This window comes from Nannobrachium achirus (genome assembly GCF_963921795.1).
Source record: "Nannobrachium achirus genome assembly, chromosome: 3".
Taxonomy (NCBI): domain Eukaryota; kingdom Metazoa; phylum Chordata; class Actinopteri; order Myctophiformes; family Myctophidae; genus Nannobrachium; species Nannobrachium achirus.
In genome coordinates, this window is record NC_137812.1 from 61,227,584 (window position 1) to 61,350,802 (window position 123,219).

The window sequence follows — 123,219 nt, forward strand, 5'->3', positions numbered from 1 at the left end:
CGAAAGTGCAAACTTTGAACTGGTGTAGCTCATGCCCTGTTTCAGGTACAGCAATGAAACCTGTATACACTTATGCGTCTCCTCATGCCGAACAACTTTTACGCTCTGACTTTTGACCTCTGACCTTTACCTCTCCCACAATTTTGAATTATATGAAAAACAGTCAAAATCTATCTCCTCCTGGGATTTTCGCGTAACGTGCGCGAAACTTTTTTTACATGAACTTTGGACCAACACGGTCATCGCACAGCGGCCGGATTTTCTTTAAAGCGAAACATTATTTTTTAATAATTCACTGTATAATGCAGTTTCATGCAAATTATTCTTCTGCCTCTAAATCATACATGCAAAGTGACACGTTCATGGCAGTATGGCAGAGGACTATGCCAAACGGCTAAAACGCGAAGCTCGCAACAATCGGCCAAAGGGTGGCGCTGTAGGAAGCCTTCGAAAGTGCAAACTTTGAACTGGTGTAGCTCATGCCCTGTTTCAGGTACAGCAATGAAACCTGTATACACGTATGCGTCTCCTCATGCCGAACAACTTTTACGCTCTGACTTTTGACCTCTGACCTTTACCTCTCCCACAATTTTGAATTATATGAAAAACAGTCAAAATCTATCTCCTCCTGGGATTTTCGCGTAACGTGCGCGAAACTTTTTTTACATGAACTTTGGACCAACACGGTCATCGCACAGCGGCCGGATTTTCTTTAAAGCGAAACATTATTTTTTAATAATTCACTCAATGTTGCAGTTTTATGCAAATTATTCTTCTGCCTCTAAATCATACATGCAAAGTGACACGTTCATAGCATTTGGCAAATATGTAGAGGGTTAGTCCAAATATCACTGAAAGCAATCTTACTCCAATTGGCCAAAGGGGGGCGCTATACGAAGCGTTTGAAAACTCAAACTTTAAAGGGGCATAAGTCATGCCTCGTTTTGTTTGAAGACATGCAACTTGCTTACACGCGTGCCTTGACTCAAGCGGAAGACATCTGTGTCTTTGTTAAGTAAGCTCCGCCCTTAGATTTTCCGCAATTTTGAGCAGTTTGTAAAACACTTAAACCCGCTTTTATTCCGTAACTTTCGCGTCACGTGCACGGAACTGTTTTTACATGAACTTTGGACCAATATCTAAAGATCTGTCAGATCGTTTTTTTTTATTGAAACGTGCTTTTTTAATAATTCAATCAACATTGCAAGTCTTATGCAAATTATTCTTCTGCCTCTAAAACATACATGCAAAGTAAAATTTCATGATGAACTACTATAGAGGGTTAGTCCAAATATCACTGAAACCAATCTTACCCCAATTGGCCAAAGGGGGGCGCTATATCATTTTGAAAGAAGGCATCAAGTACATTACATGAAACTTTTTTTTTTCTTTTCTTTTTTTTTAAAATGACAGGTCCATTATGTGTGACTGCCGTAGTGTAGTGGTCAGTGCCTGTGCCTGATATTCGGATGGTTGTGAGTTTGAACCTCACGTTGGGTAGAGTTGATGTTAACATCCTGGATGCCCATGGCATGTGCGTATGTCAAACTCTTTAATGTTGACACGTCTGATCTAACTCCAGATCACGTTCATGTTTAAAATGAGCCCTTCTCTACCGGCCGTTTTGAGTAAAAGAAAATATGATCACTCGAAAATGTCAGAAATACTCAGATTACATTTACTCAGATTGATTTCACCCCAAGCCTCCAAAATATAAAAAAGAAATCAATAAAATCAAGGCACTCAGCCTACATAGAACTTTTTTTTTAAACAAACATGGTTAACAGATCCTGTGGCTGCCTAGTGTAGTGGTCAGGGCACATGCCTTACATGCAGAAGCTCGTTGGATCGAATCCCACCTGGGGCTCGTATAAGCATAAAACCATGACATAAATCCTGAAACCTGAAACAAGCATTATAATACAAACTGTCATGTCTACACCTATGTTGTGATTTTCAAGGATTGCAATGATACCATGTACCAGCTCAGTGGTCTAGTGGTTTGAGTGTCTGCCCTGAGACTGGGAGATCTGGGTTCAAACCCGGGTCGCGTCATACCAAAGATTCTAAAAAATGGGACCCAGTTCCTCCCTGCTTGAAACTCAACATCTAGGGTTGGATTGGGGGTAACTCCCTGCGACATACTAGTGTCATGACCAGGGGGTGTACTTGTACAACAAGTTACCTTGCGCTACAGAAACAGGAGATAGGCTCCTGCCCTATGAGATTCATAGCCTGGCCGATTCATATGGTCTTCATAGCTCAGCCAGGCTTACTATGTACATCATCAAAGTACATCATCAAACTGTCCAGGTGCATAGTATCACAGTTTTTTTTTTATGTCTGTTGCATATAGGCCTACAGTCTTTTGCATACATGTTGTGTAGAGGCCAATTTGTGCTTTTACCTATAACCACCGATTAGTGTAAAACTTTGTATGCATGAAACTTTTTCTTTTTTTTCTTTTTTTTTTAAATGACAGGTCCTTTATGCGTGACTACCGTAGTGTAGTGGTCAGTGCCTGTGCCTGATATACGGATGGTTGTGAGCTCAAACCCCACGTCGGGTTGAGTTGATGTTAACATCCTGGATGCCCATGGCATGTGCGTATGTCAAACTCTTTAATGTTGACACGTCTGATCTAACTCCAATTCCCGTTCATGTTTAAAATGAGCCCTTCTCTAACAGCCGTTTTTTTTTCTGTTCTGAGTAAAAGAAAATATGATCACTCGAAAATGTCAGAAATACATACAATAGATTACATTTACTCAGATTGATTTCACCCCAAGCCTCCAAAATATAAAAAAGAAATCAATAAAATCAAGGCACTCAGCCTACATAGAACTTTTTTTTTAAACAAACATGGCTAAAAGATTCTGTGGCTGCCTAGTGTAGTGGTCAGGGCATATGACTTTCATGCAGAAGGTCGTTGGATCGAATCCCGCCTGGGGTTTATATAAGCGTAAAACCATGATATTTGGTACACTTCACAGTTTGGTTCCTTGAACAATGTCTGATATGGATCCTTCCTAAAAATGTCCCCCAACCCCCCTTGATGCGTATTTTAATATCCGCCATTACTAAATAATGTATTTTGCATCATAAATCCTGAAACAAGCATTATAATACAAACTGTCATGTCTACACCTATGTTGTGATTTCCAAGGATTGCAACGATATCATGTACCAGCTCAGTGGCCTAGTGGTTTGAGTGTCTACCCTGAGACTGGGAGATCCAGGTTCAAACCCCGGTCGCGTCATACCAAAGATTCTAAAAAATGTTACCCAGTGCCTCCCTGCTTGAAACTCAGAATCAGGGTTGGAATGGGGGAAACTACCTGTGACATGCTAGCGTCATGTCCAGGGGGTGTACTTGTACATCAAGTTGCCTTACGCTACAGAAACAGGAGATAGGCTCCTGCCCTATGAGATTCATAGCCATGCCGATTCATATGATCTTCATAGCTCAGCAAGGCTTACTATGTACAGTACATAATCAAACTGTCCAGGTGTAACAGTTTTTTATGTCTGTTGCATATAGGCCTACAGTCTTTTGCATACATGTTGTGTAGAGGCCAATTTGTGCTTTTACCTATAACCACCGATTAGTTTAAAACTTTGTATGCACACTTCCCAGAGGCCAAGGAAAAACCTGTGCCCTGCATATTTCACATCTGCCATTTATAGCGCCACCAGAAGGCCGACTTACAGTATGTAAAACACATTCTTCGATATTACTCCTTCAGATTTTATCCGAAAATCACACAAATCAGTACACAGTATCTCTACAGTGATGTAATCATGACGGATTTGTCAGATATCATATTCTATCTAATTGGCTAACATTGAATTCCAAGGTTTGCAGGATTGCTCCTTTTTGAACAAAATGTCTCAAACGCAGCCTGCTATGTGTGTGAGATTTTGCACACACATTCCCACTAGGCCAAGGAACAGATGCCACCCTTCTCACATTGGCCTGTTATAGCGCCACCAGCGGGTCAATTTTTGCAAAACACATTTTTGGAACAAAATGCTTCAAATCCCGCATGCAGCGTCCGATTGCCGTGAAAGGCCCAAGAACACGTGGCACCCTTTTCACTTTGGCCTATTATAGAGTCACCGCTAGGCCAAAAAAAACCTACCTGACCTGCCGGAGTCCTGTTCGGAAGAACACTGCTTCCAGTTTTTCTTTGATTTGTTCTTTGCTTTCCCTTGATGCTTTTTTGCTTTCCTGCTTTTTCTGCCTTGGCCACTTTATCGCTGCTTGCAGCTATATTTTTAGATTAAGTTGCTTTATTGTGTTTGTATGCTTTATTATGTTTCTGAAATGTTTTCTTGATTTGTCAAATTCATTGACCGGTGAATTTAGGTAGTGTTTCTTGATCAGGGATGATTGCTTTGGACCAATTAGGGCAAGGCCCACACTACTTAAAGTGTTAGTTCAGCTATGTTTGACATAAAGCTGTGTGAAATACTTGCCATTAAAATAGTGGTTACAAAAGTATTAATTCATTACCAGAGTCCCGTGGTCAGAGTTCTGGTCAGTTTTAGATGAATATAAAGTAGTTCCAGTAATTTGGTAGGGGCTCATGGCCCAATCATTAAAAATAGATGAATCCACAAAACAGAAAAACACTGGGTTAAAAACAACCCAATTTGGGTTGTTTCCCAACCCAACACTGGTTAAATATTGGACCGACCCATCGCTGGGTTAATTTAACCTAACATGTTGGGTTATTCATATAACCCAATGTGTTGGGTTATTTAAAATGTATTATATTTCCTCATTATTATATATTACTATTATGTTGGTGGTTCCTTTTATAAATTGAAATTTCATCGGTACAACTGATAGTTGTCAATTTAATTAAATAATCACATTATCACAAAGCATGGGCGAAGCGATTCAGCCTATGCTAATCTTCCCTGTTAAGTTACAATATCAACTAATTTATTGCCATTACCAAAATGAGACAATACATGGAAAAATAGCATGGTCTCAAAGGCTAAACCTTCAAGAGTCCTCAAAGGTTCTGCATCTAATTTCACCTCCAGGGGGAGGGAGCTCAACCCTAACCTAGCACCCTAGCACTTAAGCTTATGGTTGAAGCTCAAATACTGACAAATCAAATTCTGACAATGTCAGTCAGCTTGCCTTGGCAGACACTTGGATATGACACTGTGTCATATCCACACAGTGTCATTGACACATTTAGCATTTTTTGCTCCTAAAAGCTTAAAATGCCACTGGAAATGCTTTACCCAGCATGCTTTGCATTGTTATGCAAAGCAATGGTGACCAACGTATTTACCCAACGTGTTGGGTAGTCCAAAATAACTCAACAAATTCTATGGAAATTACAACCCAACAGCTAATAACACCATACCCAACAGAAATAACTCAGCGAATTGGGTTATCAGAATACCCATTTGCATGAAAACAACCCAATTAAATAACCCAATAGGCTTAACCCAGCCAAAACAACCCATCATTTTTTAGCGTCATTTGTATTGTTGACCTATTTCTACCAAATAGACCAACTTTCGTTCAACTTTGACCCCTCTGTCACATGGTACTATTTTTTGTGTCCAGTATCACTACGCCGCTGCAACGTATTTCCCCAAAACAAGGTGCTTTGCAGTCAGCTGATCAGAACGAAACCTCGCTCTAAATGGTAAAAATAGGCCAACAATACAAATGACACTAGTTTTGTGGATTAATCTATTTTCAATGATTGGGCCACGCCAAATGGCACCCACCCCTTTGGAACTACTTAATCATCTAAAACTGACGAGAACTCTGACCACGGGACTCTAGTAATCAATTAATACATTTTTAACCACTATTTTAATGGCAAGTATTTCACACAGCTTTATGTCAAAAATAGCTGAACTAACACTAACACAGAAATGGCCCCAGAAAACGCCCACAAAACTGTGAAAAGTGATGACTCATCACTTTTCATCACTAAACCATCGTTTTCTGGGGCCATTTTTAGCCCAAGGAATGTTTTTTTGTGCAAAACAAATGCTTGCAATGGATTCAGCATCATGACAAACCCCTAGTTAGTCCCCTCACATCCTATTTAAATACCCAGAAAAAAGTGTTTTTCTGGGTATTTTCCTATATAGAAAGTCGATGGGAGTCCAACTTCATTTGGCAGCTGTGGCGACCCCGAAGGTGGCCGTCTCGGGCACCCTAGCTAAATCATTAGAGCATGCCCTGGGCTACATCTGTGCAAAATTTGGCGCTTTTAGACTGATTAGCGCGAAATTACCATTCTATCTCCCTAAGGCCCCCGACTATTTACAGTTATGTTTGCTGACTGGAAAACGAAACTAGTGTTTAGTTTGCAGTTTCTCATTATTGCTTACTCATTTAAGACCCTTGAACATACCGTTTTATTTACATGAGGCCCATTGCAAGATGCTGTACTGTCAGCTACCATTAGCCACCCCACAATTAAAAAGTGAAGGTTAAGCAGGACCCTATTCCCTAGTCCCTCCATGCAAACAGTGTCCTTATATGAACACAAGAATAAACAAGCCATGGACTTCGATGTCCTAGGAAGGTAAATATTAAACAAATCAATAAAGAAGAAAGTGCAATGTTGTGTGTGTGTGTGTGTGTGTGTGTGTGTGTGTGTGTGTGTGTGTGTGTGTGTGTGTGTGTGTGTGTGTGTGTGCGCGTGTGCGTGTGCGTGTGCGTGTGTGTGTGTGTGTGTGTGTGTTTGGGGTGGGGAGTGACGGGAAACCCTGCAGAATGGAGTGGGTGCAGAGGATAAGAGGCAGGTATCGGTGGGGTTTCAGACACATTGACAGCAGACCCGGCAGCAAGCAGGATGCGGGAGACCTTACTCTGGCTGTGTGTGGCCTCTCTGGCCCTCTCCTCCCTTACTTCTCTGGCTGATGCATCTCCGTTGTAAGTAGAACCCCCCCCCCCCCCCCATGCGCACGCACACACACACACACACACACACACACACACACACACACACACACACACACACACACACACACACACACACCTCACCTACCAGTCACTGACCCATTTTTGGGGGTCTTGTGTAAATATCTCCTTTTTACTTCCTTTTTTACATTTTCTTCTGTAATATAGATCCTACCTGTAATTCAAAATTTTAAACTTTCATAATATTCTAGATACATTACCAAATGCAGTGAAATATTCCAAACCCTTCTGTTTACATTTTTATGGCCATATATCAAAATATTACAATATTACACAAGACCACTCAAAACAAAGATTTAAAATACAGAAATGTCAACCTTCTCAAGTCAGAGTTGCTTGAAGTCCAGTGGGAAGTTATGATTTGGGGTGTTATGGTATCTGTATGCTTTTTTACACAATATGGGCTATGTGTGTATATTAAGGGTGCAACGGTTTACAAAGAAATCACGGTTCGGTTTGATATTTTGGTGTCACGGTTCGATACTTTTTCGATACAAAAAATAAACAGAAATGTCCTTGATTTATGAATGTATAACTACGTATTTTTAGCTGTTGAGCGAAGCTGACAGCTCAAACATCGCTTCCAAAATCAGTCCTCTGGCTGGCGGAGCTAGGCTCACATCATGTTCGTTTGCACTCGCCGGGCAATTCAAGTGCTCTTGTTGATATGGGCTTCTCTAGTTGCTCTGTGTGCCCCATCTTCTCACATTCTGTTTCGAACGACCATTATTTCGACCATGGAGCGTCGGGACTCGGGAGGGTTAGCGACACACCCCACGGAGGTTAGGGTTATAGGGGGTAAGGGTTAGGTTTGGGTGTCGAAAAGATGACACATAGAAACAGCGAAACGCTCCCGTCTATTCCTCACTGCCTGCATGTGTTTTGCCCCAATCTTTTTACAACACCGGCGCAACAGCCGTCCAACGGCGCAACAGCCGTGGATGCTGCGAGATGGAAAAAGTAGGCTACTCAAATGTTTTTACCTAAGTAAAAGTAGACTACTCTGTTACAAGTAAAACAAGGCCTGTGTTTGCATGTGTTACTTTTTACCTAAGTAAAACTACTCTGTTAAGTAGGATAAAACAAGGTCTGTGTTCGAATGTGTTAACCTAATGTGTTACTGTAAAAGTACCAAGTATTGCCATCTAAGTATACTTACAGTACCAAAAGTAAAAATACCCAAATGGTGGAAAATTACATCACAATCATTGTAGTCGTGTAAAAGTACAATATTTGCATTTTGAGTATTTACAGTTTACAGTTTAGGCATTTAGCAGACGCTTTTAATCCAAAGCGACTTACAATAAGCAGATACAAAACATCACAAGATAATATGTCCGTACATCAACAGCAATATAACAAGTGCAAATGGATATCTATCTAGAAATAAACACAATATAATCAAAGTTCTAAAAAACCTAAAAACAAATGCTAACTATCTTCATGTATGGTCATTGATTTTCTGTAGTGCTAAGGGTTTAGGTGGAGTCTGAAGAGGTGAGTCTTCAGTCCACGGCGAAAGCTAGCGAGTGAGTCCGTTGTTCTAAGTGCGACAGGGAGTTTATTCCACAACTTGGGGGCCAGGAGGGCAAACTGTCTCGGACGAGTGGATTTTTGCCCTGGAGTTTTTAGCGAGGGTTCTGTCAGCATCCCTGTGTTGGCTGATCTAAGTGAACGGGTGGGGGTGTAGGCGTTGATCAGGTCTTGGAGGTATGGAGGAGCCATACCTTTGGCTGCTTTGAAGGTCATCATATTTACAAGCAGTTATTGTTGGCGGGATATGGCCAGTCATCAGTGGTGTAAAGTAACTAAGTAGCCTACATTTAAAAGTAGCCTACTAAGTACTTGCATTCCTGGTACTTTATAAACAATAGATGTGTTGTCCTTATATAAAATTAAGGGTATCATATATAGCCTGCTACTAATGATCGCCATTGATATTTTTGATAGCAATAATAGGCTACTTGACCAAACTATCAACGCTGCAATATAGAAATATATAGAAAACAAGTGAAAGTCCAGAATTCAAAATGTATATGAGTCAAAGTACAAAAGTGTTGGCATCAACATTTAATTACAAGTAAAGTTTGAGCCACGGGTAGATCGTGATTATATCATAGTAAATTGACTGATTGAATAATTTATTAGACATAAATGCAAAACAGTCAAGTACATTGGTGTAGCCGAATTTAATATTCTTTGTTATGCTAAAGAAAACGACAAGCGAAACAGCTTAATTTGAAATATTTCAATTCTATTTTTGTTTTTGAACAATATGGTACCCAACCTCTAGGGTAGTGGTTCTCAAAGTGGGCTCTCATTTCTAAACTTTCTTTTAGTAAAAACAAAATTCAAACATTTTTCAAAAGAATTTCAGAAAAGAAAAACTTATGGAATATTGAGAATAGAAGATCTACAAGCTCACTATTATTAAATAGAGCTTAAGTGGTTAATTGGGGGTTAATTCATTTTTTTTATTTGTTTATTTTAGAGGCAAAGATATGAATGAACAGGGCATTCAATCAATTCCAATGACAGTTATTGTACAGTACAGTTAAAGGGATATAACACTTTCAAAACTTTTTTTTCGTCTAATCAGGCTTGTATGAACACCCTGAACAGTTTTTAATTTGCTTCATTCAGTATTTAGATATTTGATGTAAATGTTACCACCTCCAACACGCCCAGGCCCTCTCCACATACACACCCATTGTAACTTCAAACTCCATTTTAACCATGATAGATTCACACCCATTATTTTTTCTGGTGACTCATAATACCCTCCTAATACGTGAGCAGACCGTGTTTTTTCAATAACTTTTTTCATTTATTTTCAATAAAATATTATTGTATTTAATGTTTTCCATTTTCCCAAAGAATTATTAAAAACTAGACCAGGTCAACCTGGTTGTGCCAGACCCCCTGTCTGTCATCATCATTTATGACATCATGCCTTTTGTAGGCATGTCATCATCATGTCATCATCATATATACCCTTTATATAGAAAAGGGACAGACCGACATTTGCTTATGTAGGTCTACCCATTTCATGGGTCTGGCAATAAAAGAAAAAGGTTATTGAAAAACTAGACCAGGTCAACCTGGTTGTGCCAGACCCCCTGTCTGTCATCATCATTTATGACATCATGCCTTTTGTAGGCATGTCATCATCATGTCATCATCATATATACCCTTTATATAGAAAACCAGGACAGACAGACAGACCGACATTTGCTTATGTAGGCCTACCCATTTCATGGGTCTGGCAAACACGGTCTGCTCACGTATTAGGAGGGTATTATGAGTCACCAGAAAAAATAATGTGTGTTTTTAATTAATCTATCATGGTTAAAATGGAGTTTGAAGTTACAATGGGTGTGTATGTGGAGAGGGCCTGGGCGTGTTGGAGGTGGTAACATTTACATCAAATATCTAAATACTGAATGAAGCAAATTAAAAACTGTTCAGGGTGTTCATACAAGCCTGATTAGACGAAAAAAAAGTTTTGAAAGTGTTATATCCCTTTAAGCTATGCTCTAGAATATAATGTTTTAGTTCATAACAAGTTCATTGTGCATCATATCCCTCTTCAGGGACAATGTTTTTTAACCTGACGGTCATTGGTCAAAATAGCGCCGCTCACTCTGAGGATTATGAAAGTCAGACTCTTTCCGACTACATGGTTAGGGTTAAAGATAAAGTAATGGAGAGAGTCGGACAATCGCAACGTTGGAGTAATGAGACGTCGGAACAATGCTAGTACGCAGCCCCGCTCACTTCACACTGGGTGTGATTTTCTTTTTGTTTAGCCGAGTACAGATACTGCAGGCATTCTGTCAGAAGCAATGCAAAAACAAGACTGTTAGTGATGAAATGTAGTATTAATCCTGTCCAGAATGATCAGTGGATTAGTCTTTATGGTCAATGTTCATATGCAGGACCTGATGAGTTTACCTTTATACCAGCAATTCTTAACCTGTGGGCTGGGGCCCACTTGTGGGCAGTGGGGATTTTGCAAGTGGGCCCCCAAATAATTAGTAAACACCAGAGGTTATTTCAGGGTCTTTGGCATGGAAACGTCTAGGAATCTCTGTCCTGATCATAGATCTATAGAACTAATGCGACCTTTCTCGCACGCATGCACACACACTTCTCTATTAGACCTACTTTACTGTATCTGTTTCTTCATGATCCATCCATCCCTCTCTCTCTCCCTCCCTCCCTCTCTCTCTCCCTCCATCTCTCTCTCTCTCTCTCTCTCTCTCTCTCTCTCTCTCTCTCTCTCTCTCTCCTTCCTGTCTGCAGGCAGGTGTTGTCTGCTCCTAACGTGTTGCGTGTAGGATCTCCAGAAAACATCTTTGTGGAGTGTCAAGATTGTACAGGTGGAGAACAGAACGTCGAGATTAGCGTGATGAACTATCCGGAAAAATTAAGGCGGTTGACATTCACAACTGTGACCATTAACAGTGCCAACAACTTCCAAGCAATCGGACAAATTACGGTACTGCAAAATGTTGTCAGTGTATTTTGAAGTCTCACCTGAACTTTAAGGCCCCTATTTTCGTCCATACCGTACCCCCTAAAAAAATATTTTTTTACTATTTAGGATTTTTTTTATATAGTTCAAATAGCTGATCTACAAGCACACAACGTGTCGATGTAGATTGGGTATTTGAAGTATTTTTTATTTATTTTTAATTAGAAAAATAGTAAATAAAGGGTGATTTTAGGAGTGCGTGAATAAAAAAATCAACCTCATGTTATGTCAATCACGTTTGCACACCGCCGCCGGTTTCGTATTTATTTTCAGACCAGGGTTGATTTTATCCGATTTTCGCAGTGTCGCCACGGAGTGCCTTGCTCTCTCTCTCTTTCCCCTCTTTCTCCCTGGCCTCTGGATTTCGGATTTCCAAAATGCAACGAAAACACGCAGTGCAGTGTGCAACCACCTTAAGGCGTGGACGAAAATATAGCTCAAAATTGTAATTGTGGTTTGATTATTTTAATTTCCAATCAGAAATAGCAGAATAGGAACTGATTAATTTATCTGTAACTCAGAAGCAAATTATTACAACTACAATAATTTGAAAATGCTAGTTACAAGTTTATTTTTTAGATGTAGATTAATATTGCAAAACATAGTAGCCCTATATACTTTGTTTATTCTAACATAGCCGATCTAAAAGCTCACAACGCATTGACTCAACCCAATTTAAACGCATGGTTTTTGCTTAGCCGGAATTTCAACAGGCTAGATTACGTCTTTATATAGACCGATTCTAGCCGAGTGCATTTAATCCATTATTCCATACTTGTTGATTAAAAAACAGCTTTAATTTGCACACCTGATTTTCAAATATTGGACAAAAGTATTTTTAAGAGCTAATGATCACTATATACTATAGTTTAGTTTTAGCCATCATTTGACGTTTCCAGTTGAACGATATATCAACGTTTGGATGAAAACGATTTTTAGACCATAACATATTTTTTCATTTTCATCATGTTGTTCATTATCGGATGCTAACAGTATAGGTTGAAATGATTAGATCTCCCGGTTATACCATAATACTGGCAGTTTGCATCCACTGAGCAGTTTTCTAGCTTAGACGTCTAGAAGCCGTTTAGTAAATCCTTTGAAAAATTCTAAAAGTGCATAATAAATAAAGGCAATACATTTTGAGGTTTTCAGGTACATTTTTGAACACAGGGCTTTTACTTCTAACAGACTAATTCCTACATTCAACTAAAAGAAAAAAAGAAGAAGAAAATCGGAATACTGCAATTAGCCAGTAGCTATGCCCCTCCCATAAAAGCTTTTGTCCAATGCTAGCTTAGCAACCGGCAGCTTGCCAAGGCTGTTGCCAAGGCAAACCTTGGCAAGCAGGAAGTTATTCTAAGCTAGCATTGGACAAAAGCTTTTTGGGAGGGGCATAGCTACTGGCTAATTCAATGTCACTTTTAAAAGCAAAGCTCCCTGTACTGGTTTTAGATCCCATCTGCAGATTTTAAGAAGGATCCCAACTTGAAGCAGTATGTGTACCTCCAAGCTCAGTTCCCAGGCCGACTGCTGGAGAAAGTGGTCATGGTCTCCTTCCAGTCTGGTTACATCTTCATCCAAACAGATAAGACCATCTACACACCCAATACTAAAGGTGAGTCCACTAGCTGAACACAGTACTGTAAGCATGGCAGGAATTGGTTTTCCCTGATCAATGATGGTTAAACATTACATTTTAGCCATAAATGCAGAAGAATGTGGGAAAATATTGTTATTGTTTTATATAAATACAGTATATTTTCACTGTTATGCAGAAACCTTGTATTTCCAAGTTTCAAATTTGTATGTTTTTTCGTAAATAAAGCCCTACTTCATCATACAAATGTGTCACACAAAAGTAGTGAAAAAAGCAAGTCCACACAGATCTACATACTGTAGATCTGCTTTTTTCACTACTTTAAATAAAACTCTGCTCTAAACTCTAAGGCCGGCTACACACAGTTGCGACAGCTATCGTGTCCGTGTAGTCTGAGATTGAGGGGGGAGGTGAAGATCCAATGCATTGTCAATGGAAGGTTGTTTGGTTTTTGTAGTTGCCGTGTCTCTTGGCCAAAAGACAGCCTGTGGTTGAGCTAGAGACACGGCAACGACAAAAAACCAAACAACCTTCCATTGACAATGCATTGGACCTCCCCCATCCCCCCTCATTCTCAGACGATACGGAGAAGATGTTTCACGCATAGGCCTATGTGTGAGTCCGGCCTAAAACCCTGCACAAGCACTCCTTGAGGACAAAGCAGAACCTCTTCCCCCAATGTTCCCCCAAGGAGGCAGATATATTTTTTATATTACAGTTACAGATGTTGTCCAAACACCACGCCAATCAGTAGGCTTACATATTATTACCTCTCTATAATCATGTTAGTGATCAAGACGGATCTGTCACATTTTTCATATTCCATCATAATTGGCTAAGATTGTCTTCCAAAGTTTGCAGGAGTGGCCTCTTCTGAACAAAATGCCTACACTCATGTGATTGCTGTGAAAGTTTGCATGCACATTAGGCCAAAGGTCTAAAAAAGATGCCTACAGTCATGTGATTGCTGTGAAAGTTTGCATGCACATTAGGCCAAAGGTCTAAAAAAGTCTGTCTGTCTGTCTGTCTGTCTGTCTGTCTGTCTGTCTGTCTGTCTGTCTGTCTGTCTGTCTGTCTGTCTGTCTCTGTCTCTCTCTCTCTCTCTCTCTCTCACACACACACACACACACACACACACACACACACACACACACACACACACACACACACACACACACACACGCTAACCTCGACAAACTCAGTCAATTTCAGGATGTTTGCTGTGAACCCTGGCATGGTGCCCATCGAGAAGGATGTTGCTAATGCTAACCAAACTATTTACATTCAGATTGTGGTACAGTATTTTCATAAACACATTTAAAGATATAAGCTGCACATAGACTGGTTTCTTGTTTACAAACATTGAGACTAAATGCACAGCTGAATGTATCATGTAATCAATTCCCACCAATCCCCAAACCTGTTGTTTTGGGGAGCGCTGCATGGTTTCTATTTATTGGCTAATTTTGGTACCGACCCATCAATGTGACGTGGACCAGAAACCCGTCTATATACCGGAAGCTGTAGCTTGCTGCTTGTGTCATAATCTGTCAGGACCAATGCATGGGAAATGCATCTATAGTCAACTCTACAGCAGTGGTTTTCAACATATTTCATATCAAGGACCATTATTTATTCAGTATTTGGGCCACAGAGCAACCATTTGATGAGATTTAGCCTCTCAGACCCAAACCGAAGAATATTATGTTATCGTTGGATAAGATTTTGCCCACAGTTCTATTGATTGTTGATGTATACCATAGGAGAGATGAAAGAGGCAAACAATCAAAAATAATGATTCTTCTACATTGTAATTTAAGTAATGCAGATGTTTAACAACTAGAAAAGCAGTTCCTGCAGAAACTTTGTGGGCTCGCTCAAAGCCCCTCACATTTTATAATGTGTGTGTGTGTGTGTGTGTGTGTGTGTGTGTGTGTGTGTGTGTGTGTGTGTGTGTGTGTGTGTGTGTGTGTGTGTGTGTGTGTGTGTGTGTGTGTGTGTGTGTGTGTGTGTGTGCGCACATGCGCGCGTTGTGCCCCCAAAAAGTCATTTTGGGGGTGAACTACTCCTTTAATATTGATGATCGGGACAGGGATCTCCATATATGGGCATATAAAAGGGACAAGGACGGAATTAATTTGCAAGTGTGACTTATTGTGTCACGGCAACCACACTGATTAGACTGACACAACATGTCCATATATGGGCATTCCCAGATATGGGCTTAATGTTGATGGTCATAAAAGGGATTATATTAGTGTGGTTCATCATCAGGGAATCAGATGTAGAGGTCAGCTCCATATATGGAGATCTAGTTGATGATCCAGATCGTCACCATGTATGGATAGCCAGCAGGGTTTGATGAGGTCAGTGTCGTGATCTTCATATGGATATCCAGGTGATGAGAGTCAGCAGTCTTGATTTGCAAATTCATTCTGTCTTGGCCATATACTGTATGGGCATTGCCAAATATGGGCTTAATGTTGATGACATCGGGGATATCCATATATGATTGCCAAAACAGGCTGTCTTGGTCATTGAGTCAATAATGTGATGTCATAACAGGTCAGCCATAGACACTGAGGCCTAACGGACTGACTGACAGGATCTGCCGGGTTTCATAGTAAACTGCGACCTACAGTCGTAAAAGACAAATGGTTTTGGACATACACCCGACAACGATATAGACCTATAGATTTGCAAAGGGTCCACTTTGCAACTTTGCCCAGTTATCAACATGCTTGTCACAAGTGAATTAATAATTATAATGGTTAATGGTTGTTTTCATTCACCAGACTCCTGATGACATCGTTTTGCCAGTGGGTCAGCCAGTCCCTTTGAAGTCTGGGATCCACTCTGGAAACTACCTCCTCCCAGAAATTGTCAGGTGTTTTATCTCTTCTTACCTTCTGTTCGATCAAGCCATCCTGTTGTAGGACAGTGGTTCTCAACCGAGTGGGTCGGGATGACAGTGAAGTGAATTTTTTTTTAAACTTTTGTAAAACCCGAAAGAAAAAGACCATCCATCCATCCTTCCATCTTCAACCGCGTATCCGGAATCGGGTCGCGGGGGTAATAGTTCCAACTGAGACCTCCAGATTTCCTTATCCTGAGCAACTTTCTCAACTCCCTCAGGGAGTATACCGAGGCGTTCCCAAGCCAGTTTGGAGATATAATCCCTCCATCTGGTCTTTGATCTGCCACGGGGTCTCCTCCCATCAAGCTTCTCACCCTATCTCTAAGGGAGATACCGACCACCCGTCTGAGGAAACCCATTTCGGCCGCTTGCACCCGTGACCTTATACTTTCGGTCATGACCCAATAATATTAGCAAAATATTTGAAAATAGATAAATACACGTAGATGATCGACGCCTCACGTTGCAAGTCTTTGTGAGCTTGTAGATCTGCTATTTTCACAATATTCACTTTGGAATCGAGTCAAACTAAATGTGAAGGCACTTCCACACCAATTGGCCTGATGTGTGTGTCAACGCACGGTCGCACGCATTCATTTCCAATGGAGGCTTGCGTGAAAGTCCGTCTAGTGCGATACGGCAAAGTTCACGCTGATGTCTCGTATCAGACGGACTGACAAGGACAGATCTAATTTGAATAAAGTCCATCTCAACCGACTTAATTCAAATCTTATCCGTGCGTGATGTCCATGGAACCAATGAAAGCAGCGCTGCTCTGCGTATAGGTGTGGCTGTGGGAAATGACAGGGAAGAGTTCAAACAGAGTGACAACAGCCGTGGAGGCAGACAGAATTGCGTTCTATGCGCTTAGACTGTGTGTCCAGAGATTTGGTCTGAAAGCAGAATAAAGGGCCATACACACCAATCGCATGATGCGTGTGTGAATGCACGCATCCCATTCATTTCCAAAGGAGGCTTGTGAGACCGTCTAGTGCAATATGGAAAATTTTACGCTGATCGCACGCATCAGACGGACTGACTAATGACTAATGACTGACTAAGGACAGATCTAATTTGGATGAAGTTCATATCAACCAACTTTATTCAAATCAAATCCTGTCCGTGGCGTGCGTGAGCTCCTGAAGCCAATGAAAACAGCACTGCTCTGGTGTAGGTGTGGGAAATGACAGGGAAGAGTGACTGTCAATCAACAACAGCCGTTGCAGACAGGAGGCGCACAGAATTGCTTCTTTGCGCTTAGACGGAATTGGTGTGAACAGTGCATCATGCCTCAACTCCTACAATACTCTGACTTGGTGCTATCTTTTGTTGCAACATCCTTTGGTTAACAGAGTTTAATGTTTTTGGTGTTCACGTGTGTGTGTGCGCGTGTGTGTTGCAGTGTTGGAGTGTGGAAGGTGGTGGCTCGGTTCCAGAACAACCCTCAGGAAAGCTACTCTGTTGACTTTGAGGTCAAGGAATACGGTAAGAGTTTTTATGCTGTGATGGAAAAAGTAACTCAAGTTCTTTCTTATGTTTGTATAGGCTACAGCAAACATGAAATATGAATGAACAGACGAGTGAATTTCACATCCCTGTCTCTACTAGTGCTTCCTAGTTTCGAAGTGAAACTGATCCCTGGCAGCTCCTTCTTTTACGTGGACAGCGACCAACTACAAATCGACATCAGAGCTACGTAAGTGATTGTTATTGTCTTTATATTATTATATACCTTTATTGAAAGGATGACCCCTTGAGATGTATCATCTTGTTTTTGGGAGGTTCCTTATCACAGAAATACAGAGAATACAATAGACGAAACAATACAACAAATACATCCATGCATAAAAACAAAAGCTCTCATGAAACTGGCTGCTCCCACCCCACCTGTTCTCCCACAGAATAACAGACATCATGCATTAAAGATGCAGTGTCATGATGGGTTTGCATTAAAGGGTGGGGCATTCATTCCCTATTTACATCGTTCCCAAGTCGGCCGGTCCTCGACTAGATGCTCGGCCGCCCGCCAGGCAAATACGGGGATCTCCATTTATGAGCATAAAATGGACGCAGACAGACAGATATCTCCATATATGGGCATTAATGTACACAAGCAAACAGATGGTCAAAACGTGTCCTATGACAACAGGTATAATAGGGTTTGCATTGAAGGACGTGGCATTCATTCCCTATACATCGTTCCCGAGTTGGCCAGGTTGCCGACTAGACGCTCGGGCGGCCGAGCTTCTAGTAAGTGTTAATTCATAACGTTTCCCCTTCTAGAAAAAGAGTCAAAAATACAATATTTGTATTTGAAATGTCATGGAGGGAAAATCCTATCATTTTTTTGAAGAAGAAGAAGAAGAAGAATATACTAAAAGGATTACTTCACCCATTTCATATAAAGTAATTGGCTCACTAATGCTCATTATAAGATTGATTGATTGATTGATTGATTGATTGATTGATTGAGGTATTTATTAGAAGTTTGTATAGGAAAAGGTACAGTTTCATGACAGTACAGTTCACTGGCACAAGGTCAACTAAAAGGAAACTCTGGTAAGTCGTCATCACTTATTTCCATTGAGATCCTTCTTTTTAACTCATAATATCTGAATGACAGACAGATAGAACACAGTATGCGGTAGTCTAGATATCATCAGAAAATATTTTTTTTTAAAACAAAGCAAAATAAACAGTAGCCTATTTACAATAGAAGGGTCAGGGGGAGGGTAAGGTTAGGCTAGGTTTATTGTTACCAGCTCCAAGTGGCAGCCGCCTATTGGTGGTTTTTCAGAGCGGTTTTAAAGGAAGTTAGGGATTTACACTCTTTTAAGGCCTTTGTATGTTCCACATTTTTGTGGTATAGCAATACAGTACTATTTTCTTCAATTCGGTCTTCTGTATCCCAGAGGAGAGCTATTGACAGTTCAGTAACTGCCTACCAGTGAAATCACCATTGGGGAATAGAAGTTAAAGTTTTCCATTTGTTCTTCCCAGTGTCTCTCCCCCCTTCTGAGTGGGTGTGTCAGAACGGTTCTCTCCTGAAAAGCTCCCCTGGATGACGTCATCCAGGGGAGCTTGCTGTTTACTAGTTCAGAGCCTGCGTTAGTTGCTTCTGCTTCCTCAAAGGGACGAGATGTGGGGTAAAGTGGTGAGGAGGGAGGTGATGATTGACAGACAAACTCCATTATTGTGACCAAATTGTTTTCTTTACCCGTGCTTTCAGGTATCTGTTTGGTAAAGAGGTGGACGGGACTGCCTACGTGGTGTTTGGAGTAGTTCACCAGGATGAAAAGAAGAGTTTTCCCCCATCTCTGCAGAGAGTGCCGGTTAGCATAATATTGTCAAATGCTGTCTGTCTGTTAGCATATTGTAGAAATCCTCTAGTCTAGACAAAACAATACAATAAATACATCCATAAGACGAAAACAAATGTTCTGACGAAACTGGCCGCTCCCACCCTACCGATCACCCACAGAATAACAGAAATCATGCAGCATTCATGTATTCATGAAAGCGAAATGAACAAAAGCAAAAACAACAAACCATGACATACTGTACATGCATTTTAGTTCTTTATTATTAGTGGCCAAGGCCACGAAGTGGCAAAAGGCCACTCATTGTTATTGGACTTCAGCACTATTATTATTATTATTATTCTTCCGCCACTTTTGCTCTAGCGGCTAGACCGTGCAGTCGCTTTTTACGAAACTCGGCAGTATGGCAGAGGACTATGCCAAACGGCTAAAACGCGAAGCTCGCAACAATCGGCCAAAGGGTGGCGCTGTAGGAAGCCTTCGAAAGTGCAAACTTTGAACTGGTGTAGCTCATGCCCTGTTTCAGGTACAGCAATGAAACCTGTATACACTTATGCGTCTCCTCATGCCGAACAACTTTTACGCTCTGACTTTTGACCTCTGACCTTTACCTCTCCCACAATTTTGAATTATATGAAAAACAGTCAAAATCTATCTCCTCCTGGGATTTTCGCGTAACGTGCGCGAAACTTTTTTTACATGAACTTTGGACCAACACGGTCATCGCACAGCGGCCGGATTTTCTTTAAAGCGAAACATTATTTTTTAATAATTAACCGTATAATGCAGTTTCATGCAAATTATTCTTCTGCCTCTAAATCATACATGTAAAGTGACACATTCATGGCAGTATGGCAGAGGACTATGCCAAACGGCTAAAACGCGAAGCTCGCAACAATCGGCCAAAGGGTGGCGCTGTAGGAAGCCTTCGAAAGTGCAAACTTTGAACTGGTGTAGCTCATGCCCTGTTTCAGGTACAGCAATGAGACCTGTATACACGTATGCGTCTCCTCATGCCGAACAACTTTTACGCTCTGACTTTTGACCTCTGACCTTTACCTCTCCCACAATTTTGAATTATATGAAAAACAGTCAAAATCTACCTCCTCCTGGGATTTTCGCGTAACGTGCGCGAAACTTTTTTTACATGAACTTTGGACCAACACGGTCATCGCACAGTGGCCGGATTTTCTTTAAAGCGAAACATTATTTTGTAATAATTCACTCAATGTTGCAGTTTTATGCAAATTATTCTTCTGCCTCTAAATCATACATGCAAAGTGACACGTTCATATCATTTGGCAAATATGTAGAGGGTTAGTCCAAATATCACTGAAAGCAATCTTACTCCAAAGGGGGGCGCTATACGAAGCGTTTGAAAACTCAAACTTTAAAGGGGCATAAGTCATGCCTCGTTTCGTTTGAAGACATGCAACTTGCTTACACGCGTGCCTTGACTCAAGCGGAAGACATCTGTGTCTTTGTTAAGTAAGCTCCGCCCTTAGATTTTCCGCAATTTTGAGCAGTTTGTAAAACACTTAAACCCGCTTTTATTCCGGAACTTTCGCGTCACATGCACAGAACTTTTTTTACATGAACTTTGGACTAATATCTAAAGATCTGTCAGATCGTTTTTTTTTTTTATTGAAACATGCTTTTTTAATAATTCAATCAACATTGCAAGTCTTATGCAAATTATTCTTCTGCCTCTAAAACATACATGCAAAGTAAAATTTCATGATGAACTACTATAGAGGGTTAGTCCAAATATCACTGAAACCAATCTTACCCCAATTGGCCAAAGGGGGGCGCTATATCATTTTGAAAGAAGGCGTCAAGTACATTACATGAAACTTTTTTTTTTCTTATCTTTTTTTTTTAAATGACAGGTCCATTATGTGTGACTGCCGTAGTGTAGTGGTCAGTGCCTGTGCCTGATATTTGGATGGTTGTGAGTTCGAACCCCACGTTGGGTAGAGTTGATGTTAACATCCTGGATGCCCATGGCATGTGCGTATGTCAAACTCTTTAATGTTGACACGTCTGATTTAACTCCAGATCACGTTCATGTTTAAAATGAGCTCTTCTCTACCGGCCGTTTTGAGTAAAAGAAAATATGATCACTCGAAAATGTCAGAAATACTCAGATTACATTTACTCAGATTGATTTCACCCCAAGCCTCCAAAATATAAAAAAGAAATCAATAAAATCAAGGCACTCAGCCTAGATAGAACTTTTTTTTTAAACAAACATGGCTAACAGATTCTGTGGCTGCCTAGTGTAGTGGTCAGGGCATATGCCTTTCATGCAGAAGGTTGTTGGATCAAATCCCGCCTGGGGTTTATATAAGCGTAAAACCATGATATTTGGTACACTTCACAGTTTGGTTCCTTGAACAATGTCTGATATGGAGCCTTCCTAAAAATGTCCCCCAACCCCCCTTGATGCGTATTTTAATATCCGCCATTACTAAATAATGTATTTTGCATCATAAATCCTGAAACAAGCATTATAATACAAACTGTCATGTCTACACCTATGTTGTGATTTCCAAGGATTGCAACAAGATCATGTACCAGCTCAGTGGCCTAGTGGTTTGAGTGTCTGCCCTGAGACTGGGAGATCCAGGTTCAAACCCCGGACGTGTCATACCAAAGATTCTATATAGGCATACAGTCTTTTGCATACATGTTGTGTAGAGGCCAATTTGTGCTTTTACCTATAACCACCGATTAGTTTAAAACTTTGTATGCACACTTCCCAGAGGCCAAGGAAAAACCTGTGCCCTGCATTTTTCACATCTGCCATTTATAGCGCCACCAGAAGGCCAACTTACAGTATGTAAAACACATTCTTCGATATTACTCCTTCAGATTTTATCCGAAAATCACACAAATCAGTACACAGTATCTCTACAGTGATGTAATCATGACGAATTTGTCAGATATCATATTCTATCTAATTGGCTAACATTGAATTCCAAGGTTTGCAGGATTGCTCCTTTTTGAACAAAATGTCTCAAACGCAGCCTGCTATGTGTGTGAGATTTTGCACACACATTCCCACTAGGCCAAGGAACAGATGCCACCCTTCTCACATTGGCCTGTTATAGCGCCACCAGCGGGTCAATTTTTGCCAAACACATTTTTGGAACAAAATGCTTCAAATCCCGCATGCAGCGTCCGATTGCCGTGAAAGGCCCAAGAACACGTGGCACCCTTTTCACTTTGGCCTATTATAGAGTCACCGCTAGGCCAAAAAAAACCTACCTGACCTGCCAGAGTCCTGTTCGGAAGAACACTGCTTCCAGTTTTTCTTTGATTTGTTCTTTGCTTTCCCTTGATGCTTTTTTGCTTTCCTGCTTTTTCTGCCTTGGCCACTTTATCGCTGCTTGCAGCTATATTTATTATTATTATTATTACTATTATTTGTTTATTTTAAATATTAGTTTTATTGAGCACATTATAATTGACAATACAGTGTATCACAATATTTCATTTGCCCATATTTTTTGTTTTTAGTTTTCCTTCCTTTTTTCCCCATTCCCCCCATTGTTCCATGCTGGACTATGTAAAAGTCCATATGTGGTTATCTCTTTTATGCCCATATATGAAGGTCATTGATATATATCACTGGCCAGATGGCAAAGGCATGGCCCTTATCTGCGTGGCTGGTTCAGATAGGGATCTCCATGTATGGGCATAAAATAATATAATGTATGTATATGGATACATATTAGTATTAACTAGAAATACTGTTCCTTCGAAACAGTGTGGGCTCGCTTCCAACCCAACAAATAGGATACTTTAAGGTACTGTAAGGTACAGTACCTTACAGTATTGTACTGTACCTTACTATACTGTACTGCACCTTACTGTACTGTACTGTACTGTACTGTACTGTAACTTACTGTACTTTACTGTACTCTACTGTACCTCACTGTAAATTACTGTACTCTACTGTAACTTACTGTACTTTACTGTACTCTACTGTACTGTACCTTACTGTACTTTACTGTACCTTACTGTACTGTACTTTACTGTACCTTACTGTACTGTACCTTACTGTACTATACTATACTGTACTCTACTGTACCGTACTGTACCTTACTGTACTGTACTCTACTGTACCTTACTATACTGTACTTTACTGTACTCTACTGTACTTTACTGTACTCTACTGTACCTTACTGTACTTTATTGTACTTTACTGTACTCTACTGTACTTTACTGTACTCTACTGTACCTTACTGTATTGTTTTGTACTTTACTGTACCTTACTGTACTGTACTCTACTATACCTTACTGTACTGTACCTTTCTGTACTTTACTGTACTCTACTGAACCTTACTGTACTTTTACTGTACTGTACTGAACCTTACTGTACATATTCTATGTGTTCTAGAGGTGTATATTGAGTGCATATACTGTAGGTTAACAATCCCAGATCACATCTGTCCTCCACTATGTCTATAACCAAGGCGTTCTTCTATGTGGCCACTCCAGACTGAGGAGTGGAGCATGACTTTTATTGTGTTTGTGGATCTGATTTGAAAATGCATTGGTTGTGATATCTCCCTGACAACCAACAACAACCACTAATACGGCTGAGTGTCCCTGCGGGTTCTAGGATATATACTGTAAATCCCATTGCCCGGGATCCTAAAACCTTATTCTTTTTAAGTAAAATTTCTAAAACACTACAAAACATGTCTCAAAGACAAATACAAGCAAACGTCTCCAAGGTAACACAGTAACAGTTGTTTGTGTGTGTGTGTGTGTGTGTGTGTGTGTGTGTGTGTGTGTGTGTGTGTGTGTGTGTGTGTGTGTGTGTGTGTGTGTGTGTGTGCGTGCGTGCGTGCGTGCGTGCGTGCGTGCGTGCGTGCGTGCGTGCGTGCGTGCGTGCGTGCGTGCGTGCGTGCGTGCGTGCGTGCGTGCGTGCGTGCGTGCGTGCGTGCGTGCGTGCGTGTGCGTGCACATTGTAGATCAACTTCATAGCAGTATTAAGTGGTCCATCTATGTTTTTTTATTAATAATAAAATCTGCAAAGTAACAAGTAACTGAAGCTGTCAAATGCTGTATTTATAGTAGAGTATATGTAACAAAAATGGAAAGTAGAGTAAAAGTACCTCAAAAATGTACTGTAGGTACAAGTACTTGTATATACTTGAGTAAATGTACTTGGTTACTTTGCAGCACCACCGAACAGCCAATGACAGACAGGCCTTTAATCACAGCTGTCTCAATCAGTAGAGTGGAGAGGGACATTTATAGATATTTGTAGTTTTAACTCAGAATATATACATCACACAGCTTAGATATTTGGATCAAATCAGAGAGCAGACCTGTGTGAACGCATTGATATAAATAGCATATCTGAAGTGTGAATATTACAGCCACAGCGCCTTAACATAAACATGGGTCCCTTTCCTCCTTCTACACTCTCTCCCCACTCACTAAACCCATTGGAAATGCATTGGGTGCTTAAAGTTAAACATTTTAATTTTTTTATATTTATACTACAAAACATTTCAAAACCAAAAATACAAGCACACGTGTCCTCAGTAAGCTGAACACATAAAAATTTGAATGGTGTTGAAAGGTGTAAGCGTTTAAGAGATGAATCGCGCCAAAGTTTTGAGGATACTGACTAGTATAGAAACAAATAAATAAAGAAATAATGAAGATAACATACGTGTGCTCGCCTTCCAGGCGAGCCCACAATAAAGGATAAAATAGAGCCTGCTTTACTCTGATTTACACCCTACCTTTCCTGAAAACGTCGACCTCGAGGTCGCATGTCACCCTGAGGTGTCTTACTAGTTGCCACCGTCTGTCTGTCACGACACGTCTGTTACATGTCACACTTTTGCCCTACTCATATCTCTGCCACCATTGCCCCGATCCATGCCAGAATGCACACACACACTCAATGCCTGCCAAACCACTACCTCCAGGGACACCCGGAGCTCCAGGAACCCCCTGGGACCCCCTGGCGCCGCCGCCAAAAAGTGCAAAAATTACCTCCCCAACGGGGCTGCTCACCGTTGGGTTGAGCAGCCCCCCGGATGCAAAAGTTATCCCGCCCCCTAGTGGAGGACCCCCGCCACTCGGGGGTAACTCGGGCTAGGAGCGACCGGGAGAGCCGGGCCCGGTACCCACGTGTCCGCCTTGGCGCGTGGGTACACTGCAGCCCGCTAAAAAGGCCGTAACATGTGACCTGACGGTCTCTTATCTCCCGATTAGGGAGTCTTACTGGTATGGTTATTTCCGGTGTGGGTCGTGAAACCTGGGCAGTATATTGGTATAAAAGACACACAATAGAGAAGATACCTCTTTCCAAACCTTGTCAATGTATAATGTATGTATGTGTATACATATATGTGTGTGTGTGTGTGTGTGTGTGTGTGTGTGTGTGTGTGTGTGTGTGTAATGTGTATATGTAAATACAATGTATTTTTACCAAATACATAACATAACTAGAAGCAGTGCTCTTCCGAGCACAGGTCTCCACCAGGCCACACAAATCGGCCTGTTATAGCGCCACCATGAGGCTGATTTGAAAAATGTGGGGCAGAGGTTCTAGATTGGCATCCAGGGAGTGTGTGTGCTCAGTTTGGCAGCGATCGGGCCAACGGTGACTGAGATTAGCTGCTCACAAACTGCGAGGACGCACGGACGCACGCACGGACGGACGGACGGAGGGGAAAACATACTCTCCCTCAGCCTTCGGCTGGTGGAGACAAATATATAACATGGATAAGTAATTTCTTTATGCATGTTTTTAGGTGGTAAGAGGTGAAGGAAAGGCCATCTTGCTGAGGAAGCACATCACAGATGTTTTCAACATTGCTGATCTGGTGAAGAGCCACATATTTGTGTCCGTCAGTGTGCTGACAGAGAGTGGTAAGGAGAGAGAGAGAGAGAGAGAGAGAGAGAGAGAGAGAGAGAGAGCGCACGCATGCGTTTAGGTCGCCTGGCTGTAACTGTGTGAAACTTGAAGACTGAATAGCATTTCCCTGCTCTTTCAGGCAGTGAAATGGTGGAGGCTCAGCTGAAAGGCATCCAGATAGTCACATCTCCTTACACCATCCACTTCAAGAAGACACCAAAGTACTTCAAGCCAGGGATGTCCTTTGATGTTTCGGTAATAATAATAGCTCTGATTTATAGCATCCAAAGTACCCAAAGTCACTTTACATATATAGAAAAAGAAAAAAGGAACCAACTTTATTTAGAAAAACTAAATTCTCCAATATAAATATGCCCTCAGACACAATGACATTCAGACACACACTGTCTTCCTTTGTACTTTGTAGTTTGGGACATCATCTGCCAGAACCTTAAAACATGTATGTGCTTTGCTGGAATTGATGCAAAGGAAATGGCCTTAAATCAGTGATCTTCAAACCTTGTCACTTGTCAGGGACATTTCATATGACATTTTTAAATTAATTGTTAGTTGTAAAATTGTGATGCTATATTAACACATGTGGACCCATGTGTGGGTCGCAGACAAATCTTTTGTGGGTCCCTTAGTTTTTTGTATATTTTTTAAATTATTATCAAAAAAAAGAAAAATCCCAAAAAAGCTATTTTTAGTTAAAAACTAAATTCAATGATTTTTCCAGTAATCTTATTTTTTCTCCCAGTAATCCAGAAATCAAAGAATTCCCATATGTAATCCCAATCTACAAGCTCATTGTAGATCATCGAAGATCTGCTGTTTTCACTAGTTTGGGTCCTGGGCAAACATCTAATTTCTCTTTTGGGTCTTGAGCTAAAACGTTTGGGAACCACTGATTTGAATGGTCAGTTCAGCTGTTTTTCATGTGCTGTACATTTAGGTTGTGGTCCTGAACCCTGACAACTCTCCGGCTGTGGGCGTGCCTGTGCTGGTGCTGGTGGGTCCTGGGTACCCACCAGCAAATGGGGTAACGGCAGGCAATGGCATGGCCAAGGTCACCGTCAACACAGTAGCAGAGGCCCCACACCTGGACATCACCGTAAGTCTCTCAAATTGGGCATGTATTTTTTTTTTCTTCTTTTTTAGTATGATACCATAATGTATTCTCTGATTCTTGTGATTGTGATGTGACAATGAACGTGTTGAGGTTGAAGTGATGTGCACCTGTGTATGTGATTCCAGGCAAAGACCGCTGATACAGCCATTCAGAGAGATGACAGGCAGGCATCAGCTGTATACAGAGCACTCCCGTATACTTCCACAAGCAACAACTACCTCCACATAGGTAAAAAAAAAAAAAAAAAGAAAGAGGAAAAAAGAAAGGATTTAAGCCAAGGAAATAAATCATAACAATGTTACTCCATGTGATTGTGGTGGTGGGACCTAAATCCTGACAATGTACGGGTAACTTGCATGCATGCATTTAAACAATTTGTTTAAGCAGTAAACCTAGCAGTAATTGTTGTACATTCTTGTGATTGTTTCAAATATTTCAGGTGTGCACTCATCTGAACTGAAATTAGGAGACAACCTGAGATTCTTCCTGCACCTTCCCAGGCATGCAGAGCCAAACCAAGACATCACATACCTAGTGAGTTCAGCTGTGTTTGAGACCCATGCGTCTGTATGCACTTACTTGTTTACTGTATCTGCTATGCGTCTGTATGCACTTACTTGTTTACTGTATCTGCTATGCGTCTGTATGCATTTACTTGTTTACTGTATCTGCTACGTCCACTGGCTCTCAACTTTCTGGTTCAAGGTCCACAAGAAATCTTGAAGTATGTTCGCGTTTCATGTTTATTCCAATGATCAATCAATCGATTGTATTCCTGCTTGGATCAATGGCAGTTCCTACCTTTCGTTATAACAATGAAAACTAATTTTTCAGGGTTAAAAAAAAAACACGATATATTTTTTTTAAATATTATGTCATCATTAAAATTGTATTCTCATTCATGACTGCAGATCCTGAGCAGAGGCCAGTTAATCAAGAATGACCGTTTCCAGAGACGAGGCCAGTCCTTGGTGACTCTGTCGTTTGTCATTACCAAGGACATGCTACCCTCATTCCGCATCATAGCCTATTACCACATTGGAACTAATGAAGTGGTGTCAGACTCCATTTGGGTGGATGTAAAGGATACCTGCATGGGTTCGGTGAGAGACACACACGCATGCACGCATATTGCTTTCAAGTGTCACTGATGATAGCAGTGACCCATTTCAACCCTTTATAGGAAAATTCACAAATTGTTGCTGTTTTTGTATAAACGTATTCCAATAGGCTATAATTCATTCCTGTCCTTCCCCTTTCATCACAGTTGAAGATAGAATCAGACAGAAATATGCCATCGTTCGAGCCTCGTAAGTTGTTTGTTCTGAAAGTGACAGGAGACCCACAGGCCACGGTGGGACTGGTAGCTGTGGACAAGGGCATCTACGTCCTCAACAACAAAACTCGTCTCACCCAGAAAAAGGTATTTTGTGTGTTAACTTGTGGGCACTGGAGGGGGCTTCTTAATTTATGAAGGTGGTGCTTCCCAAAATTACTATTTTGGATCAAACATTGTTCATCTCATGTTCACTGTGCATTTTTTAGAAACCAGTCTGTTTTTAGACTGATGACTATAGTGCGTCCACAGGCTTCCATTGACTCCAATGCATTCCACCGAACTTCCGGTTGTAATTTGGCACCCATTCTGCGTCCAGAGCATTATACACAAACACGCGTCACACAGCGGCAATGCAGAACGGAGAACGCACGCAGCATGGACCAACAGGCATGCTAGCTCTTGTCACTATCGGTCTCACGTCTCTCTGTGCTGGGCTCTGCCGATATATTATATAACTCTATGCTCTACTCTGGCTTCTGCTGAGGACGGTGCTAATGCTACTAGTAACGTTCACTTTGGAAATTGCAGATGGATCTACAAGCTCGCAATGCAGCCAACACACACACACACACACACACACACACACACACACACACACACACACACACACACACACACACACACACACACACACACACACACACACACACACACACACACACTCCACTTTGCATTATTGTGAATGAAAGAATGAGGACTTTGTCCCTCTGCATAACTCCGCCCCCAGTAGCAAAAGAGAAGGATTTTTCTGGTTGGCCTGTAAGGGACCAATCAGAAGGTTGACAAATCATGTTCTATCAATATTTGTATTGTGTTATACTGTACATAGGTAGAGGCCTCGTATAAGCCCTTCGGGCTTCTTGCCTCCTCCTGGCACTTTCCTTTTTATATTCTGTGTAGCCTACTGTTTTTTGTATTGTTTTTATATTATGCTAAATAAATCTAATCAAATCTGCTTCCTCCAACGTGGGTTCACAGCACTAAATTTTTTTTTTTTTTTATATATATATTTTTATTGTTTTTTTTTTGTATACATATAACACACAAAGACATGAAGACATGCACATTCACACACATACCACCTGCACATGCCTATTTTCTTTCTTTTTTTCTCTTCTTTTTCTTATGCATCATACAAATAAAAAAGAAAATAATAATAATAATAAAATCAAATAGCATTGTTTACATAATATTCTTTCCCATTTGTTTTTTCTTCTTTTTTTCCCTTTTCTCTTCAATGACATATTGATATTGTGAATATGAGCATCATCCCCAAGTGTTTGTTTCCGTAGCATTCATATATAATTCCCAAAGCTTGTAAAAACTTGTTCTGTCTGCCCCTAAGTTAGTCTCTAACACTGGTCTCTAAGCACTAAATTGTTACTTCTAATTTAGTTCAAATGTATTTTATTCAAAGTTTATTTCATGCTGTTAAATCCCTTTTGTTTTGTACAGTTAATAAAGCAAGCGTTAAATATAATGTATTGTGCTAAATTGCTGTTTTGTGTTTGTGTGTGCATCAGGTGTGGGACCTGGTGGAGAAGTATGATACTGGCTGTACAGCAGGCGGGGGGAAGGACAGTATGGGTGTGTTCTCTGATGCTGGGCTCTTGTTTGTGACCAGCGCTGAGGACGGGACTCCATACAGGAATGGTAAGGACACTTATCCTCTTTCCCCCCTGGAATTCTGTTCCTCTACTTATGTTTTAGTTGTATCTTAATTTAGACAGACATTTGGAAAGCTTGGATAGAAACTGTGGGAAGGGGAAGAGGAAGTTATGATAATGCAGTTGAATATGCAGATTGATTTGAGATGTACCGTATGCCGGTACGGTTCATTCATGCGCTGTTGTTCAGGCCAGGCCAGGCCAGGCCAGGCCAGGCCAGACACACACACACACACACACACACACACACACACACACACACACACACACACACACACACACACACACACACACACACACACACACACACACACACACACACACACACACACACACACACACACACACACACACACACACACACACCCCCCCCCCCCCCACGACCACCGCTCAGTTCACACGGGTGTGATTTTTTGTTTATTGTTTGTCTTCTATTTAATCTTCAGACAACTTCAGTTTAAAACAAACAAAAAACATGCAACCCTCTCCCTGTTACTAATATACTCCCCAACTGCTTTAAAAAAAAAAATTCAGGGTCTTCATACAAGCCTGATTAGATGATAAAATGACTAAGAGCTTCTAAATAGGGCTCTAAGTGTCCCTGAGCAAGACTCTTAAACCCTAACTGCTCTTCAGGTAATGGCAGCGCAGCCATAGTTAGAACTAGAAATACTGTTCCTACGAAACAGTGTGACTGTCCACTGTCCACCACTCCCAGATTTTCCACACCTCAATTGCACCTCATTGGCTAAGGGCCCTGCCTTTGTACTGTCTGCGACAGAACTCACTATATAAATGCTGCCTTTGTACTGTCTGCGACGGAACTCACTATATAAATAATGAAGATAACATAGTGTTCTCGCCTTTCAGGCGAGCCCACAATGAGTATAATCATAAATACATTTCAGGTATACACAAATATACTTCACAAATACCTCAACCACACCTACAGGGGATACTTTTCTTTGTTGTTGTCCTGGGTGTTTTCATTTGTATATTGACATACTGTATAGGGCTACTGCTCCCAGACACAAAACAAAAGATTTATTAGTGAGTTGAGCATGCATGCCCTTTGTGGGGTTATGGTTAGTGTGATCAGTTAGACTACCTGGTGGTACCTAAAGAATAACCAACAAAAAAGAGATGAAAATCACATTATTCATTTGAGGTTGATATATATATATTGTCATCTTTATTATTATTATTTTTTTTTTTTTGCATTTCCAGAATTAAAGTGTCCAGGCAGTGTCAGCACAAGGAGGAAACGGGCCACAACCATAACGGATCTTAGGAGAACCCTGGGTAATTATTAACCGCTAGTTGACCAGAGTCCCCCAGGACTCTAAGGGCCCTATTTTAATGGCATTACATATGCCAGTTCTTAAGGAGATTCTGCCTTGATTTTGTGTACGTTTTGGGTGAGAAAGTACGTACTTGAGAAGTGTACAGTGTACAGTACATTCTTGTTCTGTACCAGCCGTGGCTGGATTGTCTCCCTATCAAACGAGACCAATATTAATATATAACAAATAGAATATCTAAAGCCTATTTTGACATAGGCCTATGTAAGATTTAACTCATTGAGTGCCAATCCCGAACTAGTTCAGCTTTATTACCGTATCGCAGAGTGCCGATCCCGAACTAGTTCGGCTTTAAAAAAAAAAAAAAAAAAAAAAAAAAATGTTTTTTTTTTTTTTTTTTTTTAACATTTTTTTTTGGACCCCATCAAATCTGGTGAACATGATTTCAATCGCGATTTTGCATGTTCCACCCCCATACAACCCCATCTAACATACAGGGCAGCCATTTTTGTTTAAATAACATGTAAAACATAATGGCTATTATCTCAAGAATGTCTGAACGGATTTCCAATCGGATTTTTTTGTTTGAAAGCTGTGAACAAACTGCACAAATCCACTCCATTTTTTAGAGCTCATTCTTCTCTGTTTTTTTCCCATGCATGAGGTGTGCAAGGTTTAATCGTGGCTAAATTGCAGAAAATAGATCTTCTAAAATGCTTGGTAGCCAATAGCTAACTTCAAGCTAACTTCATCCTCTTCCTGTACATGCACAAAGGAAAGTGTTCAGGCATGTCATGGCTGCAGGGCTTGTGCATATACCAGCACTGTCTAAGTAGAATTCTCTGGTCATTGGGGCCCTCTAGTGGTGAAAAAGGGGGCACTCAAAGAGTTAAAATGCATCGATGGTCATAATGTTTTTTTTATATATATCTCCCTCCCAGCGGGCCGGTACAGAGATGGTAGTGATACCGGTAAACAGCTGTATAAGTGTTGTGTGGATGGAATGAAAGACACCCTGCTGTCATATGACTGCCAGCGTCGCAGCGAGTACATCAGTTATGGCACGGCCTGTGCTGAAGCCTTCCTGCACTGCTGCACAGAGCTGGCCAGCCAGAGAGCCGACAGTAAAGCAGAACAACTCCACCTGGCTCGCAGTAAGAGATGTTGGTTTCTTCTCTGGGACCCAAATTTACCAAAATACTCTATGAAGTAACCACTTAAAGGACCTACACCATGAATTTTCACTTTTTCTATTTTAAAACCTTTTTTTGGGGTCCCACTGGCACCTTCTATCCTCACAAAGTCCTATTTCTGACCGTTGTGTCTTTCTCTGGTTTTGGGCAGACAGAGATGAAAAGCTTTCCACGGGTTCTCAGAACAGTGCTGTTCTGAGAGTTGAACGAGAGTGACGTCACTCTCGTCCCCCCCCCCCCCCCGTCCTTCAGGTAAAAACCAGAGCTACTCTTCTAAACCCAGCCCCTCATTTGTTTCTAATTTGCTTAGCCTCCACTTCCATCTGCAGCTGGCTTACTGTTCTGGGGCTGCTCACTCAGTGCTCTCACTCACTTTTATTCTATGAACATTTTTGCTATCAACATGTCCAAGGAGAAGTCTTAACGTTCCTGGATTGCACTATAAATGTGACATTATAGACTGCGAGGACCCAAGCTTCGTCCCTTCTAACAAGGAAACAAAATACCTATTTTTAATGATCCGAGGCCTTCTGAAGCCTGGGCCTAAATTTTCCGCGGTGGCCGGGTGGGAGCTCGCGTTGGCCGGGTGGGAGCGAGCCGCGGTGGCCGAATCCACCGCGATTTCTTAACCAAGTATCTTACCAAGAAAAAGATAGATGATAGTGTTGAGCCGATCGAGCGGTCGCGACAAGCAGCTCCGACCCGGTAGACAGAGCGGCGGTCCTGGCCGCGAGAAGCAGCTCAAGCAGACAAGCATCCTCCTCCTCCGTGTCCGTGATAGACCGCCTCTCCTATCGCTGTCCAACCCCCGGTTTTCCACTCCCTGTCCCCGGCTTGAGAGAGCTTCACAGCCCGCCTCTCCTGTCACTGTCCGCGGCTAGAGTGAGCTAAAACACCCCGGTCCTCCCTTCACTCTCCCCGGCTATAGAGCAACACGCCGCCTCTTCTATCACTGTCCCCGGCTAGAAAGAGCCCCACACCCCGGTCCCCGCCTCTCCTCTCACTAGTATCCACGATTCCACGGCTACACGCCGCATCTTCTATCGCTGTCCCCGGCTATAGAGAGCTGGCCACCACGCCTCTCCCTTCACGATCTCCGGCTAGAAAGAGCTCCACACCCTGCCTCTCCTCTCACTCACGGCTCTCCTCTCACGCTGCTGCCCGCTGCGCTGCACATGAAAACACTCCAACCAGGAGGAAGAGGAGCGGGTCGAGCGACCAGACCGAGCGTAGGTGCCCGACGTATGTGTACCGTCTCGGGCTGCGAGCGGCCCGCTCGCGGGGCGCCCCGCGATCCCCGGAGCTCGCGTGGCGAACGAGCCGTGGATAGTGAGAGGAGAGCCCGCGAGCCGTCAAAAAGTTTGCGAACCACTGTTCTATACTAGGCTATGATGTCATTATCAGTGTTGCCGTGGTCTTGGGTCGCGCGCCCCCGGCGACCCATATCTTTTTTCAGCCGGGGTCTCGCACCCCCCAAGATCACACTTCGACAACGGTTTTAACAAAGAAACGAGCCTATATGCATATCAATAGACCTGTATAGTAGGTGTTGAGCGACTTCGCGACCCCCCAAACATTGAATCACCACTGCACCACTGGTCATTATCGCCAAAATAAACATGGTTTTACCGTGATTGATACGTAGTATGCAGTGAAGAAAAGAATATAGCCTGGTTAGGCTGTTATATTTCATACATTTTTATACATTATACATAAATAATAAATGTCTGGTCTAGCAACGGTCGCCCTGTGTCATTTGACAGTAGGCTTATATCATACAACATAGGCCTACAGTAGGCTATAATCAGAGCTGCAAGATTATCCTATTTTTGTATTGGCCCAATATTACATTATTTGTTGTCGACAACGTTGGAGGGGGGAGGGGGAGGGTGGAAAAACGAAACTCCACTAGATGCGCCACTGAGCAAACAAAGGCCGTTTTGGTATTGCAGCTTCAGAGCCTAAAAATAGCACAGCTATAAGAAACAAGAGGAATGGTCAGGGTGTGTGTTGGGGGTTAAGACCTGTCTAAGACTCAATTTTGAGCATATATTTATACAAAAAATATAGTTTTAAAAGCATGGTGTAGGCCCTTTAAGCCTTATTTCAATGATAGAGAAAATATGTATTCTTACTATACAGTTTTGCGGTTAATCTGCTTTTTTCTAAAAAAAAAAAAAAACAATAACCTTTTTAATTGATCAACCTACAAGAGCAACGTTAGTTATTGGTGAGGAAAGAGAGATCAGGATACTGAAATATTCTTTCCTTACAACTTAGGTGAGGAAGAAGATCAATATGAGGACAGCAATGACATTACTACCCGTACTCAATTCCCTGAGATGTGGCTATGGACAGATGTCCTACTTGAATGTGACAGAAACAGTCCTAACTGGTGAGGCAAACTAAAACCTAAACACATGCACGCACGCACCACCTTGGTAGTAGCATTCTCTGGCCCCACCCCCAATCCCGCCTTTGTCTGTGCATATACCTTTTGATGCAGATGTATTGTATTGTATCATATGTATTACTGATGATTGTATCACCTGTACTGTTAACTTGTTAATAAAGTATTCAATTAATCAAACACACACACACACACACACACACACACACACACACACACACACACACACACACACACACACACACACACACACACACACACACACACACACACACACACACACACACACACACACACACTCAGAGACTCTCCTCTCTTCTGTTTCAGTGTAACCACATCTAAGAAAATCAGTCTACCACTACCAGATTCCATCACTACCTGGATAGTCACTGGCATCAGCCTGTCCAAGACACATGGTGAGAACTGCCTCCTCTTGCCTAGATAAAATGTAATACAGTATGTAATAATAATAATAAATATAGCTGCAAGCAGCGATAAAGTGGCCAAGGCAAAAAAAAGCAGGAAGCAAAAAAGCAGCAAGGGAAAACAAGGGAAAAGAAATCACAGAAAAACTAGCAGTGCTCTTCCGAGCACTATAATATGCAATTTAAATAGTCTGCATGAGGTGAGACTTGAATCGGTGACCATCGGCGTTGAAGACGCACAAAACACTGACTGGAACCTGTAAAATAACCTCTAAAATATCTTGCACACATTACGTTTACAGGAGGAAAAATACCATGGTGAGAGTACCACCTTTTATATGTAAACCTGACAGTGCTTAGCAAGTATGACCAATTTGTTCTATTGTTATTGCTTTGATAATACAATAAACGTAGGTAGATCAAGCTACGGGGGAATGCGTGTGTGTGTGTATAAAGTGCCAATTTTAGGGGTGCCGGAGAAATATTCAGCGGTGGTCACACCGTCTCTTTAGCGTAACCATGTGTGTAGCTATGCGTGTCTGTAGCCTGGCCTGCAATACTGCTGGGTAACTGTTGAGCAGCCTTGAAATGTACAGTAAATGTACGCATAGACACAACCTTGAAATGCATGGACACCACCGCTCCGTTCACACTGGTGTTGAAATCCATTTTTAGATATTTACGAAATGGAAACACAAAAGTCAAGTCAAATCAAAGTACCCAAGTTATGTTTGTAATCAATAAGTTTCAATGCAACCACAAACAAGTCAATTGATTTCAACCCACAACAGTTCAATGAATGAACACCAAATAAAGACATTTATTTATTTGGTGTTCATTCATTGCCACATGCATGTCAATTTCCCACAGATTTTTGTTCCAAAGAACTCCAAGGTTTAACTCTCAATATCTTTATTTTCCAACTTGTTCATTTATAGTCTTTATTGAAGAGTTGGTCATCAGGTTGTAAACCTTCAAAAAAGGTTAACAACCTTGCCATTCTCAACAACGTAAGCGTGTCTTTAAATCACTCAAGTCTTCAAAACAAGGTTTTCAAATAATTCAAGTAGTACATGTCTTTAAATAAAGTTTTTAAACTAAGTATTGTGAAGTCTGAACCCAAACCAGCACACGGAAACAGTTCTCAAGGTGAAAACGCAATTAGCATTGTTTTATTCAAGGGGGTGTTCCCCTAAAACATGAAATAGTTATTCCCGAAACCGGGGCTTTTAACTCAAAATATGCTTCTTTCCAGAACTTAACAAACAGGTGTTACGTTCGAAACACATGTTTCACAGTATGCCGTTGCTTCCATAAACACAAGCCATTTCTCTTCCAAGATTCAGATGCGGCTCCTAATTTGCCTACAATGGAAACAGATAGAACCACCATTAGCAATGTGGCAAAATACAGAGCAAATGTGCGACAGAGGAGAACAGTGAAGTTTTGCTTACTGCCCGATGGAAGAGTCCCTTCGAGAGCCAGCTACAAAGCAGAGCTCAGTGCTTAAGAGCCAAACATTTGGATTACCAGACTCGGAGAAGCTGTGTTGCGGCCAGGTGCTGACATATCAACACAAAAATGAGTTTTGCAAAAATCGGTCTTATGGTGGCGCTAGAAGAGGGGCATGTGAGAAATCAGGGACAGAGGTTGTGATTTGCCATCCAATTTGCGTGATTTTAGGCCAACATCTGTAGAAGCAGTGTTGAAAAATTTGTTTTGCAAAAATCTGTCTGATGGTGGCGCTAGAAGAGGGGCATGTGAGAAATCAGGGATGGAGGTTGTGATTTGACAATCAATTTGCATGATTTTAGGCCAAAATATGTAGGAGCAGTGTTCAAAAATATGTTTTTACAAGAATCGGCCTCATGGTGACGCTGGAGGGCCATGTAAGAAATCAGGCAGCCGAGGAGTGTGTGCAAAGTTTGGCATGGATAGGGGCAATGGTAGCGGAGATATGAGTAGGGCAATAGTATGATGTCACACGGACAAAGTGACAGCCGGTGGAGGTTTCGATAGTAACTGTGACCCAACAGTCGCAATAATATTCACATCTCTTTAATTAAATGCTTACATTAAAGAAAGAGATGAGGCCACACCCAAAACAATAGTGGACACAGGCAATCATCCACAACTGCACACTCCTGACAATATAAAACACATTCTCACTGTAAACCATAGAACCAAAATAAAGAGACCATACAAAACACAAGCAAACAGTCTTACCGGTTAACAGAGCAGCATACACATCCACCTCTCTACATCATGCAACCAGCAGTGTTTTGCTTCAACTGTTCTTCAGGTGGATTCAATCAGCCGACGCCTAACAAGCAACCATCTTAGCTGCTGCACTAGGAAATAAAAACAACCAAAGCCATCATTTAGTTTCAGTTCACAGCCAAAAAACCTGACCTGGATAAAAAAAATCAACTAATCAGCCGATCTACAAGGTTAAAACAAAATAAAGTCGACAAATCTGCTGATCTACAAGCTTGCCATTGAACTCAAAATACATCAATAATCAACTTTAGCAGCTTATCTACAAGCAATAATTACATTCCCGAAATGAATCTTTTTACATTCCAATCCCAAAACCAGAAACAAACATTTCTGAGCCACATGTTCACTTACCAATTATCTTAGTCACACAGCCTCATTGTCAATATCAGAGTTGGTCAGGTGGATCTAAAAGCCAAATATAGTGTGGGTTGAGTATAAATGAAGTAATGCTGTTAGAAATTGGAATAGCATTGAAATGAAATGTGTACAAACCTGCAGCTGCTCCAATGAGGTTACTGAACAAGCTGAAGACAGAATGGCTTTATACAGGGTGTGGTGATTACCAATGCTCAGCAGCTGTGGCTGATTGTGACTTAGGGACCGTGGTCAAAATATTGCATGTGAAAAATAAGAATATGTTCCATTTGAAAAATAAAATAAAATTACTGTAATTCCAGCTGAACCCTGGGTTACAGTGCACAAGTGCACAGTGCACTAACCTACATTATTGCAAAATGTGGTGAAAATGTGACTTTGCATGTATGTTTTAGAGCAGGGATGTCAAACATACGGTGATTCAATCCGGCCCCATGCTTGTAGAGCATACATTTCTGAGCATTTAGGAAAAAAAAGTAAGTCTCTAGCCCATTCCTGTCAAGAGTTATGATTGTTTTAAGAACTGCAGGCTAGGTTTCTCCCACCAGCTGGCCGTGATTGAGTTGATTGATTGGAATGTTAAGTGACCAGCTCTCTCTCTCTCTCTGAAGATGACAGCATTGCTAGGAATGGGGTGGGGGATCTGGCTATGAATAATACCTGAACATACCTACAATATTCGAACTGTACTCAAAGATTACACATATTAGACATGGAAATTAATGTTGTTAAGAAAGTAACTTATTTAAAAAATATAATAATAATAAAATGTAAAAGTTTTATTATTCAGATATTTTCTGAATATGCCATTATTGTTCATTACTTTTTTCTTTGTATTATAATATACAATAAAAATAATTATTGTCCTGCATCAATAATATTTTTTTAGCCATTTACAAATGATAGCAGAGACTATCAGGAATTGAATTATTCTATTATCAAATGGTTTATTCTTATTGGCACTTCTTAAAGGAGTAGTTCACCCCCAAAATGCCATGGAGCCAATGTAGACTCATTCCTAAAACAGAAATTTGATTACAATAAATGCATGCCTATTGATTCCGGATGGGGATCTAAATGCCATCCGGAATCAATGGGGGGGAAGTGTACTATTATCACATTTTTGTCTTAGTAATGGGACAAATAAAATAAAAATATATTATTGAACTCAAGTCTCCATGGCGTGAGTAATCAAAGAAAAAAAAAGTCATTTTGGGGATGAACTACTCCTTTAAACAAATAGCATCTCTCGTACCTAACTGCAACTGTAATACCAATAATGAAAGTAGCTATTTTACTTAATAATGAACACAATTTGTAAAACGATATACTGCTATCCTGCTAGCTATTAGAGATGCAATTTATGGCTCTTTGAAGTGAGCCAGAGCCATGGCTCTGGCTCACTTAAAAGAGCCGTTCAAAAGACTGGCTCATTTGGCTCTTTTGGCTCAATGCATATTTAACATATTTTCGTTGAAACATGAATCCACAAGGTGGCACGGTCTGGCACCACATTCCTCTGCTGACAGTTGAGATCAAAATTTTGTATTTACCCTTTTTATAAAACATGTGTGTGTAAATTATGCTACCTTGACTAATGTTATTCATGCAACACCTTAAAAAAACCAAGCAGGCAACAATGAACTCGCTCCTCCCTAGCGGTGTATAGCCAGGATTTACCAACTGGCTAGGCCTGGCACAATGTGAGCTTGTACATCGGCTATTTTAAAATAGCAAACATTTAAATATTTACAGGGACATAATACAGTCATTTGTCATGGAAGTGGATTGATTGAAGACTTTATTAGAAGTTTGCATAGGAAAAGGTACAGTTTCATGACGGTACAGTTCACTGGTACAAGGTCTACTAAAAGGAGATCCATGAAAAGACTAAGCTTATTTCTTCCCAAGCAATATGGAGATTTCTTCCCAAGCAATATGGAGACGTTTTAATTATAGAAATCGCTTAATAATTGTCTAAGCCATGATCAAATCAAACTGTAGTGTCTTAATTTGCTTCCTAGATAGCTGCACATTGCCGCACCGCACCGCGCAACGCGGCGCCGGCGTCGCCGCACCGCGTCGCGAGCCAATTCAGCCAAATGAACGGCTCCCTACTCCGCGAACCGGATCCCATCGTTCACTTCAAAGAGCCGTTTAAAAGATTCGATTCGTTCGCGAACGTTGCATCTCTACTAGCTATAGCAGTGGCTGAGACGATAGGAAGAAAAACAGAGCCAACATGTGCGCGAGTGTGCATGCCATCCGATCCGCGACTGGTTGCGGCCCTCATCAAGTCGCCTTTCATCCAATCCGGCCCTCACCCCAAAACGAGTTTGACACCCCTGTTTTAGAGGCAGAAGAAAAATTTGCATAAAACTGCAATATTCATTGAATTATTAAAAAAGCATGTTTCAATTAAAAAAAATCAGATCTGACAGATCTTTAGATATTAGTCCAAAGTTAATGTAAAAAAAGTTCTGTGCACGTGACGCGAATATTCTGTAATAAAATCGGGTTTAAGCGTTTTACAAACTGCTCAAAATGGCGGAAAATCGAAGGGCGGAGATTACTTAACAAAGACACAGATGTCTTCTGCTTGAGTCAAGGCACGCGTGTAAGCAAGTTGCTTGTCTTCAAACAAAACGAGGCATGACTTATGCCCGTTTAAAGTTTGAGTTTTCAAACACTTCGTATAGCGTATATGCATAAATAAAATGCATAGACAAATTAAGAAATGTTAAAAAACAAGTAAACATGAAAAGACAAATGTCTTTGTCATAGGCAGATGCTGACCAACCTAATGGCCATAATAATGTAGTACATTGCCATGATCGCTGAGGACATTCAGGTTATTCTTTGGCCAATTGGAGTAAGATTGCTTTCTGTGATATTTGGACTAACCCTCTACATATTTGCCAAATGCCATGAACGTGTCACTTTGCATATGATTTAGAGGCAGAAGAATAATTTGCATAAAACTGCAATATTGAGTGAATTATTACAAAATAATGTTTCGCTTTAAAAGAAATCCGCCGAGACAGATCTGACCGTATTGGTCCAAAGTTCATGTAAAAAAGGTTTCGCGCACGAAAATCCCAGGAGGAGATAGATTTTTACTGTTTTTCATATAATTCAAAATGGTGGGAGAAGTAAAGGTCAGAGGTCAAAAGTCAGAGTGTAAAAGTTGTTCGGCATGAGGAGACGCATAAGGGTATACAGGTTTCTTGGCTGGACCTGAAACAGAGCATGAGCTATACCTGTTCAAAGTTGGCATTTTTCAAAGGCTTCCTACAGCGCCACCCTTTGGCCGATTGTTGCGAGCTTCGTGTTTTAGCCGTTTGGCATAGTCCTCTGCCATACTGCCGAGTTTTGTAAAAAGCGACTGCACGGTCTAGCCACAAGTGAAAAAGTGGCGGAAGAAGAAGAAGTCCAATATCAATGAGTGGCCTTTGCCACTTCGTGGCCTTGGCCACTAATAAGAAGAAGAAGAAGAAGAAGAAGATGTTACAAAGTGCCTTTCCAAAAATAAATAAATGATCAAATCAAATCCAACTACAGCTCTGCAATTTTGAGTCTATGAAGTGTTCTTTTTCCCCCCTTTTTTACGGCAAGGCTTCTAGTCTTATCCCATCCTTTCTTCCAAATGTTTCCTCCCTCCTAAAGGCATCTGTGTGGCTGATTCATTGGCTATAGTCATTCAGAAGCCATTCTTCATCGATCTCAGGCTGCCCTACTCAGCTGTCCGTGGAGAGCAGCTGGAAATCAAGGCCATCCTGCACAACAATAGTCCTGATATATTGGAAAAAGTAAGTTATGTTCCTTTTGGTTGTTCTTTGTTTAGGATACAGTATCGTCTGTCAGGACACCATTTTTAAATGCTCTTTTCTTCAAAATAGGTAATTTGTTGAGGAAAAGGTTGTGTGAGAAAGTATAGACTAGTCTAGTTGGAAGCACAATTTGTCTCTTTAGACCTTAGCAGAGTATATTGTACAATATTGTCTAACCACAAACTGAACAGAAAACAACACGAAATACAAAACCCTGTTTAACATTGTTATTATTAATGTATCTGTTAAATTGACATACCCCATATAAGGTCACACAGGGGGATATGCCACGAATATTTTAGGTTTCCATTTTGGGAGAATAAAGCGATGAACTTGAATCTCTTAGGTGCGTGTGGACCTCATTGACTCCTCGGAGCACTTGTGCAGTTCGGCCTCTAAACGTGGGAAGTATCGGCATGAAGTGGGCCCTATTGGGCCCCACACCACACGGTCAGTGCCCTTTATCATTATCCCCGTGAAGGATGGCCATTACCCTATTGAGGTCAAAGCCCAGGTTAGAAACTCGCATCTCAACGATGGAATCAAGAAGTTACTGCGAGTTGTGGTAAGCAAGACCGACTGCTTTGTGCATTGGCATCCATTAAAAAACATAACTCCTTCCCACTGCAATGCTCTCACTGCAGGGGTCATACCCACCCCCCAATGTTGGTAATATGAGGTTTGGATGTGCCTTCTGCCACTTCTCAACCAGTCACAAGCAATTCATCTCTGCTCATTTTAACCAGTCAGAAGCGATTCAAAGTGTGGCATCTGTTGCATGTTATGTACCATACTATGCTATTTACTGTTTGCATGTCCACAAATGTAGAGAGCATGTTGTTTAAACAAACACTACAGCAGGTGTGATATTTACCTAGCCTCGCGTACAGACTATAAGGGCAAAAGATCTTTCCAGCGCCGGATTCGTCCGATTTGTTGCACCTAAAGAGGTGGTCCATAGTTTTGCATTTTTTCTATATTGTATGTGTCCATGAAGTTAACCTTACTCTAATAGACGGCCGGGTGGGGTTATAATGTGCAAATTTGCCATATGTTTGGTTTCTTCCTGAAAGCTGAAAGCCACTGAGTCCGATCGAAAAACACAGATTCGATCTTCCGAGCCACTGTCAACCTGCTGGTGACGCTATAAATAACAGGCCAATATGAAAAGGCTAGCATTGCTCCATGACCTATTGGGAATGTGAGTGCAAAGTTTCGCGGAAAGTGCAAGCTGCGTTCATGATTTGAGGCATTTTGTTCAAAACTGAGCAATCCTGCCAACTTTGAAAGCCAATGTTAGCCAATCAGGATGGAATATGAAATATCAGACAGATCTGTCTTGATCACATGACTAAAACACTGATTTGTGTGATTTTTTGATAAAATCTGAAGGAGTAATATCCAAAATAATGTTTTACATAAGTCAGCCTCCTGGTGGCGCTATAAAAGGCAGATGTACATAATATATAGGGCAAAGGTGAGGGGGGAATCATGGCACCCCACCTTTAATTTATTTATTTACAATCTATTTAGTTGATCATCTACCCTGTCATTTGTTGACTGGGGTTCGTGCCATTTGCTCTGATCTTGCACGTCCCCCTGGATAAGAGTGTCAGCTAAATGTAAAAATTGTAGCCTATTTGTAGTTGGAAAAGGCATGCCTTTAATTAAGCGTTTACTTATTTATGTGTGCCAGCCTGAAGGAGAATTGATAAGTGAAGCAAAGCATGTAACCCTGGACCCTACTAAACACAGTGAGTTAAATAGTTGGAATAAACTTTACATAAATATAAAATATTATGTATTTCATTAGAAGGCAACATGAACACTTTCCCTAATGTATGTCATTCATTCAGATGGTAAACAGCAACTAGTTATCAACAGTGGAATTCTTAGGTCCGATGTAGTCCTAAACGCACCTTCCAGCACCCTGGTCTCAATAACAGGTGAGAGATCTGTCTTTCTGTCTGTCTATTCTATCTTGTCTGCCTGCCTGCCTGCCTGCCTGCCTGTCTGCCTGCCTGCCTGCATGCCCGCTTGCCTGCCAGCGGTCTTAGCCACAGGTGGGCCTGACTAGGCCTAGGCCCACCCATTTTGTTTTTGTGCCCAACCAAAAATAAACATTTGCGGAGCCGTGCGGCGCAGCGATGCGTGGCGCAGCGATGCGTGGCTATCTAGGAAGCAAAGAAAGACACCACAGCAGGGGTGTTTTTATGGGTGGGCCCAGTTGGTAAATCCTGGCTACATTGCCTACCTGCCTGCCTGCTTGCCTGTCTGTCTGCCTGCTTGCCTACCTGCCTGCCTGCCTGCCTGCCTGCCTGTCTGTCTGTCTGTCTGCCTGCCTGCCTGCCTGCCTGCCTGCGGGTCGCGAGTAAATATCCAAAAAAGAAAACAATTAGAAAACAAACGTTTTAAGAGTAGTGAAAATAGCCTATCTACAACAATCTGATTTTTTCGCTAGTTTAGGTCTAATATATACTATATATAATCTGTGTGTACACTTTATGTGTGTGTGATTGTGTGTAGGTGGACAGCAGATGGGTGTGTTTGTAGAGGAGGCCATCAGTGGGAACTCTATGGCCAGTCTCATCGTACAGCCCAGAGGCTGTGGAGAGCAGAACATGATTGGTATGACTCTGCCCGTCATCGCCACCACATACCTGGACAAAACCAACAAGTGGGAAGATGTGGGTATTGACAAACGCAATGAAGCCCTTCAACACATCAGAACAGGTAGGAATTAATGCAACTGACTGTACGTATATTCTGTATTCATAGCCGTATTTTAAAAAAATCCACACGCTCCTGTGGATTTCTACTTTCCTTTCTGACACCAGCCGTGGTTCTATTGTGTACAAAATGTGTACACAATACAATACATATTTAATGATTGTAAGCGAAAACATCTGCTGATGGCCACCAGCATGATAATAAATCCCTGAAGTCGCGAATTAGCTTGATTTTGTTTGATAGGGAGACAATACAGCCATGCCTGATACAGAACAAAAATGTACACGTCCCGAGGACGTGTGGAAGGATGGATTCATATTGTTTTAATCGGACCAGAACTGCCCGAGATGTGGCCGAATCAATCTGCTGTTTCTTTATACAGTGAGGAATGAGGCGGCGCACCCTGTCATGTGGCACAAAAAAAAAAGAAAAAATATATATATTTTTGAACATAAATCAGGTCCGACCTCATCGACTCATTATTTGCGAGTCGACGTGTCGTGGCCAATAATCAATGTGTTTTTTGTGTTTCGGAGTTGAGATGAGGGCAAAATGCAAAAACTGCTCATCACAAAACAAGGCTCACGGAAGCCTTTCCCATTGACAACACTATAGAATCAAGTCATAATATCTTTGGCTGTCATCTTGGATGTCAAATCAGTGATCATTTCTGCAGTGTATCATAGCTTATCACTAGGTTGGGTGCCAGCCTGCTCGCTATAGCTACATTCCGTGGATTGGTTTTGTCCCTATTAAGTCAAGGCTCAAAATAGCATGTCACTGCATTGTGCCCCTTAATTTACATATGATCACTCCCCCATACGTTAAATATGCGAGCAATGCTAAAACTATAACTGATTGCATTCAGCATGCCTTTCATAATACCAATTATGAATATGATGGTGAGTGACGTTATGATCTTATTGACGTTTAAGAACTTGTTCTAAATAGGGCTCTATGTGATTATTAACCCCAGCTTCTTTATGTCTGTAACTAACTTCATCTCACTGGGCTATATTTGTGTTTTAGGCTATGAAAACCAGCTTTCCTACCGTCAAAAAGATTGTTTTGCTGTGTTTAATAATCATAAGTGCAGCACTTGGTGAGCCCCGTCATACACACATTTTGAATCAAAGATAGATGCAAAGACATGTTGAACAGTAATGATAAACTTGTGTTCCCCTATTCTATCTTTTCATTCCAATCCCTCCTTCCTTCACTTCACTTCAAATCCTCCTCCTACAGGCTGACAGCCTATGTAGTCAAGGTGTTTGCCATGAGCAATAAGCTGTCGGTGGTTGTGCAAGACAATGTGATTTGTGACGCCGTCAAGTGGCTCATTCTCAATGCACAACAGCCTGATGGTGTTTTCCTTGAAATCGGATATGTGATCCACTGGGAAATGCGGGTATGTGCACTGAGTTAACAATTACAATTTAGGCATTTAGCTTCATAGACAGTTTTAGGTGTACCGGTACATACTCCGAATGTACATGTCTCTGCAAATTTAGGGGGATGTCCATGGAACAGACAGTGATGCCTCTATGACTGCCTTCGTACTCATCGCCATGCAGGAGGCGCGCGGTGTGTGTCATGGCAAGGTTAATGTAAGGAACTCTCACACATCACACATGCACTCACGCAAATGACTTGAAAACCTGTTCTTTTTGACGAAATCATGGTCTTACAAAGAGATAATGTAACATTAGCCTTGGCAATAAGATACTAATGTTGAATGAATCTCTTTGTGGTTGCCTATGCATTTGAGATGACTCTTTCATCCTCAACAGTTTTATCTTCCTTTTATTACCTTACAAAATACACACCTTGTATTCGACTTCATAGTCTGTTCCTTCTACTATGTGTCCAGAGTATGGCAGGCAGCATAGACAAAGCAGTGGCGTACCTGGAGAAAAGAATGCCCAGCCTCACCAACCCATATGCTGTTGCCATGACATCGTTCGCCCTCGCCAACGAAGACAAATTCTCAGAAGAAAGAAAACAGTTTCTCTACACATTTGTATCAGGTGACTTACCATGTGTGTGTGTCTGTGTGCGTGCGTGCGTGCGTGCGTGCGTGTGTGTGTGTGTGTGTGTGTGTGTGTGCATTAAATAGTTGTTTGTCCACCTCTATAGACAAATTACTATTTTTAGATACTGTACCCCATCTGTGTGTGTGTGTGTGTGTGTGTGTGTGTGTGTGTGTGTGTGTGTGTGTGTGTGTGTGTGTGTGTGTGTGTGTGTGTGTGTGTGTGTGTGTGTGTGTGTGTGTGTGCGCTCCTCAGACCTCAATCACTGGACTGTGCCCAGGGGTAATATCTACACTCTGGAGGCCACAGCCTATGCCCTTCTGGCTCTTGTCAAGGCCCAGGTGAGCATATACCGGTATCACTAACTCATACATCAATCGTGTTGCGGCTTCGATCCCTATCAATATCACAATGAAAAAAAAATGAATTTAAAACTAATAATAATATATACCTATTTCGTCCTAGCCTGATTTCAAGACTCTACGCTGCAGCTTAAGAGTCTGAGCCTGTCTGCATACTATTTGATTGAAAAGGGGAGGGGATTTCAAATTTGAAATTCCCAATCACAAGCGATCTGGTGGGAGGGGTTGTGTTTGACTTTTGCACACAAAACAATCCCTCCTCCCCCTCCCCTCAATGACATGCACCCAACAGGTCACTGTCTTTGATGTTTCACTGATTAGAGAGAATCACTAACGAGCTATTCGACACTTGTATGGCTCAATCAATGACTGCCCTTTTGAAGTTCAAAGGGAGCAATTAAGAACTCTGGTGAGCCACGCAGCCACCCCTCCCTCCACTGTTTCTGTTGATTTTCACCCCACCCCCCCTCTCTCTTGCTTTGAATTCATTGGTCGGTTTCGCTCGGTTTGAGAGGTTTTCGTTAGCAAGAGCCACGTCATATGACACATCCAGACCAAGAGATGCAGTTCACTCAGAGAGTGGGCGGGTCTATTGGCTGGAGCCAGGCTAATTTCGTCCCGCAAGGGAAATGAAGCTTTTTCAGCCCAACCCAGCTGATTCACTGCCCACAAGGAGCACGTGAGCAATAGACCGTTTGTCAGCCTTCTGATTGGTCCCTGAGACTCCCTGACTGGCCAACCAGAAAAAAACATTGACTTTTTGCTATCGGGGGTGGAGTTTGTGCAGTGGAGAATATTGAATGTGGCTTTCAACAACTGTCCGCAGTGCGCGACACGGAGATCGGCCGGTACGGTGATAGCGACGGCAAGCGTCAAGCGATCTCGCTCAACATAACGAATAAGCTTCAACAAACTAGTTCACATGGACCTTATCAATGGTCTAAGAGTCACGATTGGGTACATATAATTTAAATGGGCAGAATTACGAAAAGCCAGCCTATTATGTGAGGAGAAACATTCTCTCTGTCCTCTTCCTAGTACCCAAGATGCAATGCGCTTCTCTTTCTATCTCTGATCCAGAGGATTAAACTAATTAAAACATTTATTTTTCGGGGGGGAAACTACTGTTTTGCTATGTAATTACTGTACCTTTTTCTTCCCTTTTTATTAATATCACGTAGATGTGTTTTTTTTGGTACTTTATATAGCTGTAATGAGGCTATGAAGAAAAAAAAATCCCATCCACTACCACTATAAAAGAATCTGCAAAGAGGATTCTGTCCCACTGGGATTAAACTAATTAAAACATTTATTTTCGGGTAAACCCCCTGTTTTGCAATGTAACTACTGTACCTTTGTCTTCCCTTTTTATTAATATCACCTAGATGTTTTTCCTTTGGTACTTTATATAGCTGTAATGAGGCTATGAAGGGAAAAAAAATCCCATTCACTGCCACTATAAAAACAATCTGCCCAGGGTTAATGTCCCATCATAGTAACAGGGCAGAATGGGGCGGGATTTGCAAAGGGGCTTATTGGGGGTTAAGAGTCTTGCTCAGGGACACACATCCACATTGCTACCCTGGCCCAAAATCGAAACAGTGAGAACCAGGGGCTCTGATTCCCCAGGCGGGCTCCCTAACCATTCAGCTATGCTATGCTCTAGAAAATGCTCTAGAAAAACAATAACATGGGTAGACCACGCACCTAATCAGTACAAAATGTTTAAAAACCTAAAAATGCTACCGTATCTAGCTTCATATATGGTCATTGAGGGAAGAGGAGTGTTACAGTAGTGCTAAGGGTTTAGGTGGAGTCTGAAGAGGTCTTCAGTCCACGGCGGAAGCTAGGGAGTGAGTCTGTAGTTCTAAGTGCAACAGGGAGTTTATTCCACAGTTTGGGGGCCAGGAGGGCAAACTGTCTAGGACGTGCCGATTTTTGTCCTGTTTTTAGAGAGGGTTCTGTCAGTATCCCTGTGTTGGCTGATCTGAGTGAATGGGTGGGGTTGTAGGGGTTGATCAGGTTTTGGAGGTATGGAGGAGCCGTACCTTTGGCTGCTTTGAAGTTCAGCATCAGTGTTTTGTATTCAGTGCGGGCCGCAACTGAGAGCCAGTGGAGGGAGCGGAGAAGGGGGGAGACGTGAGAATTTTGGCTGGTTGAAGACCAGTCGTGCCGTGGCATTTTGGATCAGTTGGAGAGGCTTACCGTAAGTGCACATGCCAGGAGGCCATTGAGGAGAGAGATACAATAGTCAAGTTTTGATATGACAGATGTCTGGACGAGGAGCTGGGCTGACTCCTGGGTGAGGAAGGGTCTGATTCTACAGATATTTAGAGTGTGAACCTACAGGACCGGGTGACTGATGCAATGTGTGCCTTGAATGATAGCTGGCTGTCCAGGACTACACCAAGGTTTCTAGCAGTTGGAACCGAAGTCACCAATGCATTATCTATGGATATCTTGCATGGGGCAAGACTTACGGTAGCTTGGAAGAAGAGAAGCTCTGTCTTGTCCGGGTTCAGCTTGAGGTGGTGGGCTGACATCCACTGTGAGATGTTGACCAGACATGGATGAATAAAGTTGAATCCTCATATTATGTAATTCAAACCAAATGAATTCATTTTATTGTATTTCGTTTCTTTATAAGTGAAAATATAAAGTGGTGAGGTGTAAAGAGGTTGGTGTCACTACAGTAGCAGATCCATTATGTGCTACCACCACTGTCTTATACCTTACAACAATATTATGAGTTTACATTTCAACGATTCATCACTCAGCTCCTTTCTCTTTGTGTTCATTTTTATGAATGAAGGCCTTTGAGGACGCAAACCCTGTGGTCAAATGGTTCAGCAAACAACAGAAGGTTGGCGGAGGTTACGGCTCCACTCAGGTACTGTAACACACAGGCAGCATGTTGTATGTGCACATTACAAACGTTCTCTCTGTTTTTCAGTCTGTCCTAGAACATAATCCTATTTTCCTTTATTTACTGATAATTACTTTGAGCTAGTACAAACGTAAGAGCCTGTGCAAACAAGAGTTTCACTTCACTGTTACCTATAATTGTGTTGTGACAATAAAGTTGATTGATCACGGTCTCTGGATCTCCCCTCTCCTTCCAGGCGACCATGATAGTATACCAGTCAGTGTCTGAGTACTGGGCCAATGCAAATGAAATAGTCTATGACCTGGATGTGGACATCTTGGTGCCTGGAAGAGCAAAGCCTGTCCCTTTAAACATCAACAGTGGCAACTCATATACAACTAGAACATCTAAGGTCAGACACAGACACACACTCACTCACGCACGCACGCACGCACGCACGCGCGCGCGCGCGCGCGCACACACACACACACACACACACACACACACACACACACACACACACACACACACACACACACACACACACACACACGTTAAGATTTCTCATTAATTGTGTGTGTGTGTGTGTGTGTGTGTGTGTGTGTGTGTGTGTGTGTGTGTGTGTGTGTGTGTGTGTGTGTGTGTGTGTGTGTGTGTGTGTGTTTGATCTTGGACAGATCAAAGATGTAAATCATGACCTGCAAGTGACAGCCACAGGAAGAGGAGAAGCAACTCTCACAGTGAGCATCACTCTCGAGCCGCACCTGCACTTCTGTTTTGTTTGTTTTTGAGCGGTGGTGACACTTTCTCCTATAGATAGCTTTATCCGTGTGTTACTATCCATGTTACTTTGTAGCCTGAACTGCAATACCGCTGGTGACCAAGTGGCGCTGTTGAGTCACACACACACACACACAAACGCGCACGCACGCATGCACGCACGCACGCACGCACGCACACACACACACACACACGCACCACCATGTTTATGTATATATACTTATATATTATTCGCCCCCTCTATTGATGCACCTTCTCTTTATTGGTACTGTACTGCTCTTGTTTTTTAGTTTTTTTTCCTCTTATCTATCTTTTTTCTTACTTCTTTGTAACTTTGTAAATAACTGTATACTGCTGTGCTACAACTGGACAACTGAATTTCCCCCTTGGGATAATAAAGGTATCTATCTATCTATCTATCTATCTATCTATCTATCTATCTATCTATCTATCTACCTACCTACCTACCTACCTATACCTACCTACCTACCTACCTACCTACCTACCTACCTACCTACCTACCTATCTATCTATCTATCTATCTATCTATCTATCTATCTATCACCACTCACTTCAAACTTGGCAAAAAAATGTAACACAATAAAACATTAAAAACACAAGAATCTCCCTCGCCTACCCTGATCATTAAGAGAAAACATCTGCGCCCTTCATCAGCCACCCACCCACCATTTTTCCCCACCCACCTATCCATTCGTCAGGGTGGAAACCTCAAAACCATTTCTTTGGAAATATGAGCTACAAAATCGTGGTATAAAAAAATTAGATAAAAAAGAAAAGAAAAGATGGTTAGGGAGGGAGCGATTAAAAGAGGCATTCTATGTTACACATTATCCTATAACATTTTGTTGATCATTATAACGTTAACTCTATTCATCTGCTCACAGGTGGTCTCACTCTATTATGCTTTACCAAAAGAAAAGAAGAGTGACTGTCAGAAGTTTAACCTCACTGTGGAACTCATCCCAGGTGAATTGGATGCTGTATGCCTGTGTGCAGTCTGTCTGTCATGTGTTGATCCATTATATCTGTCAGTTAATGGCAATGGCAGTGGTACTCAATGTGCGGTCCTGGGGATCCCCAGTGGTCCTTGAGGGAGTTCCAGGGGGTCCCCAGCTAAATTAGTTTATATACAGTAGCATCAGAATAAGTTTGACAACTTTATCCCTGTTTCATACTTCAGCGTATCTACAAGCTGTAGACTTAATTAAAAATGTGGGCTAATTTCTTATCACAAAGGAGTCATAAAAGGAGTCATAAAATCCATTCAGATGGTGGTATGCAGACATATCAATTTGGGGGTCTTTGAAGGTTTATTGTGGCTGTTGTTTGTTTCTGGCTGCGTATCCCTTCATTTGCTTGCTGTATGTTTGACTGCGTCCCTTTGTTTGAGCCTGTCCATTTGCCTGTTTGTTGTTCTTTGACACTGAAATGTATCGTCTTTTATTAAATCTGGTAACAGATTTCTTTCTTTCCTGTGTGTGAGTGCGCTACCTTTACACGACCTATTGCCCATAGGCTGTCTTGGTGTCACATGGTTGCTGCTTCTTCTTTTCTTTGGGGTTTATTGGTGGTTGGTGTAACCTTAAAGGTGCATTACAGCCACCAACTGGACTGTAGTGTAGGTAGATCAGGTGTCAAAGTAGTTAAATATGAGAAACTGCATGTAACTAGTGCGTCGCTCTTATGTGATAACAAAATGATATAGGCCTACGTTGCCTTTTCCTAAGATACCTGACATTGTGAAGTCATGATGTTATGTGGTAAAAAAAACATCATCATTTGGACATATAGCCTACAGTAAGTTAGAATATTATGAAATATACATGAGAAAGAACACCAACACTAACTTCAACACACCAATCCACCAGATTTTATATTGACTGTGTGTCAATTCTTGTTTTCATCTCCACCAGATAAAACCGTGGGAGAGCAGAAGACGTACAAGCTGAAAATATTGGTTTTGTAAGTAAAGTTAAAGCTTTGTACAAAGCTGTATTGTAGACTGTTATTATCTGGCCAGCAACAGTTTACTTCATCCCTTGCTCCCTTTTCATCTTCTCCCCGTCTCCTTCCTGTTCCTTCTTCTCCTTTGCCTTTACAATTTTTTTCTTTTCTTATCTTTAACACCCTCAGTGAACACAAACATCTTCAATGTTTTGGTGTGTCTCTTTGACATGTTGGGGTTAAATTCTTTATTATTATTATAATTACTAGAAGCTCGGCCGCCCGAGCGTCTAGTCGGCAGCCTGGCCAGCTCGGGAACGAATAGGGAATGAATGCCCCGCCCTTTAATGCAAACCCCATTATACCTGTTGTCATAGGATCCGTTTTGACCATCTGTTTGCGTGTGTCCATTTATGCCCATATATGGAGATATCTGTAGGACCCGGTTTGACCATCTGTTTGCCTGTGTCCATTTCTGCCCATATATATGGAGATATCTGTCATTCTGCGTCCATTTTATGCCCATATATGCATGGAGATCTCTGTATCTGTCTCCGTATATGGGTACCAGGGGTCTCCATATATGGGTAACTGGTCCGATACATCACTGGCCAGATGGCCAAGAATTATGTCGCCCTGAGGCGTCTTAATAGTATAGTCTACTGGGTTACACTCTATTCTTGACATCAAAGCTTCCTCACATGGTTATAAAAGCTAACACAACTCATTGTAGCACCATCTGTTATTGACAGCAAACTCACCTGCCTTATGGTGGTACTTTTTATATCAGCATTAAAACTGGAGCTTTTAATCATATTTGAAAGCATCAGAAACTACAGTTTCTATTCTTATTTCCATTTTAGTTCTGTACTAGCTTTCTATTTCACATTTTAACACCCACATCTTAACATTAGCCACTTCCCAATTCAGAGTGTACGCCCTTCGTAGCGTAGCCCTAGCTAGGGTAGTGCTAGTGTAGTGTACTAGGGCTTGTCCTGTTAAGTGCACTTCATTATATCTAGAACAATCGGTGGTAGGCAACAAGTCCAATTTTGTATTGTATTTTATATTGTATATATATATATATGAGTAAGTCACTGTTTTACCGACTTAGAATCGTGCACATTCACCCGACCCAACCCGAAAAAGGTAAAAATTTACGCAGCCCACATTTTAACCCCAGAAAATGTTCTTTTTCACCTTGGGGCTGTTTGCATGTCTGCTTGTGGGTGGTGTCATTTGACTTGTTTCAAAGTCCTTGTTATTAATTGGTTTCACCTAGCCCCACCCCCTCTTCTGATTGGTCGAAACTTGATTGTTCCTCTATTTGGCTATAACTCATCAACCGTTTGTCGTACAAACTTGTGGTTGGTGTCATTTAACTTGTGTCAGAGTTATCACCTTAAATGGTTTAACTTAGCCCCGCCCCCTCTTCTGATTGGTCGATATTCAATAGTTCCTTTGACTTTTCAACGGTTTGTCACTCAGACTTGTGGGAGGGTGTCAAAGGACTTGTTTCAGTCCTTGTCCTTCATTGGTGTAAGCCCCCTCTTCTGATTGGGTGCTGCCCATTGTGACGTGGGTAGAGCTGCGAGGGCCCGGTCATCGCTGCTTGCAGCTTTAATTATTATTATTATTATTATTATCCTTTCAACCTGTGTGGGCTCTATTTTCCTACTGCCATTGGTTTGGTGACTCTAATGCAGAGTCTCCTACCTGTCATCAAATTATTGACTTAGGAATGTGCCAAAAACTAAATAAATCTCCATGACTTTTTGGGTCTAATTGTAGCCTAATGAATGACATACTGGGGGTCCTTGAAATGAAAATGGTTGAGAATCCTGCTAGAGAGTAAAAAATCCTCTCTTATGTGGGTCCCTGGCATATCTTCTCAAATGCGGGAGAGAGAGGTGTGCAGGCTAATAAGTGTCAATTTGGGGGTCCTTCACATGAAAAACAGACCAGGAGAATAGTCACGCTCTGCTCATCTTTTCTTTTAACTAATCCATCCGTTGTCTGTCTTCTCAGGTTTAAGGACAAGCAGTCAGATTCAGGAATGGCAATTTTGGATATTGGCTTGCTCACTGGATTTACTGTGGACATAAAGGATCTGGACTTGGTGAGGGTCTAACCACAACACACACACACACACACACACACACACACACACACACACACACACACACACACACACACACACACCCTAACCCTAACTCTAACCCATTTATATACATATTTTGTGTGTGTGTGTGTGTGTGTGTGTGTGTGTGTGTGTGTGTGTGTGCGTGTGTGCGTGTGTGCGTGCGTGCGTGCGTGCGTGCGTGCGTGCGTGCGTGCGTACATGTGTACATGTGTGTCTGTGTGTGTGTGTAGTTAAGCGACGGAGTCGACCGAGTCATTTCAAAATATGAGATGAACACAGTTTTGTCGGAAAGAGGTTCCCTCATAATCTACCTGAACAAAGTAAGTCCAGCTCTCTGTATATATATAGTGGAGGCTCTAAGCCCGAAAAATAAGCTGTTAAAGCCATACTGTGTAAGTTGCCCAACTAGTGGTCATTAGCCCTATAGCAAACCGCGGTCGCGTCCGCGTCTTTCGTCCGTTTTTCGTACCTTCAGACCCCCGCGTCTGCCTCCACCTCGCTGAGATCTATCTTTTAAGGGGTCCCTTGTTCCTGTGCGTTCAGTAATTCCAGAGATACGGACTCCTTCACCCTGCCTGGTAGGCGAAATTACCTAGAGAAGGGATGGTACAAACGGGCGACAACAAATATGGCTGCCATAGCGACCCCACTTCAAGATGCGCTGTGATTGGCCGGCAGTTGTATAACCCTCGCTGTGATTGGCCGGTAGTGTGATGACGCAATTTTGGCGCGAGATCCGGTCCACGGCAAGGATCTCAGTTTACATATAGAGAAGGCTTTACAGGCTGAAATTCACGGCGCGGATCTTCTAAAACTTTTGTGATTTAATAGTTAGGAGAATTTTAAGATTTGTTTTATAAAAAAAGTTACATAGTACAACTTTAACTTCAAGTCATGATGCAAAGGTCCCCTTTGGTATGGAAGTACCTTAGGGCCATAGGAAAGAATTTATCCAAAGAGACAAGTTAGATCACCCTTCATTTTCTATTTATAGCCATTTTAAAAATGGCCGCCGACAATAATCCCCTATACACCAGACCCCATATCTTTGCTTCTGTTAGAGCTATAATAATAATATTGGTGTCAAAGTGTACATTTTTGGGGTCTAGGAACTCAACTAAACATGTGTCAATGCAAAAAAAACAATACTTCACTTATTAACATGACAGCGGGGGGTAAAATATGCAAATTTCATGAAAAATAACACGTTTTAACAGGGTAACTTACCCCCCACCCCTCCCCCTAAACTTTGATTCACTTTTCCTTTGGTATGGAAGTACCTTAGGGCCATAGGAAACAATTTATCCAAAGAGACAATTTAGATCACTCTTCATTTTCTATCTATAGCCATTTTAAAAATGGCCGCCGACAATAAACCACTATTACACCAGACCCCAACTTTGCTTCTGTTAGAGCTATAATAATAATATTGGTGTCAAAGTGTACATTTTTGGGGTCTAGGAATTCAACTAAACAGGTTTCAATGCAAAAAACCCAATACTTCACTAATTAACATACAGCGGGGGGTAAAATATGCAAATTTCATGAAAAATAATACGTTTTAACAGGGTAACTTACCCCCCACCCCTCCCCTTAAACTTTGATTCAATTTTCCTTTGGTATGGAAGTACCTTGTGGCCATAGGAAACAATTTATCCAAAGAGACAATTTAGATCACCCTTCATTTTCTATCTATAGCCATTTTAAAAATGGCCGCCAACAATAAACCACTATTATACCAGACCCCAACTTTGCTTCTGTTAGAGCTATAATAATAATATTGGTGTCAAAGTGTAAATTTTTGGGGTCTAGGAATTCAACTAAACAGGTTTCAATGCAAAAAACCCAATACTTCACTAATTAACATGACAGCGGGGGGTAAAATATGCAAATTTCATGAAAAAATAATACGTTTTAACAGGGTAACTTACCCCCCACCCCTCCCCCTAAACTTTGATTCAATTTTCCTTTGGTATGGAAGTACCTTGTGGCCATAGGAAACAATTTATCCAAAGAGACAATTTAGATCACCCTTCATTTTCTATCTATAGCCATTTTAAAAATGGCCGCCAACAATAAACCACTATTATACCAGACCCCAACTTTGCTTCTGTTAGAGCTATAATAATAATATTGGTGTCAAAGTGTACATTTTTGGGGTCTAGGAATTCAACTAAACAGGTTTCAATGCAAAAAACCCAATACTTCACTAATTAACATGACAGCGGGGGGTAAAATATGCAAATTTCATGAAAAAATAATACGTTTTAACAGGGTAACTTACCCCCCACCCCTCCCCCTAAACTTTGATTCAATTTTCCTTTGGTATGGAAGTACCTTGTGGCCATAGGAAACACTTTATCCAAAGAGACAATTTAGATCACCCTTCATTTTCTATCTACTAGACCTTACCCGTTCGAAGATATGTGCTCCAAAATATGTCAAACGCACCCGGTGAAAGTGTGTGAGAGAGAGAGAGAGAGAGAAACATTCCTAACTGTGAGAGAAAGGGGTGTGTGTGTGTGGGGCTACAGATCCCATGGCCTGTAGGAACGGACCGTAACCCTGGCAACAGACAGCAGAGTTCAACAGAAGTGGTTAAGAAAACGCTAAAAAACTGCTTTAATTTGGGAGAAATGAAATTCGGGCTCCGTCAGTGTTGGTATAATGCTAATGGCCAATACCATGTGAACTTTGGGATCAGTTGCTGAAGCGAGTGAATAGATAAACGTAGATAAGCGTGAGCGTTAGAGCGTTAGAGCGTGAGCGTTAGAGCGTTAGAGCGTGAGTTTGCTCCTTTATTAGTAGGATAGCCATTTTAAAAATGGCCGCCAACAATTAACCACCATTACACCAGACCCCAACTTTGCTTCTGTTAGAGCTATAATAATAATATTGGTGTCAAAGTGTACACCAATATCTAGGAATATCTAGCAATATCTAGGAATTGTCTAGGAATTCAACTAAACAGGTTTCAATGAAAAAAAAACAATGTTTCAACAGGAGTAAAATTTGCAAAGAAAAATGAGTTTTAACAGGGTAATGTTCCTTTTTCTCCCCCTTTGGCAATGAAGTAGGCTACCTTAGGGTAATAGGAAAGAAATTATCCAAAGAGATTAGATCACCCTTCATTTCTGAAATATACACGTTTTTTAAAAATGGCAGCCATCATTTACACTTACAGCAATACAACACAGCCTATATCTTTGCTTCTGATAGAGATATCATTTCTGGGGTAAAATAATCAGATTAAATTGGTTTCAAGACAACAAAAAAACAATAGTTTTCTCATTACCTTCAAAATGGAGGTGAAATAATTAATCACATTTCATTAATAGTTAACAAATCATTTACTGATGCAAACTTGGACACATCATCAGTAGCCTGATTTCAGACTCTGCGCTGGAGCTTAAGAGTCTGAGCCTGAGCCATTGTGTTGAGATTTCAAAGGGGAGGGGATTTAAAATTTGAAATTCCCAATCACAAGCGATCTGGTGGGAGGGTTGTGTTTGACTTTTGCACACAAAACAATCCCTCCTCCCCCTCCCCTCAATGACATGCACCCAACAGGTCAGTGTCTTTGATGTTTCACTGATTAGAGAGAATCACTAACGAGCTACTCGACACTTGCAGTTCGGAGTCCTTTTGAAGTTCAAAGGGAGCAATTAAGAACTCTGGTGAGCCACGCAGCCACCCCTCCCTCCACTGTTTCTGTAGATTTTTTTCCGTCTTGCTTTGAATTCATTGGTCGGTTCGCCAAGATACGGCTTTGAACCGAATCAAGAGACTCGTCATATGACATATCCAGACCAAGAGATGCAGTTCACTCAGAGAGTGGGCGGGTCTATTGGCTGGAGCCAGGCTACATCATCAGTGTTGTTTCCTGGAGTCACTGGGTGTTTTGGGTCCTGCAAGAGTCAGCCTCCTCAGGCGACCCGACTGAAGCTGATCAGACCTCGTTATGTATCCAAGTGGCATGCTTCTGTCCCCACTGCTCTCCCCTCTTAATCTGGAGGCTTTTTCTGCTGCATCCCCAATGTTGCCTATGGCTCTTCTTTGTTGGCAACTGTTATGCACAGTGGCGTAGCTGTGCGTAGGGAGTGACTGGCAAATTCCAGACTGTCAGGTCTCAATCTGGACAGGGAGATGTGTGGTGGAATTTTCAGCTGCCTCTCCAGGTCAACTGTCATCACTCAGTCTCGGGCTGTGGAGAGCAAACCTGTGCCCGTGCCACAAACTCCTCCCTGACTGAGCTGAAACAGAGCCTGAGTTTATTGGTCTTCCTGTACAGCCTGATTTTGGCTGCGGCCACAGCCATCTTCATTCAGCCATCATAGATGAGTAGAGGCCAGAGGATTTTTGGGTGCATTTCATGCTGGTAAACACAGGCCTTGAATCTTCCAGGGAGCCCCCTCCAGGTCAGCACTGGTTGCCTTGATGGAATCTCTGTCATTCAGAGTGCGGTTGAAGACATTTCCAAGGCTCATCACCGGCTTCTCAATGACTGATGGGATCTGGTGTTCTCCCAGACTGAAGCGAATTTGTCTATGATATTCCCCTTCTTTTGGATAATTTTTCCCTTACCAGGTATATTCCAGCACATGCCATTGCTCACAGTCTTGGACCATCCAAGGCAATGGCACTGCCAGCATTCCATGCTTTAATGGGGAGCAACACAGCCTTTGGCAAGGGCAAGAAGACAGTCCGTGCGGCAGTCCTTGCCTGAACTCACCTTACCTCTTCAGCTGCTCTCTGGCCCTAGCCCCACAACTGAGATGATCTCCACCCACACACCCATTCTCCAGAAATCTCTCCAGAAGCTGTATGGTGTTTCAGTCCGAGCGTATCAAAGGGTGCGTTCGGAAATGCGCACCGGGTGTGTGCTCAGTGTAGTAAGTGCCTAAACCCAACCCTAATCCTAACCTCAGTAAAACTATGCCTAAACCCAACCCTAACCATAACCCTAACCTCAGTAAAACTAACCCTAACCCTAACCCTAACCAGACCCAGTGCACATTTCTGAACGCACCCTTTGATACACTTGGACTGAAACACCAGCAGAAAACACTCTCCCGTTTCCGGGGGTGACATTAGGACTGTGTCCTAATGCTCGACTCTCCCTCTTCCTTCACAAAGGAAGCTACTTTGATCACATGCCACCAAGCAGTGATGCGCTCCATTGGAAGTGCAAGACAGACTGTATTATTGTAGCTATGGGTTCTGGTGTAATAGTGGTTTATTGTCGTTGGCCATTTTTAAAATGGCTATAAATAGAAAATGAAGGGTGATCTAACTTGTCTCTTTGGATTTGTTTTTTTCCTATGGCCCTAAGGTACTTCCACACCAAAGGAAAAGTAAATCAAAGTTTAGGGGGAGGGGTGGGGGGGTAAGTTACCCTGTTAAAACATATTATATTTTCATGAAATTTGCATATGTTACCCTCCGCTGTCCTGTTAATTAATGAAGTATTGGGTTTTTTGCATTGAAACCTGTTTAGTTGAATTCCTAGACCCCATAAATGTACACTTTGACACCAATAATATTATTATAGCTCTAACAGAAGCAAAGTTGGGGTCTGGTGTAATAGTGGTTTATTGTTGGCGGCCACTTTTAAAATGGCTATAGATAGAAAATGAAGGGTGATCTAAATTGTCTCTTTGGATGAATTGTTTCCTATGGCCACAAGGTACTTCCATACCAAAGGAAAGGTGAATCAAAGTTTAGGGGGAGGGGTGGGGGTGTAAGTTACCCTGTTAAAACGTATTATTTTTCATGAAATTTGCATATTTTACCCCCCGCTGTCATGTTAATTAGTGAAGTATTGGGTTTTTTGCATTGAAACCTGTTTAGTTGAATTCCTAGACCCCAAAAATGTACACTTTGACACCAATATTATTATTTTAGCTCTAACAGAAGCAAAGTTGGGGTCTGGTGTAATAGTGGTTTATTGTTGGCGGCCATTTTTAAAATGGCTATAGATAGAAAATGAAGGGTGATCTAAATTGTCTCTTTGGATACATTGTTTCCTATGGCCCTAAGGTACTTCCATACCAAAGGAAAAGTAAATCAAAGTTTAGGGGGAGGGGTGGGGGGGTAGGTTACCCTGTTAAAACGTCTTATTTTTCATGAAATTTGCATATTTTACCCCCCCGCTGTCATGTTAATTAGTGAAGTATTGAGTTTTTTGCTTTGAAACCTATTTAATTGAATTCCTAGACCCCAAAAATGTACACTTTGACACCAATATTATTATTATAGCTCTAACAGGAGCAAAGATATGGGGTCTGGTGTAATAGTGGTTTATTGTTGGCGGCCATTTTTTAAATGGCTATAAAAAGAAAATGAAGGTCGATCTAACTTGTCTCTTTGGATAAATTCTTTCCTATGGCCCTAAGGTACTTCCATACCAAAGGAAAAGTAAATCAAAGTTTAGGGGGAGGGGTGGGGGGGTAGGTTACCCTGTTAAAACGTCTTATTTTTCATGAAATTTGCATATTTTACCCCCCCGCTGTCATGTTAATCAGTGAAGTATTGGTTTTTTTGCTTTGAAACCTATTTAATTGAATTCCTAGACCCCAAAAATGTTCACTTTGACACCAATATTATTATTATAGCTCTAACAGAAGCAAAGATATGGTGTCTGGTGTAATAGTGGTTTATTGTTGGCGGCCATTTTTAAAATGGCTATAAAAAGAAAATGAAGGGTGATCTAACTTGTCTCTTTGGATAAATTCTTTCCAATGGCCCTAAGGTACTTCCATACCAAAGGGGACCTTTGCATCATGACTTGAAGTAAAATGTGTCTTAGAGCCTCCACTAATACTGTAAATACTGATTATCACAATCCTCTCTCTCTCTCTCTCTCTCTCTCTCTCTCTCTCTCTCTCTCTCTCTCACTCACATTCACACACACACTATATCAATCTTCCTCTGTCTCTTAACTTGGTGTTTGCCTTTCTCTAGGTGTCTCACACAAAACCAGATGAGATTGTGTTTAGAGTCACCGGGACAATGAAAGTGGGCATCATGCAACCTGCAGCAGTGTCCGTCTATGAGTACTACGATCGTGAGTTGACAGGAGCTCTCCCTCTGCCACTTGCTCTGTTGGGTTACTCACACACACATACACACAATCATACACAAACACATATAGTAGCCTACATCATGCAATAATACATACATAACATCATACAAAAAAGATATGCTTCATTTAAAATAAATACATCATACAACAATAAATCATACAAAGATATGCATACATCATACATAGATAGGCTATAATAGATATACCGTTGGTGCATGTTGAGATTGGCACATTTTCTGGGGCAACCTGCCAAGATCACACATGTCACACGTGTCTTCTTTTTCTTTTTCTTTTTTTTACTTAAAAAAATCGCCTACAATGAAGTGCATTTGAAACTACATCGCAATGCACATCATGGGGTGATCACTGCTTGCCTCCTGTGAATTGTTTTGTTTTTGTTTATTTTATTTTGTTGCTGAGTGAGATCAGCAGACAACGTGACGTGAGTGAGATTAAAAAAGAAAACCTGGGTGAAATCTGCCAATCTCAATGGGCAGTTAGGCACTAATGGTACTATAAGTCACTCCTGCAATATAGAACGTGCAGACCAGTGGAGTGCTCCAGTATTCTTTATTGGGTAGTCTCCTGAAGTGCCCAGATGTTGTTCTGTCTGTGTATTATTTGTAATTTATGCTATATGAGCCATTAACGTTTTCATTCTTATATTTGTTCGTTCTATCTCTGTCTGTCTGCAAAAATCACAGGCATCTCTCTCTCTTTTTGTTCTCCTCGTAGAGAAGAAATGTGTGAAATTCTACCATGCAGTGAGGCAAGAGGGAGAGCTGTTAACGCTCTGTGGAAAGAACGACCGTGAATGTACATGTGCTGAAGGTCAGAACAATAACGCCTCATTTCCTGTGGTGTAAAAAGTACTTAAATCCTTTACTTAAATCGAATGAAAGTTTCAATACCGCAATGTAGGAACACTCCGATACAAGCCAAAGTCCAGAATTCAAACTTTACTTAAGTAAAAGTACGAATGTTTTGGCATCAAAATGTACTTAAAAGTAAAAGTACTCATTATGCAGAATGTCCCGTTTCAAGTTTTCAAATAAAGACATCTTTTGAAAATAACAGATCTACAAAATCACAATGCATCGCTCTGCAACGCATTGTGAGCTTGTAGATTGCCTATTTTCAAATGTTCGAAATGTATACCGAGCTGAAGTGGTTAATGTATGTTTTGTAATAACTACACACTAAAAACTGCTGGGTAGATTCATCTACCCAAAATCTGAGTAAAAAATGGTTTACCCATTATGGGTTATTATAATGGTGTTTGTATGTATAATGGGTTGTTTTGTACAGCTCATACATTACCCAGCTGCTGAGTAAAATTGTTTTACTCAGTATGGGTAGTTTTAAACTTAAGCTGGTCACCTGGTATGCAAAGCATGCTGGGAAAAGCATTTCTCTAGGTTTTCATGGATATTTTCTAAGCTTTTGGTAGCTAAAAATGCTAAATGTATCATATCCATGTGTCTGCCTTGGCAAGCTGACTGTCATATGCCAAAACCCTAACCGTAACTGCTAGGCTGCTAGCTTATGCTTGAGCTCCCTCCCCCTGCTGTTCTGAAAGAACTCATGATAAATTTGAGGTTAGTATGTTGATCTCTCTGATTATAGCGTTTCAACATTGTTGCATAATTTACAATTATGTACCTTTATGTTGATATTGCTATATTTGGAACAAATTATCTGAGAAAAAAACCCTAAAACAAATCTTATCTTATGTTAATGTTAAATAAAGTTAGCATGGTCATTTACGATGAGTAAAATATACTTCCCACATGTGGATAAAATATATACTAAATAATAGTGGTTGACCCAGAGTGAGTAAAAAATTCTACCCAGATGTGGTAGAATATCTTACTACGGTGCTGGGTAGAAAGGACCTACCCATTTTGCTGTGTAAGATTTACTACTGTTGGGTAGGTCCAATAGTTACCCAGGGGTGGGTTATAATACAACCCAGATCGGGTTATTTTCAACCCAGCCGTTTTTAGTGTGTAGTAAGACACCTCAGGTTGTGCCATGTCTTGGCCGTTGTCCAGTGATGTATATCGGACAAGTTATCCATAATCTCCATATATGGGCATAAAAGGGATTCTGAGTGGTTCCCATGACATCACAACATACAATCCATTTTATGCCCATACATGGAGACCCCTGTCTGAACCAGCCACATCACTGTGATGTCACCTGTTTATGCCCATATATGGAGATCCCTAATCTGAGTATCTGACATCATTGTGATGTCACACTGATGTGTCAGGGGAACAACAGTCTCAGGCGTGACAGAGATACGGACAAGATGTGCCGTTTTCATGGTTAACTGCGACCTATGGTCGCAATAATCAAAATCTACAAAGTAACTAAAGTTGTCAAATAAATGTAGTGAGTGAAAGTACAATATTTGCCTCTGAGATGTAGTGGAGTAGAAGTAAAAGTACTGAAAATTTAAAATATTCAAGTAAGTTACAAAAGATATATACTTAGTTACTTTAGTTAATTTCCATACAATGCTATGCACCTGTGATGTCCGAATTGTGACACAGCTGTCACAACTGGTCTACTACAGCTTTTCCTTTGCTTTTCTCTGTAATATCATATATGATATTGATGTTGCTATTGCTGCTATTGTATATACAATATATACAAAGTATCTGTAAACATGATTTGCTAATTTTTACACTAAAACATTATAATACTGTACATAGCTGAGATAGAATACGTAACTTTAATCCTTGGTAGGCTACCCTAAAATAAACTCCAAATTACATAAATTCTGTATATTTTTACTGATACTACATATTGTAATTAATAATACATTTTCTTCTCATTGATACATAATCTCAAGAAGCTCATTCACCCATCACTCACATACTGTATTTAATTTGTGAACAAATGCATTTCTAGAGAGCTGCAGTATGCAGAAGAAGGGCAACATTAACAATGATGAGCGTACTGCAAAGGCCTGTGAGACTGCAGTGGGCAGAAGCATAGATTTTGGTAAGTGTCCCTGTTAGCGTGTGTGTGTGTGTGTGTGTGTGTGTGTGTGTGTGTGTGTGTGTGTGTGTGTGTGTGTGTGTGTGTGTGTGTGTGTGTGTGTGTGTGTGTGTGTGTGTGTGTGTGTGTGTGTGTGTGTGTGTGTGTGTGCGCGCGCGCGCGCGTTTTTCTGTGAGTCTGAGAGAGTCCTTGTACAGTAAACTGCTCTAACAGTGTGCAACCTACCTGTCTGCCCTCAGTGTACAAAGCGAGACTGGAACGATTTGAAGATGCTAAATCCACGGACATTTACCACATGAGCATAGAAAACGTCTACAAGCCAGGTAGATATGCCTCTCTCTCTCTTATAGGTTGATCTATTTTAATTGACTCATTGTAACATTCGCCTTCATTTCTTCCCCCTCACATATCTTGGTCTGAAGCACTGTAAATAGTGGTTCTTTATGTGGGGTTCGGGGACAAAATCAGTTTAACCACTTTAAACTTATATATCAGCTTTTGAAAATAGCCAATCTACAAGCTCACAGCGTGTCATGAATCATGATGCCACGTGATGTGAATCTGAGGGTGGAAATTAATGTGGAAAATATTCACACACAAATAATTTGAACAAAATGATTAATAATTAATATGAGAAATAATTTGACCAAAATAATTGATATGAGAAATAGTCAGGAATGTAGTGGCAGTGTGCACAAGAAATGTGTAGGCTGATCAGTCCAGTGGTTTGCGGACACACAGACAAACAGACAAGGTGCCAGACCGTCTGACATAGTGTGTCAAAGACATTCTGTATTTGGGCACTCAGAAATCATAAGCACACAATAAGACAAAGACAACAATTCAGATTTCAAAGGATGAGAGATTTTGGTACTCGAGTAGGAGTAGGTACATCCTCCTGTCTGACCCAAAGTGTGTCCGGTCTGATTACAGCTTATTGCGACCATACTGTAGATAGCAGTTACAGCAACTATGAACAACCGGCACATCTTGTGTGTGTATCTCTATCAGTCACGCCTGACACTGTGGTTCCCCTCGTTCTGGCTTCACTGTGATGTCACACTAACAGAATCCCTTTTATGCCCATACCTATGGAGTTCCCCGATGTCATCAATATTACACCATATCTATTAAACAGGACTTCATATGGGAATGCCCATATATGGAGGAGGCCACATCGGCCACATACCACACTAGCAGAATCCATAATATGGCCAAGACAGATGGCCAAGACAACCCATATCTGTGTGGCTGGTTCTACAGACAGGGATCTCCATGTATGGGCATAAAAGGGTATGATGTCAGATGTCATAGATATCATAGGACTTTCACATAACAAATAAATGAGTAAGCATGTTTGGGCTCTCACAGCATATCTCCTTATACAGTTAATGGATCTCCATATATGGGTACCAGGGGTCTCCATATATGGGTAACTGGTCCAATATACATCACTGGCCAGATGGCCAAGAATTATGTCGCCCTGAGGCGTCTTACTAGTATAGTCTACTGGGTTACACTCTTCTTCTTTACATCAAAGCTTCCTCACATGGTTATAAAAGCTAACACAACTCATTGTAGCACCATCTGTTATTGACAGCAAACTCGCCTGCCTTATGGTGGTGCTTTTTTATATCAGCATTCAAACTGGAGCTTTTAATCATATTTGAAAGCATCCGAAACTAAAGTTTCTATTCTTATTTCTATTTTAGTTCAATACTAGCCTTTCTATTTCACATTTTAACACCCACATCTTAACATTGTGTATACAGTTGATCAATCCATTGGTAAAGAGTTAAATTAACACTGAGGAATGTACTGTGTAAATGGAAGGGTTTTATTCTACGCTCCATAGAATTCTTGTATATTCATGCATGCATTTCATTCACTCTTTACGTTATATTCATGTTACAGGAACTGATATGAATGCAGAGGGGAAGCTCCGTGCATTTCTAAGTTTCCAACACTGCAGAGAGTCTTTGGGATTGACAAAAGATAAGACCTATTTGGTCATGGGCACATCAAACGATATGTACAGAATTGAAAATGGAAACAGAAACGACACAGGGTGAGTTCGCTTTATGTTGCAGCTGTTTTTGAAATAGTTTTCATTTAAAAAAAAAAAACTTTTATACTACCGTATATACTGTATAATATTTTACTTTTTACTTTTCGTTCTGTTCAACATTTGTTTGGTTGTTGTTATCTGTTAATGTCACAATATTGAAAAATAAATTGTATGTGAATGTCCACTGTAGAATTATGTTTATCAGTACTACAACGAGAGGCGATCACAAAATGTATGTTCCTCTCTTTTGTCCGTAGGTACCAGTATCTGCTGGGTGAGAGGACATGGATAGAGCATTGGCCCTCTCAAACAGAATGTCAGGGTGGTGAAGCCAGACCTGTCTGTTTGGGCTTGCAGAAACTGGTGAACTACTTATCATACATTGGATGTCCAGATTAGTTCAAAGCAATATGTTTTCCTTTCCTGACTGGCACATTTTCACTGTTATAAGGGAAGTTACATGTAAGCTGCTCATTTTGTGTTGTGTGCAAAAACATGTCCCGATGTTTCATTCATACCGGTATCTTCATTAAACTGTGTTGGCCCCTCATCACATGGTCTGTCTCATACTGTATCTCCTCATCACATGGTCTGTATCATACTGTACCGGATATCTCGTGCTAATCAGTCTAAAAGCGCGAAATTTTGCACAGATGTAGCTCAGGGTATGCTCTAATGATTTGATCGGCGACCTTCGGGGTCGCCACAGCGGCCAAATCAAGTTGTGCTCCCATTGACTTTCTATACAGGAGGAAAATACCCAGAAACATTTTTTTTTCTGGGTATTTAAGTAGGATCTGAGGGGTCTAACTAGGGGTTTGTCATCATGCTGAATCCATTGCAAGCATTTGTTTTGCACAAAAACATTCCTTGGGCTAGAAATGGCATCAGAAAACGATGCATGTATGGGTGAGCATTCATGTTAGTCGGAGGCCTTAGGGTTTTTTTTCTCGTGCTAATCAGTCTAAAAGCGCCAAATTGTGCACAGATGTAGCCCAAGGCATGCTCTAATGATTTAGCTCGGGCGCCCGAGTCGGCGACTTTCGGGGTCGCCACAGCTCCAGAAAACACCCAAAAAACTCTGAAAAGTGATGACTCATCACTTTTCATCACTAAACCATCGTTTTCTTGGGCCATTTGTAGCCCAAGGAATGTTTTTTGGGCAAAACAAATGCTTTCAATGGATTCAGCATCATTACAAACCCCTAGTTAGACCCCTCAAATCCAACTTAAATACCCAGAAAAAAAAGTGTTTTTCTGGGTATTTTCATCCTGTATTGAAAGTCGATGGGAGCCCAACTTGATTTGGCCGCTGTGGCGACCCCGAAGGTCGCCGACTCGGGCGCCCTAGCTAAATCATTAGAGCATACCCTGGGCTACATCTGTGCAAAATTTCGCATCCACCCTCATCCTCCCCTGTTGGTCTGAGCTCTGAATCTGTCACTCTCCATGGTGCTGAAGCTCTGCAGCTATGTGTCATTCCAAGTCAAGTCAAGAATCAAGTCAAACCTGGTGGATGCTTGCTAATGTTTTGAGTTTGATTCCTTAGTTCCTTAGCCTTCTCACTGCCTAGTCAAAATGTTCATGTCTCTTTACCGTTTTCTCTGTGCATTTGTGCAAAGTCTTATAAAAGCCAGATCTGCTCTCATCCTTTCTATTCTGATCTTGGGTGCACAACTCCGTTCTTACAATAGTAAAGACAGAAGAGAAAATCAAACCTCGGTTCGAAGTGGAGTGGTGAATCTGAGCAGCGTGCGTGCGTACGTGCGTGCGTGCGTGCGTGCGTGTATGTGTGTGTGTGTGTTGAGTGTGCCTGGCCTGCACAAAACAGCGCCCCTCCTTTAACTAGTGTGTTGTGTGTGGCCACTCAAGGTATTGCCAGGCTACGGACACGGCCAGCCAGCCACCCACCCACCCAGCCACCCACGGACATACCCACGGACATACCTGTCTATTGGGAGTGCTTTCACCACTCCAAAAACACACAAAGCAAAGCAGAGGCCAGAGTAGAATGAAATGGCTTTATAAGCCAAATGTCAACATATGAGAGGACAATCAAAACAGGGTAGGCAAATGTCATGTGTCACTCATTCATACAGGTACAAGACAATGTTGGCTGGATGTTTCGCAAGACTACTAAAAACAATGCAACATCAAGATAATAATAAACCTGGAAGTAAAACATAAATAAAAGAAGAATAAAGGTAAAGTTGGTAAAAAAACACAGAAAACACTTCATCAGAGATAAATAAAGTTCACAGAACATTCACAGGCCAGGTGGATAGGCTGAGGAGAAGGTGAAGTGGAGCAAACAGCGAAACTGTGATTTGGGATTAGAGCGGAATACACAGAGAACATGTTAAAACACAAGCATAGCAAGCGAGTGAAAAGCAAAACAAAAATAATAATGAAAACTAATTCTGCTGAGAGGCAGGAGTAGGCGGGGTTGATCTCTAGCCTGATTGAATGTATTGAAGTTTGTTGATAACAATTCTATGATTCAATATTATTACTCATTTAAATCTGCCTATCTAGCAATGATGCATATAAATAAACATGTGCATAAGCTTCATCACCCAATCCAATTCCATTTAATCTTTTGGAATGCTATTTATGAGATTGTGTTGAGTTTTACAGATTGTAGACAAGGCTCTGCTATTTCACTTTAACCATCTGTGAGGTAATAAACACAACCCCTGTGTATTACATCATTTGTGAACGAGCTGGCACTAATGAGTTTATATTTGTGCCACACTTTCATAATGCAATATATTTAATAATCTTTTAGAACTGAAAGGAAATATTTGAAGTCACTCTGGGGAATTGCATGATAAATGTCATAGCTGAATGTAAACTAAAAGAAGGCACATAATCGGAAGATATATCTCCTGAAGGAACATACTGCTGAGGTAAGATAGAACCCATTATTTTCCATGAGGTAACAAAGAGGTAGTCAATATTGTATAGCTACTTCTGAATAATTATTTTACAAAATAAGAAGAAGATTGTAGTTGATACTTTACAAGGTCACTGTTCAAATACAAGCACAAATGTATGAGCTACAGACACTACCTTTTGCTAAAGGTTATGTTTGCTGACTGGAAAACGAAACTAAAGTTTAGTTTGCAGTTTCTCAATTGTTTACTCATTTAAGCCCCTTGCACTCAAGTCTCCATGACCTCTTATACACTAACTCTACAATTGCAAAGTGACTGCATGGTGCTTCATTTCTGCAATTGAACACAGTTCAATTCCTGCGTTTGTTATGTAGAACACAAACAGGTTGAAGAATAAAACATTGCATCGAGTGGCCATCCGAGTGAGCTTGGTGTGAGATATATATATATATATATATATATATATATATATATATATATATATATATATATATATATATATATATATATACATACATACATACATACATAGATATCTTATTTTTCTTTCAGCTAAATCCCATCAGGGTCGCCATAGCGGATCTGACCAAGTTTGGATGTGTGAACTGCAGCTTTAAAAAAGTAAACAGTGCTAACATACAGTACATGCACTGCAGCCATACCAATTTCTGCAGGAAAAGTTTAAACCAGGTGGCATATATATGAGAAGAAAATCATTATTGATATTGACACAAATTACCTATGTCAACACAAACCTAAAAAGCCAACAGGGTTGGGTTTAATGATTAGACAAATTCAGTGTTAAAGGCTATGTTTGCTGACTGGAATCAACATGTTTTATCTTTGAACTGCTGATGTGTTGTACATTCAGGATTGTGAAGTAGGCTAAACAAACAGTTCCAAATAGCTCCAGTCAGTTCATAACAAGCAAATAAACATGTCTGGTGTAACAAGTGTATAATTACTGTGTGATGCATTCAGGATTTAGGAGCAGGATCAAGCATAAACATTAATCATGAACTTTGTACTTCATGTTTTCAGTTTTATGTAATGCTGAAAATGTGGCAAAACTTGATTAGAGGTTCTACAGTATGACATGGGTGAGGTTGCTTGCTGTTAACCAAGTCATCCTTCTCTCAAGCTGACACCTTAAGCACAAAAAGTATAGAATTGACTATTGTTTTTGCCTGCCACAGTGAAGGATACAGCAGAGTTGATTATGGTATGTGTGCCTGCATCAGCAGATTTCTCTGAGTGCATACATGCACGTGTGAGTAGCCTATTTTTTGTGTTTATGAGTCTATTTTCAAAATGCAACAGTGTACAACAGGCTTAGTCCTCCTTGATCTTGAAAAAAATGCTTTGTCTCTTCTATTTGAATTGCATTCAGTGATAGTATTATTGACAAAACTAAGGACCAAGGCCAGTCATGTTGACTCTTAAAAATGATGTAATAGCTTTGAGGGAAAAAGATCCTATTTGATAGGACCCTGACTTTTCCTACATGTGTATGTATTTTATTCTAATATTTTATTTGATTAAAAATGACTATTTCTATGCCTTTAATGGACATGGTCATAATGACCATGTTTTTTTTGTTTGTTTGTTTTTAGACACTCCAGCATGCAAAGGTTTTATGTTGCAATCAGCTGAAGTATTTCAGTCAGTTTAATGGCACCTGTCTTTTTCAACATCTGTGATCACACTGAAAGCTGAATTAAAAAAACAACATGCATTGAATCTTGACCATCAGGTCATATTTCCTGTCAGATATGCATATGCCCTAGGAATCCTTTTGAACGGGGCATCATATCTGGATTTTATACTCTCCTGGTGGACTTCTCGCCCGAAACATCTGAATCTAGATTTAATGCCTGGAACTCTGATTTACAAGGGGAACTAACAATGGATGAGTTTAACACAGCCTGTGAGGAGGCTCAGGCACAGACTAGTAATACTCGTTTAAAATTGCTGCAATATAATTGGCTGATGAGGGTGTATATCACGCCAGAAAAAATAAACAAATTTAATTATAATATCCCAGACACTTGTATCAGATGTATCGATGATAAAGGCACTCTGTTCCATTGTTTGTGGGCATGTCCAAGAATAAAGGAGTTTTGGGAGGAGGTTAGAAAGGAGTTACAACGGATAGTCTACTACTTATTAACATCGAGCTAGATCCAAAACTTTTCTTATTAGGCCTTTACCCGATCGGCCATAAGATAAAAAACTGTGAGATAAAAGTTCTGGACCTTGGGTTCCTACAAGCCGGGTTATCGCCCTTTCATGGAAAAAGACAGGGAAACCTAGCATTGCTCAATGGTTTAAGGAACTATCTTTATGCCTTCCTTTAGAAAGAATCACATACACTCTCAAAAACAAACAAGAGCTATTTGAGAAAATATGGGGGAATTTTATTCAGTATGTCAAGGGCAACGATCTTTCTTATTTGATGGAGGAAACGGGAGTAGGGTAGCTGCTTTCTCTCTACAGTCACGTGTATGGCCTTGTGGCATAGGACTATGGATGTTAATGGTATATGTGCTCTTTGTTTCATAATTATTTAATATTCTTATTTGTCGTGTTAGTGTCAGGTATTTTGTTTTTAGTTTTTTTTGTATGTTGTATTCTTTTTTTTTTTTTGTCTGAATGTAGCTTTTTATTGTATTGTATTTGTTGTCTTGTATGTCTAAAAAAAGAATGGAAAAAAACACAAAATAAACATAATGTTTAAAAAAAAAAAGATATGCATATGCCAAGGTGAGACATGACCTTGGCTTTGACATGATCTAAATGTCTCAATAGAAGAGCAGGCCAGGCTTTCAAGAAATACATCAGGGTCATTTACTGGGTATGTTTATATGGGTAAAATGTTTGCTCTCTAGTCCCTAGACTAATTTTATTTTACCAAATGCATCTGATGATCTATGCCTGCTGTTATGCCACTTGCTAAGTATGAATCCAACACACACACTTGTGCTCCCTCAAGTGGCTTTTTAATGTAAGTGCATACAGCTGGAAAATAAATCTGCTTCTGATGAGCCTCTATGGTGGCTTTTCTTTAACAAAAACGTGTACTATTTGCTTTGGTGCATGCTCTTTAACAAAGATTATTCCTATTTCTTTTTCTACCATTTTCTTGTATAGGCTACCAGTGGACAGTGGTGGTGGTTCTCAAACTTTTTCATGTCAAGGACCCCCAAATTGACACTTATTACCCCGCGGACCCCCCATTAGAAAAGATATGCCAGGGACCCCCATAAGAGAAGATCTTTTACGTCTCTAGCAATGATTCCTAACCATTTTAATTTCAAGGACCCCCATTTTGACATGCATTAGGCTAGTACGGACCCCCATTTAATGTAATTTCTGAGTCTGCAGATTGTAAAATCAATGTTCATTTGGTTCCATTTGTACACTCTCTGAGTTACAAATACCCATTTGGTTCCTGGCTATCATTTAGCTGGGGACCCCCAGAGTGCCCCAGGGGTCCTTGGGGAGTTCCATGCTTCCAGGGGGACTTTGAGAACCAATGCGACATCTTTCGCTAGATGGCGACAGCGCTCAACACACGTGTGTGAAATAAAAGCTGAAAAAGAGTCGTTGATTCGATGCTGACGTAATTCCGGTTTCCGTCGCGCCGGCGGCATATTGTTAGCGCTAGTTAGTCAGTGTAATTTGTTTTCCTAGATATTGTGTGACTTTTTGGTAATTACGACGACATTCCAATACCCGTGTCAAGCGGTTAACGAAGTGTGTTTATTCAGGCAACACGGTCTCTCTCGCTTTGAGCTCAATACAAGAACATAAGTTAGGAAATGGCTAAGGTGCAAGTGTTGAATGTGGCTGTGCTGGACAATCCAACCCTCTTTGGAAACCCTTTTCAGTTTGAAATGACGTTTGAATGCATGGAGGATTTGCCAGAAGGTGGGTGTTGGTCTATGCTATGCTCTGTGTGTGGCGCAAAGATGTGGAGTAGTATTAGTCATTATATATTTGCTAATTATTTAGCCTATTTCACGTAGCTAGCTCTGGTCAGCCTGCGAGCTTTTGCTACTGGCGAGAGAGAACTCGCTGTGGCACATGCCCACAGCTGTAGCTAGTATACATTGATGGTCGGGGATCATAATAAGTTATGTGTTTGTTATGATGTAGCTCAGCTGTTTCGCGGACAAATGATATTGCAATTTGTTGAAATTTGGCGCTGGCGCGTTTTCTTGCACACGGCGCCACGCCCTCTTCCAGGGATTGGTTCGTTCACGACTTTGCAAGGAGCTCATTGGTGTATCCCGCGTTGCTGTAGTAACAGGAAAAGTCAGCACCATAATAGTCCATATGGTGTCTATAATCTTGAAATGTTGTGACTAGTGACTACTGAAAACTAAAATAAAAAGTGGTCTTAAGTAGGCCTAGTATAGGCCATGGCTACTTTACATTACTTCCATGTCTATTAGTATATACATGATTTGAACATGCACAGTACATCATTGTCAGACATACATTTACCCTCCCCCAACTTATTGTTTATGCCCATAATGACTGTCTAGTGACAGGTTTTGTTCCAAATATAGAAATATTAGGCCTTAATTGCCAAATGATCAGATCATCAAGACCAGTGTTAAATTTTGTTGACTTGACTGTCAGAAAATGTTTGTCGACTACCCTTTGTCACTGACAAACTAAATAAAATCAACCTATGAAGAATAAAACTATGTCAATCATGCATGTAATTGTATCCAACCATTTTCCAAAGCATTATTCTTTATTTTCTTACATTTTGGACTGGACCTGCCTGTTATCCATCGATCTCATTAATGTTTTGCCTTTTGTACTGCTAGATCTAGAGTGGAAGATCATCTACGTGGGTTCGGCTGAGAGTGAGGAATGTGACCAGACTTTGGACTCTGTTCTAGTTGGCCCGGTACCGGCGGGTAGACACATGTTTGTATTCCAGGTGAGATCACTTTGTCTTGATCAGCATCCAGTTATGAAATGTTGAGATCCTTGTAATAAACAGTCAGAGGAATAAACAACAGACTTACTTTATCTCCAGTGTTTGTCCTGCACCTGATTACTAGAGTGGATCTACATGCTCTGTTTTTAAATAATAAATCAAATCTTTGATTGATTCTTTAATAAAAAATCCTTATTTGGTCATGTCATTGTAAAAAGTTTGAAAAAAGAAAAAATAGACAATCTGCAAGCTCACAGCATATTTTAATTTGACACGTGAGCTTGTAGATATGCTATTTTCACTAATTGTCAATATCAACTTTAAAGCATGCTTCTCGATGAATCAAAACCATAATCGATAGAATAATCGCTATTATTGTCAATAAAATAATTGATTGTTGCAGCCCTAATTGGATTACTACCGTATGTGTCGGTCTTATTTCTCCCATCAGGCAGATGCTCCTAACACGGGGCTGATTCCAGAGAGTGATGCTGTAGGCGTTACCGTGGTTCTCATAACCTGCACCTACCTTGGGCAGGAATTCATTCGCATTGGTTATTATGTGAACAATGAATACACAGACCCTGAACTGAGAGAGAATCCACCTCTCAAACCAAACTACACCCAGGTAACAGTTTGCCTATGCCTCACATACAGTAGAGTTCATGTAACTGTTTAGTTTAGTCACAGTGTCACCGTAGTCTGCAGGTTTTTGTTTAGTTTTTATTGTAATGCTTGTGCATAACTTAGCTACATTATCACTTGCCTGAAATAAAGTATTTCACCCTATAGTAATTAAAGAGCTATAGTACTATGTACTGTAGGTGACATTAGATAGGCTTTATGCCATGCTGTTTCTCCATCGTTACCAGTTCATTAACGTATACTTACTTATACGTGGTTAAGGTCTTTACCATAGACTGTAAAAAAAAATATGGACGAAGCGAAGCCATTGGTTTCTATGCTGTGAAAATGACGTTTTTTTTGTCCCTTGTATGGGAGTCGCCATCATTGTTTGAATGGTACCCCAGGAATCATAAGAAATGCTATTGGTTGCCAACGGTCACGTGGAACCGCAGGGATACATGGGAGAATGTGGTGTTGAGCCTCCCGAAATAAAGCACACGAAGGAGAACACAGCAGGCTAGTATCAGTTTAGTTGGCCAATCCCCCCCCCCCCCCCCCTAAAATCTATCATCAAGTTTAACATAAATGGGACCATATTTGCACAAAACGCATATCATGGTGATTGAAAGGGAGTTTTTCACTAGCGACAGCCAGGAACCATAAAGTATTTATGACAACGTTTATTAAGGTTAGAAAATCAAACGGGAAAACGAATGGGGTCCAATGTAGACAAATTCTTTTTGGTATCTCGCGGGGGGAAAACAGCGCAACTAGCGGCCAAACATTTGTTTTAAATCGGCGGAACTATGCCCCTGGTCTTATGCACTGGGGGTGTTTTTTGTGTGTAACCTGGTCGTGTCAGAATGCATTCACATAGAACACAAATATTTTGTGACGAAAAGACGACACAATCTTTATTTGGAATAAGCAAATAAAACCTGTATCACATGTATGAATGTGATTATATGCTCCTGTATTGTTTGTTCGGCATGCCCCCAGTGTGTAAAAGGGCCGTTTTGGAGCCTCACCCCAGATGTAGCCTACAGTAGGCTGCATACTAAAGCTGATGATGCTGGTTAATATCACAGGATATTGGGCAGTGTGGTGGGTTTTATGGACCCAAAGCACCTTGCAGAGCAGAGCCTGACCCACTGAGAAATGTTCCATTGCAGCTCGGGCATCGTGCCGGCATCAGACGGCGTCCAAAAAATTAACGGGCGAATTTTGAGGTTGGACACGTCACCGAATGCAGCGCATTGATTAAAAAGGGAACATTCCCTGCGTCGATGCCGGCATGGCGCGCGATGGCTGCAGTGGAGCCCTGGCGTTGGTGATAAGCACCGGTCCTTGCCAAGCAGGTCACAGTGCTTGTTGTCTGTTTATATGTAATGTAGCCCTCCTCCTTCAACCCCATATTACCCATGTAAAGGCTACAAAAATACTTGGAAGAGTGATTGAATGTGACTCTACTCTTGCCCCTTTTCTCTCCTTTCTCTCAGCTGCAGAGGAATATCTTGGCCTCCAACCCCCGTGTCACACGCTTCCATATCAACTGGGAGGGCACCGCAGATAAAATGGAGGACAGTGAGAACGTTGACCCCACCCCTAACACCAGCAACAGCATGCTTCCTCCGTCCTGTTTACCTGGCAAGGCTCCGCCCCTTGGAATGATGCTTGACAACTCAATGGACTGCATGTAGGAGCCACGTTTATACACATCATGGACAAGACCCACTGTAACGTAAACACTCACGCAGACGTGGACACGCAAACATATTATGTCTCATAGATGTGTATATATGTGGTAATGAGGAAAAGATGATAAATTACACGGATGGGACAACTCTTTCTGCACAAATGGGACTTCACTCACTCATCTCCAGCACTGCCTTAAATCTCTTGTTCTGTTTATAAGCTCAGCCTGAAAAAAGGCCCCTGACATGATGACCTTTATCTCTGGGCTGACGCATACAGATCCAAGTTATGTTGCCGTTCTTGGTGCCTGTATTGTGTTGCCTGGAAGAAAACTACTACCATACTCAACAGTACACGTCAAAGCCACGGATGTATTAAGCAACCGTCTGGCACATGACATCTTGACAGAATTGGTTTTGGCTGCCAAAGGGCACTTGTTCTGTGCCGTCTCATCACACCTGTTGGTCAGCTCTGAAGGAGAGCGCGCTAAACTGTGCAAATGACTCATTGATCAACTAAAATAGAATGTGGTACATTTATATCACACATTACCTTATGTTCATATGGTTGAATTATCAATGTGTTCTGATAATGGTTGCTTGGGTTATTTTCTTGCATACATTAGTTTAAACATTTTCTTTCAGTTTTATCAGACCCAGTCTAATGCTGCTTTCCCACTAATGGCGACAAAAGCTACACAAAATCTAAGCATGGTCTGCCACACTGATCATCTAAATGTTGCTTTACATGCTTGCAACAAGCGAGAAAACTATGAAGGAAGGACAATATAAAGGCGTGGCTTAAACACCTCTCCCATTACAAGCAGGAATTGTGTGGAGAGACACGTCACTGCGTCACAAGTTGAAGCCAAGCTTCATCTTTTTTTTCTTCGCTTTTGTAACTCATTGTGCAGTGACAAGTATCGAGTGACAAGTTTATCTTTATGTTGGCTTCCATGGAAAATGGCTTGTAGCCTGACCTTTTTGTTGTTGCTAGTGTGAGTGCAGCATCTCAAAACAAATCTTCAGTATTGCTCCTGGACTACATACAGTTGGGTAGTGTAATCTGAATCCTAAATAATCTTGGTATGATCAAATGGTGTCTGTCTGCACTGACAGGAACTCAACATGGCAAAGCAATACAAAAATGTTTGTCCTATTGCAGGTCTGAATTTTGTTATTTTGTACTAAATGTATTGTCTCAAAGTACTTGTAATATTGTTAGATGGTAATAAAAGTTTGTGTTCTTTTTGGTAATCCTCATGTTGAAACTCTTGTAATTACGTTTTACCTTGCCTTCCACAATTACACAGGTGTTCTGGGTACGGGCTGATTCTTTCCCCACACTCCCTCTTGTTGTTTTCTAATTTCATTCATAAAATTCAGCATCCATCACATCACTCCACCATTTTCACTGTGGCCTCACGTTGCTAGGCAACTGGTCAGAAAGAGGAAGGGGTGATGTCTGCGCCGTTGTTTTGATCCCCCTCTGCCAGGGAAGAAACTGCTCCTCATCCGTCTATCTGCCTGCTTGTTCCCTCTATTCCAGGGGTCTTCAACGTTTTCAGGCCAAGGACCCCTTAGTTGAGAGAGAGAGAGGGGTGAATCGGGGACCCCCACAACCTGTTCATAGATTCCATATAGTTTCATCATTTGACAGCACAATCATCAGTGTATTTTGGATTCTTGTCAGTTTGTATTTTCAGTTATTTAACCACTTGAACCATCAATACTTGATTGACATTGACAATTGACATTTCACTCTGTACTTAGTCTGCTATCTTCCCCCTCTACATCAAACCTCTTGCCGAAAATAGCCGATCTACAAGCTTTGTGAGCTTGTAGATCGGCTATTTTTGGCTAATGTTCTTAGAATATGGATGCTGAGGTTCATGTGGTCAATATAAAAAAGGTGAAAAAAAGTTTGTATCACACAAAGATTTGGAGGACCCCCTGTTGTAACTCTGAGGACCCCCTGTTGAAGACCCCTGCTCTATTCATATGAACTGTCTCAGTGTCGCCTTCCTCTAATATGATTCTGCGTACAAGGCTGAGTATAGTGGGGTCCAGACCTGCTGGTATCTGTATGGCATGTACTTCAAATATTGTGCAAAAGAAACATGCTATGTATAAGTAGATGGGGCTGTTATTATTTCATATCTGCACAACACCAGTCTTTGGACATATCTATCAGAATCGTCCAATTGAGGTTTGTTTTATTACATTTATTTTATTTTTGCTCTATTGCTGCACCAGACAAACTATTCCCGGCGTTCTCGTTATGTTTGGAAGTCATGTCGTATCGCCCCTCCTGCGTGCATTAAATTCTGACCAACATTGCTAAAAATAGTTCACGGTTGACGTCACTCGTCCAAACGTGTATCTCTCTCTCAGGAAGGGGGGGGGGGGGGGGTACGCGAGGCCTTTTGATCAACTGCTGTACTGACCAATGCTGCTAGCCAATAGACATCGTAGACTCAAGATGCCATAGTCTGGAGGGATGATGAGCAGTGGTGGAAAGTAGCCTAACCAAACTACATTTACTTGAGTAGTCTACTATATTTGAGTACAATTTTGAAGTAATTGTGCTTGAGTATTTCCAATACTTTTACTCCACTAGCCTACATCTCAGAGGCAAGTAGGCCTATTGTATTTTTACTACACATTTATTTGAAAACTTTGGTTTATACTTTATTTACTAGTTAACTTTGTAGATTGATTATTACTAAACACTATACATTTCGGCCATTTGAAGACATCCGATACAAGCATAGGATACAAGCTGTGAGCTTGTAGATCTGCTATTTTCAAAATATGTTTTATTTTTATACATTTGAAAACATGAAATGGGACATTCTGTATAATGAGTTTTGGTACTTAAGTACATTTTGATGTCAATACGTTTGTTGTACTCAATGCATTTAAATTCCAGACTTTTCCTTTCTACATTTCTAATTTCTACATTTCAGTAGGCCTATTGATACTTCTCCTGAAGTAAAACATTTGAGTACTTTTCCTCCACTGATGATGATGATCACGCTGTGAAGTGATTGGCTAATTGGTTGTAAAGTAACAGGGAGACAACTGCCCAAAGAAAGAAACTCATTAAATTATTTCGTTTTGGAATTAACACACACAGCTGGTCAGTATTTATGGCTTCAGACTATGACCCAGACCCAGAGATAAGCCTGTTGTTAAAACACCAGTTAATATTACCCAATTAACATTTACATTTCACCGTTCTCCGGGCTATTGCCTATGATCGAGACGAGACATTTTCACTTCCAGCTAGTGGTTCCCAAACTTTTTAGCCCATGACTCCGTGAGTAGGCTAGTAGCTACCCAAAGAGAAATTAAACATCCGGATTAGCCTATATTTTATTTAAGGAATTTCTTAGATCATCTAAGAAAATCTAAGTTAGATGTGTTTGATGGAAATGTATAAAATAAAAATGTAGGAAAATACATTTGGAATTTTACTCTATGTTCGTGGCCCATAACAATTGGTCCGTGATCCACAAACGGGTCCCTACCCACTGTTTGGGAAACAGTGAGCTAGAAAGCCTAGATTCCCACGATTTTGTCTCGCCGAACCATTGGAGGAGAGAAACGGAGGTATCCATGGAAACAGTTGGAGGAGAGCGAGGACCGAGGGAAGAGGGGAAAGTAGCCTACCGTACGATTGTACGAAGCTAATGTGACATCCCAGTCCCAGCCTCCAGGGTTCTTATCGCTTTGCCTTTTTTTTTGTCAGGACGGGATAGTTTGTTCACAGCGGAATTCCCGTACCAACCATGTGTAGACGGACGGGCTAAACGGATAGTTTTGCTCCAGCTGTCAGCGCTAAATTTCGGTGGTGGATAGGCTACTAGGATAGGCGGGACGTTCGCTCCCCTGGAGTTCCGTCAGGTCGCTCGGCTCCTCTCTCCCAAACATCGAAAGGCTGTGCTGTGTTCATTTTATTCAGCTGTGTTCGTGGACGTTAACTGGACCACTGTCTGTCTGTCAACGCGGTCTCCCTCAGCCACTGCGATCGGCGCGTTTCGGGCTGTGGAGAGGGAGGGAGCCGGGTGGGTGGGGGGCTCGGCGGGGGATGCAACGAGGACTAGTGTGCGAGACACTACCAGATATACTCTTTAGTTTCCAATAGCTCCTCCATTATAACTTGAATAGTTGAATCCTTCTGATTTCTATGAAACACAAGTTGTTGCTTTACCGTGGAGTGAGTGAGAAAGGCTTTTCAATCGACACTGCAACAACAGCTGCACGGCAAGCTGTTGAAACCACCAAGACCGCTTGGCTGTAGTTATTTCATTGTAGAAAAATAGCGTCAGACCTGATCCTGTTTGGTTGGAGTTGTGGAGGCGGCTGGCGTGCAGAGAGCCACGAACCGCCTGTCACAAGTTGCCACCATGGGCAACGCGCCCACGGCTAGAAAGGGCAACGAGATGGAAAGCGGTGGGTATCTGGGTTTTTGGTCATTATTTATCATTGATCACCATCATTCATAGTCTCAGGAATGTCAGGGATAATGTGCTAATGAATCATGCATTAGTAGTGTGGGGTTTGTTTGTCGCTTATTGATTCCTTGAAATCCACCCTTTTCTCATTTTTACAGCAACTTGGCTTATTGTTCAATGCTGGGAGCTAAATCCCATCTTGCTGGTTTCTGTCTAAAACAGGCTTAGGCTATATAAAATCAAACTCATACTGTGTATTGTGTACTAATAGCATTATTGACTGGAGCTCTGTGGAGTTGGGATGGCATAAAAGCAGCTGCTCTTAATGAAAATAGACTTTAGGTTTAAATACCAGGTTTATGATAATAATAGGCCTATAACCTGTTCCTCCAATCCTAGTTTTGAAGGATGCTGGGAGTTGATGTGTGGTAGTATAGATAGGCCTACACTACAAACATGTACGCTACTGTATTACTGCTGAACTGGTCTGTTCATGACAGTCAGTTTGCAATGAATGAGAACGGTACTTCCATTGTGGTGTCTTTGACAAGTGAATTCTTCTAGAAGGCACTGATGGTGCATGATCTTTTTTTCAGATGTCAGTAGGCCTATGGCAGATCACACACACCTCACTTTTGTAGGAGAGATGGAATTTAAAATTCTGAAAATTAAACATTATTTCAGAGTTAAAGGGATAGTTCACCCCCCCCCCCCCCCCCTACTTGAATTCATTAATTTAATTGACAAGAGCGCTGACACTGTATGCACACAAAGTTTTCAAGTAAAGGCATGGGTTGTGTTGTATTGTCCAACTCAAGCTGCACATACACTGTAGATTTGGTTTATATTGGTCTACACTTCCAACATATTTCACATACACCACCCCTTGTCTTATGTCATTGCGCACCTTTAAAGTTTAGGGGTAACACCACAAACAGTACTGACACAAAAATGGGTTCTACAGCTCCAGGGAATGCTGGCATTTTTCTTTCCTCAATATACTGCACCTCCTTTGACTCAAAGGCATGACAGATGTTTGTTAGAGAATCCTGCCCTTCTTTTTCTGAAGCTTCACCTGATATGGAATCACTGGGTTTCAGCAGGGTGGGAATTTGTAGCAGTGCTTCATCTGGTCAGGATATAGTAGCCAACATGTTAGCTGAGCATGAACTCAACTTGACCTGAATACAGCTTCACCTAAGGCAGGGGCCTTCAACGTTTTCAGGCCTAGCTGAGAGAGACATGAAGCAGAGACCCCCTCTACATATTGTATAAATGTGTGATACAGATTTGTATTACTGTCATCAGTCGGTTAGATTCATGTTAATGTGTTTTTTCAGACTTTTGACCACTTAAATCAACGTTACTTACTAAACTTGACCTTTCACCTTGTACTTTTTTACCTCTAAACCGAACCTATTTGCCGAAAATAGCCGATCTACAAGCTCTCAATGCCTTGCAACGCTTGTAGATCTGCTATTTTTGGCTAAAGTTCTCCTCAGAATTGGGATTCGAGGGTTCAAGTTTTAAAATATTATACTATCACACAAAGATTTGGCGGCCCCCTTGTAGTAAATCTGAGGACCCCCTATGGGTCCCGGATCCCCTGTTGAAGACCCCTGACCTAAGGTCAAAACAGCCTCTAGTATTTCTCCATGATGAGAACCCTCTCTCCCTTCTCTTTCCCTCTCCCTGTCTTGCTCAACATCTCTGTCTCTCTTGGTCTTCCTACACATGCAATTGTGTTAATTAAATAGTGTGATGGTTCTTTTACTTTTCACAGTCAAGGAGTTTCTGGCTAAAGCTAAAGAGGACTTTCTCAAAAAGTGGGAAAACCCAGCACAGGTGAGTGTGCAATGGACGTGTATATACCCAATGTGAATAAACACTTAATATGTGTGTACAGTTAAGCCATTCATTTTAGCCAAATCATTTTCTGCCAAAGAGGCACATCTTCTCATTGAATAGGCAAGAAACTTCGGAACGGATTCAGGTTAACACCTTGCAACGTTTCTCATTTTGATCATATCGAATGACACTTTTGCTTAAGCATGAATTTGGCATTTTTGATAGATGTGTATCTCAAAGTAGAAATGTTATTCTTCTATGGCTCCCTTGACCGGGCAAGGACAGAGAAGGTGAGAGACAAGTCTCCAGCTGGAATCAAACTGGGGATGTTGTGATTGTGTGGTTGATGCACTCTCCGGGCAGCAACTGTTGTGCCATCTTTGAAGACTTTATACTATTCTTATTCTTTTCCCTCGTGATCCTAATGTGATCTGTATGTGATTTACTCCAATGTTCAGCTAGGAACAGCATTAGAGAACATTGTTCAAGACACTTTGAGAAACACCTAAGCACTATTAGGAAAAGATATTGCTGCCTTCTTTAGAAACTATAACATTGTTATTGATAATGAGTCATATCAACTTTAGAATGAGATTAACCATCATTTTGGGGATATGTGTAGGTGCATGAAATAGTGAATGTAGTTAATGATTATCCAATCCATTGTGGACACAGAGATCAGCATCCTGCCTAGAAAAAGCATAAAGCATTTAATTTAGCTTTTCAGCCATGCATTTCTATGGCAGTGGTTCTCAGCATGTGGGTCGGGGTCCTCACATAAGCGTGGCCTACATCTGGCCTACATCCTGGCACAAAGCACTCAAAGTTTGTTGTATGCCCCAAAAGAATCTCCAGGCTCTGAAGCGTGGCCTATATCTGGCCTACATTTTGGCACAAAGGGCTCAAAGTTTGTTGTACGCCCAGTGTCACATTGGCCAAGCTTCGCGGGACGCTTAATTAAATGAACTCATAAATAGCACCGCTCACTTCACACTAGGTGTGATTGGGGGGGGAGCTCTGAAGCGCTCCTCTTAACGCCAAGTATCATAGGCTTCTCTCTCTTTGGAGAGAGACACGTCAGTAATCTGAACATGATATCCAAGTCTCTTCTGTCCTTCTATCTGGCTTCTGTGGACACGGCCCATTACATTGCATTGCATTTCTCATCCTAGTGCAGGGGTCTTCAACGTTTTCAGGCCAAGGACCCCTTAGTTGAGAGAGAGATGAAGCAGGGACCCCCACAACCTTGTCATAGATTCCATATAGTTTCATTGTTTGACAGCACGATCTTCAGTGTATTTTGGATTCATGTCAATTTGTGTTTTCAGATATTTAACCACTTGAACCGTCAATACTTAATAAACTTTACCTTTCACTCTGTACTTAGTCTGCTCTGTTCCCGTCTACACCAAAGCTCTTTGCCAAAAATAGCCGATCTACAAGCTCATAACGCCTCGCAGCGCTGTAGATCGGCTATTTTTGGCTAAAGTTCTCAGAATATGGACACAAGGGTTCAAGTGGTTAATATAAAAAAGAAGAAAAATAAGTTTCTATCACTCAAAGATTTGGAGGACACCCTGTAGTAACCCCCTGTTGAAGACCCCTGTCCTAGTGCATCCTGTGATGAGTGTTGATATGCAAGACCACTTAACCCACCTTGTCTTTACTTCCTTCAGAACACCGCTTGCCTGGAGCAGTTTGAGAGGTTGAAAACGCTGGGCACAGGCTCGTTTGGACGTGTAATGCTGGTGAAGCACAGAGAGACGGATCAGCATTATGCCATGAAGATCCTCAATAAACAAAAGGTCAGCTCACATTAGGGTAAAGATGTTTTTGTCTAAATGCTCGAATGTTTTGGGTAAAGCTCTTTGAATTGCCTTGTTTGCACATCTCCTCGTAGGTAGTGAAGCTCAAGCAGATAGAACACACGCTGAATGAGAAGAGGATCCTACAGGCTGTCTGCTTCCCGTTTCTGGTGCGAGTAGAGTACTCCTTCAAGGTACGGAGGAACTAGCTCTGTTTGTGAGTGTGTGTGTGCGAGTCAGAGATATTTGACACATTTATGTCAGTAATATATCTTCTGTGTTCCCCAGGACAACAGTAACCTGTACATGGTCATGGAGTATGTACCAGGAGGAGAGATGTTCTCCCATCTACGGAAAATTGGCAGGTTTAGGTTGGGACTTTTTCTAGATATTGTACACTCTTGCATACCTAAAAGAGAATAGATCATTTCACACACCTATACATACTAACATATCGTCGTTGTCGGGTGGAAACCTTGTATGTACAAAACTGTCTGTTTTGTATTTATTATTTTAAAAGTGATTGAAAGTAGTGAAAATAGCCGATCTACAAGCACACAATGCCTCGCATCGCTGCTTGTAGATCAGCTATTTTCACTAGTTTTGTGCGACAGTCTTGTGTGATGAGGCAGGGCTTTACTTTACGAAAAAACATACAAATTTGAAACTTGGAGATACAAGGTTTCTGCCGGACAGTGACGATATACATGCTATACTGTACATGCTATAGTCAAGTTAAATTTTCAATGTATTCCTACTCTTCATTGTTCTTCTTGCCCTCGTGTGTGTGTGTGTGTGTGTGTGTGTGTGTGTGTGTGTGTGTGTGTGTGTGTGTGTGTGTGTGTGTGTGTGTGTGTGTGTGTGCACGCATGGGATTATGCGCAGTGAGCCTCATGCCCGGTTCTACGCCTCTCAAATAGTTCTGACCTTTGAGTACCTGCATGCCTTGGACTTGATCTACAGAGACCTTAAACCTGAAAACCTGCTGATAGACCAACTGGGCTACATACAGGTACATCCATCCAGCTATTGTAATTAACGGCTTGAAGGACCATGTTTAGCCCATTGATTAAACTCACAGCGCTAAATGCAACTCAATTATAATTGCTATTTTCCAAATGATACAGTTGTCGTTTTTACACCCAGCAACCACATTATCTTCTTCGCCAATGGGCGAGTTGGTTTTAAAACGAGGTGTCGTCTGATGCTTTGCTTTTGCTTTAGACCAGCTTAAAGTTAGTCGGAACCGCTGGCGTCATGATGTTACAGATATTTAGACAGATCAACCATCAGGTCACCATCAAATTCAGGGCTTCCGAGAGACCCATAGAACTCACAGCCGTCCATCATGCTTTGATACGTTTAATTTAAATACAACCCAACTGAGAGTATATGATTATTAAATTGATGCCAAGATATCACAGATGTCTCTTGGACATGAGGAGATATTCGGCTACAGGAGGAATTTTGACCAGCAGCATGGCCACCTGTTCCAGCCATTTGAATCAAAATATGTCAAAATTCAACACAGTAACACGCATGTTCAACATGGTATATGACACTTCTGAGGGACTCAAATGATTAATTATCTGGGCCAGATTATCAATATATTGCATTAGTTAGGACTGGCACCCGTTCTTTTTATTGCAAATAAGCAGCAAGGGGAGAGGGAGGGAGAGAGAAGGGGAGAGATGCATATTTGAACACTAATATGTCTTACTCTTTATATAGGCTAAAAGTAGGGATGGTCCGATCAGGTTTTTTGGAACCGATCACAGAGCACCGATCACAAAAGTTTGATCACCCGATCCCGATCAATCACCGATCCGATCAAGTTATTATTTATATTTTCTAAATGTTAATGTAATAACTTTAATTCATTCATTCACTCACTCATGAATTCATTTATATATTTGCCTTATAGTTATTTACCAGCATTACTATGTATGTATTATCATAGCAGTAACTAATTATTCCTTCAGCACTGTGGAAATCAATACCCCAAAATGGCCTCAAGTGGGCATACTGAACGGCCGGATGCACCGATCGGATCGGATCGGTGAATTTACCTTTTGATCTAAACCACCGATTATCGCCGATCACGCTTTGATCGGCCCGATCCGATCCATTACCGATTGATCGGTAACATCTCTAGCTAAAAGTGATAATCCTTACTATGGCTATACCCTGACTGAACCCTGACTGATTTATATCCAAATTCTCGCTGAGATTTCTTCTTGTGAATGAAATTCTACAGAAGAATGCTGTATCTGTCACCCCACCTGCAACTTAACTTAAACACAAATCATTTTTAAAGACAACAAACAAGTTTGGTCTTAACAGCATCTACATAATGTTGATTGGACCCTGGAATTAGGTGTAGCTACACACGCTTTTAGCATATATGTGCATATAATTTTCCTCTTTAGTGCCTTACAGGTTTTTGAAGGTTTAAGGATATTTCACTTTCAAAAACATTTGCAAGAGAGACAAAATAAGTTAAGCTAAGACTTCTGTGCTGTAACAAAATAGATAACTTTCATACAAGCACCAAAGGGGCATGCTGCCAAGTGCTCCTGCCTGCTCCCTGATACTTAGCACAGGCTCTGCTGGTCTCTAGTGGTGAAAAGTGGGAATAACATTTGCTGAAAGGCCTTTCTTTCTCTTCTCTCTCTTGCTTGGACGTTGTCTCCCTCTCCCGTTATCTCTCTCTTTCTCATGTCATCTTTCTACCTTTCTGTCTTTTACTGTCTCTTTCTCCCTGTCTATATGTATCTATGTATGTATGTCTCCACATCCCTGTCTCTATTAGGTGACAGATTTTGGCTTTGCTAAGCGTGTAAAAGGTCGGACCTGGACACTGTGTGGTACCCCAGAATATCTGGCCCCAGAGATTATTCTCAGCAAGGTGAGCCAGCATCGAGAGGCATCTCTGGCCCCCTGGCTGGTGAATTTCCACAGAGGGTGACACTGGCCTTGCAGATCTCGACTGTCACCCATCAGAAGTGATAAGAATATTACGTTTCAAAACCAGGAGTGTCATGGCCTCATGAAGTGTCCTTCCTGTCTATTCTGTTTATCTCAGACCCCTAGAAAGAGAGAGTTATGACACTTACGTCGACTCCCATTGGAAGCGTGGAAAGCTATGGAAGTAGCTAGCTTAGCCTAGCTTACTGGAGCCTGTTCTCATTCTTAGCGAGCCTTTGCTGCTCTTCAGCCCTGTCCGCCCCCATTATAAACGAGGCAAGTAGACTAAATCACGTCTTTTTCCCCCTTTTAATAATGTTGTCTACCTTGGAGAGGGCTGTGAATGAGTTCAAAGCGGGGAAAAGGACGTGATTTAGTCTACTTACCAGCGAATGAAAATGCCTCGGTTATAATGGGGACGGACAGGGCTGAAGAGCAGCAGAGGCTCGCTAAGAATGAGAACAGGCTCCATGCGCCGCCACTTCCGGTCTGCGGCGAGATCAAAGCGTGATGCCACTCTCTTCTAAACCACACTGGTTTATCTCACATATCTCTCTCATACACCTGCTCTCTCTTTGTATTTATCCAGCTCTTTTTCACCCTCTCTCTTTCCTCCTCTTCTGGCCTTCTGCCTGTCCAACCCTTCCTTTTACTCAACTCTACCTAACTCTCCCAGGGATACAACAAAGCAGTAGACTGGTGGGCGTTAGGTGTGCTGATCTATGAGATGGTTGCAGGGTATCCGCCATTCTTTGCTGACCAGCCCATCCAGATATATGAGAAGATTGTATCAGGGAAGGTGAGCTGCCTCACACCTTCTTATTCCTTCTGCTAGCCTTATTTCTGTATATGGAGACATGCTGCGAGAGCCCAAACATGCTTACTCAGTTATTCGCTATGTGAAAGTAGAGTTCTCAACGGGCCTGGAAATTAAGGCCCGGACCTAACTGGGCCCTAACTGGGCAGGCCCGAGGCCCCTACTAGTTATCATACATTTTAGGCCCTACCCGGCCCGAAAACGTCTGGTCGGGTCGGGTATGGTCGCGTCTATCACAGAGTAATAGTAATAAAATAATTAAAAAAAAACAATTTTCTTTTTTCATTGAGCCCTAGGCCCTACCCGGCCCTACTAATTAGCATACATTTTAGGCCCTACCTTACCCTAAATGTCGGTCGGGTTCGGGTATGGTCGGGTTCGGGCAGAATTTGAGAACTCTATGTGAAAGTCCTATGACGTCTATGACATCTGACATCATCCATACAATCCCCTTTATGCCCATACATGGAGATCCCTATGTATAGGCATCATTGTAGATTACAGGTCATATAGATGACATGTCAGCGTTCAACACCATAGTCCCCTCCAGAATTTACAAGCACAGAAATCTAGGACTCAACCCCAGCCTGTGCAGCTGGGTCCTGGACGATGCCAGGTGGTGAGGATGGGTTCCAACACCTCTGACACTCCCTGCAGGACCCTCAACACAGGAATGCAGACCCACAGTCTGCATTCGGAGTCCCCTCTGCTGCAGTGTTTCTCAACCTTTTTTCTGTATGGGCACACCTTTCATGTCCCAAGAATCCATGGACACACCAACATAATACGGGGATGTAAATATCGTCACTGTCGGGAAGAAACTTTGTATCTCCAAGTTTCAAATTTGTACGTTTCTTCGCAAAGTAAAGCCCTGCTTCATCATACAAGGCCGTCGAGGCGTTGTGTGCTTGTAGATCGGCTGTTTTCACTAGTTTAAATCATTTTTAAAATGATAAATACAATACTGGCTTTCAAGCAGTTTCAAGGGGCACACTTGACCCGTCTCAGGGGCACACCAAAGGTCCCCAGGCACAGTGGTTGAGAAAGACTGCTCTACTGTATGGTGGGCGAGGTGTGGGTCTATTGTACACCCACAACTGCGAGGCCATACACAGCTCCAACCTACTGGTCATGTTTGCTGATGACAACACTGGTAGATCACTGATGATGATAAGAGAGGCTCAGGGATGCGACCTGACAAAATGGTGAACAACCTGGATCTCAATGTCAACAAGCCCCATAGGCTGATTGTGGACTACAAGCCGGACAGAGCACGCTCCATTTACATCGACAGCATCTGGCTACTGACAGATAGCCAGACCCATCGGATTAACCATCAATGATTCATGCGTGCGTGTGTTTGTGTGTGTTTAATGCCACTCAAGTTCAATTGATTATGTGGATTGATAGCTCTTGTTTATTCTGATTTGGAAATGTTGTGATGTGGCTATGAAAACAGCTCGATGAAAGTAACTAACCGAAAAGTCATATTACCATAATTATTTCCAAATTGTTTTCCACACTCTTTTAATAACATCTTGTTGCCACCCCTACATCTGCTAAGGTTTAATGACAAATCAGTGGATAATTAGCGCTACCAACTGTTCTTTTCAAGCCATTTTACTTCTAATATTCTTATTCATATCTAATATGGATTTACGGTAGTTGCAAACCCAAACACCATACCACCACTGCGCAATGGAGTGGCACGTTGAAAGTGGCGCATCAAAACACTGCAACTAGATGCTCCACCCCCTTGCTCTCATTGAAAGGGACACTGATGCTTCTGAGGCATATGAGTGACTGTGTCCTAATGCCAAATAGCCAACCCATTAAATTAGAAAGCAATGATGATTTGCGCTCTGGAATCTATGTGTTGCTCTCCCCTGAAATACAAGCCTGACTGCGGTCAAGTCAGGTCTGAATCCATGGTCTAGCCCTTTTCATGTGAAGGACCCCCAAAATGATATGTATTTGGCCACGGACCCCCATCTCAAAATATTTAGTTCCAAGGACCCCCCAGAAGCAAAATTTGAGTTACAAATGTTCGCTTAAGAAATACATATATTCAAAGATTTGCACACATTTTCGCAACTTTTCAAAAATAGAAAGCTCACAGCGCGGCACACGCTTGTATCTACTATTTTTCAATAGCTTAAGTATAAAATAATGAAGCCCGTCCACCTTGGGCCCTAGTAACTCAGTCCCACTATATATATATATTATACCCAATCACTGAATATCGGTAGGCCTACGTCTCCAGCTTCAGGATATGTATGATACGGATTTACTACGAATTTTATGACTTCAGTAGTTTACAATCTAGGCATTTAGCAGTCGTTCTTAATTCAGAGCGACTGTGGTTCTCAAAACTTTTATTTTGACCATCATAACTAAACATCATAACATAGCTACGGCCATACTCTACCCTGATTGGTCGAGGACTGGCTGGCCACCTCTGAAAACGGAATCTAGCTATGCTCGTAACACAGGCCATGGTGGAAGTCCTTATATGGTCAGCACACATTCTAGTGAGGAGAATGAATGGAAAATGTACCAATTATATTTTTATTTGAATGTAATACAATCACTGAATATACCTTTAATGGCTGCATGATTTTACTTTCCAATGTTGTCAATCTGTGCTCTCCTCACCCAGGTGCGCTTTCCATCTCACTTCAGCTCAGACCTTAAGGACCTGCTGAGGAATCTGCTACAGGTCTGCAGCAGACATTTATTTTTTTTACCTCAGGTTTTATTTTCTGGTTCCTGTTTATGTAAATTCCCCAAATAGTCAATTGTTCTGCTGTTAAATGGCAGGTGGATCTCACGAAGCGCTATGGCAACCTCAAGAATGGGGTCAATGACATCAAGGGACACAAATTCTTCGCAACCACTGACTGGATTGCCATCTACCAGAGAAAGGTGTCTGTATGAGTGTGTTACTGTGACTTTAGATGTGCATGTGCACTGTATGTGTATTGTGTTTGTCTCCTTTTGCTTGCTTGTATGCATGTGTACCTTTACACAGTGTACTACAGCAATGGTTCTCAACCTGTGGGTCGGGACCCTCAGGGGGGTCCCCAAATTATTTTGGGGGGTCCCCAGATAATGTGCAACATTGTTTTCTCACTCAACAGTAAACAAACCAACATAAAGTTTAAGTGTACTGCACATTTCTAAAGTGACAATGTAAGGACTTTTTTATACCTAAAGAAAATTACAAAATAAAACATTGGCCAAATTGTCAAATATTAGAGGCAGAAATTGGGAAAATAGCTGATCTACATGCTCACAACGCCTCGTGTTTTGATCTGCTATTTTCACAATAGAACCGTGTTATACAAAATGTAATTCCTCAACTCCTAGTGCTCGTAGGGTGGGGGGGTCCCCAGTTAAAATATGATTAACCACTGTACTACAGTACTGTGCATAAGCCTGCATGCAGTGTCTTTGATAGCCTAAAGTTGCTTATTTAATAGTTGTATTTATTTGTACATAGGTGGAGGCTCCATTTGTCCCCAAGTTTAAAGGACCAGGTGACACCAGCAACTTCGATGACTATGAGGAGGAGGAAGTCCGTGTCTCCTTCACAGAGAAATGTGGCACGGAGTTCGCTGAGTTCTAGAGCATAATGAGAGAAAGAAAGAAACAAAGAAAGAAACAAAGAAAGAAACAAAGAAAGAAAGAAAGAAAGAAGGTGAGGGACAAGAGAAATGAGTAAGAGGGCTAATCAGGTGGCAGATGGAGGTAGGGAGTTGGAGCAGCTGTCTCCTGGCACCAGCGACAGAAGGAGAAGGGAGAGTGACGACCAGCAGTGTTGCCTTTGCTCTTACATGCCTTTTTTTTCTCTTTTCTTTTTTACATGTATTACTTTGTCCTTTTTTGAATCACTTTGTGAAAAATATCATGAATATGAAGATGTATGGGTGCTGAGGATTCATGGTTCTCAGAATGTTCTCAGGCAATCGCTTCCTCATGTTGCCACCTCAAGTCTTGCCTACTCTATATATAGTGTGGGGATTTAAGGGGAGCAAATACTAATTTCGTGCAATTTTGACATAAAGCTGCTCTAATGATTTAGCTAGGGCGCCCGAGTCTGCGACATTCGGGGTCACCCTGAGCTACATCTGTGCAAAATTTTTAACTTTTAGACTGATTAGCACGAGAAAAAAAAACCCCTAAGGCCTCCGACTAACATGAATACTCACCCATACGTGTATTGTTTTCTGAGGCCATTTCTAGCCCACGGAATGTTTTTTGTGCAAAACAAATGCCTGCAATGGATTCAGCATCATGACAAACCCCTAGTTAGACCCCTCAGATCCTCCTTAAATACCCAGAAAAAAAATCTTTTTCTGGGTATTTTCCTCCTGTATAGAAAGTCAATGGGAGCCCAACTTGATTTGGCCGCTGTGGCGACCCCGAAGGTCGCAGACTCGGGCGCCCTAGCTAAATCATTAGAGCAAGCCCTGGGCTACATCTGTGCAAAATTTCGCGCTTTAAGTCAAAATTGCACGAAATTAGCATTTGCTCCCCTTAAATCCCCACACTAATAGTCCATGGGCCATACGAGATCGGAAAGAGATCGGAAAGGTGGCAAAGGTTATCATGCATTTTTGAAAAGCTCTACATCTGTAGATTATAATTTGGTATGATAACCCGTTCTGAGACACAGCTAAATTGGTGTTATCAGCCGCTAGAGTTGGTGTCCCATAAACTTTACATTACAGGAAAAAAAAGCAAAAAATTTATCTGCTTTAAGTAACATATGAGGGGTCAAACTAGGGGGTTTTCATGATTCTGAATCCATTGCAAGCATCTGTTTTGCACAAAAAACATCCCTTCGGCTAAAAAACGTCCCCACAAGACTATGGTTTAGTGATGAAAAGTGATGAGTCATCACTTTTCACACTTTTGTGGGGGCCGTTTTAGCCCAATGAATGTTTTTTATGCAAAACAGATGTTTGCAAAGGATTCAGAATCATGGAAAACCCCTAGTTTGACCCCTACTTAAAGCAGATTAATTTTTTGCTTTTTTTCCCCTGTAATGTAAAGTTAATGGGACACTCTAGCAGCTGATATCACCAATTTAGCTGTGTCTCAGAAAGGGTTATCATACCAAATTATAATCTACAGATATATAGCTTTTCAAAAATGCATGATAACCTTTGCCACCTTTCCGATACCGACATCTCGTATGGCCCATGGACTAATATTCCCATACCCACCTGTTGCCATGGCAAGTCACAAACCCCCCCCCCAACACACACACCCCCTCATTACCTTTTTGTCAACCTCACCTTACACTTCTATTAATGTGTGATCCCACCTGATATAACTTGGGGCAGTTCCAAACGCAACAAAACACACAATCATGCTAATCCGAGTCTTTGCCTGCAATCTGTCCACCATTTTAACATAAGAAAATAACTTTGGCCACCACTTGCGCCTTGAGGTTTAATTGCTTTCCCTTTGTGTTCATGTTTTCATTTTAACTTGTCCAGAATTATTTGCACAATTTTAAAGTTGAGTCAAAGGGCAGTTATAAGTGATACAAAATGGAAGGATTGAGCTAAATTACTCTTAAGCCATAAGCCTAAGAGATAATTGTATATATATATCTTTGATAATCTTTTTCATTAAAAGGATTGTTGTCTTTTGTTGAGGTGTGTTAACTTGCACCCCTTGCTGCAGAACTTGTTAAAGTCATGATAAATATTGCTCTTTGGTCATTCTTTTTTTTACTCATGTTCAGTAAAGCTGCTTCCAATCCAAATGATCCATTGTTGTGATAATTGTGGCGTATATTCCTTTTAATATGCTCTTTCTTTAATTACTTTGAATGGAGTTTGGTGATGTTCAGGTCTCGTTTCAGGTCCTTTTCCTTAAAGGTCCTACACCATGCATTTAAAAATAATTTATATAACACTGTTTGTGTCCCAAAAACGTTTTTGAAAAGGTTTGAGGCTAAATTACCACTCCTGAATACAGAGCCCCTGTCATTTCTGCCTGGCTTTCAGAGCATTTTCAGCTGCAGTACCACCTTGTCCTGAGTGGGAGGACTGCGCTATTGAGCCAGTTTTGGCCCCACACTCCTCCCCACCTCCTGCTCAGCAGGCCTGCCCACCCCTCCCAACCCTCTCCCAGCTCCTCCTGCCTCCTTCTCAGGCCTGCCCACCCCTCCCCAACCCTCTCCCAGCTCCTCCTGCCTCCTTCTCAGGCCTTGTGACATCACAAATCTGACATTTCACAATCAGGACCGTTCTGAGACATGCTAACATAGATCTGCCCATAAACTGAGAAAGACACAATGGTCAGAAATAGGACTTTGTGAAGATAGAAGTTGCTGGTGGGACACCAAGAAAATACATAAAAATTGGAAAAATGAAAATTCATGGTGTAGTCCCTTTAATAGCTTTGGACTGCATGAGTGTGGTGTTTCTGAAGCAGCAGAAATCTCCATAACATGTTGCATAACTAACATAATACTGTAATTCAGAGTTTAAATTGAACTCTGAGTATGTAGTATGTACACACACCTTACACATTTTACTGAGTACTAGATGGATATTATATCTCTTGAGAACCTTGGAGAAAAAAAGCTGAAAGGTTGCACCTTGATTTACAGTGGGCATTTACTCTATCAAGATTCATTGCTTAAGTCATCAGGAAACACACCTCGGGTGTTAATGGTTCAAACCCACTACAGCTAATACAAAATAAATAAAAAATCACAAGTGTGAGTGAGCGGTACCTTAGCATTGCCGATACTATAGTACACAGTAGGCCCATTCCCACTGGGCCAGATAACAGATAAAAAAATCTCTTTCTCCATATATGTTTCCATTCAAAGTGGATGGTAGATACAGATAAAAAAAAATATCTACCACAGATATTTGCCACAGATACTTTTATCTGTGGCAAAGATGTCGGAGTGGCGACACTTCCATAGAGGTTAGGATTAGGGTTAGGGTTAGAGATACAGTAGGGTCGGAATGGAGACATGTCGGAAAGGAGACCGTTTTCCTGTTGAGACCAATGACGAGCAGTTTTTGAAGCGGTGAAAGCCGCTTCCAATGAGTGGCTTTGTGTGTCCCATGTCCATATATGGTCATTTCAGACCAGAATAAACAGGTTTTTTCAAAAACAAAATGTGTGTCCCATGTCCATATATGGTCATTTCAGTCCAGAATGAACAGGTTTTTTCAAAAACAAAATGTCTGTCACCTCATGTCCATATATGGTCATTTCAGTCCAGAATGAACAGGTTTTATCTGTCCGAGGTTTGATTTTTTTTATTAGAGCAGTGATAGCTTTATTAGAGCAGTGATGGCTGAGTGGTTAGAGTCCATACCCAGAACACCGGAGGCCCCAGAGGTCGCAGGTACGATTCCCCGCTCCAGCTATCACTGCTCCCCTCCCCCTCGCGCTCCTAGTGGGCAGGACTGGGTTCAGCTGGGTTAAGCTGAAAAAAGCAGCTGGGTTGGGCTGCGACATCTGAATTTCCCTCGCGGGAGGAGTAGGTAACTATTATTACCGAACCGTCGTTGAGCCATTGCGGGGTCGCGTGCACAAGGATTGAATACAGGTTCAGGGTTCAGCACTGCTCAACTGTCACCCGGTAGTGATACGCACTATGGGACAGACAGACCTAAACGCCAGAAGAACGGCACTTTGTTGACACTCCCACTACCCGCTCAAGGGTCAACGGCCTTATACATGGAAATGTGTCTGTTTTCCCTGTGTTTCCTTAGAGCTCTATTATGATCCAGGTCTTATGCCTTATGCCTTAACTTCTTTGCCTTTTTTTACTATATATACACATTTTTTAAAATATTTCAAATAGCTGATCTGCAAGCTCACAACATGCAGATGTCGATCAGCATTTGAAGTATTTAAAAATGTTTTTCAAAATAGTAAAAAAAGGCAAAGAAGTTAAGGCATAAGGCATAAGACCTGGATCATAATAGAGCCCTTAGTGTGTTACAAGATCCAATAGTAAGGTAAAGTTAGCCGAAAGTTAAACCAATCTGGGAACTAAATCTAAATCAATATCTTTCTTCACAAATGTTCATAAAGGTGTCTACTATCACCTCTGAACTTTCTCAATCACAACTCCCTTGGGGAACTTTGTGGGAACCAATCAAAGTTGGGGGTATCGGGATACCTGGGTCTGGGATTAAAGGGGATACAATTAGAAAAATGCCAATATGAGCATATGAGGTGTGTAATTAGGGTATTTTGGGGCTGCTGAATCCATTCCAACCATTAGTTTTCAGTTAAAATCACTCCTTGGCCATAAAATAGGCCTAAATGGCTAAGGCTTAGCCAATCATGTCATTCGAGTTCACCTGTGTCCTGTTAGTCCCTATGTTTTAAACCCTTTTGAGTGTTCCTTGTCAGATTGTATCATGTTATCATGTGTGTCATGATTAGCTCTGGTCCATCGCGTCACCTCCCGGTGACGCTCTGACAGACCCGTCGGGAAATGGCTATAGACCCCAGTATCTCAGCCCCTCCGAGCGCTCAACATCAGTCAAAATAAACAAAACTATTTCACTACTCACCAAACCAAAGGTAGTTTTGCGTTGTTGAAACTCTATTCTCCGCGGTGGTGAACCCCTCAGCACCCCACCCACTCTGCAAAATACACTATTTTTGGCATGAAATAAAGTGCATCCAACTCGACCGCCGCTTATTTCCGGGTTGTGAACCATTGTATCTGCGGTGGCCACTAGGTGGCTCGAGGTGGGTGCGTTTTATTTCATGACAAAAATGATGTATTTTAAAGAGTAGGTGGGGTGCTGAGGGGTTCACCACCGCGGAGAATAGAGTTTCAACAACGCAAAACTACCTTTGGTTTGGTGAGTAGTGAAATAGTTTTGTTTATTTTGACTGATGTTGAGCGCTCGGAGGGGCTCAGATACTGGGGTCTAGCCATTTCCCGACGGGTCTGTCAGAGCGTCACCGGGAGGTGACGCGATGGACCAGAGCTATGTCATGATGTGCGCTTACCCACCTGATCTTGAATAGTTTTCATGAATTCAAACCCTACTCCAACCATTTTTTTATTGCCAATATTATGTCTCGTGGACACAAAAAGGTAGTTTGTTGTGGCCTATTTTATGGCCAAGGAGTCATTTTTACTGATAACTAATGGTTGGAATGGATTCAGCAGCCCCAAAATACCCTAATTACACACCTCATACGCTCATATTGGCCATTTCCCCCCCCTTTAATCCCAGGCCCACAGGATACCCCCAACTTTGATTGGCTCCCAAAAAGTCCCCCAAGGGAGTTGTGATTGAGAAAGTTCAGAGGTGATAGTTGACACATTTATGAACACATTTGTGAAGAAAGATATTGATTTAGATTTAGTTCCCAGATTGGTTTAACTTTTGGCTAACTTTACCTTACTACAAAACAGGACTGTAATGTTTAGCTTGCAGCCCTTGGACTTTTGTATTTTGCAGAGTGGCCCCTGAGCCTTGAGTATCCCTGCTTTTATTTAGTGAATCCCCACACTGGGTCTCATCACAACAGTCAATATTTGCCTATGGAGAGGCCAAATCATTGCTCTTCCAGATGGAACAGTTGAAAGCCTCCAAAGATATTTTTGGTGTGTCTCCTGTTGTGGGCAGATTTAATAGGTATCAGAAAGATCTGGTTGCATTCGCTTCTCTTATTGCTAGACATCGCATATTGCTGCAATGGAATAGTCCTTGCCCCCCTCCAATATCGTGGTTAAAAGACCTGACATCATTAACTTAAAGTGATAGTTCACCTATTTTTGACATAAAGCTGTGTGAAATACTTGCCATAAAATAGTGGTTACAAATGTATTAATTCATTACCAGAGTCCCATGGTCAGAGTTCTGGTCAGTTTTAGATAAATATAAAGTAGTTCTGGTGATTTGGCAGGGGCTCATGGCCCAATCATTAAAAATAGATGAATCCACAAAACTAGCGTCATTTGTATTGTTGACTTATTTCTACCAAATAGACCAACTTTCGTTCAACTTTGACCCCTCTGTCACATGGTACTATTTTTTGTGTCCAGTATCACTACGCCGCTGCAACGTATTTCCCCAAAACAAGGTGCTTTGCAGTCAGCTGATCAGAACGAAACCTCGCTCTATATGGTAGAAATAGGCCAACAATAAAAATGACGCTAGTTTTGTGGATTAATCTATTTTCAATGATTGGGCCACGCCAAATGGCCCCCACCCCATTGGAACTACTTAATATTCATCTAAAACTGACCAGAACTCTGACCACAGGACTCTGGTAATCAATTAATACATTTTTAATACATTAATACATACACAGCTTTAAGAGGGTGGGTAAGAGGGTGCTGTTGAGACTAGCCTGGGGGGGGGGGGGCACAGAATTCATAGATCTAGAACACATAGAATTCATAGATATAGAACACAGAATATGTACAGTACAGTACAGTTAGGTACAGTAGAGTACAGTAAACCACCGCTCAGTTCACACGGGTGTGATTTTTCTCTCCTCGGGGCTGTGGGTGCGTAGATGTTGTTCTGTTATGTTGTATTACTCGTATTGTATGGTTTTGTCTGCGTCCATGTATGTCCTGTATTTTTTTTTAAACTGACAAAACTCAATAAAAAGTATGAAAAATGTCAGCTGTTTTCAAAATAAACAATGCAAGATTGAGAGTAATTAACAGTTACAGGTGAGAAGAGTCTATAGAACTTGCCCAACACGTTGACCAGCTCTTGCAATTTCATGTTATTATCTAGTAATAGGCCTGATCATAATGCGCTTACTTGGCCTATTACTTGCGCCAGCAGAGCGCGCAAGTACTGCGTTCAGCTGCATGCGTATGTACTTATGTATGCATGTCGGTGTCGTCTGTGTTTAAGCCCGTAGGCCAATCAGGGACCAGCATTTCTGGCAACGTCATCATTGACAGCCAATGAGGGATCAGCATTCCTGGTGATGCCAGTGGTGATGCCAGTGGTGAGTGCCCCTCATGGCACGCTCTGCGCACCAGTAGGCCATGTACTTGTGCACAAGGAGCAAGTTGGCACCTCAACAGAGTTCAGTTCTATAGTATTATTAGGCTACTGTTGTAAGAGGCCATGTTGAAATTCCACAGTTAATGTATTTCAAGGAAAAATGTTCACAATATCATTCTGTGTCTACTCCAGTGTTGCAGTGATACAACTTCCTCTTGATGCAGGCACAATGCTGCACGTGTTGTACTTTTAGGTTTTGGGGAAATTAGATCAGTGTAAACCCAGCTGTTATACCCTCCCCCCTCAGCACGGCAAAGGGAAGCTATTATGGATTGAAAATATAGGCTAATAATAGGTGTAATATTTTGCAATATTATGAGCATCATTCTAATAAAGTTTTACATGTAAAAAATGTAAAGAACAGGTTGTAGGCCTATTATAGTTATGTTTGTTTTAGGAATTATGCAGTTGAGAATGGACCATATATGACCATCAAAGTATCTTTCTTGTAGAAAACTGCATGCATATAGAATCTATATGCATAGGCTACTTTAAAAACTGCGTTAAAGCATGCATATAGAATCTATATGCATTATGCATACATAATCTATATGCATACTTTAACGCAGTTTTCTACAAGTAGTCTACATCTTGTATTATAGATAGACTATAGAACCTATATTATATTATAGATATTAGTCCATCACTGACGGGCGGCTATGCGACACGGGGTTGTCATCTGTTGACCAGGCATCCTTGGCTATTATTAAATACAAATCACATTATTTCCCTCTCACTTTGAGAAATAGCCTATTTGCGCTCGCTTCGTACTTGCTTGGACTTAGGCTAGGCCTACTGTTTGATACAATGCTTGGACTTTAGGCTACTGTTTGATACAACCAAACAAATATATAATTTACAAACGATACTTGGCTGCAAACAAAGAGCAGGGCTCCGATGCGCAAAAACGGGCCAATTCCACCTTAAATGCGGTTTGCGTCTATGGAGACCTGGGCGCCATCTTCGGTCCACCTTAAGCGCACAATGTGGCCAACGAACGCAAGCGTACAAACCAGGCTTCCGTTCTCATTCTTCAACCGGGGCTTCGCACTCTGGCTCTGAGCTCTCACTCACACACACACAGCGTCACTTCTGAAACAACAAAAAAAAGACGCACTCGGCCAAACCCATCCGTACCAACAGAAGATGTCCGAACCCAAGTACCGGGAGTGGATCCTTGAGACAATCGATTCTCTTCGCTCCAGAAAAGCCCGTCCGGATCTCGAGAGGATTTGTCGAATGGTCCGAAGACGACACGGGTCGGACCCGGACCGAACCAGGACAGAGCTGGAAAAACTGATCCAAGATCAGACCGTGCTCAAAGTTAGCTACAAGGGATCGATCTCGTATCGAAACGCGGCGAAGGTGCAGCGAAAAAGCAGAAAGAAGACGAGCGAGTTTACGGCCGCTGGTAACAGCAGCAGCAGCGCGGAGGCAGTAGCGAGGGAGCGGACCAAACACAACAATTTGAACAACAACGGCGATAATAGTGCGCACAGCTTCACTGACCAGGAGGGGGGAGAGGAGGAGGACTCCTCGCCCAGCCCGGACCCCCGGCCACAAACGCCGGCCAGCATCAGCGGGAAAAAACTAAACCTCTCTCCCAGTTCCAGTCCGTGCAGCGGAAACATTGTTCTCGGTTGTGGCGCAACAGCGGGCTGCGCTGCTGCTGCTGCCGGGAGCGGCTGTGGCGGAGAGGAGAAAGCAAGTGCATGCAGAGAGCAGGGATTAGGAGGACACCGCCAGGCAGGGGATGATGACTGCTGTGACTGTCCGTCCCCCGGCCATGGTGGTGGCGGGGATAGAACAAGCGCGCACGACAGCGTTGACGCCGACGAAACAACAGCAACACCAAGCCGAGGAGTCGGCGATGCTGATGCGATCCGAGGGGGAATGGAGCCAGGCTTGTCCGGCGCGAAGGAGTCGGACAGCGGCGGCACCGCCGCGGACGCGGAGGGGAAAACTTGCCTCGGGAGCGAAAGCAACAACAATGTCGCTCCTCAGAGGCAGAATAAGCAGCCCGTCAAGCCCAAAGTCCGTGTCGGTGGAGGAGGAGGAGGACAGTGTACCACCAGGACGGCGGGGGGCCAACAAGCCAACTCTGACCTGGGCGACAGACTGGTAGCGTCTGTTCGCCGTCTGTCCGCCGCCACCAGGGGCCAGGCGAAGCCGCTCGGACTGAAGGAGATCCTGGGGTATCTGAGCAGCCAGGAGCGGCTGTCCGGGGAGAAGCTGACCCGGGGCAAAGTCAAGGTGGTCCTGGAGAGGGAGGTGGCGAGGGGCCGGCTGCGCAGGAGCCGCTGCGGGAACATCACTCTCCCCCAGAGGGGGATGGTGGTTCCTGTGGAAGAGGAGCCCTGCACTCACAAGAATGCGTCCGCTGGCAGACTTCTAAAGAGCGCACTGCAGGACAGGCATGTGGTGAAGAAGGTACGCTCGCCTCTAGGATAGGACAACTTAACATGAACAACACATAGACCTATATACTGTTGTGCAGAGCACACAATAAGGCTTTTTGCCGGGCTATAAGAATTAATGGTCATTTAAATTACATTTAAATTATTAATAAAACCTTGCACGCACTCCACTCGCATATTCTTTTGTCTTGTCCACGAAGCACGACAATTCAAATGGAAAGTAGGCTATATCTGGAGACATGGCACGAAATATTGTTAAGGCTATATAGCCTAGTCACCGTTTTACAGAAACATCTTTAATTTGACATTGCATTCCTTCCATTGTCGCCCCCGACACGGAATGTGCGGCTTCTGCTTGATGCGGACTGACTGCTGGAAACCATAACTAGAAACGGCGAGCGCTCGTTCGCCGCTTCGCTTCTCCGGGGGAAAAAGAAGAAAAAAAGAAAGCACACACACATACACGCAGTGTGTGCGCGCATCTTTCTGTGTCCCGACTCCCTCCCGAGCACTAAAGCGTCCATTCTTCGCCACGCCGTTTATTTATTACTATTGCTATTGTTTTTTTAATAGGCCTATTATTCTCAATTATTATTAACACCTTGAACTTTTGCCTTGAGTAAAGAATGTTCGAGGCCTATCGCTCCAATAGGCGGTGTCTTCTGTTCTGTCTGTCTATAAACTTAGGACGTGCTCGGGCGGGGAGCCGAGAGCGCAGTTTTCTGTAGGCCGACAAGCGGGACGCGACCGAGAACAGCTAGCTGATGCTGGCTCACTTCTCCTTTGGTCGCGGTAATAAATTGTGTTTGCAGCAGACGGCAAGAGCACGGAGCTAGACCCGTTTTTCGACGCGGGGACAGGGCAGGCCCATGGGTTACTTCTGTTCTTTTTTCCCCTCCTTATCCCCGCCTCTCCCCCGTTTCGTGCCATATGAATCCTTTGTGTCATTTTTTGACAGCGCACTCTCTCCTCCCTCTCCTCTCCGCTGTGGGTGTAGGCTAGGGTGACTGAGTGACTACCTTTCTAGTAGACCTATTCTACCTAGTACTATAGGTTTATATATAAATACATGTGTGTGTGTGTGTGTGTGTGTGTGTGTGTGTGTGTGTGTGTGTGTGTGTGTGTGTGTGTGTGTGTGTGTGTGTGTGTAATGTATGTATATATATATATATATATATATATATATATATATATATATATATATATATATATATATATATATATATATATATATATATATATATATATATGTCTATATATATATATATATATATATATATATATATATATATATATATATATATATATGTGTGTGTGTGTGTGTGTGTGTGTGTGTGTGTGTGTGTGTGTGTGTAGCCTATATATTAGCCAATATTATATATATATATATATATAGACTATATATATATATATATATATATATATATATATATATATATATATATATACACACACACACACTCACTCCATTTGAAGTTGTATAAAGCATCTGCACTTTTTTTTTTTCTTATTTTTTTACCTGAAGATTGTAATTGTATTTTCTGTGTGTGTGCGCGTGTGTGTGCGTGCGTGCGTGCGTGCGTGCATGTGTGTGTGACAATCGTGACAATCCAGTCTGGGTTTTTAAATCCCATACTCACTCAGTAAGACTACAGCTTGAATAGGAACTTAATGATGCATTCAGATTGCATTCAGGTAGGCATCCTGCTGATCCATGGTCCATCTGCGAGAAAGTCAGAGAGAAAACATGGAAACCCCCTTCCTGTATCTGACATTAATTAATGACACAAGCCTTATTCCAATGCATCCCGCCACCACTGTCTAAGCAGGAGAGCGAGCCAATGGAAACAGACAGCGGAGAGGAAGACCAGGAAGACAACGAGGAAGAGGAGGAGGACGATCCCCAGAGTTGTGATGAGGAGGGAGGGAGAGCCCCGGTAACCATGACAACCCAACCAGGTCTCGGTAATGAAGGCACAGACGATCCTGCGATCCAGACCACATCAAAGCAGGGGAGCCCCCAACATCAGCACCACTATGACGAAGGTGTGTGTGTGTGTGTGTGTGTGTGTGTGTGTGTGTGTGTGTGTGTGTGTGTGTGTGTGTGTGTGTGTGTGTGTGTGTGTGTGTGTGTGTGTGTGTGTGTGTGTGTGTGTGTGTGTGTGTGTGTGTGCGCGCGCGCGTGTGCGTGCACGCAAGTACACAAGTACACATTACTGTATGTCAGGGTTAGGCAACCTTATAAGCACGAGTGCCAACATTGGCACAGGGGAGGGTGATCACAGGCAGAAGTGTGAGAGGATTTATATTTTAAAATCTCATATTGTTTTAAATGTGGTCAATTCAATTAAGTCACCTAATTTGCAAACAAATTACATCCTGCACATAATTCTACATTCATTACAATTCTGAACTGTGGAGGGAGTTGGGGAGATAGGTGGGTTATTACTCTGAGTCTAATGATCGTTGTACTGTACAATGTACTGACAATCAAATATGATTTTTTTATGGGGTGTCATTAAAATGTATGTTGACATGGCACACTGACTCTAGAAAATAAAAACATGACACTTCATTTCAAAAAGGTTGCTGACCCCAGCTGTATGTGCATGTCCTGAATATAAAGAATTTAAACTAATGATGAATGGAAGACATAAAGCCTTAGATGTGGATGTGGATTTGAATAATTAGGAATAAATGTGTAAGCAGAATTGCTATGTCGCCTATAACTATATGTCTGATTGGTAACCGGTCACTTCGCCAAAAAATCCAACTGGCCAAATTGTCCACGCTCATTTGGCAGGCTTGTCAATGCTCCTGGATTCGCCAGTATGATTGGCATTTACATCTACTATGTTAAATATTTTCTGGGGGAGGACCCCCAGATGAGAAGTCATTATTAATGATATCTTACTTTGCTTCAGTCATCAAATTTGTACACCTACATTTGGCATTTTAAGGCTGAAATTGTACCCATGCTAGTAAAGCAAGCCTGATAAAAGTATCAAACATGCACAAAATTCAACAGAACACAGGAAAATATATCTGTTAAGAAGTTTTGGAAGGAGGACCACCAGACCCCTGTTGGGGAGTTCCGCGCACCTCCTAAAAATAAATCTCCTGGATTTTCCTGGATTGACAGTCCAATGTTGACAACCCTGCTCATTGGCGAGGTGTCCTAGCAAGTTGATTTGGCGAGTTTGATTTTTGGCGAAGTGACTGGTATTCGTCTGATTGCCTACTACAGTGTCTTGTGGAGTTGTTAGTTCTTGTTTGGGCTCCTCTCTGATCTTTCTGATCCTCTCTCACCTTCCTCCCTCCCCAACTCTGTAATGACTGTGTCCCTCCAGGCGTAGCAGGACTGGGTCCTCTCACCAGGCCGGTATGCCCTCCAGCCCAGGGAGCCCTTGTGCCACACTGTAAGGTCACACAACCAGAACAGAGTACCATCACTACCGACCAGCTGCACAGGGAAATACAGGTACGCATGTGTCCTTTGGGAATATGTAAGAAATCTTGTGAAATAAAGTGTAGTCAACCAGTCATCAAGGACGATGATACACGAAAGAAGAAGAATGTGTGTCTTTACCTCTTGTATGGTGACGGATTTAAAGAAAACAGTTGCATTAACCATTCTTGAATGAAATCAGGAGAGCCATAATCAGGCAAGGGTAATATATACACTGAAAAGCACACCCACCAGGCTACCATAGATTCCACGTTGATTGCAATTAAATGGGTAATTCTGAAGGGGAGAGGATGCAAATGAGTGTTATTTATACATATACTGTAGATAGATAGACAGATAGATAGATAGGAAAGTAAAGAATTTGTCTCGTGACAACACTGATCTTCAAATGTTTTGAGCGGTCTATACAGTACGTCTGGCTTTGTGTGTATGTCCCTATGTCCGTATGAGCATGAGACTAACGGCATAGAAAGCACGCAGAGACCGACATCACCACAGCTGATGTCACGGACAGAACAGCCCATACAAGGAGATATGTGCGTGTGTCGTGATTTTGGAGTGGTGCTAACCCACTCCTACGTCTGGCTTTGTGGGTATGTCCGCATGAGCGTAGAACTCCATGTATGGAGATAACTAACGTCACTGACGGAACGGCCCATACAAGGAGATATGCACATGTGTCGTGTTTGATACCGTGTTTTGGTGCGATATTTTATCTTAATACATCTTTTGATACGTCTACGTTTCAAAATGCCTCAAATCATGAACGAAATTCATGAAGTGAAATTATGCATGCACATTCCCACTAGGCCGAGGAAGAAATCCCACCCTTTTCACATTGGCGTGTTATAGCGCCACCACCAGGTTGATTTTTTGCAAATACATTTTTGGAACAATATGTCTCAGATAATGAATGCAGCGTCCAGTTGCTGTGAAAGGCTCAAGAAGAAATTGCACCTATTTCACATTTGCCTATTCTATTCACAATAACATACCTGACCTGGTGGAGACCTGTTCTCCGAGGAGCACTTTTTCTAGTTTTCAATGTAGCATGCTGTCACATCTGTCAGTTACTTCTTACTGCTAATTTATACAAGGATTGAATTTGAAGTTCATGGACGGAAGTTCAAGGCATGTCTTAATTTTTCTCACGACATTATTCGCTATGATCTGCCTTCCCCACAGGATAATCTGGAGTGTAAGGGAAGGAGCCACGCTTCCTCAGGCTTCAACAGTAAGATCTGACTTCCATTTAGTTTGTTCTTTATGTAATATTGCGTGTGTGCGTGTGTGCGTGCGTGCGTGCGTGCGTGACGTGCATTTTAAATTCTAGGTTTTGCTACGCCTCTACTGAGCCAAGCAACAAATTCAGAGTTCTTTCTCTCATAGTGTCTAATATCAAACACCACAACATCACACCAACCTCAAATCAATCAATCTATATATCAATTTACCACTCTCTTCATACTCTTGTGTGTCTTATCCCTGCTATATGTCTGATATTATTCCCTTAAACATTCTCCTCATGAAAAGCTTTCTGTAGTCAGTCCAATTCTTGTATGTATTCGTTTTAGATAGGGATGTGCACGAATATTCGGGTATCTGAATAATCGGTTTGTAAACCACTATTCGTTTTGAAAATACAATTCGGTTATTCTATTAAATGTATTTTAATGATTGAGATATTAACTTTATTAAACATTTACATTTTGCACCCATATTACTGTCAGGTCTTAATAAAATGATGCTTTTAACAAGTAAAATAAGAAAATTAAGTATTATGGCATGATGGCATGGTTGATTAGCGGAGCCTGAGTGTCACACTGTTGCAGTGGTCAGTGGTCGTACTGACATGCGCTCAGTGCACGGCACGCACCATGCAGGCTGTCTTCTGCCTCTGCTAAGAATCATTCGTTATGCTACAGAGCAAAGTTTGTGTGGATAATTTGATGGCAAAGCATCATGATGGAGAAATCACATCCAAATAAAGACCTACTGCTGGATGTGAACCATTTGTTAGTCGTTACCTCGATTAACTGCCCGCTGCCTCTGTGAGTGTGATCCGGTCCATTTGAAGAAGTAATGGTTAATCCATGCATTTTGAGGCGAGAACACTGTAGGCTTAATCATAAGTTGGCTGAGAACCATGGTTTATTGTAACTTGAGGAGAGCAGAGCTGGTCGTGGTCAGGCTACTATAGGGTCCAGATCAGACCAGCTGGGGCTACTGCTCTGCTAATTAGCTTGACCTAAATTTGCATCTTTCTGGCAAGATGTAATTAATTATTTTGTAGCAAGATTCCAGTAGTATAAACATTTTTAAAAGGCTTTCATATGCTCTTAATATTTCTTTCAAATGAGGTTTGGCCTAATAAATCAAAATGTGCTCAGTTTTGGCTATTTTATGGGTATTAATTAAAAATAATAATAATAATACATTTTCGGATACCCGAATATTCAGTTGTGTACACGTCTGTGAAATTAACCGCTAGGAACATCCCTAATTTTAGATATTTTGAGGGCATTTATTTGCCTTTATTGACAGTTACAATAGAGCAAGAAAGGAAATGTGGAGAGATTTGTGGGATGACATTCAGTAAATGGTCCTTCAGCACACACAGTTTTTGTGTCAAACCCTGGTTTACGCCATCAGCCACCTGCCGGATTGGATGAAATTAACTGCCATATAGTGTATAAAATGTACACTTGTCATTTGTGCTATTTTCATCATTTTAGTTGGCAGAGCTACATAGATGGTCTTCAACGTCACACAAACCCATTTTACATACATATTATGTTATACTTGCCTGTGTAACTTCAGTATGAATCCCTCAAGCTGGGGAAAAACATGTTTTATGCATTCTAACCCACATGTGGAATGTTTAATGTTTGTATTGCAGTGTGCTGCTCTTAAAAGTAAAGAAAGGGACATTTGATTTGCCATGATTCAATCCATCTGCAGCACACCTACTGCACTGCCACTAGAGGCTGCAATTTGCCTATTGGATTTGTGTGGAGAGGCCATGGGGTCACCTAATTCAGTAGGGTGCTGGCGGCGGTGCAGTGCACTGAAAACGTAATGGCAAAAGTAGTTTTCAAGATATCTTGTTTGGGACCAAAGTCTTGGCTGTGCAACCTCTCCATAAAAAGCCAAAACAATTATTTAAAAAAATTACAACCAATTTCAAAACTACATCTAATTTGCACCAAATGATACCCAACTGTGGGCTGTTTCCCTTTATCAGACTTCCATAATTGGATGTTTCAAACTGTGTTGCTGCTGAAATTCAATGAGACACAATCAACAATCTCACCTCGGACAAAGCAGTTGTGCAATCATGCTTCTTTCATATTATGCAAATCTACAAGATCAAATCTTTCCTCTTGTTAACTTTCCTCTGGCAATTGTCTCTACTCAGTCATTTAGCAAAAAAGTCTCTCAGTGCCCTTCAGATGATCCAAAATGGAGCAGGCAGAGTTTATCTTTTTACAGTTTTCTTTGTAGAGTACCCAATTATTTTGTAACTTTCTTGTTTTCTCTCAATTTAGTTGTTCTGCCAATTAATCCTCCTCACACATCTCTGTGTTTTTCCACTGCTATTGAACCCTACTGGCTCACCTGAGGCCTCCATCCCACTCCTCCCGTTCAACACCCCCTGCTGACAGGTGCTGCACCAACCATAAGAGTGCAGCAATTATTAAAAAACATTGCCACTACAGTATATTGAATGCAATGGGGAGAGAGAGACGGGAGTGACACGCAGGAAACGTTGTCAGGATGGGGATTCGAACCCGCGACACCCTGTCAGGCATTGCAGCCTAGGTGCCCAGGCCCCAGACTACTAGGCCAGCCGTCTTAAAATTACATTTTAACCTTTGTATAAGCCTGCAAGGTCGTCAAGGCTAGGGCAAGTGGATTCTGAAGAGGCGAGTCTTCAGATTATGGTGGAAGATTGGGTTTCCAATTCTAACTGCAATGGCGAGTTCATTCCACAGTTTGGAGTCTGGGACGTGTGGAGGGTTGTTTTATAGGGAAGGTAGTGACAGCTTACCTGTGTTAGCTGATCTGAGTGAGCGGGAGGGGTTGTAGGGTTGGATCAGACGTGAAGATATGGGGGTGCCACACCTTTGTGCGTTTTAGGCCAACATCAGTTTTTTGTACTGTCTGTATGAGCAGTAACTGGGAGCCAATGGGGGGAGCGGAGAAGGGGGGAGACATGTGAAAGGTTTGGCTCTGGATCATTTGGAGGGGATTAATTGCACATGCCAGGAGGCCAGCAAGGAGCGAGTTAGAGTAGTCAAGTTTTGATATGTCTGAGGTCTGGATAAGGAGCTGGGCTGACTCCTGGGTGAGGATGGGTTTGAGTGTAAACAACACAGAGATTCTTGGCCGTTAGTCCCCAGGGCGTTGTCTATGGAAATAGTTAGATCCTGCATGGGGCAGGATTTACCTGGGATTAAGAGAAACTTGTCTTGTCTGGGTTCAGCTTGAGGTGGTGTGAATACATCCACTGTTACTCAGTTTATTTGGATGCACCATAGTGGTCAGAGCACGGTGGTAGAGACAACAAGTTAGATAAATATTTTTTTAAAGTATGTAAGATAAATTTTTTTTAAGATTTCTGGGATTAAGGTGAGAGTGAAAGGATTATTTTTAGGAGTGTGATTTGGTGTCTGTTGTGATGTGTTTTTGTTTCTTTTTTTGTCCAAGTTTTAGCTTTAATTAGATACAGTAGGTAGGTCCACAATGTATATACCGGTAGTTTAACATGCTAAGAGTTTTCAGTACGCTTGTGAATAATATCTGAGTCAGAGAATTGAATACACAGCAGTTATATCAAGTTGGCCAATCATATATGGTTCACTGCAGGTCAGCAGTCAATGAGAGGGGTGGTCAGGAGTTGTTGAGCTCTGCATTGAAGGCCTGAAGACCATGGTCTACTCTGTGATGGATCCGATGACGTGCTCTGGTCCCTCTGGAAGGCTATGCCTATATGCCATATATAGATGGAGAGCAGTGTAGAGAAAGCTTCTGTCCAAGGAGCGTGTCCTGCAGCCTGGGAGAGTATGGTCTAGTGCAGGGGTTTTCAAAAGTGGGTGACGGGGCACCCTGGGGTGCCGTGACAGCAGTCCAGGGGTGCCGTGAGATCATTTGATAATATTTGGAATTTATTTGGACACTTGAAAAAATATATTATTTAGTATAATTTTAATCTTGAAGTACAAAGTTATTTTCAGTCAGACTAACCAAAATGGCTATTATCTCAACATTTTCCTCGCAACATAATCACTAAAATATCGTCACTGTCAGGCAGAAACCTCGTATCTCCAAGTTTCAAATTTGTACGTATTTTGCTAAAGCAAAGCCCTGCTTCATCATACAAGACTGTCGCACAAAACTAGTGAAAACAGCCGATCTGCAAGCACACAACGCCTCGCAGCGTGCTTGCAGATCTGCTGTTTTCACTAGTTTAGTACATTTTATAGATGATAAATACAAAACGAACGGTTTTGGACATACAAGGTTTCCACCCAACAACGACGATGTGCTTGCAGATCTGCTGTTTTCACTAGTTTAGTACATTTTATAGATGATAAATACAAAACGAACGGTTTTGGACATACAAGGTTTCCACCCGACAACGACGATATGCTATAATATGAAAATTATAATGTAGGGGTGCCTCGGATTAAAACAAATGTTTATGGGGTGCCCTGAGACAAAAAAGTTTGGGAACCCCTGTTCTAGTGCAGTGATACTCAAACTCAGGCCTGCGGGCCAGTTCCGGCCTGTGGCACAATTTTGACTGGCCCACCAATTATCAATAAATATAAAATAAAAATATATTTTCAGAATTTTCAGAAGTTATTATCTAATCTTTTGCCTAATTACATTACATGAATAATCATACAGGAAGAGGAAACTGTGTGCACTCATTCAGAGCAGCAGCAAAGATGAGAAAGCACCGAAAAGTTGATGCAGAGAACCTGCACTTTAACCTAAAATGGACAGATGCTTTCGCTTTCATTTTAACATCTCATGCAAAAATTCTACTGGCCCCCCGGCCCTTTGCCATTTTTGTAATGTGGCCAACAGGTCATGCTAGCGCACTGTTTCCCCAACACTGGGTTGGGACCCATTTGTGGGTCGCAGAAATATTTGTATGCGTCCCTTAATTTTTTGTTTCCTACATTTTGGTTTTAATACTTATTATTATTTCAAAACATTTTCAAAAACATTCCCAAAAAAGCTACATTCAGTAATGTCATGAAGAAATCAAAGAAATAACACATAAATTAGAAAACAAATGTTTAAGAAGTAGTGAAAATAGCCGATCTACAAGCTCACAGCGCGTCGCTTTGCGCCACGTTGTGAGCTTGTAGATCAGCTATTTTCACTAGTATGGGTCCCAGGCAAACGTCTAATTTCTCTTTTGGGTCACGGGCTAAAAAGTCTGGGAACCAGTGGTCTAGCGTAGCTGTGCATAGGCAGGTGGTTCGCAGTCTGGTGTATGGTGGAGAGAGCATTGCCTGGGGCTCTGTGGGGCAGTGTGGTGGTTATGCATGTTGTACAGGACTGGCAGCAGCAACCTGTCTTCTGTAGATAAGGCTGTGCCTGCGGACGAAGGATTTTGAACAGGCAGTGTCCTCGTCCCCTATAGTTATTTTGAGGGCCTTCTTTTGGATGTTGTCAAGCAGGCTAATATGTATAAGTGTCTCACTCATCCAACTCAGTCGTATTCCATGACACAGTGGACCTGTAACTTGTACACAGTGGCATGGCTATCTGTGGTGAGTTTACTGGCTAGTCTCCCCTGTGGTTGCAGTTTTTCTTTTACATGCCCCTCTCTGGTGGTTTCAGAATATAATGTCCCTCAGAATGTTTGCTGTTTCTGCCAGTGTTACCACACATTCACACAAGCACAGGGTTTGTAATTTTATGTCTTAATGTTGCAGTACTGAATGAGAAGAAAGAGGCCGCACAACTCTTCAGCCACGATGCAAATAATGTATTTAACCAACGTTTCGACTGTTGCCAGTGTGCCAGTCTTCATCAGGGTTTTGAAAACCCTGATGAAGACTGGCAACAGTCGAAACGTTGGTTAAATAAATTATTTGCATCGTGGCTGAAGAGTTGTGCGGCCTCTTTCTTCTCATTCAGTGTTATCTGCGTGGTCAGCACCTCACTCACTTAGGTGTGCGCTCCTCCTTATGTGCTTTCTTAATGTTGCAGTACAGCAGCAGATCGCAAACACTGCCTGTGCTGTTAGCTATATTATTAATCTCTAATAGCAATTAAACAAATTGTTGATCACATGAAAGTAGATACAAATTAAATTCATCGTCTTACGGCGCAGCCTGGATAACATCTGTGTCCACTCCCAACAGTGTTGTAGGATGGAGTTGTAGCAGAGATGACTAACTTTCTTTTCCTGGTGCTGGCAGATAGAAACATCAGAAACAGAACCCTGAGACTTAAGTACATACTGTGTATTTGTGCACGGTAATGAGCAGTGTAAATGTCTGTCTACTGTCGCCCCCAGATACACTTTTATTGATTATAAATACAATTATAATCTCTAAAACAATTACATTTATTGAACAAAAACAACCACTCATATACAGTATAGACAAGTCACTAACACTCAAGGTTCAAGACCTTAGTGGTGGCACAGTTGGCATCTTGCCTGAGAGCATTTGATCTTTCAAACGTTATTACAGAACAGCACTGAAGCTCTCTCAAAAGGAAAGTCTTTTGTTGTGGGGACCATTGATGCTCAGGTGGCCAAGTGTTCCCCTGTACGCTATTTCTCTCTTGATTTTCTGTGTGCGTGCGTACGCAGTATGTCTGAAAAGCAGTGGTGTAAAGTAACTAAGTACATTTATTAAGTACTGTACTTACGTACACTTTTTTTTTTAACTTTACTATAGTATACCCAATTTTCAGTACTTTCACTTCTACTTCACTACATCTCAGAGGCAAATATTGCACTTTTACTACACTATAATTATTTGAGAACTTTAGTTACTTTTTAGATTTTGATCATTATTACAAAACATACATTAAACATTTTAAGCCAAAAATGTGTGTCTCATGGCGACGCATTGTGAGCGTATAGATTTGATTTTCTATAGTGAAAACCTGTGAAATCAGGCGTTCTGCATAATGAGTACTTTTATTTTGTATTTTGAGTACACTTTGATACCAATACTTTTGTACTTGTCTTTTACTGAAGCTAATTTTGAATTCCGGACTTTTACTTGTAACAGAGTATTTCTACATTTGCAGTATTGATACTATTACTTAACACCTTCTAAGCCACGGGGAGCCCCTTAATGTTAAAACCGTACTATATCGCACATCCCCCCAGGGACTCTCAGCCACGCCGTACATTCCCGGACTTTGTCTTTAAAACCGGAATAAAAGCTTTTGATCCGAAAATCGGCGATCGTCTAACCTTCCCTAGTCACCACTCGTGCATTGATAGCTCATGCAGACCGTGCATGAAGCAGAGGTGACGTCAGCGCCTCTCCTTCTCCAAGGGTACTCCCAGCCCATACGTTTGCTGTCTGCACACTCGAGCTCCTACAGCAGCCATGCTTGGGGCTATGCTAGCGAAACTTTTCAGTTCTGTTCTTCAGTCACACATGGACTATTTGCGGGGACATTTACGTGAAAGGATCGCGCACGCGAAACGCACGGGGACATCGACGATCGGCCAAAACCCCCATTCTATCCCAACGGAAATCGAGAAAATCATGGTGAGTTACTGACCTGGGGGAAAAAAAAGAAGAAAAAACAGCGGCGCTGTTCAAGATGGAGGGGCTGCGGGGTCATGTTTATAAACATAATATTATGTCTCAGATCACAATACAATAATAGAAATTTCACGGCTAATCTACCAACCACCATTCTATTTCGGACGGCAAGGTGTTAAGTAAAATATTTGAGTACTTTTCCCACCACTGTGCGTACCGGTATGTCTTAAAAGAGCTTCCTGGTTGTTGTGTCTCCTAGGTGTGCAGTGTAAAGCTGAAGTTGGGGTTTCTTCCTGTCTACTGACCCCCACCGCCTCCCCGAGGGACTCTGGCCCTGCAGAGGAGCGAGGGATGAATGGAGAAGTCAACAGAGGAATGTGAGTGGACCACACACGTTGGAGCTGGTAGAAATAATTACTTATTATTAATGGGAAACTAGGTAGTTGTTAGCGCTGTCGCCTCACAGCTAGAAGGTCCTGGGTTCGATTCCCGCCAGGGGACACTGGGCGCTGGGGGCGTCTTCTCCCCTCTGCGTAGAGCCCTGCACGGGCCTAAAATGTGGGCCCAGCCCTGCCCTGGCCCGTGGACTTCAGTCCAGGCCTGGCCCGTGGCCCGTTTGGTGCCGCTATTTAAAGCCCGAGCCCGACCGTCACCTTATTATTTAATTAATTATTTGTGTGTGAGGCTTTCACTGCTGCGTGCTGCAGCTACACTCTCAAGGGGAGTCCATACTGTCACAGACCACCGAAACTTGTGTCAGAAAGGTCCGGTTCAACTACAAAATGACATCTCTTGCAACTTCTGAAAAGGATTACTCCTAGTTTGAGTTCGGAAAGCTGCACGCACGTCAGAAAGTCGAAACTTTCCGACGGAAACTATGGTCGGAGAGGACGGAGACTGGGAGACGCATGTACAGCCCTCTAGCTGTGCTCGTCTTGCGCTCTGATTAAAAGAAAGTCAACACAACACAACAGCACAGCAAGTAATTACACACACATCACAACACAACGCAATAAATCTTTCTCCACCCACCGTTTGTTATATTACTGTATATCTTCACAGCAATTAGATATTGATATTATTGTCGGCTTGCGCCCGTGGTTACAAGCCATCTTGTAAAATACGGAGTATCGTCCAGTAGTACTAAAGAGTAAAGACGCACGCACGCATCTTGTAACTGATATGGGAGGTCGGGGAATCATTACAGGGCGATTTATTTGAGAAATTACGGTGAAATGGGTGAAACTACAGTGGTGCTCCTAATTTTCTAGTGTCGCTGTGTACGCAGAGTCGCAGAGTAGACACACTTGTGGGAGTGTGTGACAGAAGTAAAGTCGTCAAGCCCTCGGCTCGTTGCGGCTCTCCATTGGCTAATGTACTCATGTCACGACCAATCAGAGCCGTGTTGCTATAGATACGGATAGAACCCATAGCCTAGAAGGCAGCACTCACACACACCACACTCCATTCTAGCTAAGCGCACACACAGAGACGTCATGTGTGAAATTCACTGCGCGAAATGTTCCGAGCATGGTTCTGAGCCCGGGCCCGGCCCTAGGCCCGTTGGTGAGTTTCGGGCCCTGGTCGGGTCCCGTCGGGCCTGCAGGGCTCTACCTCTGCGTCATCAGTGCCCACACCCCTGGTGGGGTTGGCAAAAGGGCCTTTCTGTGTGGAGTTTGCATGTTCTCCCCATGCCTCCTATACCCTCACAAAAACATGCAGTAGTCCTGGTTTCTATACCGCCTCCCCTTGGCCAGCCAGTGCTCCCCAGGCGTGGCAGAGGGAGAGCAGAATCCAGGACTACAGCATAGGCAATTGGCACTGGGTGAAAAAATGGGTTACAAAATCATACAAAAATATAAGAAAAAAAGAAAAAAAAAGGGAAACTAGGTAACTTTAAGACTATTTTTGATATATGTATGTATATAGATTTTTCATCAGTCATTTCCCTTTATCAAGTCACTATATTCTTGTGCTGGGGTGTTTCCTGAAGAAAGACATCCCCCTGGCTGTATTTTGGTTCTGTTCCACAGTTTAGGTTGACATTCATCCCTTGGAGGGAAGTTTTTGTCAGGGGAGCTGGCCAGAGCTCTTAATTGCACCCTTTGAACTTCAAAGGGGTTGTGCACTGAGATAATTGATTGGGCCATACAAGTGTCAAGTGCTCGTTAGTGATCTCTCTTAGCAATGAAAGCATCAAAGACCTGTTTGATTCCTGTCATAGAGGGGAGGGTGAAGGGGGGATGTGTTTGTATACACACAGACAATTCCCCTTTAATTACTTATATAATACATATTCATCGTGTCCGGGTAGCTCAGGCCTTTCGGGTGCCAGGTCATGGGTTCGATCCCACGCACGGCCAACTCAGTGTGTGAGTAGCACGGCTTGGGTGTGGCGGTAAGTACTGGGAGCTGCCGATATATAAGCTCACAATGTAGATCTGCTATTTCCAAAAAGGTTTGAAATATTTGGAATATTTATGAAACATACACACACACACACAGTAACACACACACACACACACACACACACACACACACACACACAGACACACACACACACACACACACACACACACAGTAACACACACACACAGACACACACACACACACACACACACACACACACACACACACACACAGTAACACACACACACACACACACACACACACACACACACACACACACACACACACAGGTTATTGCTAATGAGCTAAGCTGTACTGTACTGTCCATTAAGCTTTTTTCTCATTCGCAATGTGTGTGTCTCCCTCTCTCTCTCTCTCTCTCTCTCTCTCTCTCTCTCTCTCTCTCTCTCTCTCTCTCTCTCTCTCTCTCTAGACTTGTGAAGTGCGAGGTGGGCAGTGTAAACCCAGTGGACTGGACGGTGTCAGATGTGGTCAGTTACTTCACAGTAGCAGGTTTCCCAGAGCAAGCCGTTGCCTTCAGGACCCAGGTAGGCCTGCAGTACCTCAGACATCCACAAGAGGTTGTTAGATAGACGTTAGACAGAACAGACAGGCGTAATCAGTGTTGTATTGGTGATTTAATGCTTGGGGGGGGGACGCTATTTTAACGTTGCTTAACACCTACACTACTGGAGTTAGCAGTCCATTGATATGCATCCAGACTCGTGACACTACAGCTTTTGCAAACGTTGTTGAGGTGTGAACTTAAAGGGGAGAACCACCCATTTTCCATGAACTATGTCACTAACATACCTTTGAGTTGTGGAAATAAGAAAAAGCCCCCCCCCCCCTCTTCTGTGTTGCCTAGAACTGGAGGATCACGGTGTACTTTGCAAGCCAAACCCTAAAATCAATCGATGTACGTGCGTGTGCGTGCTCCTGTGCAAAAGGATTCAGCGTGACACGGCCAGTACAACACTGGGCGTAATAGACATCATTTATCCAAATGTAAATGTACCCAGTGTCATTCGTAATTCCTTTATATGTCAAATGTATAAACGGTGAAGGAAGAACATCTAAACTTCCATATTACGTATGTGCAACTGTGCACATTCTTGACAGCCCAAACGTGCTAGTAATGTGAGATTGATTGATTGAATACTTTATTAGACACAAATGTAAACAGCACAAGATAAATTCAGAGCATTCAGATATGTGTAGGTGTCGCTAATGCTGTTGCGTTTTTTTTCCCCCCATCATTTTGTGTTGGTAAATGCTCATTACAAGTGTATGCTCACTGTGTGTGTGTGTGTGTGTGTGTGTGTGTGTGTGTGTGTGTGTGTGTGTGTGTGTGTGTGTGTGTGTGTGTGTGCGTGTGTGCGTGTGCGTGTGTGTGTGTGTGTCCTCAAAAGGAAATTGATGGCAAGTCTCTCCTCCTGATGCAGCGTAACGATGTTCTGACTGGCCTGTCAATCAGACTTGGACCCGCCCTCAAGATCTATGAGCGACATGTAAAAGTTCTGCAGAAAACACATTTCGACGATGACTCCTGACCTTACTGCGCTTGCTCTCTCTCTCTCTCTCTCTCTCTCTCTCCCTCTCTCTCTCTCTCTCTCTCTCCCTCTCTCTCTCTCTCTTACACACACACACACACACACACACACACAGACCCTTTGCATCCATTCTTACACACAACAAGCAAGAGTTAAAAATGCATGCAGGGTAAATCTTATTTTATCACATGCCGTGGATCAAACAAAGCACACACACACACACACACACACACACACACACACACACACACACACACACACACACACACTCACTCACTCACACAAAAATGCACACAACTCCATTCCTCTTTCCACAACTGCCCTGGTCTTTGTAGATCAGCCATTTGAAAACTGTCTCATTGGATTTTGTGGATTTTCTATCCCTGAATTTCACCTGTGATTTTTGATTTAACATCTAATGTTCTGTGAGCAACACAACAAAGTATAAATTAGGCTATTCTTTTTTTAGGTAGTGTTGTGATTACAGGTCCTGTGTGCGTGCGTGCGTGCGTGCGTGCACCACATTCCAAGGTATTTGTGTGAATAACGATAATGACCTACTTTTTTAATTCATGGTCATTGGCCAAAGCAATACAGTGTTCGTTACCGCCCATGTAAGCCTTCTGATAATCATCCTCATTAGGTCAGACGTTTGCTAATGAATAGTCCAGCAATGTGAGACATCTGTGCGTAGCAGTTAAGCTGAATTTATACTTTGCCACTGCATTACTGTACCACTCACTGAAAATTCAACAGCTGAAATGTACAAATACTGCGTAACTGCATAAAGCGAGCATTCAGTGAAAATAGCAGATCATCTGCTATTTTCTCTATTTGATGTTCAGCAAAGCATATAGGTTCAACACGCCTAGCAGACTGGACTAGACTGAAGTTGTGAACATAACCATCAACTGACTTCAGTGTTCAAAGACAATGAGATGCAAACAGGCCGAACCGGAGTCCACTGGCGTAACTGGATTTCTTTTTTTAATGCAAGGCTCTTATGATGTGCAGGAGGGCACACAGTCTAACCTCAATGGAGCTATCAACTAATCAAAGTCAACTGGACACCACCAGCGGTTTTTTCTTTCTTTTTTTTACCTATTCACACCATCCTTAAATATTGTTCCTTATGTGCTCAGCTTCATCTTTCTAAAGATGAAGGCTTTATCTACGGCCTTCTGTTTGTATTTTTATGCCCCAATATTTATTACCTCAGGCTCGTCCGTACTCCAACTTTACTGTCTGCCATTATATGTGTGTGTGCACAGTAAATGTTTTTGTTTTTCTCTCTTCTTGTTTTATAAATCACTTATCCTTAAACCTTTGCTGCCATGTTCAATGTACTGTAATATAACTTTAGTCTTCAACGTTTCTTGTTCATGTACCCAAAAGATTTGTATATTTTCCAATGTTAAATCAAAGTTTTGCTTTTGAAGTAAAACAAACCATTTGCAGGCCTATCAGAGTAAGAATGTGTGTATATTGTGTATATAAGTCCCAGGGAGTTTCTACCAAGCATTGTCATTCAGACAACTCAACTTTGGAAAGGAGAAAACAGTTGGGAATGTATATTTATGTGTATATATGTCACCGGATATAAGAGAACCAGCACATTCGAGACGCGGAGCACTCGTGATGCGGCACGGGGCGGAGCAAGCGGTCGCCACAACAACGTATTCCAGGCGGTGCGCCGCTCTATTGTCCACGACACTGCGAGCGGCTACCGAAGCCCCCCTGTATCCACGAAGCCCAAACGAGTTACGAGGCCCCCCTGGGTCCACGAAGCCCCAAGCGGCGCGAAGGCCAGCGGACCTTGGTCCTGCTCTTCGCCCCCGAGCGCCGCAGGCGCGAGTGGCCGCGAAGAGCGGGCCAGGGCCGCGCGGCCGGCGGAGCGCCGCGCGAGTTACGAAGCCGTGGTGAATGCAATCGTTATATTTATGCCCAGGCCGTAAGGCCTGGGCAAGCGCACGTTAAACGCCCTGTCCAAGTGACTACAATGGAGCTAATGGCTAGGCTAGGCTAGGCTAGGCTAGGCTAGGCTAGGCTAGTAAATAAAGAGTAAACACTTCCGGTCTGCGGCGAGTTCAAAGCGTGACGTAACTCTCTTATCCAGTGGCTGACGTCGCCATCTGGTGGTGATTAGTGTGTGGTGAACGTCAAAACGAGTGCTCCGTGACAACTTTTACTGGTTTCTTGAACATACTGTAACATATATATGTATGTATATCTATGCCCTTGCTGCTTGTTTCATGTGATTTGGTAAAGAATAACGTTTATAATAAAAAGGTGCTAATTTAAACCTCTGAATCGTGTGTGTGTGTGTCAGACCTGCCAACCCGTACGCATTTTGCGTACTTTGCACGCATTTTAAGTGTCTATAGGGGGTGAGGACTGGGCGGGGCCTTGCAAAAATCGGCCACTTCCGCCCGCCATGTTCGTTGCTATCTTTCTTGTAAGACTCTTGGATAAAAGGAAGCAATGACCGGAGAACAGCATTGACAGTTGGCTGGTTGTAGATAAGATGGACTGGTCAATGCAAGTGTACTCTATTACAAGTCGAAGTCCAGTAGGCCTATTCAAAATTTACATGAGTAAAAGTATAAAAGTATTGGTAATGGTATCAAAATGTACTTGAAGTACCAACAGTAAAAGTAGGCCTGCTCATTGTGCAGAATGTCCCTTTCAAGTTATCAAAACATCTTTTGAAAATAGCATGGATCTAACATTGTAAGCTTGTAGATCGGCTATTTTCAAATGGTCAAAATATATGTATATACTGAAGTGGTTAATGATGTTTTGTAATAATAATCAAAAGTATAGTAGGCCTAGCATTACTAACTAAAGTTTTGAAATAAATGGAGTGGAGTAAAAGCAGGCCTACAATATTTGGATCAGAGATGTAGTGGAGAAGAAGTAAAAATATTGGGATAGTACATATAACTCAAAAGTGTAGGCCTACTTAAGTACAGTACTTAAGTAAATATACTTAATTACTTTACACCACATAGCGTGCCTACAGCCAGTTATTGGGCCACTGCCAAGACCACTTGCAATTTGACTCGGCCATTACTCGGTCAATTTTTAAAAAAAATTAAATTTAAACGTGTCCATATTCACTGGAATGTCTGCTTTCATTTGCTGGTGCTCATTATTGTCTCCCAATAAAAAGATATCACGCTAAAATCTGTCCATGCATGAGCGCAGAAAGAGCACAAGCAGATCAGAACAGCCAGTCACTGGAATTTGTTACCGCCACATTAATCTTACACAAAATAAATTAGCATTCAAGATAGCTTTAAAGAAACACTTGTCGCAGCTGACCACATGACCGAGATATTGATGTTGTATTTAATTACAATGTTATGTTGTATATAATTTTTGCATAATATTTGTAAGTATGTATTTTTTCATGTTTTTATATTTGTATGCATTTTTTATGGACCCCAGGAAGACTAGCTGTCGCCCAGGCGTCAGCTAATGGGGATCCATTCAATAAACAAATAAACAAATAAACAAAATCACATTCATCCATTGCTTTGGAAATAAAGATCGGTTTATAATAATATAACATTCCCTATAAACAGTAGGCCTAAAATGTTACAATGTTTGGATCAGAGATGTAGTGGAGAAGAAGTAAAAATATTGGCAAAGTACATATAACTCAAAAGTGTACTTAAGTACAGTACTTAAGTAAATATACTTAATTACTTTACACCACATAGCGTGCCTACAGCCAGTTATTGGGCCACTGCCAAGACCACTTGCAATTTGACCCGGCCATTACTCGGTCAATTTTCATAAAAAAAAATAAATTTAAACGTGTCCATATTCACTGGAATGTCTGCTTTCATTTGCTGGTGCTCATTATTGTCTCCCAATAAAAATATATCACGCTAAAATCACGACTTCGGCTGTCCATGCATGAGCGCAGAAAGAGCACAAGCAGATCAGAACAGCCATCACATTCATCTATTGCTTTGGAAATAAAGATCGGTTTATAATAATATAACATTCCCTATAAACAGTAAAATGTGTGTGATCGTTATGTTGATCAAATATGGTTTTATTGAAATGCAATCAAAGCCTAGAGCAATTGAAGTAAAAGTATCGTTGCTTGCTCAACAAGTAGAACTAGTACAGACTGATCTTGATGCATCCAAGACCTAGCAATGGCAATGGCCGCCAAAGTGGGCGGAGTTAAGCCCCGAATCTTGCGGTGATGTCATAACCGACAGTCCCTATACGCAGGTACGCTATTTCCCCT

At 41.8% G+C, this 123,219-nt stretch overlaps 4 protein-coding genes across 4 annotated transcripts; all 4 read left to right on the forward strand.

Annotated features, from left to right (window-relative positions):
• Nucleotides 1-6,763: 6,763 nt before the first annotated feature.
• On the forward strand, nt 6,764-67,775 carry LOC308280903 (complement C3-like). Its single transcript, XM_080720974.1, has 43 exons — nt 6,764-6,922; nt 11,276-11,471; nt 12,963-13,125; nt 14,310-14,401; nt 15,903-15,994; nt 17,427-17,509; nt 17,633-17,720; nt 19,254-19,356; nt 26,133-26,250; nt 26,376-26,491; nt 27,192-27,350; nt 27,494-27,596; nt 27,808-27,902; nt 28,280-28,471; nt 28,636-28,791; nt 30,231-30,360; nt 31,602-31,676; nt 32,617-32,829; nt 35,149-35,263; nt 35,606-35,694; nt 42,025-42,167; nt 42,535-42,753; nt 43,885-43,942; nt 44,045-44,134; nt 44,715-44,921; nt 45,948-46,020; nt 46,164-46,326; nt 46,430-46,525; nt 46,789-46,945; nt 47,204-47,289; nt 50,123-50,200; nt 50,433-50,588; nt 50,854-50,916; nt 51,862-51,943; nt 52,891-52,939; nt 54,950-55,040; nt 55,295-55,384; nt 62,028-62,130; nt 62,884-62,979; nt 65,068-65,160; nt 65,397-65,480; nt 67,072-67,225; nt 67,483-67,775. The coding sequence occupies exons 1-43, from the start codon at nt 6,843-6,845 to the stop codon at nt 67,622-67,624; spliced, it is 5,031 nt and encodes a 1,676-aa protein (XP_080577100.1). The 5' UTR covers nt 6,764-6,842; the 3' UTR covers nt 67,625-67,775.
• Nucleotides 67,776-73,807: 6,032 nt separating this feature from the next.
• Nucleotides 73,808-78,527, forward strand: LOC308281647 (histone chaperone asf1b-B-like). The gene is made up of 4 exons (XM_080721881.1): nt 73,808-74,052; nt 74,964-75,079; nt 75,531-75,707; nt 77,206-78,527. The coding sequence occupies exons 1-4, from the start codon at nt 73,944-73,946 to the stop codon at nt 77,404-77,406; spliced, it is 603 nt and encodes a 200-aa protein (XP_080578007.1). The 5' UTR covers nt 73,808-73,943; the 3' UTR covers nt 77,407-78,527.
• A 3,269-nt stretch (nt 78,528-81,796) lies between these two features.
• On the forward strand, nt 81,797-92,925 carry LOC308281712 (cAMP-dependent protein kinase catalytic subunit alpha-like; the record flags this gene model as incomplete). Its single annotated transcript, XM_080721986.1, has 11 exons — nt 81,797-81,858; nt 83,644-83,705; nt 85,385-85,513; nt 85,609-85,707; nt 85,802-85,884; nt 86,399-86,525; nt 88,326-88,421; nt 89,157-89,279; nt 91,957-92,016; nt 92,118-92,222; nt 92,800-92,925. Exons 1-11 carry the CDS (start codon nt 81,813-81,815, stop codon nt 92,923-92,925), a joined length of 1,056 nt encoding a protein of 351 aa, XP_080578112.1. The 5' UTR covers nt 81,797-81,812.
• Nucleotides 92,926-101,463: 8,538 nt separating this feature from the next.
• On the forward strand, nt 101,464-118,959 carry samd1b (sterile alpha motif domain containing 1b). The gene is made up of 7 exons (XM_080722707.1): nt 101,464-102,775; nt 104,571-104,808; nt 106,113-106,243; nt 107,417-107,465; nt 115,250-115,367; nt 117,833-117,947; nt 118,812-118,959. Exons 1-7 carry the CDS (start codon nt 101,492-101,494, stop codon nt 118,950-118,952), a joined length of 2,076 nt encoding a protein of 691 aa, XP_080578833.1. The 5' UTR covers nt 101,464-101,491; the 3' UTR covers nt 118,953-118,959.
• The last annotated feature ends 4,260 nt before the right edge of the window (nt 118,960-123,219 follow it).

Excerpts from the sequence above, each read along its gene's own strand:
- LOC308280903 (XM_080720974.1), top strand. The coding sequence starts at position 6,843 with ATGCGGGAGACCTTACTCTGGCTGTGTGTGGCCTCTCTGGCCCTCTCC. Across the intron at positions 28,472-28,635 it reads AGGATACCTGCATGGGTTCG|TTGAAGATAGAATCAGACAG; the intron begins GTGAGAGACACA and ends CTTTCATCACAG. Across the intron at positions 44,922-45,947 it reads CCTTCAACACATCAGAACAG|GCTATGAAAACCAGCTTTCC; the intron begins GTAGGAATTAAT and ends TTTGTGTTTTAG.
- LOC308281647 (XM_080721881.1), top strand. The coding sequence starts at position 73,944 with ATGGCTAAGGTGCAAGTGTTGAATGTGGCTGTGCTGGACAATCCAACC. Across the intron at positions 75,080-75,530 it reads GACACATGTTTGTATTCCAG|GCAGATGCTCCTAACACGGG; the intron begins GTGAGATCACTT and ends TTCTCCCATCAG. Across the intron at positions 75,708-77,205 it reads TCAAACCAAACTACACCCAG|CTGCAGAGGAATATCTTGGC; the intron begins GTAACAGTTTGC and ends CCTTTCTCTCAG.
- samd1b (XM_080722707.1), top strand. The coding sequence starts at position 101,492 with ATGTCCGAACCCAAGTACCGGGAGTGGATCCTTGAGACAATCGATTCT. Across the intron at positions 104,809-106,112 it reads TCAGCACCACTATGACGAAG|GCGTAGCAGGACTGGGTCCT; the intron begins GTGTGTGTGTGT and ends GTGTCCCTCCAG. Across the intron at positions 117,948-118,811 it reads CCGTTGCCTTCAGGACCCAG|GAAATTGATGGCAAGTCTCT; the intron begins GTAGGCCTGCAG and ends TGTCCTCAAAAG.